Below are 130,100 nucleotides of genomic sequence, written 5' to 3' on the forward strand. Positions count from 1 at the left end.
CCATGGCGTTCGGGAACATTCTTTATTTCTTCTTTTTCCTTTGCGTTGATTTCTTCAAATAAATTAACAATAATATTTTGTAAGTTGTCAGCTTGAGTAGTAAATTTTTGAGCTACTAATGGATATCCTTTCATCCATAATTTATCAATGACCGATTTAATTGGGTTGAAAGCAAGTTTGATTTGTTCACTTGTTGTTCTTGATGTGGTTGGTTGTTGATTTTCTTGTGTTTCATTTTGTTGTACACTTTGTTCCATAGAATCCGACGGCACTGGATGAAGCTTCTGTATTCTCAATGGTTCCAATAGCTTCAATGCCAAAGATTTACTCGGTCCATATGAATTTGCATAAAATTCAATTAACTCATCAGTAGTGTCACGTTCCATTTTCAAAATTGACAGAGTTTTGAAATTTCTTCAAATTGTTTAAAATGTGGCTTAACAATGGTTACGATTTGAACAACCTACAGTTGCTTAATAATTCATAATTTATAAACCGCTTGCCTTTAATACAAATTCATTTTCATAAAAGTGTATTTTCTACCTGGAAATGGATAGTAATTAGTTAGTAGGTAGACCCTTTACAGCAAACTTTTTTAAATAAGGACTGTCAAACCCTTGCATTTTTCCGAGAATATTGTCAAAATGATTTTCCGTACATAATTTACCCGACCGACCTGAAGGCTTGGTACTTCTTCTTAGAATTAAATTAGATAATTATGTGGCACGTTAATATTTCTTATTTTTTACAATCTCAATTTTCATGAAATATAGAGCCCTCGTTGTCCAGTTTATCCATTCTTATCTTCTCGATACACTGTAAGGCCATACAAATCCTAAAGTAGGTGCAAGCTTCTGTATTGAATGCAAAGTTTTGAAGTCATCTTTAATCTTATCGAAAACGTTCAAAAATGTTTGGAAATATTTGACATTTAAATTGGAAAAAATGGAAGAATCGCTTTCTTCAATGTTCGATTTTGGAAATAATCCAAAGCTAAGACGGTCGAAATTGAGGTGTCGCTTTCAATGAGATTTTTTTGAGCAATGTTAAAGTAATAGAAACTATCATTTAAAATTTAGGAAACATGGATTTTTATCAAAGTAAATGTTTTTTTTTTTTTTTCATTTTGTATAGAAATCACTTTTTTTGTATCCTTCTCGAGCTCTAGTTACTTCTTGGAGCCTATTTGAAAGTCCATTCATTATATCCTGAACATCTGATTGTGGGATATTGTGCCATTCCTCCGCTGCAGCCATCTTCATATCTCTATTGGTTGGCACGGGTATCCTTCCACGAGCCTGTCACATTATCCCATATGTGTTCTATCGAATTCAGATCCGGGCTAAATGCCATGATTAGGTTTGGAACTTCGTCAAGATATTCTGTCATTGATCTTGCATTAAAATAAAATTGTCTCTAATAAATGGCGCAAGAACTATCACATGTTCTTAAAGAACTTCTTTCACCTATCGATGATCATTAACACTTCTTCTATCGAAGATCACGAGCTCGGTTTTTCAAACACAAAATAACAACCAATAAATAGGTAGGTTAAATAAATCTTTGTCAGATTTTGAGTCTATATTGTTCTCAGGGCAACAGAGTCAACAAAATGAGGAATCTAAACCAATTTCATAACCATTTTAATTACCAAAAATCCTTAATATAGTAAAATTTCCACCTCTGTGAAAATTGAAGAATAATGAAGTAAAAACCCTACCCAAACCAAAAATGTTGCAGCGTAATGAGTATTGCCATAAGAAAATATGAACGTAAAAAGTAGCTAACTAAATGACTGCTGGTTGAGGGCTTAAGATAGTAAGGGGGCCATCATTCCTTTAAAAAAAACTATTTATAGAAATCCTTGTTTTCACGTTGGGCACCACTTTAAGGTTACATTTTTTTTTTTTATCAAATATCTAGCAAATTTTCATCTTGAAGTTAAAAATTCTTAAAACTGAAATCGTTTAAAATAAAATTTTCTACAAATTTGATCTTCAGAAATTTCTGTCTAAGACTGATATCTTACAACTTACAAATTCGATTTAAAGAAAAGTATTGTGTTCTCAATTAGAACGCCAGTTGTTCTAATATACGCAACTGCGTAGCTTTTCAAAATTGAGTTAATTTAATAGACGTAAAGGGTGTCCCAAAATTAACGCAAGATTTGAATTAAATAGAAAACGCCGTTTTTAGTCTTTTGATAGTTATATTTTTATTAACTCGTAAAGAACATAGGATAGGGTTATGTATGGAATAACACATCGGACAAATGGCCTCCACGGCTTTGCATGCACATGCGCACTCTTTTGTTGAAATTTTCCATGACCATTCTGCATAAATGTGGCTGAATTTCGTTGATGCAGCGTTGAATCTCCTCCTTTAATGCACGGGTGGTTGTGGGCTTGTTGACATAGACTTGTGATTTCAAATAACCCCAGAAAAAGAAGTCTAATGGTGTTAAATCACACGATCTAGGAGGCCAATTTTGATCACCGAAACGAGAGAGTACACGACCTGGAAATGTCTCATGCAGTAATTGAATTGTTTCACGGGCTGTATGACATGTGGCACCGTCTTGTTGAAACCACATATTGGACACATCAATATCATCCAATTTTGGCAGAAAGAACTGTGTAATCATGTCGCGATATCGAGCACCAGTAACAGTCACTGCTTGACCAGCATCATTTTCAAAAAAATACGGCCCAATTATGCCTCCAGCCCAAAATCCACACCATACAGTCACGCGTTGTGGATGCATTTGTTTTTCGACAATCACATGTGGGTTCTCCGAACCCCAAATGCGGCAATTTTGGCGATTGACAAAGTCATCAAGATGAAAATGTGCTCCATCGCTTAGGATGATTTTGCTCGTACTGCAGCCGCCAAGCTTTCACTATTTTTGAAATATTCTTTTATAATGAAGACACGTTGTTCTATCGTGTAAGGCTCCATTTTTAATAGCCCTATACTGTTAGCTTTCAAATTGCTTTTTTTCAGAGTTGCCAACACTTCACTGCACAAATGACGGAAAATTCAAATCTTGCGTTAATTTTGGGCCACCCTTTATTAAAAGATATTGATAATAAACTTAAACCAATCAAAAGCCAGTATTCTTTTCCAAATATACTTAAATTGGCAGCGGTGTTAAAATTCTTTGCTGAAGGAAGTTACCAGTTGAGCGTTGGAAATGTCTTGGATATCCACAACTAACAACGGTGTCAGCCGTTCTAAAATGAATTAAATTCCAATATTCCCAGGAAGATAAATGTGAAATTCCAAATGTAGTTCGAGCCGAAGATGAACCCCAAGTTAAAATGATTGGACTGAAAAGGGATCTTTGTCATGTTTATTTTAATAAAAAGTGTTATTATAGAAAACATTCTATGCTTGTAAGTTTTGAATTAACATAACTTGCAATTGGTGCTATTACATTTCCTTTCCTTCAAGATTTGTGATCACTTAATGAACATCAGTTATGAAAATGCAAAACATCCGGGAGCGTCATATAATGGAAACATTTGAAATATGTCCCAAATAAAAATCAAGTTGGAAAGTGACTATCGGAATGGAAAAACTGACTTTCTTGGCAATAAAGGATATCCACTTTCACCACACCTACACACAGAGACGCAACAAAAGGCATGCACAAGGTCGGAATATTATTGAAAGGGTTATTGGAGTTTTGAAAAGTAGATTTCGTTGTCTATTGCAATCAAGACAACTACACAACATGGCAAAAAAAATGAACGCAAATAATAAGCGTATGGACTGCTTTGCAAAATATTTGTATTAAGTCCAGATTAGAAAATACAGAAGACCCCAATGACAAAATTCTTAAAAACTATTACTTTTCACCTGAACTTGCAAGCCCAAGGTTTAGTGAAGACAGTCGACATTCAATTGAGACTCAATTGCAAGATTTATACTGAATGGTATAACAGATAATTAATATGAATTAAAAAGCGGAATTCTTGTTCTTCATGATTTGTTTTTAATAACTTAAGGTTTAATATCTTAAAAAAGAATAAAAGAAACTATTTAAAATAAAAACATCTACACATAAAAATCATCATCTAATAAGTTCCTAAATTTAATTAATTTCTATTAGGTAATAACATTTTGTATAGTAGGAAAAATAGGGCTCATAACATTTTGCTTCTCTTTGTTTTCCATGTTTTCTTTGTAAAGCAATACTTCTATTTTTTAAATTGTGGGATTTAATATTTAACATTCTGTGTTTTAAATACTTGTTTGAATATTTTTCAATGCTGTGTCCACTCTATCAATCACATCAGTCGTTTTGTGATACAAATTTTCTTGTCCCAATGTTTGATTTTCCAGAAGTGCAATTCTTTTTTTTTATTTTCTGTTTATTTGTCAATTTTCTTGAATAGGTTTCGGTGACTGCACCAGGTTTTAACCTGTTCTGTTTCGCTACTAAGTTCGGATGCAATAGCTTCCCAATTTTTTTGCAAGATCAGCCTTTGGCAGCAACACAAAGACCCTCTACTATTAACTAAACCATTCTTTTTAACTGTTTTCTGTTGCTTACTATTCTGCTCCTACATTAAGAAATTTCTTATTTGGGAACAAAGTATTTGTATCTAAAAACAACACACATTTTTGCAAACGTCTATAAAAATAAACAAATCTCATTCACAATGAACTTTTGATAAGTATTCACAATCGGTCTAAAATTATCAATTGATAGCCATAATACCAACTTATCAAACAATTGATAGTAAATATGGACTATTAAATTGATACTCAAAATAAGGCTGTATAAGAAAGTTTAAGTGTGAGACTATTCAAATGTAACATACAGTCGTTTGTTTTAAAATAACAACAATATATACAATTTAAAATAAAAATATAATTTTTTTATATTTGAAATCTTTGCAAACTAAATCCATGGACGATAAACTGAACTTGACTTATAGGATTTAATCTAAAGTTGATTTCTAAAAGGTATCTAAGATCCCGAATATTCCATTTTTGTTGTATATTTAAAATTCATGAAAAAGAAGTTAAGTTTTATTTTTTTTGTTTATTGAACACGTTGACAACAGATGATTGTTTTTGTACATCTTTTTTTTTATTTAATGTTACTTTTTGTAAAATATTAAAGTTTATAACAAATAGACTTCTGTAACAAGATAGTGGAAGGAATAATTGCCAACTTTTTTTAATAGATTTTTGTTTACATTAATTTAAAGCAGTTTTTTTTTTTGTTTTTCTTTTTTATTTTTAGTATTTTATAGTTTTTTTTGTCTATATTTATGTTTTGTATATGTATTTGTATATATAATATATTTTATATTTCTAATAAACACTTTTAAACTCTACTAGTAACAATTTTAAAGTCATCTACAGTTTTTAATATTTTTTATTTGTTTTCATCTTTATTTTTATTATGAATATATTATTGTTGCATATATGTTATATAGTTTACGATTATTATTTAATATATACTTAAAACAATATAAAGCTAATTTTTATATATATATTTTTTATAGTAATTTACACTAACATTTTTATTTAATTATTTGGGAAATAGGAAGAAATAATATTTTTTTAAACGTAAAATAATTTCTTGAAAAACAAAATTACATAAACAGATGTAATAATATAAATAAATTGGCAGAATGTTGTTATTTGACAGTTTTTTGTTTCTCAGAATCCTACACAAATTTTAGAAAAAAGCCATGAGCATCAGTTTCAAAATAAGTACATTGCAAAAAAAAAAACAATACTATTTAAGGAAATAAATGAAATGATAAAGGAGCATGAAAGGTAAACCTTTTGGAATAAATTCTAGTTTAAGAGACGATTTCAATTTTGAAACTAACCAAATCTTTTTATTAAGATCTCTTTTTTACTGTACCAATAAGACTTTATTTGAATTGAGTCGCAGTAGAATGTTGTTTCTAAGTTATATGTTTCTAATCCTACTTTCAATTTGTTGTAGATTTTTATCTTATTTTTTATTTCTTTCAAAACTATTCCATACTACACAACTATGAATCTTGTTCAACAAGACTATTCGATGTTTAGAACTTGTCTTCTATAAACAAAACAATAATACAAACATTTTCAAGCTTAAGCTTTGAAAGGGCGTAAATTAGTAAATCAATTTAATTTTCTAAAACTGTCTTTTTTAGAATCAGTGACACGCCATAAATCAAAAGTTTCAAAGAATGTTTAAAGACTTGTAGAAAGTTTTTATTTAATTATTTAGCAATAAATATTAAAAATGTTGTTTAATCATCAAATCATCAAATCTATCGAAATCCCAACAGCACGTTGAAAAAATAAAGTAAAGTGTTAATTTTTGCGTTCGGCCATTCACATATGATTTGAAAAAATAAAAATAAATACTTTTAATAAAAAAAATAAAATCAGTGATAAGTGCTATTATCCTTCAAAGAAAGATGAAAGTGTAAAAATCCAAAACAAACAGTTTATTGGACAAAAGTTCCAAGACACAAAGTTTCTAAAAGGAATTTTAATAAATAACTAAAGTGCTAAGTGCAACTAACCAGAAGAAGGAGAAAAAGCGGACAACAGATCCAGAAAACATCAAGCAGAATAACTATCAACAGATATTAATTTAAACAATGGATATCAAACTCGCCCTAATCATATTTGTAGTCCAGGCAAACGCCGATGTTATTGATTACACGAGATAAAACTATCTGTTAGTAAAAGACAGTGAAGTCTTTATTTATGTGACTAACCTCACAAAAATTAGAAATTTTCTGAACAATACAAGTGAAAGGACAAGATTAGATCACGAAAACCATGAAAATAACTTACTTATAATAGAAACAATGCTGGACCAACTTACAATCACACGTTCCAAACGAGCTAAAGAAACCTTAGGCACCATTTGGAGGTGAATAGCTGGTTCTCCTGCAGTGCCGGATTAGCCTCAAGGCAAACTAGGCAGCTGCCTAGGGGCCCCGCTTGAGCTAGGGGCCCCTCGCTCTGACTACGAACAAAAAATTTTTTTGGAGATGCACCTTCAATAAAAAACAGCATTACATTTTTTATACTTGCCATAAATATAAGAAAAAAGAACAACAAAAAAAGAAACAGTGTATACGTGTTTATAATGAATTATGACTCCCATACCCCATTCCATCCTAATGGGCCCAACCCAGCGATGCCAGAATGAGAGATTTTTACCTTTTTTTTTCGATTTTCGACAGTCAGCTCAAATTTTTTTCACGTTTTAATATCTAATAAAAGTTAGTAGGAAGTACAACTAAAATTAACTTTCGAACAGATTCGAAAGTAGCACAAAGTAACATAGCAGGGCCCCAGAAAAAAACAATATTTTCAAATGTTACAAATGATGAAATTCTTGGTTCTCAGCATAATGGTAACTATTTGGGAATTTTAGAATTATTCGCCGAGTATGATCCTTTTCTTAGTGCTCATTTAGCTAAATATGGCAATAAAGGAAAAGGAAGACCATCATATTTGTCTTCAACAATTTGTGAGGAATTGATTGAAATATTGGGAAACCGGGTTTTAGAATTTATTGTGAACGAAATTATCGAAGCTAAATATTTCTCCATAAGTGTCGATTCCACACCACACATTTCTCATACTGACTGTAGTGCTGAGATATGTCAACTGTCAAGTCAAACGGAGAAGTAGCAGAACGTTTTCTGGCCTCTATTCCAATGGCCAGTCATAAAGGGGAAGAACTAGCAGAAGCAATTTTGAAATTTTTAAATAAATATCATATTAACATCAAAAATGCGAGAGGGCAGTCATACGATAACGCTTCAAATATGTCAGGTTGCTATAATGGCCTACAGGCGCATATTAAAAAAATTAATCCTCTCGCACATTACGTTCCATGTGCAGCGCATTACCTAAATTTGGTGGGAGTGCGTGCTGCAGAGTGTTGCATTGGTGCAATAAATTTTTTTGGATTTGTGCAGACCTTGTATAACGTTTTCTCCGCATCAACTCATCGCTGGGGAATAATGTAAAATAACATTGAAAACAGATTAGTTCTAAAAAAAGTATCTTTTACAAGGTGGTGTGCTAGAGCCGACGCAACGAAAGCTTTATCAAAAGGTTTCCTCGATTTTCAGAAAACTTTGCAGTCTATTATTGAAGACAAAACACAAACAACACAAACAATTCACGAGGCTCGTTGTTTGATCAAAGAATTTGAAAAAAAAAGAAAATGTAATAATGACACTTTTCTGGAATGCCATACTGGATCGGATAAATGCAGTAAGCAAATCCCTACAACATCCAGCCATCGAACTTACAACAGCAGTCGATCTTTTAAAATCGCTCTTACATTTTTTGGCATCGCAGCGGGAATTGTTTGATGAGTATGAAATGCAGGCAAACCAAAAAACCAACATCGAATACAGTGATGAAAATCAGAGGGTTAGAAGAAGAAAAAAGTATCATGATGAAGGAAGTGGAGAAGAAGTCTTACTGAATGGAAAACAAAAGTTTAAAATTGAAACGTATTTGCCAATATTAGATATGCTGTACGGAGAATTATCGCGAAGATTAAAAGCCTATGAGGAAATTAATTCTCTCTTCGGATTTTTAACAGATTTCATGACAAAGACGAACCAAGAGATCAAAGACGCATGTATAAAATTCATTAAATATTATTCTGACGACATCGAGCCACAGTTTACTAATGAGATGGTGCAATTCAAGTTTTTTATGTTGCAATCAGAGGATGCACCAGAAAAATCTAAAATTGTGGATGCCGAGAAGTTACTCAAAATAATTTCAGATAAAATGGTCCAATCAACGTTCCCAAATGTTATGATAGCCTTAAAAATATATAGAAGTTTGATGATTTCTAACGCGACTGGTGAACGTCATTTTTCAAAAAATTAGAAAAGTCAATATTAAAACTTAACTTGGAAAAAACATTTTTCTTTCTTTTATTACATAATAATAAAACCAAAATTGAAACTTTTGCGTATGATTTAACTCTCCAGTTTTATAATGAAACCGTAAGTATACTTATACCTTATGAATGCAAGATAATTTCTAATAACTTGTAGTTAATCGAAATTGTCTGAGAACCATGAAGTTGTTATACATATATGCTTTGTTGAGATATCACTGCATATATTTACTACAGTTATTAATTTATATATCAACTGCAGACTGTTGTCTAAGATGTTTCAAATGTTTTAGTTAAGATTTATAAAATGACAGATTATAGCTGATTATTCCTCAGGAGGTTACCTACACCTTCTAACCTAGCTCAAAAAGAGCTTATAATATCGAAAAACCATCGGAAAAGGGCCCAAGAATTACTCTGCCTAGGGGCCCATGACATGGTTAATCCGGCTCTGTTCTCCTGATCATGACGACGAACTAGTCATTGAAAACAAAATAAACGATCTTATAACAAATAATAATAAACAGTTTGTTACAAATACAAAATTGTTTTAAGCAGTCAGAACGGTGAAGCACACTATTAAAGACGAGATAATGAAAAATGTAAAATAATTATTGTTGAATTACAGAAAATGATAAATATTTTAAAGTTAGCTAAAATAAAAATTCTAAACCCAGCCGTATTTAATATAAGAGATATTAAGGAAATTATAAATCATGAAATTGTAAAAACATTCACTATAAGTGATCTGATAGATATATCAGAGTTAAAAATAGCTCAAAAAGGAGAAATAATGGTTATATATATTAAGTATCCTATAATCTATAAAAAATGTAAATTATATTAAGCTAGAGCTATCAGTCAACAAGACGGTAAGATAATTTTCGATAAAGAGATTATAAAATGTAATTCCAAATTTGTAAATGTTAAAAATTGTAAGAAAGAATTAGAGCACACATATTGTGAAATTAATAAAAACACCAGTTGTTTATCTGTAATAAATAACAGAGAAAAACCGAGACTTAGAAGAAATCAAAGATGGCGTTATTTTAATACCAGGACAGCACGCAGTCGACAATGTAACACTCGACTGAGTATATTTAATTAATTTCGAGAACTTCACTAATATAGGTGGAAAGATCTATGACAACCCCACTAGAATCATACAAAACTACATTAAGACTCATACCATTAACAAATACGAAATAGAAAACTATTATGAGTCACTAAATGAAAATCTAAAGTTTGAAAACATAAATCCACTACAAAGTATAAAAACGGAAGTCGGTAATAATCCCATTATATCAACTACAGGTTTATTTTTCTTTATAATACTCATACTTACATTTTTAGTACAGTATTCAAAACGAACAAGAATACCAAAACTCTCAGAAGATTAAATGATAAACCTAAGAGTAAACAAATTCATGGCAATAGTCAGAAGAGAAGTTCCGGAGGAAACTTCCTAAAGAAAGAAGGGAGTTAACACATGATATCTCAATCATGCAAAGTGTCACCAATCGCGCCTGAAACAAATTTTATAAACATATCTATCGAAATTCCAACAGCACGTCTGATATCCAAACAATGCTAAGATCTTCATATAAACATCACATCCGGTGGTAGGGATATTTAATATTTTATAACAAGCTTCAAGAATGAAATTGTACTTTACACTTAGTCCATAATCTGAGACCGTCTTGATCGGTAGAATAAACGGTCAGGCATTGACCTGACAAGAAAAATTGCAGACGATGCATACGAGCGAGGGAAATCGGCGATCGTTCCCACGGGGTAATATGAGGCGAGGATATGCATGGGAACTGCATATCAGCAAATTCACTTTAAAACCAAAGCCAACAATATTGAACTTAGAATTTAGACAGGCAGTCGCACTTAATAAACATTATAAAGATTAAATTCGTGTTTTATTTCGGGACCAGTGTTGGGTCCCTAGAAATTATTTTTTGATTTACAAGGAACGAAATTCCTTTAGTGGCGCCCGAGCAGGGACACACTGTCCTAATAACAAGTGCAATAAAAAATAAAAAATATAAATCAAAGAACTTAGTTAAGGCCTTGCCCCTAATTGAAAATGAAGTGCTTAAACATTTGAAATCGATAAAAAAAAATCAATCAAGATTTATAGATAAACAGCGATAAAATATTATCGTGGTGACATAAGTGGTACCGACTTTCTTCTGTTTAATTAAATTTAACCTTGAAACAAAAAAAAAGTAGGAAAACAAAATCAGTATCATACGAAAAACTGATATCCTGGGGAAAAATTAATATTCTGGTGAAAAACAGATATCCTGGTGAAAAATTAATATGCTGGTGAAAAACTGATATTCTGGTGAAAAACTGATATTCTGGTGATAAGAAGTGTACACTATATTCATCTGTAATTATAATTTGACCTTTGCGGCGTTACTAAGGGTTGAACCTGTATTGTCCATCAACTTTAAGAAGAGGAAATCCTAAGAATAAGATCCCGATGATGCTGTTCTTTTTAATGTAAGATAAGATTATTATTTAAATATTAAAATCAAAGAAGAAAAATTATATTTTATCATTTACACATACTTTGATAACTTTAACTAAAACCTTTTTAATTTTTATAAAAAAATACAAAACATCAAAAATATTACTATAAAATTTGAAGAAGAAGAGGTAAAAAAATCAACTTTTTGAATTTTTATAAAGTAAAATACAAGAAATCTAAAATAAAAGATAGTAATTTTAAAACCAACTCTGTGAAGGGAAAGGGAAGATAGAATTTTTTGAAATCAAATTCCTTCTTCTGGGGAATCACTTCTCTGAATACATAAGATTGACTAGCTTTACTGCAAAGAATTATTCCATTAACTGAATAAAAAAAAAAAAACAAAACATAAAATCACTATGGAAGAACTAAAGGTGTCGGTCACCCATCTTACGGGAGCGATGAACTCCATCCTCTACCAACCAAGAGGATTCGAAACCTGTGTTGTTCAGCTAGAACAAGGGGGTACAACGGAAGTTATAAACACAATATTAGGGCAGTTAGGGTCCATCAACAATAAAATTAAATCGGTTGAGGAAAGTAGGAATAGCGGGAACAATACTCAGTCTCCCCTGTCCGTTGAGCCACTTCGAGGGCCAAGTAATGAAAATGAGCTGAGAGAAATCTCTAAGCGCCCGGATCCCGTCAAATAAATTCAAGTATTTGACGGTAACCCGGTCCAGTACGTCTCGTGGATACATTGTGTAGAGAATGTGTTAAAGGACTATGAGATAATCCGCACGAAACCTTTATACAGGGTGATCCTCCAACATATACGCCAGAAGATTCGTGGGAAGGCTGACTCCGCCCTTGTTTCGTACAACATCTTCGATAACAACTGGGCAGAGATTAAAAGAGTATTATCCCTGCATTATGCAGACAAAAGGGACATACGAACTCTTGGGCATCAACTCAGCCAGTTAAAAGAGGGCAGTTTAAGAGTTGACGACTTTTACGCCAATGTTAATCACCAGTTCTCCCTTATTATTAATAAGGTCCGCACGGAGACTTATTCTACGGAGACCGCCGATGCTCTTGTGGGAGCATACCGTGACAGGGCCCTGGACGTATTCGTCAGGGGTCTGAGCGGAGATTTATCACGGCTTCTGATGATTCAGAAACCTAAATCTCTGCCTGAGGTGTACACTGTCTGCCTAGACATGCAAAATATAAATTTGCGAAACAGTTCGGTGCACGTACTAGCACCAAATATAGTCTCTGCACCTGTGACCTACGACTTTGGAACAGATAGGAAACCTCCTCTGCCAGAAATCCAAACAGGTATACGAACAGATTTTCTGGTTGCAGGGGCGGATCCACGCAGTCTAGGCAATGGCAAAATAGTTGGGGTCCTGGCTATAATAATACATGGGGCCCTAGCTATAATTCTAAGCAGTAATAATACCCTACGGGCCGAAACCTCCAGTCAATATGGAGCTGGGGTCTAAACAAACAAAAAAAGTTGACTACATGAACCGGCCCAACAATCCATTTAAAAGGGGATCGGGTTCCGACAACTCCTATGGGAAACAACAACGTCTCAACCATATGGTTGCGGACGCACCCGAAGCTGTAGAAGAACCAAGCTGTTCAAATACAACAACCCCCGCTGAGTAAAATTTTATGACAGAAGCATCGTTTCCAGCGTACCATATATAGAGTATGGTACGCGGGACGGAAAAATTCTACACTTCCTAGTCGATACGGGTGCGAATAAAAATTTTATTAGACCAAACTTAGTACCTGTACCCCATCCTGTCAAAAACCCTTTTCATATCAGTAGTCCTGCGGGAAAGATCTTGGTAAAAAACAAAATCTCCGGTAAATTCTTTGACTTTGTTGGCTGCGATTTAGAAGTAACCTTCTTATCCTCCCAACCTTACAATCATTCGATGGAATAATCGGCGACGATACCCTTAAAGACCTTCGAGCAAATTTAGATAGAGACAAAAATGAACTAATAATCAATTCAAAGATAAAAATCCCTCTAAAAAACAAAACTTCAGACGTGGTCAATAATTTGACCATACTTAACAAAAGCGTGCCAGTTATAGAATTACCTCCCAACACACAAAAGAACATACCAAGCATATTGATTTGAGTATGCGACAAATGTCAACGATCGAATTTCTAATATAAACAAAAATTGTCAACGATCGAATTCTTCGACCGACATAAAAGATAATCAAAAAGTCACCCCTAATAAAAATACAGATAATTTACGATTCAACTTCGTTGAATCGTTATCAAATATACTTATGCATATGTAAACCTAAATATATCTTTCTGACAAAGCAGCATCACTGCATATACAAATATTTTAAGATAAAATGGCCTGGGATGACCAACCAAAAGTACAGTTGTAAATCAGAGTTTGAATTGTTTCAACTAAAGATTTCCCCCCACCAGTGCTAAGGGATCTGAAGTTATAAAGAATTTAAAATAAAAATTAAGATACAAATGTAAATTGTTTTTTTTTATTTTTTAAAAATTGATCCCGGAGGATCAAATACAAAATTGGCGCAGTCGGTAGGATCTCAAGATCTCAAGATAGATCAATGAGATCTATAACGAATTTATAGTGCAGTGGCGAGGCGTCATATTGTTCAAGTCGTGCATGAACGACTAGCTTACAGCGACATTATTTTAATTTCTATCTAATTAACCCACACCTCATAATCATACTGTTCCTTCATTCCTTATAGTTATATCTAATGTATTTGTACATATTTTCCATTTTCCAACTCGCGTGTTCCTTCTGTGAACTACCCAAATAAAAAAAACGAACTAGCTACCTGCTACTGTTTTGTTTTACTCAACCGATCTGTACAGTGTATCTACCAAAGTCGTTCATACGATTTGGCAACGAAATGAGCCCATAGAAAGCATAAAAGAAAAAAAAAAAACAATTCGCTCGTTGTAGGGAGAATTTCGTGCAAATTTGTTTTGAACGAGTAGAGCTTTTTTTAATATGATGATGGAAATAAGGAAAACGGATAGCTAGGGCGTAGGTAAGTAGTTTATTTATTTATTTGGGTACATATTCCAACATTTTATTTTTTTATTTTTTCGAATATGAGAAATGAGACGCGCGTCGTTCCTAGGGACGATTTCGTTCAGATCAGTTTTGAACGAGGAAAGCTTCTTTTTGCTGTGGAATGATGGAAATGAGGAAAACGGCTAGCTGCGGCATAGATGATCTGGTTTAAGTTTTCCCTGAGATATACAAATTATGTGAACTTGTACTTACATTCCCTCGTCTGTTGAATGGTCGTTTTCAACCCTTAAAAGAATAAAAACCTATTCTGCAACAACTATGGGCCAAAATAGGTTATCAAATCTTTCAATGCTTACAATTGAACAATACACAGCTAAAAGTACTAACGTAAAATGTCTATTGTTATTTACCTTAAAAAAAAACTAAACTTTCAAATATATTTAATCTTCACATACCTATTTATTATTAACATAAAAATTAAACCACATTATTATGTACTTTTATATAAAAAAAGACTTGTTTGACTTCTTGGCATCGCAAATAAGAATTTTGAAACTGAACGACTACATTTTTTAGGCACGCGTCGCCGCTGATAGTGACATATGAGATCTAGTGATTCAAACGAATAAAAAGAAAAAAAGCCTTATTGTGAAAGTTAATAATACCGAAAAGTTTTAACGGACGGTAAAAAAAGGCAACCCTTAAGTCCACCAAGAGTTGATGAACAAGATAAAAAAAGTAGAGACATTTAAGAAAATAAAACAAAATAAAACATTAGATTTAAACCTCAAAAAGATTTAAACATCCACAATTTTAACGAATTGGACATTCAGAGTTACTAGAAAGTTTCGGTCTTCACAGCTCTCTTAACAAGATTATTCCTTTAAATGAGATAATAAGGACAAGATGGTTCATCCAAATAAGAAGAATAAGGAAGGTAACCTGAATCCAGATCTCGGATTGAGAATCCCAGGAGAGCCATACTTAAGGTTTAGTATAGATGAATTGAAAGAGATCAACCGTCGGGAAAGGCAAATGTTAATCGCAGCCCACTTCACAGTGTAAGCGATGATGTACTAACCTCTATAAGTACCTTGCCACTCAATTCAGTTTTGCACATAATTAACTTAACAGAAATAAATGTGTTACTAAGTAAAACAACCAATAGATGGTTAAAACAAAAGAATTTCATAGTGAACTCAACAGAAGACATAGCTATAACGATGTATATAGACAATGAATTAGATTTGATTCAAGAAGATATTAAAAGTATTAAAGGTCATAAACTCAATACACGAAAACCAAGAAGTCTAATTAACATTGGAGGAAGAGTTTTAAACTTCCTATTCGGAACTATGGTTGATGAAGATAAAACAGAAATGGAAAACAAATTAGAAACACTAACTTTAAATAATCACCAATTAATAATGAACACAGACAGGTAGATAGCAATAATCAACTTCAAAAAGAGATAGAAATATTGAAAAAAATGATTGATACAAAAACAAAAAATAGTTATGGTTTAATGAAAGAATTTAAAAAATTGGAAAAAAGAATTATAACCCTAGAATATGTTCGAATAGATGATAACTAAAAGCAATTATTGAAAAAATTCAAAACATTATATTGACAAGTAGATTGCAAATAATGACAGAAAGTTTGTTAACGGCAGAGGAAATTGATTTATTCAAACTCAAAAATATTAAATTATCAGTAAGTGAATACGATAACGATCTATTAATATTTATAATTCAAATACCAGATAATATTTATAATTTGGATAAATATTTTATAACTTCCATACCCAATGAGGAAAATATGGAATTAGATATAGAAGATGAAAATATCGTAAAAATAAATGAAACATTTTATAAATACTGTGAAAACAAAGAATTAAAAAATCTAAAACCATATGTTAACTGTATACAGTGGCGTAACTACAGGGTGGCAAGTCGGCAAAATGCCACGGGCCCCCAGCTGGAAGGGGCCCCCGGTCAGAGGAGAACCCCAACTCCCAGCATTTATTATTTATCATACATGTTTAGTAAAAAAAGTTTCGTCTTTGATTTTTTTTTTACCTACTGAGTTGCATAAGCAAGTTCAAAAATGTATTAAAAATTCAAAGGATTTGTAAAAAAAAAGTTGTAACCCAGTTTTAGAACTAATGATGTGCCAAACCGCTAATTTCCCTAACCGAGTCAACCCGTACGTTACTGATAAAGGTAACTTCAAAGAACTCAATGATCAAGTAAAACGGTTTGTGATCGAAAACGGACCCTGTAAACCAAAAGGCTCCTTTTTAAGGGATAGTAACAAAAGATCTTTCTTAGATAGATATTATTACAGTATTTCTAAATCTGGCGTAAAGTTAGAACGTACGTGGCTGTGCTATTCCCTATTGCTGCAAAAAGCATATTGTGAACCATGTTGGTTATTCACAAGTAGGGCATCTAAAAATATACAAAATATTTGGATGGAAGGCTATGATGATTGGAAACATATTGTGGAAGCCATAGAAAGACATGAGACATCGAAAGAACATTTGCATTCATGCTTTGTACATCGACAGTGGCAATTACATGGAACACTAGATGAAGAGCAAGAGTCCATTATCAAGAGAGAAAAAAATTTTTGGCGCAAGGTACTCACTAGACTCCTTGATGTTACTCTAACACTTTCAACTTGTAATTTAGCTTTTCGTGGCCATAGAGACCTGGTATATGCCCACGATTCAGGTCCAAAAGGAAATTTTTTGAGTATTGTTGAGTTATTAGCCAAATACGATCCTATTTTACAAGAGTTGCTAAGCAAACCTAAGGGCCAGATTAAATACTTAAGTCCAAAAATACAAAATGAGCTCATTGCTGTTCTGGTTCAAAAAGTGGAAAATGCTCTGGTAAATGAAATAGTAACCGCACCATTTTATTCCATTTTATTTGATACTACTCAAGATATTTCCAAAACAGATCAATTGTGTGAACTTTACCGTTACTGTATAATCGAGAAAGATGAAAATGGAACTCCAAAGACTCTGATATCTGACAATAAAGGAGAGACCCGGGTATCATCAAATTCAGTAACATTAAAAACAATGAATCCAACTAGATGGGCAGGACGCTTCGATGCCATGTTTGCTTTAAAAGTTCGGTTTGTTGATGTTCAAAAAGCGCTTACAAAAACTATTTTATTAAATTCCAAAACAGATGAGAGAAATGAAGCTATCTTGCTGAAGAAGAAGATAGAAAACTACAATTTTATTATGTTGTTAGTTTTCCATTGCAAAGTCTTGCAAACTATAGACGCGGCTTCTAAAGCACTTCAGTCTAAAGCCATCGATCTTTCAAATGCTTCAAAGCGTTTACAAGTATGTCTAGAACAACTTGAAAAGTATCGAAATGAATTTGAAGATTTAAAAATGGAGGCAAATAGTATTGCAACGAAATGGTCTATAAACCCTGAATTTCCTAAAACTCGTCAGAGAAAAGTGAAACGTCATTTTGATGAAATTTGTGAGGATGAACGTCTCCAAGATCCTGAAAGCTTGTTTAAAGTGAACGTATTCTATCGTGTATTAGACATAATCATTAATCAACTGAGATCGCGTTTCCTTGGAATGAATGAAATTGTTTCCAATTTCAGTGTCTTGCAACCTGCCACTTTACAAAATTTGAACGATACTGATTTGTTGGAGAAGGCTTTAGCATTTGTCCATCTATATAAAGAAGATATATCCATCTCGTTTTGCAAGGAAATTCTCAGTTTTCGATCCTCTTTTAGACACGAAATAGAAACATCATCTTCTATAAGAGAACTTGCTGACTTATTAATAATAAAAAATCATTTTATATCTTCAAGCTTTCCTGAAGTGTGCACTGCATTTCTATTATTTCTCACCATTCCTGTGACTACGGCTAGTGCCGAGCGATCGTTTTCAAAACTGAAATTGATAAAAACTTATTTAAGAAATTCTATGGGACAAGACAGGTTAAGCAACTTAGCTATTCTATCCATCGAAAATTCTATGGCCCGAAATTTGAACTTTGATGATATCATTACCACTTTTGCTGAACAGAAAGTCCGAAGGAAGGAATTTTAATAATTAACATTTTATATTTTGAACAACTTGTGTGCTTTTAACAATATGATTATTCGGACTGCGTATATCAAATTGCTTTTTTTGTTGTTCAAATCATTTTGACTACTCTATGTGCCCATATCAATAAGATGCTGACTGTACTTCTTTTTTTTTATTTTTTATTTGAAATGGGCTTGCTCTTGACCACAATCATGTCTAAGCTATGATGTGGTCTACGATGGAGCGAGCTTACCCAGAAGATGCCTATTCACGTTACTTTTGAAACACCCAGGGTTATAATTAGGTATTTTTATTTTAAAGTGAATTATTAGAAAATCAAGTACCTAAGTATAATTATAAAGTTTGTATGTACCTACTTAACGTAGTGATTTATTATTGTACTCTTACAAGTAAAAGTGTATAAATAAGTATTATAAAATAAAAAAATATTATTATTGTTGGTTAATTTTTTTTAAATTGGGGGGAGGGGCCCATCCGATGAATTTGCCACGGGCCTCGAACGGTATAGTTACGCCACTGACTGTATAAATAAAAATAATTGTCTAAAAAGAAAAAATGAAGAAATAAATATTGTAAAAGAACTGAAGAAAGGTACATTAATTGTTAAAAATAGTGATTATAAATAATAAAGTAAAAAATTATTGTGACGAAAGAAAAATTATTCAAATAAAAAGGAAAGTGTTAATTAATTTTGAAAACTGTAATATTTAATATTACAGTTTTCAAAATTAGGCGACACAGAATATGTAAACAAAAATCAAATTGTAAAACAACTAATAAATATTTATATGGAAGATACATTTAATTTGACTAAATTTGACTTAAAAATTGAAGATTATAATTTGACAAGAATTGAAAATATTAAAGAAATTATAGAAAGAATATCAGACCAATCATATATCCACTTTGGACTTAATGGATTTGTAATTATCATAATTTGTGCTATACTTTTACTTTTATATAAAAAATTGTTTCAGGAGAAACAAAAGTCAAAGGGGGGAGGAGTTATAGAATTACCTCCCAACACACAAAAGAACATACCAAGCATATTCACTTGAGTATGCGACTTATGTCAACAATCGAATTTCTTATATAAACAAAAATTGTCAACGATCGAATTCTTCGACCGACATAAAAGATAATCATAAAGTCACCCCTAATAAAAATACAGATAATTTACGATTCAACTTCTTTGAATCGTTATCAAATATACTTATGCATATGTAAACCTAAATATATCTTTCTGACAAAAACAGCATCACTGCATATACAAATATTTTAAGATAAAAAGGCCTGGGATGACCAGCCAAAAGGACAGTTGTAAATCAGAGTTCAGTTCGAATTGTTTCAACTAAAGATTTCCCCCCCCCCCCAGTGCTAAGGGATCTGAAGTTATAAATAATTTAAAATAAAAATTAAGATACAAATGTAAATTGTTTTTTTTTTTTATTTCTTAAAAATTGATCCCGGAGGATCAAATACAAAATTAACGCAATCCATACAACGGAGGAGATATTGTTAAAAATAAAGGACAACATTTTAAATGAATACCCGATGGTACAGTTTGTTTACGTAGCAAATTTAGTAGAAGATATAATCAACAAAGAAGAGTAAATCTCTATAAATAAAAAAGAACACAATAGGGCACATCGTGACTCCAGGGAGAATTATAAACAAATTTCAAATAAATATTATTGGCCAGAGTGTTATAAGCAATTACTTACAATCACGAAAGATTGTTCAGTCTGTAAAGAAAATAAGTACGACAGACACCCAATAAAATATAAGATTGGAGAGGCTCCAATTCCAAAGAAAGGGGGGGGGGCATACACGCTGATATATACTTCGTAGATAATGACCAATTTTTGACAAAGATAGATTCTTTTTCAAAATATTTAATAGTGAGACATGTTGAAAATAAAATTGATGCAAAAGAAAAATTAATAGAAACAATATCGATATTCGCTAAAGTGGAGGTGTTAGTGACTGATAATGAAAAAACGTTTTGTACACCTTCAACAGAAATGGAATTACAACGTTTAAGTTTTAAACATGGAAAGGTAGCTCCTAGACGAACGGTATGATAGAAAGAGTGCATAGTACACTGACAAAATTGACAAGAATAACAAAAACTGAAATTCTCGCAGAAACCAGACATAATGCCATTTGTTGTAAAGAAATATAATAAATCTATACATTCTGTTACGAACCATCAACCTATAGAGATATTTCACAACTTTGAAACATTTAAAAATTTAACTGACGTACTAAAAGACAAACAAGATAAAACTCTTTCCTATTTTAACAAAAATAGAACAGAGATAGAGTTTAGGCCTGGACAAAAGATCCATACCATACACGTAGACAAGGTAAAGTCAAGCCTCTTTATAAAAAGAGAATTGTAAAGGAAGATAGGGGAAGAATTATGGTTGATAATAAAGACAGAATAATACACAAAGATAATATAAAGAAGTAAACAAAAAATATTCATGAACACATATATATGTATAATATATTTAAAAATTTCAGATATAACTATGAATATTATCATGGCACTATTGGCATTACTAGCCACGTCTGCTCAAGTGCAGATCGTAAATTATAGTTCAGAGGAATACATCCTTATAGAGGACGGACCTGCTGCATTATACGACAACAGAGGTGAAATTTATCACGTTATAAATTTAACATACTACAAGGGAATATTAGAGGAAATAAGAGGAGAGAGTTCAAGACTAACCAAAGAATTATTAACAAATCTTGAGACAGCAGAAAAATTACTTAATCAATTGATTATAAGAGATAGATTTAGGAGGGGAATCAATGAACTTGGTACACTATGGAAATGGATATCAGGAAGTCCAGACCATGACCATAAGATAAGAATAGAAATAGAATTACAAGGGTTGATAGATTCAAATAATAAACAATTCCAGACTAATTCCCAAATATTTAACGCAATTGAAAAACTTGCACACGAAGATAACAGTATTGACAGAGAGGACGATCTTATTCTAAGATTTATAATTGAAGATTTAAGAGAAATAACAAATACAATAAATTTAAGCAAAAATGGAATTTTGAATACAGTCATTTTAAACATAGACAATTTAAATAGGATTATAAAAACTGAAACATTGCCAATTTCATTAACAGATGCCTTAGATGCATCAGATTTTAAAATAATACAAAATAAAGAGATTATTATGATCTATATAGAATATCCTATTGTAAAAGAAATTTATACTCGCTTTATCGTAGAAAGTATTAATGTAGGAGATGGTTAATTACAATTACCAAATGAAGTTGTGTTATATAATCAAAAATATAAAATGGCAGATTGTAAAAAAGAATTAAATGATATATATTGTAAAATTAATAATGAAACAAATTGTCTTACGGATTTGTTAAATAACAACAAAGCGAATTGTCATAAGAAAAAAGAAAATAATCGAGATGTAAAATTAATTAAAGATGGTATCATTATGGTTAGTGGAGAAACCACAATAAATAATAAAATATATAAGGGTACATTCCTCATTACTTTTAAGAATAATGTAACTATAAATTGCAAAGAATACGTAAATAAGAGAACAAAAATTATAAAACACACAAAACAAAATGTAGCAACATATTGAAATATTTAGAGTCAGATGACCAAGAATTAAAATTTACTAATATAGACATTTTGAAACCATATATTAATGATATTAAAGAACATCCAATGTTATGGGCTATAACAATAAATATTTTGATAGTTTGAGCATTGTAATAGTCATTAAACTATTAAAGATTTATAAAGTAAAACAACAAAATGTAAATCAAAAAAACTTCCGAGATGATGACGATTAAATGTTTAGAAAAAACAAAGATGAAAATTGATGAGCGATCGGGACGATCACTGTCAAAGTAAGGGGGAGTTAACATCCTCATTTGATGATTAAACATCACAGTAAGCCTTAAGCATAAACGATACAATTCAAAGTATCAAATTACTCTTTTAGTTCAGTTCCCGATAGACATAAACATCTTATCGGAAGAACTTGTATTCTTTTTATTATAAATCCATGGGAACTGCATGATAAGCAATATATCGTCATCTCGAAAGTGACATTGAATGTGATTGGCTATCGATCACATTATATTAATAATAAATCATGACTGTATCCATCAGATCGGCCATGAAAGATATATTTTAGAGTTAGTTATAATACAGCACAAGAAGTAAGAACATATAGTTCTCGAGCAATATTATACTCAGTAAATAAAAATATTTTTTTTAAAACTTCCAAAAGTGAGTAAGAATATTAATTCGACGCCGTCAACCGAACCTCCGAGGAGAACGAGATGATCAACAAGAGGGCAGTTCGATTCCTACCGCAGTGTGTACCGCACATGATTTGTTAGTCTTAAGAATATTTCTTTAGTAAAGTAAATTTTGTTAATATAATTTTGTGTAAAAGTTTTTATTTGGTGCACGTCATAAATTTAACCAAATATGAGCAAAGCAATATCTAAACTTTAGGAACAGTAAAGGCTGATTCCAAACAAACGATATAAACAAATAAGTGAAATCACAAAATTACAAACTAAATTTTAAACATTAATACCCCATAAAATAGTTAAAAGAGGAGTTATAAATCTAATTGCATCAGGTATGAAGTTTCTTTTTGGATCCATGGATGATGAAGATCGCCTGAATACAAAAAGACTGAAAGCCTATAAGGAAAACAATGAATTAATAATAAAAAATAGCAACCAACAACCAACAGATAAAGATTAACGACCATTTTAATTAACAATTTCAAAGGCTAATAGATACAGTAAACAGAGGGACAACTTTAATCAACGAGCTAAAGAGCCAAAGAAGCGATGTAAATGACCTTAGAAAGGAAATAGAATTTTTAAATCATATTAAGGAAGTATTTATATGCTTTAGAAAAAATAGAGGATATTATTTTAACAAGTAGAACAGGTTTGCTAACTCAGGACATCTGAACTTTTAAAGAGAAAATAACATAATGTTTTATAACTTACAAAACCTAAAGATAAAAATTGTATCTGATATACTCGACATCAAAATTTTCAACAAAAAATTGTCACAAAATTTAATGCACGATACACCGTTGAAAAGGTACTCCTTCCTACGTTCTTGCGATGCAATTGTATCTGAGATACTCGACATCAAAATTTTCAACAAAAAATTGTCACAAAATTTAATGTACGATACACCGTTGAAAAGGTACTCCTTCCTACGTGCTTGCGGTGCTATTGTATCTGATATACTCGACATCAAAATTTTCAACAAAAAATTGTCACAAAAATTAATGCACGATACACCGTTGAAAAGGTACTCCTTCCTACGTTCTTGCGATGAGTTAATTCCACACATCTGGAAAACATAAAAACACCAGAATAGCCATCACACAAGATACAATAGATAAATGCGCATTGTACAAAATGTGTGCATGACATCTGGAATCGATAAAAACCATAAATTACCCCCGCATAGAAGATAAAAGCCACTTGACCAAGTGGCGTACGTGACTTCCCAAATGAGTAAAGCAGCATCCAAAGATCAACCGAGGTTTCGTAAAACAGAAGAACATCCACAAGCAGGCAGAACGACTTGTGCCCTCGAGCAGTTTCGAACAAACCTTCGCGTGCCTCTCGGTCTCCGTTAAGTTAGATCTTTAATGTTAAAAACTTAATGTAATATCTATTGTGTAATTAATAAAAATATAATTATTTTTTTAAAATAAAATTAACATAATAGTTAACTGGCGCCCGAGCAGGGACAGCAATATAAAAGTGATACACAAAGTGAAATCAAAAGTTGCTGAACCTGAGAAAAAAATTTAAAATAGATTAAATAAAAATCTATCACCGTTGGAATAATTATCATAAAGATAATACAACAAAAATCGTAGGACGTAAAGCACCTTACGTTGCGGGAACTGCAAAAGCCAAAGCATCAGGAGAAGTAGACACATAGGAAGTCAAAAATCTAAGAAGAATCCAGCAGGAGTTCAAAAAGAAGAAAACTAACAACAATCCAGAACAACAACTACTGTATTATATAAAGTAAGAAAACTAACTATTATAATTTTTTTTGTTTTTAAGTGAAAGTGAATATATTATTATTATTATTTAATTAAGAAATAATTCAGTTAAAAGTGTCAGTATGAACGCGCAACAAGTAGCCGATCTAATTACTCAGACAGTAAGTGAGACTACTAGGAGTCTTAAAGCACAGATAGATGAAATAGCATTAAGTTTAGCTAATTTAACTTCAGGTGATTTAATAATACCATACACCGACATAGAAATAGACCCTTTAATAACAGGAAGAGAACCTTTAGATGTAGTGAAATGTCTTCCCACTTTTGACGGTAGTAATTATGTTAGTTGGAGAACTGCAGTCCAAAACTGTATGAAAATATATGAGCCAGTTAAAGGGGGGAGTAGGTACTACGCAGTCACAAACATAATAAGGAATAAAGTGATAGGAGCAGCAAACGACATTTTAACTTCACACGGAACGCCATTAAATGTTGATGCGATTATAGGTAGATTAGATATAACGTACGAAGACAAAAGGCCCATTCACATGCTACAAAGTGAACTTTCTAATTTAAGACAGGGAAAACAGTCCTTACAAGAATTTTACGATCACGTTAGCAAAACACTCACATTAATTACGAACAAAACAATAATGACCTACGGGCCACACAAAGCTGAAACAAGCTGTCTTATAAACGTAGCCAGGGATAACGCATTAAGAACATTCATACTTGGTTTAAATCAACCAATATCTCAAATAGTGTTCTCTTTAAATCCACTTGATCTTCCTAATGCACTAGCCAGGGCCCAAGAGATAGAGTCAAATATGTACCAATATAAATATAATCAGCATTCCGCACATAGAATAACCTCCCTACCACCAAGGTTCAACTATACTAGCCAACCCAGACAGGTAGTACCAGCTATTAATATTTCGGGTAATAACAACATTCATAGACAAAATTTTACCCAAAATAGTCATCAAAGAATGGATATTCCAAGTAGTGGACAATTTAGAAGGCCAACTCAGCATAACGCACTGAGTCATTCCCAAAATCAAAATCGAAACACGTTTAATCATCCTCCCAGGAATTTTAATACCCAGAATCAATACAACCCCTTTAAACGAGAAAGGGCACCAAGTGATCAAATTCCTACCAAAGCTCCTAGGCTACATCATTTAAATGAAAACGACGATTTTTTAGAGTAAGGCACGACCTGCCTTGTATCCAGCGAACACACACAAAGTCAGGTCGTTTATTCAATATTCTTATTGACACAATGGCAACACATAATTATGTTAAACCAAACAATGAGATATCAACAAAACAATTAGAAGTTAGGTCTAGAGTTAATAGTGTCCATGGCACAACAATTATCGATAAATATCAAGATTTAAATATTTTAGGTGTTAAGGAAAGATTTTACGTTCTACCGGAGTTAACCGAGTACGACGCGATCATAGGAATGAAATTATTAAAGAAGGTTAATGGAATAATTAATATTGGACAGAACACGTTAGAATTCGCGACAGGCATAGTACCTCTGAAATTCGACGATAAATTTCTGAACCACATCAATATAGAAAGTAGTGAGAATAAATATGTAGTTAAGTTAAGAGAAACTCTTAGACAATATCAAGGAATATTTACCCCTCAACCCAATTATCTACCATTCAACACCCAAGTTGAATGTGACATACCCACGTCACATGATGACGCTATATGGAGCAAACAATATCCATATCCGCAAAGCGCAAACACATTCATTAATTCTGAAATTAAAACACTACTGGAGAACGGTATAATTCGTCCTAGTAGGAGTCCATATAATAATCCAATATGGGTGGTGGACAAGAAAGGAATTAATCCAGACGGATCAAAAAGATTCCGCTTAGTTATAGATTTTAAAAAACTGAACTCTGCAACAAAAACAATTAAATATCCTATGGCAGAAACATCCATTATACTGAGTAACCTTGGCAGAGGAAAATACTTTACAACAATTGATCTTCAGAGTGGATTTCATCAAATAAAGATGAAAGAGGAATACATTAAAAAGACCGCATTTTCTGTAAATAATGGAAAATATGAATACCTCCGAATGCCATTTGGGCTCAAAAACGCCCCTGCTATTTTTCAAGCAGCAATGGATGACATACTAAGACCATATGTTGGCAAATTCTGCCATGTCTATATTGATGATGTGATAATATTCTCAGAATCAGCTGAAGAACATTTAACACACATCGAGACAATCATCAAAGCGCTAAGTGCGGCACATATGACCATAAGTAATGAAAAATCCATTTATTTTAAGAAAGAGGTTAAATTTTTAGGCTATATTATCAGCCATAATTGTATTAAAACTGACCCAGACAAGGTCAAAACAATCAACGAATATCCTGAACCGACTACAATTCGACAACTTAGAAGCTTCTTGGGTATGTCAGGTTACTACAGGAAATTCATACAGAACTATGCACATATCGCTAAACCGCTCACACAGTTCCTAAGAGGCATAGAAAATAATAAACGTAAGACTATAAACATAGAATTTACATCGGAAGCAAAGAAGGCATTTGAACAAATTAAAAAGAAACTATTAGAACAAGTCTTGTTAAACCAACCAGACTTTAGCAAAGGATTCGAACTCACTAAAGACGCAAGTAACTCAGCCATAGGCGCAGTACTAAGTCAAGAGGGGAAACCAATAACGTTCATAAGCAGAACATTAAGCGAAACGGAACAAGGTTACGCCACCAACGAAAAAGAGCTTTTGGCCATAGTTTGGGCATTGAGCGACCTTAGGAATTACCTGTACGGGCATGCTGGAATTAAGATCTATACAGATCACCAGCCCCTTACATTTTCGATAAGTAATAAGAATCCCAACGCGAAACTAAAACGATGGAGAGCCTTTATAGAAGAATTCTCTCCTGAAATAATCTATAAACCGGGGAAGGAAAATGTAGTTGCCGACGCCCTAAGTCGTCAGAACTTAAATCATTTACCGAACTCAGACATAGGTACCTGTCATAGTGCAGAATCCAGTCAAGCCATAGATATCCCAAGAGTAAACAAGAAATTAAATCAATTTAAGAATCAAATTCATTTTCTGGAATCCAATATAAATAATATTAAGTCAACACAATTACACGGTAAGTTTTGGAGGCACCAAGTAGAATTCAAAGACTCGAATATAGTCAAAGATATGAAGGAAATAATCCACTCAAATGTGAATGCTATTTATTGTTCAGAGGAGACATTATTTAAGATTAAAAAAGATTTACTAAGAGAATTTCCTAATAGCAAATTTATACATACTAGTCTATTAGTTAAAGATATGGAGGATAAGGAAGAACAGATTAAGATCATAAAAGAAACACATAGTAGAGCCCATAGGGAAGCATTTGAAAACTACAAACATATAACTAGAGAGTATTTTTGGCCATTAATATTACCACAAGTTCAAGAATATATTAAATTATGCGAAAATTGCAAACTAAACAAATATGACCGTCATCCCAAGAAACAAGAGATCGGCGAGACACCAATTCCACGGCGAGGGGGAGAACGCATCCACGCTGACATCTACTATACACACAATAAAATGTTTCTTACAGCGGTAGATAGTTTTTCAAAGTATTTAATTGCACTCGAGGTAGAAAACAAAATTCATGCAAAGGAAACACTAATAAACATCCTGCCTATTTTTGGTGCAGTTGAGACTGTTGTCACAGATAACGAAAAAACTTTTTGCTCTGAAGCAACCAAATTAGATCTCACGCGATTAGGCATAAAACTATACAACACTCCTGTCAACCATAGTACTACAAACGGTATGATAGAGAAAGTACACAGTACACTTACAGAACTGATAAGACTGGATACTTACGATAACCCACACCAAACAATAGAGCAGCTTATGCCACACGCAATCAAACAATATAACGAAACAATACATTCAATAACGAATGAAAAACCAAATGAAATTTTTCACAACTATGAGAAATACTCCTATATACCTGACCTTATTAAGAAAAAACAAGGTATGACACTCCACGTTAGAAACAAAGACAGACACAACAAGGTGTACAAGAAAAACGACATAGTATTCGAAAAATCCGACAGAAGACAGACAAAAGGGAAACCTATATACGTTAAGAGAAAGGTTAAACAAAATAATAAAAACACAGTAATCGACTCTAAAAATAAGGTTATACACAAGGATAACTTAAGAAGCTAATTTTTCTTTTGTTTCCAGATGATTATATTAACGATACTAACAGCAATACTTTGGACAGTTACTATAGACGCAGAAGTTCATATAACAAATTACTCGTCAGAGGACTACATTCTGATAGAAGACGGAAACGTGGCAATTTATAACAGCACGGGTGAAATATTTCATACCACCAACATAAGTTATTATAGGGAGGTTCTTAATACTATAGATACCACGCACAGTACCAAAAAGCTAAAATTTAAATATAATTATGCACTCAAGTTAGTCAACCAACTCTTCATATCCCGTAGTAAGAGAGCAATTAATGAAATAGGGAAGGTTTGGAAGTGGATATCTGGGTCACCAGACCACGATGATCAGGTCAATATAGAAACAAAGTTGATAGAATTAATTAATTCAAATAATAAACAGTATGAAGTTAACTCACAGATATTTAGGGCCATTAAAGAACTTTCCAACTTTAAACATAAAGATAAAGAAGAACGTAGCTACTTGTTGATCGAGCATATAATCATTGAACTCATGGAAGTAATAAATACCATAAATTTAAGTAAGAATAAAATTTTGAACACTATTATCTTTAACGAAAATGAAATAAGAGAAGTTATTCAGATTGAACCTAAAGAAATCATGGTAATAGATGTATTAGACGCTTCAGAGTTCCATGTGTTAGAAAATAAGGAAATAATTGTAATTTATATTAAGTATCCTATCATTAAAGGAATAGGTAAACATTTTAAAACATTTAGTGTGCAAAAATCAGAAGGGAAACTAATTATACCGAGTGAAATAACACTCTTTGAAAACATTTATAGTACCGATCATTGTACACAAGAATTAAATATTAAAATCTGCAAACAAAATCTTAAACAGAAATTTTAAACAAAGGTACATCAAAATGTAAAATAATTTTAGAAAAGAATGAAAAAATAAGTAATATAAACCATAATCACATTGTAACTGCAGGAGAAGTAATTATAAACGATAATGTATATCACGGTACACAATTGGTACAGTTTTCCGACGCTGTAATTATTAATGGTAAAGAATTTAATAATTTTGAAGTAAACTTAAATAGACATATTAAGATAAATAAGGAGTCGGAAATAAGAGTTATTGAATATCTAGAATCAAGTAATGAATTATTGAAATTTACAAATACCGATTATTTACAACCATACGTCAAAAATGTAAAAGATCACCCAATAATATGGGGACTTACAATAAATATAATAATTGTACTTGTATCCTTTTCTATATATAAATTAATCATCTTCAAAATCAACAACAGCAAGAATAATCAGGTCGACATAGAAATATCCTTGGCGGAAACAAAAGAAAACGTCCGAAAGAATTTAGAGGAGCTCAAACTTGAACGTTCGGGACAAACGTCTACTGGCGGAGGGAGAAGTTAATTCCACACATCTGGAAAACATAAAAACACCAGAATAGCCATCACACAAGATACAATAGATAAATGCGCATTGTACAAAATGTGTGCATGACATCTGGAATCGATAAAAACCATAAATTACCCCCGCATAGAAGATAAGAAGCCACTTGACCAAAAAGGCGTACGTGACTTCCCAAATGAGTAAAGCAGCATCCAAAGATCAACCGAGGTTTCGTAAAACAGAAGAACATCCACAAGCAGGCAGAACGACTTGTGCCCTCGAGCAGTTTCGAACAAACCTTCGCGTGCCTCTCGGTCTCCGTTAAGTTAGATCTTTAATGTTAAAAACTTAATGTAATATCTATTGTGTAATTAATAAAAATATAATTATTTTTTTTAAAATAAAATTAACATAATAGTTAACTCGGTGCTATTGTATCTGATATACTCGACATCAAAATTTTCAACAAAAAATTGTCACAAAATTTGCCATTGTATCTGATATACTCGACATCAAAATTTTCAACAAAAAATTGTCACAAAATTTAATGTACGATACACCGTTGAAAAGGTACTCCTTCCTACGTGCTTGCGGTGCTATTGTATCTGATATACTCGACATCAAAATATTCAACAAAAAATTGTCACAAAATTTAATTCACGATACACCGTTCATGCGATGCCATTGTATCTGAGATACTCGACATCAAAATATTCAACAAAAAATTGTCACAAAATTTAATGCACGATAAAACGTTGAAAAGGTACTCTTTCCTACGTTCTTGCGATGCCATTGTATCTGAGATACTCGACATCAAAATTTTCAACAAAAAATTGTCACAAAATTTAATGTACGATACACCGTTGAAAAGGTACTCCTTCCTACGTGCTTGCGGTGCTATTGTATCTGATATACTCGACATCAAAATATTCAACAAAAAATTGTCACAAAATTTAATGCACGATACACCGTTGAAAAGGTACTCCTTCCTACGTTCTTGCGATGCCATTGTATCTGAGATACTCGACATCAAATTTTTCAACAAAAAATTGTCACAAAATTTAATGTACGATACACCGTTGAAAAGGTAATCCTTCATACGTGCTTGCAGTGAGTTAATTCCACTCAACTTGGGAATTTTCCAGAGCATATGTCACACGGCGAGATAAGAAAGAGAAAGTTTGCAACGACATCTGAAAAACATAAAAAACACCAAAATAGCCATCACACAAAGATACAATAGATGAATGCACATTGTACAAAATGTGTGCATGACATCTGGAATCTATTAAAACCATAAATTACCCTCGCATAGAAGATAGATGGGTAGCCAATTTTTAAAGAAATTAATTTAAAAAAGGAAGAAATAGGGATTGAATATTTAAGTGAATGTAAATTTTTAGAACCCAGAAGTTTGGGATTTCAAAATAAAAGAAGGAAATGATCTGGAAGGCGATATTTTTGTCGGTAGGCATATATTAGTTTAAGGTCTAGTTATCTTCGAATGCATAACGAAACCTGGAGAAATACGAAACAGGAAATAAAGTTTCGAGATTAGTAAAAGTTTTACATCCATACAAGATCAAGTTGATTTATGAATTCAAGCCGATGGACTGATTAGGTAAGCTGTCAAATCCTAATTACAATATTCCATGCCCTTCAAAACATCAAAACAAATCTACTGCAAACGGGTAGGATTAAAACTCAACAAGCCAATTAAATCCGGTAAAGATTATTCAATCCAAAAAGATTTAAAAATAAGATTTTCCTCAACTTTTCATACCCAGGAAAACGATTGGAGATTATACAATCACCACTATGTAAGAGTTAATCAAACAAAATCAAATCCTATATAACCCATAAACAGCTCAAAATCAAAAATATAAAACTTCACCCGACTCCGACTTGGACATACCTCTTCAACCCAACTCCACCTCCTCAAAAAGGAACATCTTTCCATTCATTAAGATTAATGCTATTCTTTTTGAAATGGAAACCATTTTAGAAGTTTATGCATTGATATTAAGTATCATAGAGCGGTAGGCCTTAGCAGTTAGAAGGTCAATAATTTTATATAAGCATGTAATTTATTGCTTGTTTAATAAATACGCAATAATAATAATCTTTAAATTCCTCAAAATAAATACATATCAAGCTGAGAGAACGATTATAAAACTAGAACCAATTCTATTTGTCTACATTCCTAATTTTTGGAATTATTCTAATACATACATGAATCACTTGATTTTAAACATTTATTTTACACAAGTGAAGAAAATAGAAACAGAAATATTCTTTAAATTAAAATATTATACATAACACAATTCGAAATCATTTTTGAGAATAGTTAAATGCACTAACCTTGAAGTTTTTTTTTAATTATTTTGTTTTATCAATATAAGCTCGTATTTATTGTTATATTGGCTAAGTTTCACGAGTTTCTAAATTTCTACAACACCACATTAATAAGTCTGAGCTCAGCTAAGCAGGTATTTAACCTCAATTAAAAGCTTCTAAATTAGTTTTCATTTTTCAATATCTACTCATTTAGAAACCATTATATCTGTTAATATCATTATGTAGAAAGAAAACAACAAACTACTTAAGATTCAAGTATCAAAAAGTTTTGAATTGGATAGCTAATGAGATTTGTTTCTGTTTAAATAAACCCATTTATCAAACTTTAGAAATATAGAGGAATTTAAATAAAACTCTACCATCAACTACAGAAAAGAAACCATGAACAACAGTTTACTATTTCCTAAAAAAAACACTTGAAATAGACATTCAATATACCATCATCCATCAACAAGCGTCAACTTCTTCGGGACACGAAACATCTAACAATTCCTTAACAATTTTGTACTCATGGCAGTTTTCACAAATCAAACGTCCATTGGAAACATTTGACCGTTGCACCTTTTCGTGACACACAATATGCACGAGTTTAAGGTTCTTAAGACTAAAAATCTCTAGAAAATACTCCAAAACACTTATGTCGACAACCCGTTTCTTGTGTATGGGACACTTTTGATTGGGATTCTCGACCAAATCTCGAACATTTTGTATCAGCGATGGCAATATCGTCCGCGACAATTCAATTTGATGATCCAAATTCCACACTTGAAATAGTATTAAATTCTCTCTGGAAGCGTATGGGTTGATGCAGTGATCTTTGTTGCACGGTTGATTCTCACTGTACGGTCCTTGGCAATAGAAATCACCCAAATCCGAACACAGTGACACCGACCACTCATCAAGAAGTTCGTTTTTGGTGGTGTATTCTTTGATGATTTGTTTTAAACGTTTATTTGGCAGAGGTCTGGCATCGGTTTCATCATCATCTTCGGCATTTTCCGCATTGTCATTTTTTTTAAGGAACTCATGTTTCTTCACACAGCTTCGATCGAAGATCATTGAAAAGTAATCACAGCCAATCAGGAGGTAACGGAATTTCTCCAATATCCTATCGAACATTACACGAGCCTTGGCATTGCTGCGATACAACTTGTTGCGGGTTAGTTCGTCTTTTGTTTTGTAATAATAGCTGCGTATACGATCCTGGGCTCGACGTGACATTGCTTCTTCTTTTGAATTACAACGCTCCTCTTGGCCTTCAAACCATTCAGAGTGTTCACTGCGTAAGCTGAGGTGGGTTTTTTCAATATCAATTTGGGGTTTCTTTTTTTCATATTCGCATATCATGCGTTTGAATTTATCCGGATTACGTTCGATAAATTCATAAATGATATCGGCTACTTTGAGCAGGGGAGATCTCTGACGCAGCTTCTCATATTCAAAATCAGAATCTAAAGTATTTGAATGGAAAATTGTTAATGAATCTTGTACTTTGTGTGTTGTCACTTACCAGTTGTTATTATTTCATTGGGTCCAGCAATGATAAATAAGGTTTGTGGTTCCAGTGATTGGAAGTAGTCCTCATCAGAGACTTCAAAACCATCGGTGGAAAGATATATGTGACAGTCTTTTATCTGCAATTAAGTTTTGTTTGTATTAAATTTACTTGAAAATGGTGTTTAATTTTGGAGGATGAATGTTGGATGATGAGGTTCTTGAATGTTCTTAAATGTGTTTGTGACTTGATTGTTGATTGGTGATTTTTTTTATTATTTAATCTAACAAAGAAACCGCACCACACTTAAACAAAAACTTTAAATCACTCAAATTATTAAGAAATATAAAAAATAAAACCGAAATTAGTAGAACCCTAAAAAACACGCAGCCACATGTGAGTTCTGTAAATATAGATGGGGTCAATCAGGGACTTTGCACGACAAGTTAAGGAATTTCTAGAGTATGTTGTGAACAGCATTCATTTAAAATATAAGGGCTTACAGATATTCCCAAAATCGAACGTACATTCATATAAAAGTAAGCAATTCGATACTTTTAATATTTTCGACGCGACGTTTTTGGCACATTCTTTTTTTTATTATACATATTTAAAGTAACTTATTTTGGTCCGACGGAAGTCAAATTCTTTGGAGAAAAAAAATATGGGTGACACTGGTAAACATGGAGAAGGTTATGTCCATGTTATTTTAATCAATGGTTGGAAGTAGACAGGAAAGCCTTCAATTCTTTTAAGAAACATTTGTCAGTTTGAAGAAATCTGGATTTACTAGCAACATTTATTCATCTTTTGTTGTGAAGGGATGGTTGCTTAATAATGCCAGAAACGATTTCAAGACCCCACCACAGTCACCGAACCTCGATCTTATTGAGCAATTGAGAGAATAAATCAAGCGAAGGCTCAAGAACCGCAATCCAAGGAACACAAATCAGCGGAGTAATACCACCGGTGTTCACAAAAAAATATAAAATATTAAATAAAACTAAGCTGAAAAAATCAACCAAGAACATTGCATTGTAATTATTCAAAGAAGTAACAGTTTCTTCTGCTCAATTTTGAGAGTAAATAATCTTCTTTTTCATCGTTCTATCTTCTTTTCTTTTATCAAATCTTGGTTGGAACAACTTAGAACTTACTGTGGTTGGCCTTAAGGACTCAAAAAGCTCAAAAATAGACTCTCGTAGGCTCTGTACTACTTTGTACTTTAAGAAGCTCTAGATTATTGTTATTAATATTTATTAACAAGCAATTAAAATTACAAGCTAATATAAAAATTTAACAAGCCTGGCTGCATAGAATATTGGCTTTTTTTCTTAAAAATTCACGTTACAATTTTTCTTTTTTGAGAAACTCATATAATATTATTTATATTTGTTAAGCTGGGATTGTACGGATTATGGGCTGCGACAACAGACAATGTCCAAATTATGTTTCAGATCAAGTCGGATGTTGCATGTAGAGCAGGTTGGAGGGTCGTTTTTGTTGAGAGGTGTTCGTGGGAGCAGTAGTGTGTTCAAATCGAAGTCTAGCGAAGTTAATTAGTTTTTGTTTCGAATAAATAGTAGGGTACATCGGCGTAGATATTAAGGCGTTTTTATCCTTGTAGTGATGCTGGTATAGGCTCCAATAGTGGCTAGTCTTTGCAGAAGATATCTTTCTGGTATTCTTGAGGAGACCGGATTTGGTGAAAATGTTTAAGGTGAGTACAGGTGCGTTTTTGACTGAGTTCGCTGCACTATCGGCATATTCGTTTCCGAGTTTTTCAACATGAGCTGGAGTCCACATTAGTTTAGTGCTTTTCAATTTTATGAGTTGATATCAATGCGTTGTGAATTGCATTGATCACTGAGATGCTGTCGAAGCATATAATGGATTTTTCAGAAAGATTGGCTGCAGCTTTAGTAGCTTGAAATATGGCAAATGCTTCTGCTGTAAAGACAGAGGCAAAATCTGGGAGAATACCAATGCTTATGGTTGATCCGTTTTCATCAGTCACCACATAAGATGTGCCGTCTAGAGTTTTAGAGCCATCGGTGAAGATAAATAACCATCCATCAGATCTTAAGTCAGAGGCGATACATAAATAAAGTTGGCGATATGTGCTGTTTGCTGTTTTTAATCTGATGAACCATGACGGGTAGCGTAAGGCTATGAGCCGTTCTCTTTTGGTTGGCAGATTGTTGATTCTTTAAGAATTGTACCAATGGCGGATGTTGTTGTCGATGATGGAGTTCTTTGAGAATACTAGTTTTGCAAGCATTCTTAAATTTAGCGTGTCTCTTCGTTCTTCGATACTGGGGAGGCCTGCTTCAGTCAGGATATTTTTTGTTGGAGTTGTTGGAAAGGTGTTTATGCTTCTTTTACCTGCTGCGTGTAGATGGGTTTTATGATGTTTAAAACATACTTTGGGCAGGACCATATATAAACAGCCCATAATCAATTTAACTAAGAACTAAAGTTTTGGTTATGTATGAAAGGGTGTTACTATGAACATTGCTTTAATTTGTTGCTAAATATCTTATTATGTTAGTTCGCGCAGCTAGGGATTTCTTAAGATCTAAACAATGTTCTTTCGAAGAATATTCACAGTTAAATATCAATCGTAAAATACTTAAGTTACTAACATTATTTATCATAGTGCTGTTTATGTTAAGGTTGGGTTGTTGACAATTTTGTTTGCGACATACATGAAGAAGTTTACATTTTTCAATCGAAAGTTTTGCACCTGATATTTTTCATCATTCAATTATATCTTCTAATGCGATTTGAAATAAAGATTTATATTTATTTAGGCCATTCATTTTGCATAAAATATAAATATCATCGGCTTAGCTAAAAGCTGATACTTTAACAGTATTGCGTTAATATCATTGCTCTAGATATCTGTAACCCACCTGCTCGATTTGGATGAAGGCTCTTTTACGATTTTACATATGATTTCGTTTTCATCTGCCTCCCGGGATCTGGCTATGATAACTAATTCTCGCTTGTTGCCGCACCAAATTCTTACACATACAATAAGTTGAGATACTGATTGGTCCTGATAGCAATTTGACTATTTTAAAATTACTTTTATGTCGACAGTCGGTCAATTTATGTGGAATGCTGAACTCTGTTGTATACAATGTTGTCTTCTTTTTCTGGAATTGAAGACTTTCCTACCCGTAGAGTCTTTTCGTTTTGCATATTTCAGCCACCTCTATCGTTACATTTTATTTACTTCCAAAAATAAATTAAAATGTGAGTATAAATTTGTATGCAAGGTTGTGGCATTTTTAATACGCTAGAAGGTATGAACATCGAATAAGGCCAGTACTATAGATATTAGTTTATGCTGTTTTGATCCGAAAAAGATGAGCTGAGAGGTATTTGGCAGTTCTTGTTAATACGGATAACTTCTTTTGCTTTAGTGAAGATCAATTTCTTCTATGACCAGTTTTGAGAAATTGAGTGTACTCTTAATAATGCTGTTACTGCAGCTAGATAACTAGCAGCAGCGTTTAGTAGGATTCCTTGGAAGGCGATGATTGTTTCGTTCTTCGCTTTTTTAGCATTCATCTGTGTACAATGTTCTAATGGGTTTTAGGATTTCGATTAGTTCCCGGTGAAGCTTAGAGAAATGTTGATTAGAGGTGTTTTCTTTTTTGAAACTTCAGAAGCTGGTATCGATGAATATCAGGTGCCATTGCCATGAAAGAGGGGACGAATACTTGGGGTTTTCTGGCGATTTTTAAGGAATACATCCATAAGTCCAAAAGAGGGTAAGCATTTTACTTACAGAGGATATTGTATTTTAAATGTTTTGTTTTTGCCTGCAAAGAATTTTTAGTGAAGAGGATGGGTTATATCAGTAAGAACTTTGCTCATTAACTAAACTCTCTTCCCAGCCTATTTATTTGATTTATAGCCAATTTTCATTCTATGAACTTCTATGGTGTCGTTCTTGGCACTCCTAGAGATGTTCTGTAGCATTAAATTATGACTATATCAATGTTCTCTAAGTTTTTCTTTGTAGTCTACATAAAGTGTGTAATTCCATGCTGGAGGGTCTCTTTGACTAGAGGTTTGGTTATTGAAAGAGCAGTTCCAAGATTAGGCCCTTTTCGGTGAGAGCCTTAGAACGTTGTTTCGATTCTACAGTTGGTTGATAATATTTTTGACGTAAAGACCCTCCTTTTCAGATTGCCACTGAAGGTTAAACCAAGCACTAAAAGATCTTTTTTGAGCGTGATTGTTGGATTGCGAATTGTAAGTGGAGTTGTGGGGTATTTCTTTCTTCGGCAAATGTGAAAGCCAAAATTTTCTATAGTTAAATAATCGCTACTGTTTTTTGAGTCGTTACTCAATAAGCCATACTAGATTTGATTGATTTATTTAAACATACATTTTTAACAATAATTTAATTAATACAATCAATATGACGCATGGCATTGCCGTCTGCCTGATTGACAACTAAAAGTATAGCTTTATATAGATAACAAAAAGTGCAGTTTAAGATTAAAACGCTTCATTTAAAATTTGATGTCTATATTTAAGTGCTGTTTAGCATATATGCATATAACTTTGTGACTATCATTTCCTGTAAAAGGCTTATGATTTCAGTATTTAAAAGAAAATAACTGCCTAGGATAAGTCTTCTTATTTCTCTGAGTATCGAACATCGCCCAACCAAATGAAAAATATCCCCGCGCTCATTCAAGTTGCACAGGTTGCATAAAATCGATAAGTCATCGCGGTGAGGAATCTAGTTCAGATTAAGGAGTTCTCCTCTTAGCCGGAAATGCACGAAATTTATTCGATGGTATATTTATCGTGGAAGTAATTTCTTTGCCGGAGATCTTAGTCTAGTCTACTGTATAGCATGCGGTGCATTGAGCTTTTGGCTTGTTGCATGTATTGAGTTCTTGAGGCTTCATCCAGGTTACTGTAGTTTAGGTCAGCATCCATCTGCTCGGCAAGTTCTAACCAGACTTTAAACCATCCACTTCGGGATTGGATTGTTTGAAGAACTACTGTTTTTGGAGACGATTACTTGGCATATCCAGAGCTTTGAGGATGTAATCGAGCCGCAGCTTGAATGTTTTCATAAATAAAGGCGATAGACCTGATTCCAACATGATAATGTAGTTTGGCGTACTCGAAGAAAGGTGGAAAGTCCGTTTATTGTAAAATCTAAGCAGTTTTTTAACCTGTTCATATTGCCGACCTCCCCAAGCTTGCTCCGCATAAAACATAACTGATTCCGATATAGTTTCGAAGACACTGAATTTATTGGAATGCATAATTTCCTTATTATTAAAACATTGCTTCCTTGCTATGTTTATAGTTTTCGCCTTAACAAGTTTGTCAGTGAGACGTTTTTCCATGCTCAAGTTCTTAGTAAAGCAGACTTCTAGATATTAGTATTCTTTCACCAACTGTACTCTTTCGCCATTATAGTGCCATTGCACCCTCATCTTCCTCAGCCATTTTTAAAAACCATCACTTTGGATTAACTTAAATTTACCACAAGGCTCCACCTTTTACAATCTTAAGCAAGCTTATTTATCATTAGCTCAAGGGACTGCGGTGAATAAGCAACTAGGACAATTGTTTCAGCGAAAAGAAGAGCTTTAAAGTTAACGCCTGAGTACTCGATTCCTGCTGGTAATGCTTCGACGATATCATCAATGAAGAGTGCAGACAAGCTTGGACTGAGTGCACAATCCTGTCTAACTCCTGATTTCGTTGGAACCACTCTGATAAGCATTGGCCGTTCCACACTGATGCTTTGGTAGTCCGAACTTAAGCGACATTCCTAACTGGTAAAGCTTGTAAAATAGGGCGTTGCGATCCACGGTGTCGAAAGCAACGATGAATGCAGATAGTTTCTTATTTCTCGATAGAAATGAGTCAGCGATCCAGCGGAGTGTAAAAATGTGATCGACGGTGGAGTATCCCGGTCTGAAGCCAGCTTGGAACTCACTGAGCACATTATTAGAGTGTATCCATTTATTTAAACTGCTGAGCAGCAGAAAATAACTGCCTAGGATAAGTCTTCTTATTTCTCTGAGTATCGAACATCGCCCAACCAAATGAAAAATATCCCCGCGCTCATTCAAGTTGCACAGGTTGCATAAAATCGATAAGTCATCGCGGTGAGGAATCTAGTTCAGATTAAGGAGTTCTCCTCTTAGCCGGAAATGCACGAAATTTATTCGATGGTATATTTATCGTGGAAGTAATTTCTTTGCCGGAGATCTTAGTCTAGTCTACTGTATAGCATGCGGTGCATTGAGCTTTTGGCTTGTTGCATGTATTGAGTTCTTGAGGCTTCATCCAGGTTACTGTAGTTTAGGTCAGCATCCATCTGCTCGGCAAGTTCTAACCAGACTTTAAACCATCCACTTCGGGATTGGATTGTTTGAAGAACTACTGTTTTTGGAGACGATTACTTGGCATATCCAGAGCTTTGAGGATGTAATCGAGCCGCAGCTTGAATGTTTTCATAAATAAAGGCGATAGACCTGATTCCAACATGATAATGTAGTTTGGCGTACTCGAAGAAAGGTGGAAAGTCCGTTTATTGTAAAATCTAAGCAGTTTTTTAACCTGTTCATATTGCCGACCTCCCCAAGCTTGCTCCGCATAAAACATAACTGATTCCGATATAGTTTCGAAGACACTGAATTTATTGGAATGCATAATTTCCTTATTATTAAAACATTGCTTCCTTGCTATGTTTATAGTTTTCGCCTTAACAAGTTTGTCAGTGAGACGTTTTTCCATGCTCAAGTTCTTAGTAAAGCAGACTTCTAGATATTAGTATTCTTTCACCAACTGTACTCTTTCGCCATTATAGTGCCATTGCTCCCTCATCTTCCTCAGCCATTTTTAAAAACCATCACTTTGGATTAACTTAAATTTACCACAAGGCTCCACCTTTTACAATCTTAAGCAAGCTTATTTATCATTAGCTCAAGGGACTGCGGTGAATAAGCAACTAGGACAATTGTTTCAGCGAAAAGAAGAGCTTTAAAGTTAACGCCTGAGTACTCGATTCCTGCTGGTAATGCTTCGACGATATCATCAATGAAGAGTGCAGACAAGCTTGGACTGAGTGCACAATCCTGTCTAACTCCTGATTTCGTTGGAACCACTCTGATAAGCATTGGCCGTTCCACACTGATGCTTTGGTAGTCCGAACTTAAGCGACATTCCTAACTGGTAAAGCTTGTAAAATAGGGCGTTGCGATCCACGGTGTCGAAAGCAACGATGAATGCAGATAGTTTCTTATTTCTCGATAGAAATGAGTCAGCGATCCAGCGGAGTGTAAAAATGTGATCGACGGTGGAGTATCCCGGTCTGAAGCCAGCTTGGAACTCACTGAGCACATTATTAGAGTGTATCCATTTATTTAAACTGCTGAGCAGAATCGAAGCAAATATCTTATATGACGAGTTCAAAAACGAAATTTCTGTAGTTTTCCGGAACTTCAGTGCTTCCTTTCTTGTGGATTGGTAAAATCAAGGCATCGCTGAACTGGTTTGGGATAGATCCACCCTCTAAGATCTGGTTGAATACTGTTGTTTGAGATACAACAAGAGTATCTGTACCATATCTGTAGAATTCGGCGGGTATACCATCTGAACCCGCAGCCTTTCCATCCGTTTGGTTGTTATCGATATAAAAACTTCTTCCCTTGAAATTGGTGCATCTAAAATATTATTTTTGAATCCAGGTTTAGTATACTGAATCTGAAACCTATTTGGCGCATTTGGGTTAAACATTTGCTCGAAATATTTTGCAGTCTATTTGAATTAAGACCCGGGTTAATAGTATATTTTGTTCCATTAAGTTTTCAGACCAAGTTCCAAAACTCAGACGACTTGTTACACTTTGCAAAGATAGTCTTTTTTCTTTTGTCGGCAGATAAGTTTATAATTCTGAATATACTTCATGTAACGGTCCTTTGAAAAATTTGTATTATACTTCCGATATGCGCCAGCCAAGCATAAGACGGCTTTTCGCCTGCATGCATTCCTTGTCAAACCAAGGTTCTCTATATTCAGTTTGTCTTTGACTGTTATTCAATGTATGGTATGCTCCTTTAATCCTTTTTTCAATTTTGTTTAGACTTCCATCATCAGAAGTGCATCTAAACGTGTTCTATAGTTGGATGCAGGTTAGTTTCCCATACTATAAATCAAGGTATTAAATTAGAATATTGATTTTCCGAAGACCAATCTGGATGAGGTCCTAATTAAAAACCTAGCCCAGTAGCTAACGTAGTGCTCGGATACCTGATTAACTAGTCTTACATGAATATAATATAATGAACCAATTGATTGGATTGATACTAGGGAGGGTTATGAAACCTTTAACAAATAAAACAACTTGCCTTCAAAGAAAAAACCTACACCTCCAAGGAATCAATGTTTTTTTTAAAACCAAAATTTCCATATCTCCACTTTTGCTATTAGTTTAACTTTTGTTTAACAAATTTAATAGTTATAAACAAGAGCTCATAGTATTATTAAATCGATAATAAATTTGATTTATGTTTAATTATTTTCATCCTAAATCGATCCAATTTCAAAGAGACACTTTATTTAAACCTTCAAATAGCTCCAAACAATGCATCAAAACCCATCTGATATAAAAGAACAACATCAAAAAAGTAACATTTTAATAATAAGTCTGTGGTACAAAAAAAAACGTTTCACCATACAAAATTCAAGGTTCGAGTGTCATAACATTTTAAAAACTTTTTAACTACATACCACCATCCACAACCATTGTATCAATACGTTTCCATGGGCGGGTGAAATTTAAGCCACCCATGAAACTATTTTTAAAAGCTTCGCCTATTATCCACAGCCACATCTGTGTGCATTTCCTGTCGCCAATTCGACCCTCAATTACTCTCGTCCTTTTTTTTAGATTCTTCTTCGTCTTTTATTTGCAAATAAAAAGACCGACCTTCTAAGCTTAATTGCACAATCCCCTTGCACACAGCAACAACACCAAGAACAACAACAAAACAAGTACCTCTCCAGCCACCGCCCTTGGGTTTTAATAACTGCCGTCTCACCACCTCAAGCTCGATCAGAACTTTTTTTCTACTATCAATGTCCATGACCGGAGTCATCATCACAATTCACACACTTCCAACTCATCACCTTATCTCAAAAGTTTTCTCGAGGAATCTCCAAAACATCGAGGGGCAAAAAGAATATGAACCTACTTGAAATTCCCAAATAAGTACTCAACTGTTTTTGTTGTCATTCTGGTTGACAATCACACAAAATAACAATGACCCATAAACCTAGAATCCTCTAAAATGGCAAAACAAGGTCCCCAATAGTTGGTTGGCTAGGTTAGTCACATAGAGCAACAATTAGGCCCCAAAACAATAACAACAACAACGAAAACGATATCCATAAAAAAAAACATAGATAAAACGTAAAATGAAGTAAAGTGGGGACAAAAAAAAATCCACCCCAAATGACCATGACCAACATTCACACACAATTTATATATCTATCGTTTAGAAAAGGACATAGCCAAAGTTAAAGGTTGAATGTCCTTGCTCCACATTGTTTCGGAGTATGTATACATAAAATCAACCTTGACAAGGAAGGGAAAGGATACACTTGCTGTTCAGGCCGAGCAACAGCAACAGGTGGCTGTTCCTTGTACCTTGTTGTTTTTTTTTTCTTTTATGTTGTTGTTGAAATTCCTTTTCCTTGATAGTGCGCAACAACAAAAGGACGAACAGGAAACAAAAAAGGGACACACACAATATTCTTGGGAAAGACGACACAAAAATAAAAAGGAGAGAATATTTCTATATACTAGTGAATGAGGCTGAGGCTGAGGCAGTGACATTGAAAGGCTACCAAGAATGGGCCGAGTTCCGGAGAACGGGAGAAGCAAGCGAGGAATAAGTTGTAGGTTGTAGGTATGAATATGGAGGTGTCCTTGCGAAAATTTCTAAATTAAGACGCAATTTACTGGGAATTTCATTAAAACACAACTAGGTAGTGGTTTTTCTTATTTTTATATTAAGAAGGTACTCACAGGAAACTTTAGCTTTGCTTTGTCGAGGAGCATTTTCAAGGAATTAGCTCCTATTCCGTATTTTTTTGTTCTGGCGTTATCAGTGACCTTGTAGCCTTTCATTTTCTTTGTTGTTCCAAACAGATTGAGCATAGCACAGAAAGTTTTGAAAAAGTTTTTTGTTATCACTTCTTTGTTATATGTTTTTGGCACGACTTATTATTGCGAGAAGCAAACACAAAGCGACACTAGGGAATTAGTGAAGAAAATTTGGAACTTGATTTTTAATAAATTTATGATCACACACGATAATATCCAGGTCCTCGAACACGACCACGACACGTCCAGATTGCTCTGGAATTCGATTCGATTGAGGCAGGCAGAGGATATGGAGGAATGTATCCTTTTTTCGTTTGGTTTAATCTTTCTGTTTATTGCATTTTCCCCGTTAACCCACCCATTGAACGGAACGACAACGGACAGTTAGACGTCAAATGAGTAGTTTTCGGCTTTATATGTAATGCACATGCGTGGAAAAATTTTGTTTACATTTTTTCGCGCAGTTTAACGAAAGAAGTACTGCCAGATGAAAGAAGAATTGTGAAAATTAAACAACTAAATACATTTATGGTGGAGTTACATTCATCTTTATTTTTCATTTCTTTTTTAATTTAAAGTAAAAGGGTTTCGTGAGTTTGAATTTTAATTCTTGTTCAAGACTTTCGATTTAATGGCAAATAAAATTACTGAAATGCAAAGTAAGGGAACACAGGGACTTTATCAAATTTTTATACTTTATACATGTCACTTCTGTACAATGCAGAAACGTAGAGGGAGGCAGATATATTATTTTGAAACTCGAAAATTTGAGAGAACTTACCAGTGAGTCCATAGGAAAGAAAGAGAGTTTCATTCAATCATTAAGGTTTGAGTGCTTAAACGTTTTTCAATTTAAACTCATTAAAAGTTAATTAAGGGTGGGTTAAATTTAAGGGCTGATGTTGAATCGACGTTTTTTTTCGGTATTTCATTTCAATTTTCTTAATTTCGGAATAATTCAATTCGAACCATGGAAAGATACTCAATCGATCAACACGTTAAAGTTATTTAAGCTTATTATGAAAATAGCAAATACATAACGTGCGTTTTGTTCGCATTTCAAATATGTATAGTAAAGTGAGAAATTCCCAACAAAACGATCTGCAATGGCCAGATTTTTGTATTTAAAAATAGGTACAACTGAAGGAAGATCTGTCAAAATAATAATGAAAAACTTCAAAAAGGGGGTTTGTTCGTAGACTACTACATTAACACATTAACATGTGGTGTTGAAGCGAGCTTGAAGCTCGCCTCAATTCTTTATATACCTGAATTGAGTTGTGATTTATCTATTCTAAACTGAGATAAACCTTTTTTGAAAACATAGCAAAACATAAATATCTTTTCTATTGTTTTTTCTTGCAAAATAAACCCAGTTAGTCCATTTTCACTAACAAAACTAAATAATATCAACAGTAATAGATTCGTTTTTTCCGCAATAGAAAGCACACATGATTCCAAATGCAGAACTACTCAACAAACACAGCCATCGAGATACAAATGCAATATCAATCGTACCAACATTAGAGAACGAAATCACATAAGATCCATTCGAGGCTCGTATAAATGTCAAAAACCTATCCATAGTGAGATTCTACTCTCACTTTTATTGGTATTATTCTCACTATGGATATTGTTTTTGTTATTCGTGTAAAATCCTACTTTACTATGGATAGATTTGCCAACAAAACATGGGTATTGTTCACTTTGTGATTTTTTTGGCCAATTAAATCCCAGCAATGTGAGTGCAATCGAAAAAATAGTAAAATAAACCTAAAATTTGGGCAAACCGGATCTATAAGAAATGCGAAAACATAGCTTCTACTGCAAAAAATATTGCTGCTATTCGTGATTGTACGGCTAAAGAGCCTGACACCTCAACTCATAGCAGTGCACTACAATTGCATTTCTCACGCTCGTCGTTGATTAATAAATATTTCTATTTATACAATTACAAGGTACAACTGAGAATGGTTGCAAGAAATGAGAACAGTAGATGATCGATTTTTCAAAAAAATCGTCTTCAGTGTTGAGGCACATTTTTACCTTACTGGATTCGTCACTAAGCAGAATTTCCGAATTTGAGCGAATGATAATCTAAGATTGATTGTGGAAAACCAATATATTGAAAGATTGGGATGTTGATGGATATGCGGTTTCAACAGAACGGTGTCACTTACCATACAGCTAACGATACAATGACTTATTTGATAAATCCAATGGCAGTGTTATATCACGTGGTGGCGATGTCAATTGGGCCCCAGGATTATGTCATTTGACACCGCTGGACTTCATTCTTTGGGGTTAATTTAAAAAAAGGTGTACCTCGATAAGCCAACAATAATTCAAAAGCCAAAGGATGAGATAAATCATCAGTGTCATCGAAAATTTGGACCATCGAATGAAGGTATACCTCCGAAGTTGCGGCTACTATCTGACAAATTTGTTGTTCCATATATATTTAAGTCATACCAATATTATCATAATGAAAATGGGTGACAATAATTTCCTAAACAATTTGTATTTTATACAAAATCTACAACGGTCCTTTAAATTTAACTTCCCTTTACATTTCTATTCATCTGCATAATGCTGTAGCGAGAGACAGATATATTTCGAAATTTGGAAGTGGGAGAAAATAAATCATTGAAGTGATAAGTCCATACGTTTTTAAAAAGAGAGAGATATAGTTATTCAATCAAAATCATTATAGTTTGAGTTTTTAAAAGTTTTTCAAATGAAACTAATTTAAAGTTAATATTAAATATCACATTAAATGGATATTAATAATCATATCCACAATAGAAAGGTAGGAGAGTGCAAGTTTTATCATTCCAATACCAATACCAAAAAAACACGATCCCAAAAATAATTTAAAAGGATCCAAAATTCCAAAGATGATAAATTCGCATTTTATTACGACACACTTCGTGGGTTGCAATTTAACAAAACAACATATGGAGAAGACGAAATGCGCTTATTTGACAGCAGCAAGCAAATCTGCATAACAGTAATAGATCCACCTGGTGGTCAAAATCAATATAGTTTATAGAATAGCATGCCGTCTGTCTAAATAACAAATGTTTACGACTGTATTTCTATAGTATAGTTGAACAAATGAATAGGACACATCTCGCAAGAGCAAGGGAATCACCTTCAAGACCTACCTTCAGCTTTTTAAATCATCCATAAACTTGATTTCAGGTATTTTATAAAGGTTTAGTGGACAAAAAACAATACATTTTTAAGCGCCATCTCTTCTTTTCTTCACTTACTATTGTTACTTTTGTCAAAGAAACCGAGGACATCTAAAATTATAAAATTGTTGGCAATTTTATTTTAAACAAAATACAAAAATTAAGTTCGAAAGATTTTCTTGGTGAACCTACAGCAGGGCTGGAGTATCAACACCCAGTTGTCTACTGGCGATACATATCTAGTAGGTTTGTCGTACAGAGTGTTGTGTATTGGTTCATTGTCTTCTTTTAAGCATATTGTAATGCATATAGAATTGATGTTGTGTTTATTAAGAAATATTTTTTTTTAATAGAAAAACGAAGTAAATTTTCTTGACAATCTTTTTATTTTCATTGACTTGCGTCAATTCATGCTTTTCTTTCATATATTACTCAATCTACGCTTCCTACGTAGTTCTAACAAAAAAATAGTACTCCTACATTTCTTCACATCATTTCAAAACCCAGTCTCAAGAAGTAATACGTGTTCAATTGGTCTAATTTTGATTTTGATACCCAATTGGCATTTCAAATTTTACTTTTATATTTACTTGACATTTGCAGCAATACAAAAATGTCAAAATTAATAAGACAGATAAGAGGGCTGTAAAGAATGTTTTCACTACATAAGGTACGTGTCATTTAATCAACCAACGAGGACATCTATTGTTCTTGATATATTCCATGTCTATCTAGCCTTTTAATATGCATTATGGCATCGCAGTTTTTTAAATTTGTTTGCTAACAAGGATATAATTCTAAGGTAGTACCATCAGAACCATGTCTATTGATGTTGTATTTCACACGCTACTTAAACATGTAACGCCGGAAAAAAACCAACGAAGGCATGATACAAAATTGTTGTGGGATATGAAAAATTCGTCGAATAACCCCACCAAATTGCGACATTTCTTCTTCATTCACGATATTTTAAAAATCTTAAAACAAAATTTTGGCCACCAAAAACTAAATCTGCACTTCGCACGCCTAAAACAAGTTTCTTATAATACAATCCCAAAGCAAGTATGGCATCATTGAAACAAAACAAAAAGCAGGCAAAAAACGTGAAAATAAAATAGCTGAATGTTATCTCGACCTAAAATTGCGATAATTATTATTTATTTAATCACATCCATCAAATAAAAAAGCGAGTAAAAGTAACTGAAAGAGAAATAAAACAAACAAGAAAACGCTTTCGGTGGCAAAAAACAGGTGACGTGTAACAGGATTTTTGTCTCACGAAGGTTGTAAATTTATTTCTCGACTCTTCATAAATAACTCCTTACATTTCGTTTATCTGGCAGTTCTATTGCTCTTTCGTTAAAAAAACCGTCAATTTCTCCTTCCATCGGCAAACCATCATTCAACTCGAACTGTCACTTTGTCCAATAAGAAAATAAAAATATATTTGCATTCGCATAGGTATCCAAAAGAAGAAAAGAAAATACAAAATCTTTCACTACACTACACTCGCTCCCAAGAAAAAAACGATCTTAAAAATGCTCATAAACAACTAATAATTAATCAAACAATTTACTCTCATCGCCAAATAGACAACCAATCATTTAATTTAAGTGTAAATCATAAGACTTCAATTAAGAAAATTAAAATAATTTGCTCAAATGGAAAATCATAAATTCTGCAAAAGTTCTACTTCTAATAACCCTTTCGCATCGAAATCAAAATCGAATTCAAAGAATCGAAATTCTTATCAAAATCCAATTTGATAAAAAGGTAAAAATTGATAAGCTCCCACGAAAAATTTTACTTCAATAAAACCAAATTAAAGGTAAACACAATTTGGAAACTAAAACAAAATAAAAAAAAATTGAGGAAATAACAAAAAACTAGAAGCAGCAAAATGTATTTGCGAGATTTGGACGAAATGAGTGACTCAGAGACTGAACTATTATTACACCCATCGGCTTCTGGCGGCGGTGGCGGCGGGGGTGACAGTGGCAGTGGAGCAAGAGATGGCAACGGTTATCGAATGGCAAGTGAAATCAACAAACGTATGGACGGTGGCGGCTATGGCTATGGCAGCGGCAATACCATCAGTAGACTTTTTGGTTTCGGTGGTCGCAGTGGCAGTGGCAGTGGCAACAACACAAGCAGACAAACCGGACAGGTTCGTCTCAGAAATGATAGAAGTAGAGAACGTGTCACACTTGTACCATTGCCAGCGAAGACAACAGCAGCAGCAACGACGACGTCAGTTTCGGAATATCACGTAAACTACTCCTCCACCAGTGTTAGTGGCAATAATAATGCTACATCTGGTGGCGGTGGAGGAGTAGGAGCGAGTAGTGTAACTCCATCACATCATCATCATCAACAAACACCAAATACGGTTTTTTATCATCGCAATCGTCGGCGAAAATCATCGTCAACATCCAGAAACCTGGCCAGTTATTGTCGAACTATTTTTTGCGGGTAAGTGGACCTTAAATAAGTTCCCTTATTTCGACCTAATGTGTGATGTGTTAAAAAGCTTATTTCTGTGAAATCCGTAAATGATTATGTGGCAAAGAAAAAAAACTGGCCCTTGTATTTGTTCTGCACCAAAGTGCGCTTTTGTGATTTCTTTCTTTCATTTCCCTTATATTGATTACCTAAGTGAGACTTTGTCTGTTCTCTAGTGGATAATTCAATTAATAACCTAATTTTCCATCACCATATTCAATTCGTGTTTTGTTTCCTTTTTGGAAAAATAATTCCACAAACAAGAATGAGCCTACGAATATTACGAATGGTGTGGAACACACAAATTCTAAAAATACTCCTTCACATTTATGCGTTGTTTGGTTTGGTTTGTTTGTTTGTTTTTTGAATTTCAATAATTTCATTTCGACACAAATTCCAACAATTTCATCTTTCAATTAATTCTTTGGCAATATTTTATTGATGAATTGATCTTAAATGAACCACCACCGCCTCGCCGGTGAGGTAATGTTATTTGGATTCCATATTGGAAAGCACACAAAATATAAAAATTTGAGGAAAGAAAAATGTTTTTTTTTTTATCTTTTTGAAGAAACAAGTTACACGAAACACAACCACGACGACAACAACTGACTGACCTGTTTTGGAGGTCGTCAAGGTATTTTTCTGTTTGTGAATTTCTTTTCTTAAAGTTTTAGTTTTGATGTATGCATGTTTTTTGTTTGTTTAGGTATTTTCCTTAAAGTTAAGTTATCGTTTAGCTCACCTCTTCTATAACGTCACCGTCAACGTTGTAACTTTTATTATTTCTACCCCGACTGATTAGTTTGAACAAGAAAAAACAGGGCTGGTATTTGGTCTATGTCATCCCAGACACAATATCTAAAGTGAAAAAGTGAGCTAGATACTGCATTGAATGAAAAACATTTAAGAACCATTAAGGAATTGTATGAGTTAGTTAACGTTTGAAACACTAATGTTTATTATTCTAAAGTAAAATGTATATGAAAGTCGAGCTTTTCAATGCGGGGTTAAAATTAAGCCCGAATTGTCTTTCTTATTTACACTCAACAATAGCATCTAAACGTTGGACTAGTTTTTGTGGGGTTATTTCAAGTCACTTGCCTATGGAGATAAACGAGAGGTAATTGACGCTTTGGAAGAGAATATTCCAATCGTTATTGCTGACATGCGGCCTTTATTGTTTTAAAAAGTGGTCGAAAATAAGTTTTCTCGGCTAGAATTTATTCGAACCAGCCGCGGTGGTCACTTGTTCCAAATCATTTTTAAAACATAATGGAAAATCCTTATCTTTATAAGAAAGCTAAAGTCTTTGCCATAGCATTAAATTATATGCGTTTTATTTTTTCTTGAAAACCACATGTCTAAAAAAAACACCATTTACATTCAAAGAGCTGCAAAATGTTAGCTTAAACTTATCGTCTGTTTTACGGAATCAGCTTCTAATTAATTTATATAATTTAATTTTTAGTCTCTACAAGAAAACTTGCTCCAATTGGAAAACATTACAAAATATAACTCAATACTGCATTATAACATTTATAAAGTTAAATTATTATTAAAGTTTTAAAATTAATTTAAAACTTCGATTTAGTAAATCTCAGCTCTTCGTTCCATCTTCTCCTCCACTCTCCTTCTATGCATACGTAGATCACATTAAGAACTTTACTCTCGAAACGACCCAAGGGCTTTCATCAGCTTTTGTCATAGTCCGTGCTTCTGCACCCTATAGCAGGACGGGACTGATGATGGTCTTATATAGCGACACGAGAAAGGGCTTTACTACTCAATTGCTTACTTAGCCCCAACAGCGTATAGCAAGAGTTATTCTTCGGTTGATCTCAGCGCTGGTGTTCTTTTCTGCGTTCATAGCGGATCTATGTAGACGAATTTCTTAACTAATTCAAATTTATGTCTGTCGATGATGACGTTTTGACCGAGACGTCGGTGTTGTAAGTTCTTCTTGACGGAAGCACGGACTTTGTTTTGCCCTCATTAACCGTTAAACCCATTTTTACCGCCTCTGCCTCAATACTCACAAAAGTCCCATTTACATCACGCTGAGTTCTTCCAATTATGTCAATATCATCAGCATATGCCAGTAATTGAACATACTTTTGCCTGTAGTGTTAACGTGGGAGCTATGCACAATTCTTTCAAGTACGAAGTTTAAAAAAATCGCATGACTGCGCATCACCTTATCTAAAGCCTTTTTTTGGCATAGAAAGGTTCTGTTAAGTTGTTTCTAACCTTTATGGAGTAGCGAGAATTCTTCATGGTCATCCTGCACAAACGAAGGAGTTTGGCAGGGATGCCAAAAATAGACATGGCTCTATACAGCTCGTCCCTGTAGATGCTATCATATGCGGTCTTGAAATCGATGAAAAGATGGTGCTTGTCGATTTAATATTCTTGGTTTTTTTTTAGGATTTGCCGTCCACATATTACGGCAGAAAAGATGTTGTAAGCATTCATTCTTCACTCTCTATAATTTCATTAATTCTCGGTGTAAATTTAAAATTGTGTTTTGGAGGAATTAGATCTCGGTTTTATAATACAAAGTTATAGCACCGGATAAAAATTATTGACATCTTATTTGACATTTCTTATCTTCTTTATTTAATTTTTAATATTATAGATGTCAAGTTTTGTATACAGTCCCTGGCCATATTATTAGACACACTTTAGATTTTATGCAAAATCTTAATTTCCAGCTACTTCAATCAGGTTTTTGAATGTTGTAATGCATTTAAATTATTTTTATGCAGAATAAAGCAACAGATTTAAAAATTTTTGTTGTTGTTAGTTTTGTAATTTTGTTCAATATTATGTTGAACCTCCTTTGAGCCTCAATTCTGCGCAGCCTACTGTCAATGCATGATCTGACTGTTTCCTGCATTTGTGGGTGGTGATTGCACACGTGAATTACTCTTTCAATAAGTGACAGCATCTTAAGCTACTTTCCTCTTCATCAGCTCCCGCATATTTTTAATTGGGTTCATATCAGGGCTGTTTCCCGGCCAGTCCAACAGAGGGATGTTTTCTTCCCTCAAATAAGTTTTTATTTACTGGGGTGTGTGGTATGGAGCTCCACCTGGTATAAAAATGTAACCATACATCCATTCTTGAACGTTAAAAATATTGTGTATAATTTAATAATTATAAAAATTCTGCAGTGCTTCTATTGCCAGGGACTGTAGAAGTAAAATTTGTGTTAAACGGTAGTTCTTCTTCTCAAACTGAAGCCTAAATCAGAATTTTGATTTAGACTTCAGTTTGAGAGTAAGAACTACCGTTTATCACTCGAGAAATTGATAAAGAAATGAGTTCTAATTTTTGATAAACCTAGTTTAAGAAATTAAAATTTCGTCAAATTGGCCGTTAATTATTTTATATATTAACTGACCAAGTTTTACCCTAATTGATTTCAGTCTTTCTTCTTCCGAATCTTTCACCATTAACTTTATTGGAATGGTAATTAAATCTTTCTTTTCAAGGTAATGAAAACGCTAATAAAAATTCGTGATGCTTTCCTTTTTGAAAGAAGTGAGATTATTACTTGGAGTTTAAAGTTTAATTGCGTCTTTTAGTGCTCGGTATGTGTGGAAAAGTCAGTGTTTTTTTAGACTGTACAAGTCTTCCGCTTTCTTGGATTATCTAAATTTAAATAATACTGGTCGATAAAATTACCTTATTTGTCTGTACCACAAACAAAACAATATTTTTTTAAGGAATTGAGAAGTCCTGAACTCGAATGTCGCCTTTCAATTTCTCTATTAAGTCAGTTTTTTAAAATATACTCTTTTAAAAATGTTAAGGATAACCTAAAACGGAATTCATAAAGCAGAATAAAAACTTATAATGTTCCTTACAAATATATAATTTAAATCATTTAAGTATCTTACTTAGTTTCTGGAAATTCTCATTAGTTATGAGGAGTCTTCATTTGATGTCCCAGCGTTTCCTTAAGATTAATTTGAGACACGTGAAATCTAACAACTTATACAGATTTTTGAACATTTTACATTTACAAATACTGTAAATATTATACTGAATTTCGAAGAAAAGTATTATAGATTTGGAAAACCACCACAGGAGTAATCGCAAAACTTCATTAATTTAGTTTTATTTTAAAAATTAATATCACAACATCCCTTGAATCAAGGCTATAAAAATCGGTTGAAAATAATAAAAGGAATAAAAGCATTTTTAAAAAATGTAGCCTGACTAATTTTGCTGTTTCGAATAAACTTACGAGTTTTAACAATGATTTAAAATGGAATCATCCACATTGTTGCATGTTTTAGAGTTAAGCAATGCAACCGTTCTTCTTTTAAACCAAGAAATGGAAATCAATTAAGTTGTTGAAAGAATTACTCGTTCATTTGCACTACTACTAAAAGCTTGGAATATTTTAGAACTGTTGGTAATCAGTAATAACAACATAAGAACATAATATGTGCCTCAGCGTATAAAAAGGTGGATACTCAAAATTTGAATAAATCGACTCAGTCAGTGTCTCTGTAGTTTTTCTCCTTTATTCCCATTGCCCAGTGTCTTTCGTTGTCGAAGGGCACCAAGTAGAATGCAGTGTTGCTTTTGCTCCAAATATTATGTTGGTAAATTGTTTCCCGTTGTTACTTTCTGGTTTTGATATCGGTAATACTAAAGTGAGCATGTTATCAGCTATCATCACTAGAAATTCAGTTTTTCTTTCATTTGTGCTCTTCTTTCGTAACATTTTTAGTATTTTTCTAAGCAAGTTAGTACTTTCTTATTTTCACCATGTAAAAGGACGTCTTAAAAAATACTATCCTAACCAGTGGAAAATTAGCAACATTTTATCCTATCCCGGTGTTTTCTGTACACCGCTTGTAAATCCACCCCTGAGGCCGAAACAGAGTAAATAGAAAAATACCTATTTCAATATAGTTTGTTCGTATGGGAGATATTTCCCTTCATATATATACCAAAATACTAATACAAATAATGCAAGCAAAAAACAACAAAAACAAAACCGCAATATATTATGCGAAGAGTTCGACTTGTGGTTACTGGATCCGATGGAACCCAGGCTGGGCTTTGGCTTTTGTATGACGTTGGCGGTTAAGTATTCTTGGGTTTATTCCATGCCCTAAGGCTAAATAATAGTTTTTCTTTCGTAACTTAAAACCTATGATTTGATTTAAGGAAAAAATAAAACAGAAAAAAGTGCAAACAAACATTTTCTTCATAAGCCAAACGGATTTAGTTAAATCTTTCTGGTTGATGGATATTATTGCATGTTCAGCTTGAGTTGAGGAACGTAGACTATTTACGAGTACATAATTTTATTTGACTTGGATCACATTCTCCAGTCATATGACAACGTGCATTCATTTTTAATTTTTATTGATTTCATTGAAAAATATTTGCTTAAGAAAGTTGCGTAGGTAGTCAGTTAACCTTACATATAATGTATAGTTATATATATTCAGTTGCTATTTCCTGGTATTAATAGCGATGTCTCACTTTTGTTTACATATAGATATAGTACTACCAACCTATCTATCTACTATATATCTTTATTGTTATTTCTAAACGAAACGAAATTATTTCAAAATATCACATTCATATGTATGTATGTAGTTAAAGAGAGAAAGATAAGAAAATAGGTGAAACTCAATATGTTTGAATTTCTTTACTCATGTACCGACATATGTACAAATATATTTGCTTTATTTTTAACCCTAACTTAATAAATATGGCACACCTTTAGAAACAAAAAAAGTTTAACCTTTATCATGGTGCTTTACTAAGCTGGCTACAATCTACAAAGTTACACCCTTGAATAAGTCTTAAAAATAAAACAAAGAAGTAGTGGATTCATTTATCTTAACATTGAATCATTTCCTATGGTTGACTTATATTTATGTACATACATATGTTAGTATTATGTTCATTGACTTTGTTGATAAAAAAATTATTAAATTTAAAACCCAAGGCTTATGACCGATTTTGAATTTTTGTATTTCTGAATAAAATCCACATCGGAATAACTTTGGAAAAGTGACCAAATCATTCATATTCTTGTGTAACGAATACAAGAGGTAAATGTGTGTAATTATATACATACGTACAATTTTGGACAAGTTTTACGTTTCCTATGGTAAACCATGTAATTTTTGTTCTCATTCATATCTAGCAAATCAATGGTCTTCAAATTAAAAGTCAAAAATTTAAAAGAAAAACAATAATCTACAACCCAAGATACCATAGTCACTAATACGGATAAAATATAAAATTGCGTATTTACGTTACGTTTTTACGTTATTTATGTATTTAAAATTATTTTGTTAATTTTTCGCTGAGTCATGTACACCGTAACCTTTACTAACATAGTCGAAATTTATAAATTGACTCACATTTTATAGGTTCAAAGTACAATAAACTGTTTTTGTGTTGATATTTTTGAAGTTATTTTAAAAGTCAAAGAAAATGGATATCTCTTTAAACTCGATATTTCTACTTTTGTTATACTTTCAGTGGTTAGATAATTCAATATTTTGTTGAAATTATCTATTTTGACCTTTTTTGAAACTATGCATTGTACGAAATAAATGATTTACTTTTGAATTTAAAAATTTTAATTTAAAATACAAATTTACAGACCAGATATTTTTGCAAATCCGTTGATCGGTCAAAATAACATTTGTTTACTATTACTGACCTGTCAAGCTGCCAATGAGGTTCAGATGTCAGATTGTCATTCTGATATAAGTTGACTTGACTTGATAGTCAGTGAGATTTTTCTTGATTAACTTTCCAGTCAACTTTCCAATAAAGTTGAATTATTTAAACTATCCATTGAAAATTTTTGTTTTACAATAACTTTAAACCTCGAAAGCTACAACTGTAAGTTGTTTTTATTTTGTAGGTATCCAACTTCTTCAGTAAGGTATATATCTAAAAATCCACATAATTCAGGATCGCCTATCTAACTCGAAATTGAACTCAGCCTTTGTATAAGGAAAATTTTTCATCCGATTTATGTAGATAACGAATTGCTTTTGGCGACTTTCCATTACCGCAGCACGAATTTCCTTCTGATTTTTTTTACAGTTAGGTAGGGGTCTCAATAGAACATGTTTTAAATATTAAGGCGAGGAAACAACTTTAAGTAGTAGAAAAAAATATTTTCTTTTTCGGACTTAACCCTTGCATTTTTTGAGCCTAAAACAAGTTTTTTTTAATTGATAGCACGGCGCGGCGTACTAACAGCTAGGTATGTAAGGGGGGGCATGCTGCCCCCTGCGACCCCCTGTTTGGGCTCACTATAGGATTTGGGATGGGTGCGAGTTTGAGTATATGAAAAGTACTTTACATTTGAGCACTAAGACCAAAGAAATCCCCAACAAACAAAAATCAACACTAAACAAAAAAACATCGAAGAAATGTCAAAATTAACCATTTTTGCGTGTTTTGTATGTACAAAAGTGAACTTTGAGAATTAATTTAAAATAGAAATAAATGTTTCCTCGCTCTAAAATTGCTATAAATATTATTTATTTGCACATAAATATCTATCAAATACAAAAAACCGCGAGTCGAAATTCGTGCTGCGGTAATGGAAAGTTGAACCTTTCTATCTGATATTACCCATCAAATTACAGAAATTCAAATTATAAGAAGACAACCCCGAGAATTGTTTTAAATTCATACATACACCTAATAAAAAAAAACTTCAATTCCAACAGAATAAGCTTCTGATACACCCTGTAACGTAGGCAAATCAAAAACTCAACGAATTGTTTTGTTTAATTCTTACCTTGTGCAGGTACAATAAACTATTCTTGTTGAACCTCAAAAACCATGCTACCAACTTTGTAATACAAAAACTAAAAGTCCTATCGATTTTGACAATTCCTCTTTCACCTTGCTATTCGTTATTTTCATACACTCACCACCAACATAGTCATCTCTTTTTCTCCATCAGTCTTCAATCAGTCGTCTCAGTTGTTTTTCTGCGCTGTTATTTGAAGTTTCTTGTTATTTTTCTGTCTGCTGCGTTCGTCGTTGTTTTTTTTAATTGTAATTGAGAACAAAGTGAAAAAATTTATCAATCTTGATCTCTCCAGTGAACTTTTATAAATTAATTATAAAAATATACCCATTCAATAGAAAAAATAAAACAATAAAAATATGTGAATTTGTTTCGATTCGTGTTTTTAAAATAATTTACAAAAGAACATTTTCAATTGGCCACCATTGAAACATTTAGCATGGATGATACATCACAAAGCTCGGCTACAACGCCGATTGTTAAAGAGAACATTCCGTTGATAAATCGACCCAGAAGTCGATGGTGGAACATATTCAGGTGAATCATCTTTTTTCCAACTCTAAAGTTGTTTAATTATTATGAAATACAATTAACTTTTGATGAATTTCTATGAATAAAGTTTGAGACTTTAAATTGTTTGTCCTATGGAGCACCCTCTTTTCGTTTTATTCTTTTGGGATACATTTTCACACAGCTGAGTGCATCAGAATTTTCTTATCGATTTTCCCTAATGCAGAAAAAACGAAGTAAAAATACACAGAAGATGATTGTGAGGAGGAGAGTAGCTACATACATATGTCATGTTTTGCTTTTTCTGTTTTTGTGTAACTAAAAATAATTTTGAAATTAAATTATAGGGAAAAAATTGCACTAAGCAGAAAAAAGAAAACAATAATGTGATATGTGACATCAATGTTCAGCGATCATGGAGTCGTTCTTCTCCTCCTCCTGCAAACACCTCCAGCTGGTGGTTGTTTTTTTTTTGTTTTGTTAACATCTTCGCTTATAATTTAATGAGTGAATTAAATCGCCCACACACTCACTCTTGTGTAGCTGGAAAATTGTTATGAAAAATAGGTGCTAGTATTTTTTCCTTCTCTCGAATAACTCTCTATAACACAACCTATTTCTGGCGTATATAATTTCTATTATGGAAACTTAAGCCTTGACATATATTTTTATTTTCTTTAATGATCATTACTTCATAGCCTTCATATCCTTTATCAATATTATGTATAAACGTAAACTATTAATCTCTAGTCCTGTGTGAGTGGTTCACCTTCTATCTGTTTTTTTTTTTTTTTTGTAAGACGAAAACAATAGAGACTTTTGTTTAGAAACTCGTTGGAATCTTTCAAAGCATTAATTAGAACAATCTATTTATCAAACCTCTCAAAAGACATGGTGTTATTAATTCTTTCCAATGCGCTGAACTTGTTTTTTTTTGTATCAATGTCATAGTTGAAAGGGTAAACGCACTAATAACCAGGCAGTATTAGTATTCGAATATTTGTCGGTGCTCAGGCAATTCTATTTTATATAAATTATGTGGCTTTTTAACTGCAACTTTTTTGTATTGTTGTTAAAAAGTAAATAAAAAAAAACTTAGAACTTAGAGAGCATAAGCAACAAATAAGCTTAACTTTGCATGACCGATTTAAAGGCAAAAGGTTAATTGATGAAAATGTAAAAGTCCAAGGTCAAACGTTACTTGTGTAGGTCCAAAAAGAACTATGAAAATAAAGTAAATTTGGTTTACAAATGACCAATCACTGAAAACGTGAAAGCAAAATATTTTGCATATTTAGAAGCAAACGCACAATACTCGTGTTTTATTGTAAAATATATCAATAGTATAGTAGTATTTTACACGAATAATAAAAACAATATACGCAGTATGAATACTACCAATAAAAGTTAAAGTAGAATCTTACTACGGATGGGTTTTTCACATTTGTACGACTCTCGAATGGATCTTATGTGATTTCCTTCTCAAAAGTGGCTGCAATGGATATTGCATTTGTATATCGATAGCTGTGTTCGTTGAGTAGTTGTGTACTTGGAATCATGTGTTTTCCATTGGGGAAAAAATGTATCTGTTGATATTATTTAGTTTTGTTAATGAAAACGAACTAATTGGGCTTATTTTGCATGATTTAAGATAAGATAAGCTTTGCTATGTTTCCACCAAAGATTTATCTCAGTTTAGATTAAATAAATCCTTTTTGGTGTTTAAAAATGACTAAGTTTGACAACACTTTCTAAAATTCAAATGGTGTTTCGATGTTTCTTATGAAGTCCAAGTGAGATAGTTTAATTCGTGTTTAACAATAAAGAACTGAATTGTTCAGCACCATATAAAAATATGCTACCTACTCCATGTGCATTTTTTTTCAATTTGATTAAAACAAAACCCTATTTTTTTACTCAAACAGGGAAATAAACAGACCAAAATGCATTATCTTGAAAACAACTCCTCCGCGCAGGTTTTTCTTCACAAAATTTGACTTGACTCCGATCCCCAACCGGAGTGGAGTCGAATCAAGGTCATTTTAACTCGATTCAGGTATATAAAGAATCAACACCACATGTTAATGTAGTAGTCTACGAACAAACCCCCTTCTTGAAGTTTTTATTTTATGTTAATTTGTTTGGTTAAAACTTTGAAAATTCCAGATGTTTTCTTATCATTTCTTCTTGAAAATTGTCCATTTTATTATGAGTTGCAACAATTTTAAAATGCAAAAATCTGGCTACTGCCTATGGGTTTTCTTGGGAATTTTCTACTATACTATTTATAGAATGCCAAAAGAAAGGTAATAATTGTAGTTGTTAAATGCATTATGGTTAGGTTAAAGTGGCTGTCCGTGATGGAGTAGGACATACTTAGGCCAGTTCATTGGACCATTGTGATACAACATGAATCTCGAGGCTTTCTTCTTGGTTCAATGAGTCCTTTACGAAACGTAAAAAACATTGCTTTCCTTTTAGATACCGGTTATCGAACTTATGTATATGCGATCTGCTTACAAATAGCGAGCACTTTGGGAGCTTTAAATTTATTGTAGGCCAGATGTATTTCGTAACCTGACATGTGGTGAGGTTACTCTACCTAATGTTTCCCTTCCTTGTAGCGTCTTGCATTAACAATAGTTTAAATGCAGCGATTATTATGCCAGCATTAGAACGGGTTGTACTGTATCATTTATGGCGAGTTCATTTGCCTTACAATTGACTGGAATGTCACTATGGCCCGGCACTCAGCAAAGGCAAATTTTTGTGCTACCTCCATTAGAGATCATCGGCAGTTATGGACTGTTATAGAGTTTGAAGAGACAGTGTCCACAGATTTGATAGCGGTCTATTTAAGGCAATACAGATAACAAATTTTGATGTCACCTTTTTATTAAGCTTGAACTAGACTTCTTTTATCGCCAAAAGTTCCGCATGGAAGAAGCTACAATTTATAAAAGTGGATTGACTCTTCTTTCAGAAATGCCCTATTCCCCTCAGAAAAATCTGGAAGTATAGAATTCTGGAAGTTTCTGTCGAATTGTAGTTACTCACACGTACTCAAATTATTTTCACTTATTTGTCACATGTCCGTAACGCAATTTGACAAATAATTAAGCCAATTAATTGATGTCATTTTATTACATTGGTTTTTGTTTAATACAGCTACAAAAAACAAATCTTGTTGAGGTTAAAAAATCACTAGGTTTAGCAAAGCGGAAATATAAGTCAAAATCAAAGCCAACATAAAGATAGACTGCCATGTTGAAATCAAAATTAGGTGATTCAAGAATGATAACCAGAATTTAAGTTTTTCTAGAAGTAAAATAGATGTGTCGATACATCTTTGCACAAGCCTGGGTTTATAAAATTTAATGGTTAAAGTTGCGAAAATAAATTGAAAATGCTTGGAATAATCTATATTGACGTAATTTCATCGATGACTTTAATATTGAATATTTTAACATGATAACGAAGTGAAATAATGCTCTCTGGTCTTCAATTATATTAAAATTTTTGGAGTGGCTTGATCAAAGTTCTGATTCAAACCCTATAGAATAGCACAGACAATTTATGACGTATTAAAAAGAGGAATAAGGCCTCTCCTCTCTGGAGAATAATCTAACAGGAGTATGTTTAAATTACATGTTTCCAATTATTTGCAGCTGTGAAAACTGTTATTCAAAGGATTCGCTTAAGGAAATGACAATTTTATATTATGGATAGATGAGGTCATGGACGGAGTATATTATTTGTCTTTTAAACATTTACTCAAAGTAATTATCGCAAACAGGATATACACTGTCTAGGTTCTAGCTAAAAAGCCAACCAAATTAGACTAGTACAAGGTCCAATAATGGTCGATAATGGATGAATTGATCAAGAGATCCTACATACTTGTTTAAACATTTGAATAATTTAATCTTAGATTTTGCAAGATCAGTAGAATCATTAGAGTATATACATCTAGCTTTAGCAATACAAAACAGTATTGGGGTTTCGAATAATTAAATTCCACAGTTTCTTATTCCCTATTGTACATTTTAAAATGCTACTTGAATTTGAATTTATTGAGTTTATCATATTTTCTCGGTGCAGTTTCTCAAACGAAAGGGGTGGCTGTGACAGATTAGTTTTAGTTCTTAACCTTATTTCATATTTGGCGAAGTTGTCTTGTAATAATTTTTGCTACCTTTCCTGTTTTTCTTTGTCCTCTTTTGCCATTTCGATACATTATTTTTGTGAAATGTGAAATAAGAAAAATTCGAAATTAGTACTTACTCAGCTTAGGATTTTACAAGAGTCGTCTGCAAACTTTCGCGAGTCTTGAATTACAAATCGATGATGTCCTAATAAGGGGCTAGACGCCCACCCAGCAGGCATTTTCTTATATGCGGTACTGAAATATAGAAAAAAATAAAAAAACATATCAACACAAAAAGTTGTTAACAAATCTTATGTACAGCAAACTTAAAGAACAAGCAAGAAATAAAACATTGAATGCATAAACAACAACTTCAATGGTTAGACACTGAACTAGTTGCTGTTAAAATTTAAATATATTTTTCTTTAAAAAAGATAAAAGAAATCCAAAAACAATCTGCACATTTAAATGTTTGTCAACAAACAGAAATGTGTATTCCGATTATTATTTGCTTTAAACCTATGATTTTATTTGTGTTAAATTATTTAGCCAAATTAAACCATAACCATGTCATACAAAGTGACTACACACAGTACGCATGCGTCAAGTATTTAAAAATGGTTACTAATATGAATCATAATAATAGCAGTTGCTATTAAAAATATTTAGCTACCTACACTCATTAAGAAGTAAATCGTGCTACGGAGAAAACGATCAAGTGGTTATGAATAAATAAGAAAGTTCAAGGCACATTTAAATAACATTTATTTTAGCTTTAAGTGAAATTAAACAATGAGTGGATAAATTTGTTGACAAAATGGAAATTATTCGACAATTTGCAACATTAAATATGTCACCATTGTTAGTTAAAATTTCCCTCTTGCCCAAAAAAAAAACCTTTTACTTAATTTATTGTTTTTTTAATTTTATTTTTAGCTGTTGGGGTCGTGCGTGGCGAAAATGGTTTTCAGCCCGTGAACTTCGTGCCCGAACAGTGCATTTGGGACGTCCGACAAGCGATAAATTCCCACCAAATGAAATTCGCAATCAAAAATACAATTTCCTAACGTTTCTGCCGTTGGTACTCTTCGAGCAGTTTCGTTTCTTTTTGAATTTGTATTTTCTTTTAATGGCATTGAGTCAGTTCATTCCGGACATACGTATAGGTTATCCCTACACCTATTGGGGTCCTCTATGTTTTGTTTTGATGGTGACAATTTGTCGTGAAGCTGTCGACGATGTGCGTCGACATCAACGAGACCACGAAGTCAATTCACAGAAATATAAACGTTTGGTTTTACTGGGTGAACATGGCTATGAGATGGTGTCATCATCGAAGCTAAAAGTTGGTGATGTTATTATTGTGGAGAAGAACGAACGGGTGCCGGCCGATTTGATTTTATTGCGAACAAGTGACAAGAGCGGGTCGGTTTTTGTACGAACTGATCAACTTGATGGTGAGTTGGTATTTTCTATCGAATTCGATTGAATTTCGAATTAATGATGTTTTTTGATGATGAATAGGCGAAACTGATTGGAAACTACGCCTTGCTGTGCCTCTGACACAGAAGCTCAACAAAGACTCAGACCTGTTCAGTATTGATGCAAATGTCTTCATAGAAAAGCCTCAGAAGGATATACATTCATTTATTGGCACTTTTGCTATGGTAAGTAATAAGATTTTTCTTAGTTGTAGTAAACCTGAACCATTGCTTTTTTTTTTAGAACCATGGGTGTGAGGAAAGTAGTTTAAATGTGGAAAACACTCTGTGGGCGAATACAGTCGTAGCTGCTGGGACAGCAACAGGAATCGTAATATACACGGGCTGTGAGACTCGTAGTGTAATGAACAATTCCAAACCACGTTCAAAAGTTGGACTCCTCGATACAGAAATCAATGGACTCACAAAGGTACATCCTCCTTAGATTTTTTACATGGAGCACAACTTATAATTTATATTTATTTTAAGGTTCTCTTTTGTGCTGTTATTGGTCTCTCATTGGTGATGATGATTTTAAAGGGGTTCAATGGTCCATGGTATCGCTATATGTTCCGTTTTGTTTTGCTCTTCTCCTACATCATTCCCATAAGTTTGAGAGTGAATTTGGATATGGGTAAAGCTTTCTATTCATGGCAAATGCAAAACGATCCAGAAATCCCCGGAACCGTAGCCAGATCGACGACAATTCCAGAGGAGCTTGGTCGTATTTCGTATGTCCTCACTGACAAAACCGGAACACTGACACAAAACGAAATGGTCTTCAAGAAAATCCATTTGGGTATTGTGTCGCATGATAGTGACACTTTTCATCATATTGGAACAATTATACAAAGCCTTTCGTCGTTGATACACAACGGACCAGATGTTACGGTACCAGCGAAGCCGTTAAAGTTTGCCGGCAGTCGAATGAGACGTCCGGAGGGTTGGCGAGAGTGGGAAGCGGTCAAGGCGTTGGCTTTGTGTCACAATGTTACCCCAGTTACTGATGACGATACAGGAAGCATTAGCAGTGTCAACAGCAAGGGCAGTTCCCCGACGAAATCTGTTATCAATATGGAAGACAAAGCATCACCTGAAGAGATTACTTATCAGGCTTCAAGTCCCGATGAGATTGCTTTGGTCAAATGGACGGAACAGGTTGGACTGACACTTATCGCACGAGATGTAAATTCCATGACCCTGCAACTGAAGGCACCCAAATCGATGGAGAAGAACCCCTTGTATCTGCGCCGAGACGAACAATCCTCGTCGCCTTCGACCAGCAGTGCAAGTACTGCGTCACTTAGCTCGATGACAACAGGGGCTAATAGCAAAGAGGGCTTGTTGCATTTCCAGATTCTGCAGATCTTTCCATTCACCAGCGAGTCCAAGCGCATGGGAATCATTGTGAAGGACAGTAATTCGGGGGAAATCACATTCTATTTGAAGGGAGCCGATGTGGTTATGGCATCGATTGTTCAGTACAACGATTGGTTGAATGAAGAATCCGGCAATATGGCCAGGGAGGGTTTGAGGACTTTGGTTGTAGCTAAGAAGGTTCTCACCGAGGAGCAGTACAATGATTTTGAAACACGATATAACGCTGCTCGTCTAAGTGTATCGGATCGTGTGGCCAAGGTGGCAGCTGTGATTGAGTCGCTCGAGCGAGAGCTTGAACTTATCTGTTTGACAGGTGTTGAAGATCGTCTGCAAGAAGGTGTACGGCCAACTTTAGAGCTTCTACGGAATGCCGGTGTTCGTGTTTGGATGTTGACAGGAGATAAATTGGAAACCGCTTGCTGCATTGCAAAGAGTTCCCAGCTAATCGGTCGGAATCAAGGATTACATGTGCTTAAAAGTGTCAAGACTCGCACAGACGCCCACACGGAACTGAATCAGTTCCGTCGCAAACAGGGATGTGCCCTGGTGGTGTCGGGCGAGAGTTTGGAAGTGTGTCTTCAGTACTATCGGCCTGAATTCATGGAACTTGCTACCGCTTGCCCAGCTGTTGTTTGTTGCCGATGCAGCCCCACACAAAAGGCCCAGGTAGTGTCTCTGATTCAGGATCATACAGGAAAACGCACTTGCGCTGTCGGTGACGGGGGTAACGACGTCAGTATGATTCAGCAAGCCGACGCGGGAGTGGGTATCGAAGGTCGTGAAGGACGACAGGCTTCTCTTGCCGGAGACTTTAGTATACCACAGTTCTCCTTTATCGCTAAATTATTGCTGGTGCATGGCAGAAGATCCTACAAACGATCCGCCGCACTCTCACAGTTTGTCATCCATCGTGGACTGATCATAACAACCCTACAAGCTGTATTCTCGGCGGTATTCTATCTAAGTTCTGTGGCTCTTTATCAAGGTTTCCTTATGGTTGGCTATTCAACATTGTACACAATGTTTCCAGTGTTCTCATTGGTGTTGGATCAAGATATAACCTCAATAACAGCGACAACTTATCCGGAGCTATATAAAGATCTATCGAAGGGCAGAAGTTTAAGTTATAAAACGTTTTTCATATGGATTCTAATAAGTATCTATCAGGGCGGAGTGATTATGTATGGAGCGTTGATATTGTTCGAAGATGAATTTATCCATATTGTAGCGATTAGTTTTTCGGCATTGATTCTAACAGAGCTGATTATGGTTGCGTTGACAATACGCACATGGCATCGGTAAGTGGTTTTTATTTGACATATAAAATATACTTGACAATGTTAACAATACTTTTTCTATTTGTTTATAGATTAATGGTTCTTGCAGAGTTGTTCAGCTTGACACTCTATCTGCTATCTCTGGCTGTGCTCCATGAATATTTTGGTAAGAGAAATTTGGAAAACTCTTAAAAAACACACAAGTTTAAAACGTTCAGTCCATGTGATAATTCATAGATAAAACTATTTTGAGATAAAATCACATTACCTTCTTTCACATTTGAACTTAAAATTTAGCCCTCAAGGACATGGTACAAAAATATAAGATTTTAAAGGACATGACACAAAAATATAAGATTTTAAAAATTGTCCCCGTAAAAAGACCTTTCTTGTAACTTTACGCAAAAATACAATTGAGTCAAATAGCTTGTTTAAGGTAGCTTTGATTGTAATCAGACGGTTCTGCAAACTATGTTAGTATCGGAAAGTTCGAAGTTGTAAAAGATAGATTTGGTAATTGACTTATCTCACGGTGAGCGTTCATGAATTGTTTTTGGATATCATACAATTTGACACAATTAAAAATATACAAGCACAATGCCCCTTCTTACGTACTTAAGGTGGCACTACAGTCACTTGTGAACTAGCACCTCACCCAACATACTTCTCCATCTAGCTTGGTCCCTAACTCTCTATTGTGCTGTCCGGTGAGCGTGGATTGGAAGACTCTGGGCCAGAGCATTGGTTTCCATGCGCTTTACGTAACCCAGCCCTCTCAGCCGTTGGACTTTTATCCATTTGGCTAAGTCTACGTCGTTATACGTAGAACTTGTCGTTCAATCTTTTTCTCCACTCACCTTCATGCATACGGGACCGTAGATCACGCAAAATACTTTTCTCTCGAAACGACTCAAAGTGCTTTCATCCGGTTTTGTCATAGTCCATGCTTCTGCACCGTATAGTAGGACGGGGATGACAAGGGTCTTATATAGCGACACTTTGCTACTCAATTGCTTTCTAAGCGGTTAACAGTTATTCTTCGCTTGATCTCAGCGCTGGTTCGAAGTTCTTAACTACTTCAAAGTTACGTCTGTCGATGTTGACGTTTTGACCGAGACGTCGGTGTTGTAAGTTCTTCTTGACGGAAGCATGTACTTCATTTTGCCCTCATTAACCGTTAAACCCATTTTTGCCGCATCTGGCTCAATACTCACAAAAGCCTGAGTTCTTCCGATTATGTTAATGTCATCAGCATATGCTAGGAATTGGACAGACTTTTAAAAGATAGTGCTTCTAGTGCAGACATGCCTTTATAACGCTCCTCCCTGTAGATGCTGTCAAATGCATCCTTGGAATCGATGAAAAGATAGTGGCTGTCGATTTGATGTTCTTGGGTTTTTTCCACGATCTGCGGTAATGTGAATATTTCTTCGATTGTGGACTTTTCTGGTCTTAGACCACACTGATAATGAACTATAAGGCTGTTGACGATGGGATTTAGACGTTAAAATATTACGACAGTAAGCGATGTTAAGTAGACTGAAGGGTCTATGCCTGGTGCAGATTAGAGGGTCTTCTTTTTTCTTTATTGAGCAAACAATACTGATGTTAAATTTATCGAGCATGCTTTCTTCCGACTATATCTTAGAGATGCGTGTATGCTCCTAACCAACTTATCTCCAGCTGCTTTCGGAAGAGCTCGGCATTCAAGCCATCTGCTCCAAAAGTTTTTTCTGGACTTCAGCTTAGATATGGCAATCTTTATTTAGTCTAAGTCGAAAAGATGGGATTATTGGCTTTCATAGTCTATATTGAATGGATCATCCTGCCTGACAGCGGAATTCAGTTCGTCGTCGCCGTTATACAGTCTGCAGAAGTGGTCTTTCCATATCCTCAGCATTACCTGTAGTGCCATTATGATGTTTTCACTTTCGTCTTTGCAGCCTTCGGGTCGAGGTTAATATATTTGTGAATTTCGTTTCAACATGCTTTTGAACCTCTCAACATATTTGGCCGCACTATTCTCATGCTCCCTCTTTTTGGGTGTTCCTCTCTCCTCTTCTCATAGTGTTTGTGAGCAGTTCGTGTAAAAGGAAAACATCACCGGTCCCTAAAAAAGCGAATCCTTCATCCCTTTTAATCATCGACCGATTGCAATTAAGTCTATTCTTTTTAAAGTCACAAAAATGCTGATTAATTATAAGCTCAAGAAATATCTCAACGACCGTAGGCTTCTTAATGGGCGACAGTTCGGTTTTGTAGGATTAGGTCCACAGGTGATCTGTTTGTCTCACCGACCAGTGGAACAAATCTTTACATGCTTTTGGAAAAAGAAAGATTATCGCGCTTGATATTTCCAAAGCATTTGATAGGGTTTAGCATCAGGCCTTCGTATCGAAAATGCTCTTCTTGGTTTAAATGAATTACTCCTTCCTTGGATTAGCAATACAACTAGTATTGGATCTCTTGCTCCATTACAAAACTTAAAGTTTCTCTAAAGCCCAATAGATCTTCCATTCATGTTTTTTGAATGTCACTATGTCAGAATACTAAAAATACATAAAACACAAAATTCCAAAACCATATATGATTAAAGTCCCGCTACCTTAGCTAACATTAGAAAGTTCTTCATTTCCTTATGGAAATTTCATTATTTTTTATCTTTACGCTAAAAATTACCATAGTTCTAAAAATTACAAAATATTCATAATTTATTTTATATTATTTCAGATTGGGAGTTCATTTGGTCGTACGATTTCCTTTGGAAGGTTTCCATCATCACTCTTATTTCATGCCTACCACTTTATATCATTAAATTCCTGCGAAAGAAATGCTCGCCACCATCTTATCTGAAGCTCTCATAAATATAACAACAAAAAATTAATTAAAACAAAAATTAAATAGAAAACAAAACTGAATATTCTAAATTAAGCTGACATCTCTACCTTCAATTATTTCCCAACAAAACAAAAAGAAAGAAGAAAATTACGGGAATTTAAGTTGTTGTGTTTTTATTTCAATTTTAATTTTATTTTACTTTTTCGATTCTAATTTATTTCCAATTTTTTACAACAGAAAAAAAAAACCGAAAACAAATTCCAATTTCTTTTTTATTTCAAAATTTTTGTTTGAGTATCAGCTGTTAATTTATTATATATAAACCACATTTACACTTTATAAACAAAACCCAAACAAAGTTGTTGCGTGATATTTTCGTTTTATGTTGAAACAGTTTATGTATTTTTTTGATTGTTTTGTTTTAGTAAAAATAATTAAATTGAATATTATTATGTATTAAAATGTTTTAAATTATATGTTTTACAAAAGCACATTTAACTAAAACAAACAAAAAAACTCATAGAAACTGGGCTTCTTTTTTCTCTGTTATTAAATTCGATATAAGAAATAAAATAAAATTAGAAGACAAAAGAAACGCGTTTCCAATACACGACCTATGTTGTTAGTTATTTATAAAATTCAAAACAAAACAAAAAAAAATGTGAAAATGAAACAATTATTATTATAAACAAAATAAGAAGAAAGAAAAAAAAACAATTATGGAGATAATTTAGTTTTTAATATATTAAAATAAAAATAATACCATTTTCGTATTTGTAAGTTAAAAAATAAAAAACAAACAAAAATTCTATATATTATATAAACAATAATTTAATTTAACTCCGAGGTGTGTTTAATAAATGCTCCCAACATTTTAAAATTTAAATAAATTACAAAAATAATAAAAGATCTTTATAAGCTTAAGAAAATAAGCAAAAAACATTCTAATTCAAATTCTTATTGGAGAACAAAAACAAAACAGAAACTAATATTAAAATATGGGGTGATCATAACACATACACACTTACATGTGAAATAAACTATTTTCAATTAAAAAAAATCTCAAATATCGTGTTTTTATATTTAATATAATGACGCTAGCAACCAAACAACGGTATGGAATGGGACAGAAAGATCAGAATGGCTCCAATCATATTGTAACCTATGGAATCTGACTGTTAATACAAATAAATCGAAATTAATAAGTTTTCGCAACCGAAAATGTAACGCATTTCCTAGGAAGATGCCCTATCCTTCAGACAATCCGACGCGCTTTTTAGGGAAAAACGTCCTTAACAATGATGATATAATTTTAATTCTCAATGATGAAAACTGGACAGCATTGCCCAATTTCGTAGAAAACAAATAATCAACCAAGCTTTTTAATAAATAATGATCGAATACCTCATTCGATTTTCTTTTTGACATTAAAATTATAATAAGAATACATTTATGTATGTCTTTGTATATAAATTTAAACTCTTATTTTTTTCTGTCTGACTGCAAAAGCCACTATGCTTTTTGAATTTTTAAAACAAATATGTACCTAAATCAATTTTCTACTATAATGACCAAGAAGGAAATGCCCCACTACTATCGTAAATTTTTTACAGGAATATACATTTTGCGGTTTCAAAAGTAAACGTAAATAAAATATACAAATTTTTTTTTTATATTTCTTTTTATTATAAAGTTTATACGTTGATATTATGTGTGAAACATTCATCATTTCAATGACCACCACACTGTTGCAAGCATAGATTTTTTGTAGGTAATTTTCGGCCACTTTTTGAAACATATTTAGCGGTGTCCCAGCCATAACCTGACGAATGTTGGTTTTTAAGTGCTCAAGAATTAAAGGTTTATCTGCATAAACACGATCTTTCCCGTTGTCCCACAAAAAATGTCCAGCAGTGTAAAATCGCATGATCTTGGTGGCCAGGACATGATCAATTCGCGAAAACAGTTCTTCCTATATTCCAGTGATTTGAAACTTTTTTTTTGACATTGGGCAGGTTCAGGCAACATAAGGGACTTTATTTGCAGTCAACTTCATTCTTTGAACGTACATTTTGACTAAGGCAACTAGTTAGTTTTCCATGTGTCATAAATTTCAAATTGAACTTTACTTCGCAAATCTCTACTTTAAGTTCATAGTACAAAAAAAGTACCAACAAAATTATTGTCTACAAAGTACCCCTCAGGCAAGCTACAAGTCCATTACGATTTGTATTTTGTATTATTAAGAAATATTAGTTATTTCTGTTCCAAATTTCTGAAGTTGTCCAGAAAATAAATAAATCATACAGTAATAAAGTTCAGCTTTCAGTTCAATGAAAAAACATTATCAACTGTCATTTTGATAGAAGTTGACTTGAATTAATAATTAGGGAGATTTTTCTTGACTAACTTCCAGTCGACTTTCCATTTAAGTTGCCTTAATTGGAATGTAATTTTTTGGCAGCTGGCCAATCAGATACCAGAAACTTGCCTAACTTTCAAGTAATTTATATCGTCTGAACCTGCCCATTTTCTTTCTATATTCCAGTGATTTGACAGTTTTAAACAAATTTTATTTTGTTGTGATTAAATTTGTGAAATTTGCTGTGATTTATTTAAAACTTTATATTTTATTGTGAATTGGGGATAAATTATAAGAAAATTAAAATAAAGCTAACTCACTTTTTTGTATAATTACAAACTAGGAAAAATCCACGAAATCGACAGTGAATAATAATAAACACTCTTTTGCCTGTGAATCCGCCAAAAAAAGCTGTTGGATTTAACTCGCCAACAAACATTATGACATTTCAAATTCGCCTTCGAATTCTTTGATTGGTGGAATTCAAAACGAAGAAGCCGAAAGCGAGAGCAATAACTGAATACTGAAAAACGGCAAACTTAAATACTCTCCAAGTCGTATTATTTATTTTTGTTCGTTACCGTTTGTTGTTCAAGCACTTATTCGATGTATCTACAACGTTGTAAATGGTCAGCTGGTTTCAGTTCCTGTGTGAGCTGGATGTGCGCCAAAATGTGCCAAAATGTCCTCATTCCTGAGAAAGACGGCATCACTTTCACTTACAGCAGCGATATTTTAAGTGGTACGAGGCATAAGCCTAACAACATCTGTAACCAATCCAGTCTCTTCAAATTTCTTCACAATTTTGACAATTGCTTGCGTAGTTGGTCGATTATGTAAACAATAATCTTCTCTTAAAGCACGATATGTGGGTGTGGCAGAATCACCATTTTTGTGTAAGGTATTAATATTTTAAATGCGTTGTGCGATAGTTAATATCAGACTTTTGACTTTAAAAAAACCTAGTTTGACCAATGTCGAATTCCAGCACTATACTTTTGAAACCGCAAAATGGATAGCCTGTTATAAAGGCAACCTGTCTGATATTTGAATTTAATTCGGCAAACATCTTATTCACAATTAGTTAAATTTTGTATAAAGCTGAAACAACAGATTGCGGTGATTTTTGTTTATATAACATTTGAGTACGCAATCCAAAGAATTCAACTTAATATCTTAAAGATTTTTGAAGCAGTAGGTATTATGAGAAATTGAAAATAACTGCTAAAAAATGAACCATTTCCTCATTCTTATTATAGAATTGTGTTGACACTATCATTTGATAAAAGTGCAATTATTATTGCGATGCATGGATTTGTACCCAGTGCCCAATAGATGGCGATTTATGGGCCAGTTAAAGCTATCATTGAAATCGATCCGGGGAAATTTTTGAATCCATATTTGACTGTGCTCCCCTTCAATTACAAATGCAAATTATATATTGATCGATAAGAAATCACCCAAAGATTTTTTTGAGGAAAAAAAGTGGAATTGTGCATTTGTTTTTCTCTAAAAATGTATTTTTCTATTTTCCGGACGGAAATTCATTTTCCTGAACAGCTGATACTTTTATGTTCACAAGTGAAACGAATCGTTCTACTGATTTGTGTTCCAATTTCACACAATTCCAATGACAGATTTCTGTCAGTAAAAATGTTTCGGTAGCTTTCAATCAGGAATTTTTTTTCAATGACAGAAACGATTAATTAAAACTATAAACGGCCAAAAAGTTCCAATGTTCATTTTAAATTGAGTCGCAAGAAAAATTAATTGAATGCGACTATTTGGTATTATCGTTTGCGGATCGCATAGGTGGCATTCGCATTAAATGGCCGCAGCTATCATTGAAATCAATCCCGATTTTTTTTTAAATGGAAATTTGACTGTTTCAAATCGATGGATCGAAAATCACACAAAGAATTTATTTTTGTTGAAAACCTATTTTTTTGTTTTTCGGACCGAGGTCTAGAAAAATCAAGTGAGGTCTGGAAATATCATGGGAGGTCTGACAATATAAAAGGAGGTCTAGAAAAATCAAGGGAGGTCTGGAAATATCAAAACGGCGCACTACAGCGCTAATTGGATCTCAGGCTAGGTTGCCTTGAGATCGCCATTTCTAGGGTGTGGAAATATCAAGGGAGGTCTAGAAAAATCACGGGAGATCTGGAAATATCAAGTAGGGTCTGGAAAGACGTCCGGAAATATCAAGGGAAGTCTGGAGATTTCAAGGTAGATCTGGAGATTTCAAGGTAGATCTGGAGATTTCAAGGGAGGTCTGGAAATATCAAGGAAGGTCTGGAAAAATCTGAGGAGGTCTCGAAAATTCAAGGGAGGTCTGGAGATTTCAAGGGAGGTCTGGAGATTTCAAGGGAGGTCTGGAAATATCAAGGGAGTTCTAGAAATATCAAGGGAGGTCTGAAATTATCAAGGGAGGTCTGGAAATATCAAGGGAGGTCTGACAATATAAAGGGAGGTTTATAAAAATCAAGGGAGGTCTGGAAATATCAAGGGAAGTCTGGAGATTTCAAGGTAGATCTGGAGATTTCAAGGTAGATCTGGAGATTTCAAGGTAGATCTGGAGATTTCAAGGGAGGTCTGGAAATATCAAGGAAGGTCTGGAAAAATCTAAGGAGGTCTCGAAATTTCAAGGGAGGTCTGGAGATTTCAAGGGAGGTCTGAAATTATCAAGGGAGGTCTGTAGATTTCAAGAGAGGTCTGGAAATATTAAGGGAGGTCTGAAATTATCAAGGGAGGTCCAGAAATTTCTAGGGAGGTCTGGAGATTTCAAGGGAGGTCTGAAGATTTCAAGGGAGGTCTGGAGATTTCAAGGTAGGTCTGGAGATTTCAAGGGAGGGCTATAAAAATCAAGGGAGGTCTATAAAAATCAAGGGAGGTCTGGAGATTTCAAGGGAGGTCTGGAAATATCAAGGGAGGTCTGGAGATTTCAAGGGAGGTCTGAAGATTTCAAGGGAGGTCTGGAAATATCAAGGGAGGTCTGAAATTATCAAGGTAGGCCTGTAGATTTCAAGGGAGGTCTGAAATTAACAAGGGAGGTCTGGAAATATCAAGGAAGGTCTGGAGATTTCAAGGGAGGTCTGAAATTATCAAGGGATGTCTGTAGATTTCAAGGGAGGTCTGGAAATATCAAGGGAGGTCTGGAAATTTCAAGGGAGGTCTGGAAATATCAAGGGAGGTCTGGAAATAACATGGTAGGTCTGGAGATTTCAAAGGAGGTCTGGAAATATCAAGGGAGGTCTGACAATATAAAGTGAGGTCTATAAAAATCAAGGGGAGGCTAGAGATTTCAAGGGAGGTCTGGAGATTTCAAGGGAGGTCTGGAAATATCAAGGGAGGTCTGACAATATAAAGGGAGGTCTATGAAAATCAAGGGAGGTCTGGAGATTTCAAGGGAGTTCTGGAAATATCAAGGGAGGTCTGAAATTATCAAATGAGGTCTGGAAATATCAAGGGAGGTCTGACAATATAAAGGGAGGTTTATAAAAATCAAGGGAGTTCTGAAATTATCAAGGGAGGTCTGGAGATTTCAAGGGAGGTCAGGGAATATCAAGAGAGTTCAGGAAATATCAAGGGAGGTCTGGAAATATCAAGGGAGGTCTGAAATTATCAAGGGAGGTCTGGTGATTTCAAGGGAGGTGTGGAGATTTCAAGGGAGGTCTGTATATTTCAAGGAAGGTCTAAAAATATCAAGGGAGGTCTGGAAATATTATGGGAGGTATGGAGATTTCAAGAGAGGTCTGGAAATATCAAGGGAGGTCTGACAATATAAAGGGAGGTTTATTAAAATCAAGGGAGGTCTGGAAATGTCAAGGGAGGTCTGGAAATTTCAAAGGAGGTCTGAAATTAACAAGAGAGATCTGGAAATATCAAGCTAGGTCGGGAGATTTCAAGGGAGGTCTGAAATTAACAAGAGAGGTCTGGAAATATCAAGGGAGGTCTGTAGATTTCAAGGGAGGTCTGGAAATATCAAGGGAGGTCTGTAGATTTCAAGGGAGGTCTGGAAATATCAAGGGAGGTCTGGAGATTTTAAGGGAGGTCTGAAATTATCAAGGGAGGTCTGGAAATTTCAAGGGAGGTCTGAAATTTCAAGGGAGGTCTGAAAATATCAAGGGAGGTCTGGAAATATCAAGGGAGGTCTGGAGATTTCAAGACAGGTCTGGATATTTCAAGGGAGGACATATCAAGGGAAATCTTTGAAAAATAAATGAACTATAGAAATATGATGGAACTTATCCCTCTACCTTCCCAGAATCACCTAATCCCACATAAACAAGGCATACCTACGTTTCAGGGGATTTCAAGGGAGGTCTGGAAAAATCAAAGTAGGTCCGGAGATTTCAAGGGAGGTCTTGAAATATCAAAAGAGGTCTGGAGATTCCAATGGAGGTCTGGAGATTTCAAGGGAGGTCTGGAAATATCATGGGAGATCTAGACATATCAAGGGAGGTCTTGACATATCAAGAAAGGTCTGGAGATTTCAAGCAGGCCTGGAAAAATCAAGGGAGGCCTGGAAATATCAAGGTAGGTTTAGAAAAATCAAGGGAGGTCTGAAAATACCAAGGGAGATTTGAAGATTTTAAGGGAGGTCTAGAAAAATTAAGGGATGTCTGGAAATATCAAGGAAATATTGACCAATTCGGAGCCTGTAAGGAGCAGTTATGCGGCATAGTGGCATCCTGGCCAAATATAGAAAATATAGTTTCGAAGCACCAACAGTTCTCGGATACTAATGGATTTGCTGTTAAAAAACCACACAACCGATTTAAGAGCAATGAACTTCGGATATGCTCCTCGAATTTTAGGTCCTTTAATAGACCACGTGCATCCGAAAATTAAGCGGAGGCCATAAACTGCTGAAAAACCGATACAACAGCAATCCAGGAAATCTAATTGGATGAGCCGGACAAAAGAAGGATGAATAAGCGCTATTTACTATTTTACAACAACGCTTATTTGAAAGTGGCTAAGTCATTGCAGCCATACTTAGGCAACAGGTCTTGAGCGCTCATTACTAGTCGTATCAAAGCTAAATTCGCCAACATTAGCTTAATATGTTCAGTTCACACGCCCCGAAGAGCAGAAGGATAACAACACCAAAGTTGTCGATCTCTTAGAAAAGCAAATGAGCAGTGCAGTGCCTTGGGAGATTTTAATGCCAATTTAAAAAAGGAAGACATCTTTGATTGATCAATATCAATGGAGGTCTAGAAATATCAAGGGAGATCTGAAAAAAAACAAAGGAGGTCTAGAGATTTCAAGAGAGGTCTGGAAATATCAAGGGAGGTCTGGAGATTTCAAAATAGGTCTGGAGATTTCAAGAGAGGAAATATCAAGGGAAATCTTTGAAATTATCAAGGGAGGTCTGAAGATTTCAAGGGAGGTCTGGAGATTTCAAAGGAGGTCTGTAGATTTCAAAGGAGTTCTGAAATTAACAAGAGAGGTCTGGAAATATCAAGGGATGTCTGGAGATTTTAAAATAGGTCTGGAGATTTCAAGAGAGGAAATATCAAGGGAAATCTTTGAAATTATCAAGGGAGGTCTGGGGATTTCAAGGGAGGTCTGGAAATATCAAGGGAGGTCGGGAAATTTCAAGGTAGATCCGGAAATATCAAGGGAGGTCTGGATAATTCAAAGGAGATCTGGAGATTTCAAGGGAGGTCTGGGAATTTCAAGGGAGGTCTGGAGATTTCAAAGTAGGCCTGGAGATTTCAAGGGAGGTCTGGAGATTTTAAAGGAGGTCTGGAAATATCAAGAAAGGTCTAGCAAAATCAAGGGAGGTCTGGAAATATCAAGGGAAGTCTAGAATATCAAGGGAGGTCTAGAAATATCAAAGGGAGATCTGAAAATATCAAGGGAGGTCTGGAGATTTCAAAAGAGGTCTGGAAATATCAAGGGAGGTCTGGAGATTTCAAGACAGGTCTGGATATTTCAAGGGAGGACATATCAAGGGAAATCTTTGAAAAATAAAAGAACTATAGAAATATTATGGAACTTATCCCTCTACCTTCCCAGAATCACCTAATCCCACATCAACAAGGCATACCTACGTTTCAAGGGATTTCAAGGGAGGTCTGGAAAAATCAAAGGAGGTCCGGAGATTTCAAGGGAGGTCTTGAAATATCAAAAGAGGTCTGGAGATTCCAATGGAGGTCTGGAGATTTCAAGGGAGGTCTGGAAATATCATGGACAGAGAAGTTTGTTGGGAGAGGCCCTATTTCACAGCGAACTGTAGAGCCACCTTAAGTTAGAAGTAACAGATCATTGTTTTCAATGTACACATTTGTTCGTGGCTGCTCTTACTAGTCGGTCAACACCCGAAGGAAGGTATTTCGAGATTTTTGCTCTGATGCAAATATATATGCGATCAGTGTATAACCGCTAATAGGCACATCAGACCTTGTATCATATTTGGATGTTTCTCACGCAAAAAAACTGTCTAGCTTTGTCTAAAGCAGTTAACCATACTGCCACACCGTACAGTAAAATTGGTCTGATTACCAATGCGTAATCTGGTTGGGTTGTAAGCCTCTTTTATTACCAATTGCTTTTTTGCAGGAGAAGAGAGCTAAAGTACCGTTTTTGACTCTTATTGCGTTTCCATTTTAGTTGTTTGCCTCGCTTGTGAACAATAATTGGATAACTTTAATAAAGGAAGGGTTCAAATATAGAATTTTGTATTTCCCCGACAACCTTGCGGTGTCGCTTTGCTGACGAATCTTCGAGCAGAAAGGTCGCCCAGTTTTTAGATAATTATTATGCTAGACCAACGCTCTATTCAGAGATGTTAGTGCAGAAGTCTCTAAGTTGTTGAAAGCACCTCAGGTATTAAGGAAAGCAACCGTAGTATACTCTCTATGACGAAGGGTTCGTATTAAGGTGTGTAACGCCGTTTCAACCGATTTGGCATATTGAGACATAGAAAGAAGGTTTGTATGAATACCTGCCCTTAAATGGATATCAATCAATCTTTCTTGTGAAGGAATCATGATAGACTTATAAATCGTACATCTTTAGGGTTGACTTTTGAGTATTTTCTTGCTTTGGGTATGAAAACAACTTTCACTTCGACGAAGGAATATGGACTAGATTATGGCATCTTGTCCTTCAAATTTAAATGGTTCGAAGCTGCTGAGAGGCAATTATAGCTTGTCCCTTGTAATAAGACCTTGTGGATATATTAAATTTGTGTTTGAACGTATTTCACTGTTACAAGGTGCAGATTATAAGCTCGTTAGATAGGGCCAATTTGTTTGCAGCACAATTTGGTGTAAACTCGACGCTAAGAGCGTAACCGATTTTATAGGACAAGTCTTTTTTCGCACTTATGCAGTTGCAAGAGTATTGAAAGACCTCGATATACACAAATCCACTGCAACCGGTTAGTACTCTTTTCTTTAGGTTTAGAGATGTTTCCTTCAATGCTTTTCCATCTGTTTTAATCTACATGCATCTTTCCGAGTATTGGAATAACTGATACATTTTTAACTTAAGAAATATCTCGAAGAACAAACACTTCTTAATGACCGACAGTATGGCTTTCGTAACTATAGATATATAGGTTTTTCTCAGTGGACAGTGGACCAAATCTTACTCTAGTGAATTCAACCCTAATACCTGTACTTACAGAACTGGTCATCAGTATACTCTTGAGTTTCGGTCGTACTATAAAGTACAGAGATTGTATTTTTAGTTGCACTACACGAATGTCTAGATCAGACGCAGTATTTCTCACTCATTGCAATGTGCAGACATTCAAAACCAATGTGTATCAATATCTCCTTTCTAAACCCATCCCCCTATTTAAATTGCTACATCACAATGATCGTGGACCGATCATTTTCTAAACGTTTGTTCCATCTCTCAACAATCTAAACAAAAATCCAATCCAATGCAAAATACTCATTCTCCTCCATGTGGGTGGATTTTTCACCTCTACCGGAACCATAATTATTCTCTGGGATGTGATTGACAAACTTGAATTGCTTAGAACATGCACTGACGGAGTTCCCAGTTAGATTGTTACGATTTCATGACCTGCTAGACCATCGCCTAAGGCAGTTTGTAACATTTTCTGTTATATTAAAAAAAGAATCTTACGAAACAAATTTTATTTATTTATTTTAAGATCAAAAGTTTTTTTTTGTCTAATCCTAACTTAAATTCCTAAGTTCAAAACAATGAGTTTTTAATTTTTGTTATAATTACAATAATAAATATAATTTACAGCTTAAACCTAATTGGTTATACAAAACAAATTATTAATAATAACCTACCTAAATTTAAGCATGGTTCAGTCGCAATGATTTTCTTTTAGGCAGTAACACCACCGGCGTCGACGTTGGTGTTAACGTTGGTGTTGTTGTTGGCGTTGACGTTAACGTTGGCGTTGACGTTGGAGTTGTCGCTGGCGAAGAAGACCTTAAATTTGTTGACTGCAGGGTACATAAGCGCTTAGGTCTTGCTACAAGTTTAGGTTCTTTTCCTCGCTTAAGCCTGATACAGAATTTTTTTATTTTTACGCCACATACCATTGATGACTGTTTCTTAAGATCATCAATTTCATTAATTTTTTCTGTTTCTGTTTCTGTTTCTGTTTCTGTTTCCGTTTCTGTTTCTTTTTCTTTCCCACGCTCTTTTTCTTTCTTATTCTCGTCATCTTTTTCTTGTTTCTTTTTTGTCTCTTCTTCTCCTGAGGCATTTGCTACCTTAGCTACCGTTTTTGCTTCGGCCCCTGTATTACTTTGGCCTTCCGTTTTTATTTTTTTATTCTCATTCTGCTTGTTGTCAACTTTTGTACCTTCTGTTTGCTGTTTTCTTTTCCCATAAGAAATCGGAAATGCTGGATTTATAAATTTATCAAAATTATTTCCATCCATTGAATTGTTATCGATAATCGAATTCTGTTGTATCATTATGCTGTTGATCATCAATGAGACATCTACTCCGAAGGTTACATTTTCCAGTTCAAATGAATCGGGATAGAACATACCAGGAGTTCTTTCGCTTGGCTCAACAATAGACACATCACCTGCGTCGTTGTCTGGAACTTCTTGTTTTATTTTAACATTTGTCAAATTTGCTGAAATCTGAAGTGGATCTTCGGCTGGTGTAGGGGTTTTCCTTTCTTCGACCCATGGTGGAGCTAAAGGAGTTCTTTGCATTGGTTCTAGGGCTGGTTCAATGGGTCGTTGTTGTTGGATGGTGGGCATGGTAGACGAAAGCTGTGAGAATGATTTTGATGGTGGTGGTAGAGGTGTTTTCGTTGGTGTGTTAGCGACATGAAATTCATCAACATTGCCCCAATACTTCCGAGCTTTCTTTATTCCCTGTTGTTGTTGTTGCTCTTGCTGCAGTTGTTGATTCTGCTGTGGTGGTTTTTGCTGCTGCTGGACTTGTTGTTGCGGCTGCCGAAGCTGTTGCTGGAGCTGCCCCTGTTGCAGTTTCTGCTTCTGCAGTTGTTGGTCCAGTTGACGTTGTAGTTTCTGCTGCTGCATCTGCAACTGCAATAGTTGTTGTTGGTGACTCAGTTCTTTGTTTTGCAACGGTTGCGATTGCATAAATTGTTCTTCTTGCTCTGAATTCACGAGCACACTTGTATCAGGAGTCGATTGATTATATTGTACGTTTTCGGGTCCCTGTACACTTTTGATAGCCTTTGGCGCAGGTGGTTTTCTTGGCAGCAAAACTGATTTTCCGTCCGTCATGGTCTGTGATTTTTTCAAAACCTTATTACTTGTCGTCAATTCAGATTTCTGTAAAGTTTCCACTTTTCGGATGTATGTTGGAATGCGATTAGATTTTCCTGGCGATATTTCCGTTGGATTATTTAAATCCACCGGAATAAATGCTCCTGATATGTGCGGATGAGGCTTAACAGCCACCATTGCTCCATTCAGACGAATTATTTTCATACCCGCTGCGTTGGTAATGGGTTCCATTTCATTTATCAGTGGTGGCAGGCCTGGTATATTTTCTATTGATGTCGTCGGTGTCATTGTTGGTTGTGTTGGTGGTAGTTGTTGTAATTGTGACTGAAGTGGTGGATCTGGAAGATCTTGAATTACACCTCTTGGCTCCTTAATAATACATTCTTCAGGGTCTAATACTTCAGATTTTATAATTGGGGCACTACTTGGATTAAAGTTCATCAACTGTTTTTCAGCTTCTGCTTCTGAAGTATTATTCTCAACCGGTATGTTCTTCTTCGGTATACAAAAAACTGGTGGTGCATCTTCTATGGTCTCATAATCAGATACTGTGAAAATAGCTGGTTTCGTTGCTGAGGAAGCCTTTGGGGTAATTATAATAGATGTTGAAGGTGGAAGTGTAAGTGGAGGTGTAGGTGAAGGTTTAGATTGGAGGTCTATTGGTTTTGTTAATGTTGTGCAATTTGGTTCAGCTTGTGCAATGCCGGTAGCTGGAGCGGCAGGCCGTTTTGTTAGTGTAAATCCTCTATGCAAGGTAATTGGATTATTTGGTGGAAGTGTTACGCTATTACCATTCGCTCGATTTACAATACTTATTGTCTGTTTAGTGTTGATTGGCGACGGTGTTGGTATCGTTGTAGGTGGTGGTGTTGCTGCTGCTGTTGTAGATGGTGATGCAGCTGCTCCTGTTGCTGGTACATCTATAATTTTTCTAGTAACTGTAAGTGTTTCATTCGAAAAGACTCCATGCATTTTTGCTTGTTGTAAGGCTGGTGTTGGAATAATTTTAACATTGGATTTACTAGAAGTTTTTGGTTTTTGGGCACTACTAGGTTGTAGTGAAAAAATTTCCTTTATTGCTAGTGGTGGATTTATCGGAAGGGCTCTATTTTTAACCTCCGTAGTAGCCATAGTTCCAATTGGAGTTCCATCGGCTTTTACAATTTTTTGTATAGAAACTCTTTTTAACTGACCCGTGGCGTTCGATGGTGTCGCTGGTACAGCTGTGGTTACTTTATAACTTGGAAATTGGTTTACTTGCTGAACTTGTGATATTTTATAAGGAATATTTTTTGTGGTTGTGGTTGTAGATTCTGATGCTCCTGCTGGCACAGATGGATCTTTTTGTAAGCTTATATCAGGTATCATTGAATCTTGTTTGTCATTTGAATTTTCATTTACATTCAAGCAAACAACTTTTCCATCTTTTGAATCTTTTAATAACGTTAAATGAACCGAGTTTCCAATAAAATACGTTGAATGAATGTTTTTTAATTTAATTTGTATTCGACAAAATTTCGTATAAAAATTATTCAATTGCTGAATTTGTATTTTGCAACATTTACAAATATAACCTGGCAAACCATCGGTTTCTGAAATCTAGAAATACATAAAGTGGAAATATAATTGATTACATTTTTTTAAGTAGCATTAATATACAGTTGCGGTCAAAATAATAACAGTGTGACTTTTCCATAGATAAATTTTAGTGAAAACTAAGCTATGAACAATGAATTGTATCTTCCAACTACGTTTTTGATTCTAGAACATTATGGTTTCTTGTTGCAGTACAAGCATTTTCTACTACCTAACGGTTTCCTTCTCCAAACGTTAGTTAAATTCACTCAAGTTCACTTCTTTGTAGTCTTGTTCAATATTGTGTGTATGATTTTTTGATCCTGTTAAAGGTCTATATTTTTCCCATTGATAAGTTTATGTTTTAAGCTTGGTTGTTCTAAAATTGTCTACATAAGTACTTAACGGATCTGCATGATTTATTTGTAATATATGTAAATCGGCAAAGAAACATGCATTAGTATTTACCCGTTAACGCAAGTGATACTTAACCAATTTCAATTTTAAGGTTAGGGTTTAAAAGTCTGGCATTTTTAACGATTGTAGGACATTACTGTTATGAATTTATAGATACCAAATTCATGTAATCATTTTCAGCACTTTTATTAATTAACTAATTACTTAATGTGAGAACCCGTAGCGTGATGGTTAGTGCGTAGAACTTACATGGCAGAGGTCTTGGGTTCAAGCCTTACCTGTGCCATCTTAAGTTTATTTTACGTGTACTGACTCTTGCGAGGAATTGACAAATCCACAAAGAGTAATTCTCGTTTTGAAGCACCAACAAGCCACGGATACTTACGACGAACCAAGGCAACGAAATTAGGACAATGAAATTCGGATTTCTACGTATAAACTAGGAATGTTAGGTCCCTTCATGGACCACTTGTAGCCGAAATGTTATCCGAAGCCTTAAACTGCTGCAAATCAGGTATAACCACTATCCAAGAAGTGCAATGGGATGTATACCGGTATTACTGTCACAGAGAAGAGTTGAATAAAGCATTCGACATTCTCGAAGTGCGGTGAAAAAAAAAATATCTGTACTTAACAGTAAGTACAAAATTGGGCTCAAGGGAAAGCTGATGAGCATTTCTGAAAGTATTTGTATTACGGTTGTATTGTTTAAGGGGCAGAATGGACATTTAACTAGATTGAGATTTGTTCCAGTGTTCGGTGAGATAAACCAGTGAACCTTTCCCCTAAGATTGCCGGTCATTAAGAAGCTTTCGTTCTTCAATATATTTCGTGACCTGTTTTCCATTCACTCGAAAAGAGACCTGAGTAAGATTTGTCCCACTGTTCGGTGAAATAAGCCAGTGAACCATCGGATATGTGTATATCGACGTCTTTCGGAGCTCTTGCAAGTGTGCGGGTGCAAACGAAAATTGGTCTAATAAAATCGTCTACGCTCTCAAGTACAGGACGACTCATGACACTCTCTAGTGGCGTCAAATTACAGCAAACTGTGCTGCAACATAATCGGTCTTACCTATAGAGTTAATAAAAGGAGTCATTGTAAACGAGCGTCGGATTCGAGGATGACGTGGTGTTACGTGCGTTTTTACAAATGGGCTAAAATGTGTACTACCTTTGGGATATTTTAGTATTTTTTGCCGTAATTTCTGGTCATGCAAACATTTTGATCACCGAATATGCCTGTTGCAGGTATTTCTAGCTTGTTTGAACTTATTCCGGTTTTCCTCAGTGGGGTTTGCTTTATAACAACTGAAATCTACATCTCTGATCTTAATAACCTCAATACAGCTCGAATCAAACCATGAGTTTCCTTTGGTAGATTTTTCGCAATTCGGGATAAAATTTCACATTCCTCAAAAAATTAAGTTTGTAATCATATCTACGCTGAAATCTTTGGCACTATTGAAGGAGCATAGTGACCAGTTGAATTTCTAGAAGAAGTTCTTAATAGTTCCCACTTATTATTAAAAACTACATAATGTGCATAACGATCCAAATTGCTCAAACTGATCTTATTCTGGCAAATAAATTCTCTTTCAGAGCTGGAGTCGCCTGAACGTACACACATTTTCGAATAGGTCTTTAAGTTTGTCAAGAAAACCAAGTTCAAATCGGAATAAAGTACAACTAATAAATTCTACTTTAGTGGAACTCATTTTCGATAATGGATTAAAATGCTCGATGGGTTTTCCATGGTTGTAAGTTCAGATAAATTAAATAGTATACAAACTTCAACAACACACAATTGACAAGTAGGAAGCATGAGTCTTTTCAAGAAAATATCTTGCACTGCCAGATTAAAGGTAGAATGTTTAACATGCATAACAAAAAACCATACGATATAACACAAAACTTACTGCGATATTTGTGATATTGATCAAAGCTCTTCTTAAATTATTATTACTACTTCCGAATAATAACTCTAAATTTGGTTGTTCGGATTCACAAATGCGACAAGCCTTCCATTCTACTGTAGCTTTTTCTATAAAACAAGTGTTAAAAAATTATTAAATACGGCCTTCATAATTATATTTTTGAAATTACTTACTGTTCAATTCCAACGAACAACTAAAACATACAGTTATCGCATCAACAGATGCTGTTATTTTAGGAAGTAAACTTTTAGCTTTATCTGACCATTTGGTGGTTTTGTATCGCACTGTGTTATTCTCACAAACAACATGACAGACATCACACGATGGAAGATTATGACATGTCTCACAATAACCCTCGATGATCAATTGGTTTCTTTGTTTGAGACATCTTACACATTTTGGAATAATGAGATCCTAAATTGAGTTAGACATTTTTTTTTAAAACTCTAGTCACTTGGGTACAGAACACTAAAAAGAACTTACACTATTAAAGCCCAGTTCGATGTTACTACCTAGAGCTCTAGCAATAACTGTGGTAGTGTCGTCTATTGAGGCACCGCATATTTTAACTATTTTCATATCATCTTCGGAATATTTAGATATATCCAACTTGGTGCCTTAAAAACAAGAATTAATAAAAGAAAAAACGGAAAAAAGAAGACTTTTTGAACCCTTACCCATTGCTCTAAGTTTAGATTGAAGTATAAGTCTTTGTATACCAAAGGTTTGTTTCATGTCATACCAATACTGTAAATAACAATAATCAAAATTTATTACCAAATTTATCGGAGAAAGAAAATCAAGCAAATAATTTAAGTTAAAGTAAGTACCTTCTTCCATTCTAAGGCTCCCATATATGCTCCAGGTTGAATTGCATTACATTTTAATGTAACTTGTGACCAAACCCCTTGTCGCTCAACTAATGATGTTTGAGGTGATAGGATCTTAAACCGATTATTCAATAAAATTGTAAGTAGTTCATTTTTTTGATTTTCATTTGGCTGATTGGCTGGATTTGGCTGAAAAGTTTTGGTTTTATTTGAATTAAAAAATAGAACTAATATCCATACAACCAAAGATTTAATTTATTTTGTATGTAAATATGTTTGTAGCTTACAATTCGAAAATTATTATGCAAATGTGGTTCGAATTTTATTAAATCTTCATGATGTATCCAATTGGGCGATGTTGAAGAAAAATAAGTTTGTATCAGAGAACTCCATCGGTTCGCGCAATCTGAAACTGAATGATAAGTTTTGGCGTATAGTAATTTTTGTTTTGTAAACAAAATAAATAAAAAAGAGATATGACAACTCGTGGAAACTAGACTATTAATTAAAATTGTCTGCTCATCAGCTTATATGATATACAGTTTAAACAGTAAAGTTGTAGACCTTTCGAATTAATCGGTACGAGAAAGAAGCTGAGTAAGTAGTTGCACCAGCAGATGACGTAGATAAAGAACTGACGCTAAGACGTTAGAAATGAAAACCGAGTATGAATAATTTTTAGGGTGCTACTAGATGAGGACATTTGTAGTCTTTCAAAGAGGGAATCAGGCTAATATGTTTGCATAACGTCTGCTTTTAAAGTCGCATTTACAATACAATTCACACTCGTAAGTCAGATTTGGTAAAATTAAGGTGTAAAATGTTGTGACAAATGTAATTAGCGGGATGTTCCGTATGGTTTCTTTGTTGTTGATGTGTGTGCATCAATTAAATGTCCTATTAAAAGTCATGCCCAAATTTAGTATTATATTGACATATTTTAAGACTTATTCGATTAAAATTACATGAGGAACTTAAGGCAAATCAAGAGGCTTATGACTGATCCTGATCACTATACACTTACATTTTGACAATCTAAGAAACAATTTGTTCTTCTTTGACCAAAAAGCTCATTAATATATAAGAAGTAAAGCAAAGGACCTAGGAGCCTTGCGGTACACTCTTAACGATAAGAAGAAAATAGATTTCTTTAAATACAAAAACAACCTGTTTTCAGTTACTTGGATATGAGAAAAGCAAATTAGCTAGAATAGGGCAAAAAGAATGGTTAGTTAGGAGTTGATGGCATATGATTTCATGGCTAAAGGTGTCAAATGCTTTAGAGAAGTCTGGCAGTACGAGAGTAGTTACATTGCCTCTGTCGAAAGCATCTTTTATATCATCAACAACATTGATTAGTGCTATTATGCATCTATGTATAGAGCGAAAACAAGTAGTATTCATATTTCAGTTTCAAGTGTCGTTGATTTTTGAAGCAAATGCATGGTAAGGTCAAATGCTTATTGTGCATATTGTTTAAATATCGATAGAACGTTATCGATTATCGAAGTATGGTTGGATGTATAAGAAGTCAAATAATTTTGTGTATAAATAGGAATAATAAAAATATATTAAAACACTCAAAAATCTGGAGCCAACGAAGTCGATTCTTTTACTTGGCAACTCGCCGGAGGTTCGATTAAGTTAAGTTCAGTAGTTCAGACGCCCTACAGAACTATCCGCTTTTGGGTTACGGTATACTTGGCTACTCGCCGGACCAAGTCTGCTCTACGGAAACAACACATATGCTGAACCTCCACGACTCACAATCAGGGGTACAAACGTTACAAAATACTTTTGATAGAATTGGTAGTACTGAAAAAGGTCGATATTCATTGCCCAACTGATTAAAATTAAAAATCTACTTTTATTACATAGTATATTTACATGAACATTACATTTTCTGCTTGCTAAATAATTAATGATATTAGTTCTTTTATTTAAGCTTTATTTTCAACTCCAAACACTGAGTTTTCCAATTATATCTATTATTGAAAAATAAGCCTAAGATACTTAAACTATTGACATTATTAATATTTACATTGTTTACATAAAGAGGAATACTATTACATGACGTTTTACGGCAAATATGTATAGTATTACATTTGTTCAATGATAGTCTAGCTCCGGATCGAGGTGACCAGGCAAGAAAATCTTTGAGAACTTTTGTTAGTAGTAAGTTGGCAGTAGATGAGTCATTTTGTTGAAATAGAATATAAAAGTTGTTTGTGATTTGCAATAATAGAACTTAAGTCGTCAAAGGCAAAAATAAATATCACCCCATAAAGTGGTGATCCTTGACGAATACCATTTGACAAGGCGTAAAATGGTGAAAAACAGTTTTGTGTTTTAACACATATTTTTCTGTTGGTAAGAAAAGTTTTAATAAAGTTAAAACTAAGTGTATGTTCATTAACAGTGACTATCGAACCAGTGGATGAAATAAAATACTGGGTACTAAATTGGGCAACAAATTAAACTTTAAAAGTCATATTCAATACACGATAGGTAAATAATAAAAAAAAAATGGTTTTCTTAAAATTATTAGCAAAAATATACCAAAAAACAGTGCTGTCAATTTTATAATATAGTTAAACCTCATTTTGACTTCTGCCCTCCTAGGAACTAATGATGAAATCAAACTTTTTCAGATTCTGCAAAATAAAGCGATGAGAACTATGACAAGAAGCCGTTTTCAAACACCTACAGTCTGGATGCTGTCCTGCCTAAAATGGCATTATACTGAATGTTCTGATGTTTGTTTCTTAAATAAAATATAATATGATGCTAAAGTATCATACATAACTTGCAATATGTACAAGATGCCCAGCCTAATTCTTTGAGAAATAATTGAGGCATTGAGAGCATAAGTGGCGTAACCCCAAATTGTAATAATTGAGAAAAAAAGGTTAAATAAATTTAAGAAAAACATTTGTTTATTATTGGTTTCCTTTTTAAAATAATGGCCTATAAACTTTAGCTATAACATATCTGGAGGAATATCTCTTATTTTAGATCTTAATCTTGTCTGTAAATGTGTGATTTACTGGATTTTATGTGGCTTACACCACTTCTGCTTTCTGGATACAGAAATAAATTTTAAAAAGTAAGTTGGTTAACATCAAAATTAAAACGAATTTAAAAACATATACAATTAATTAATTAAAAAAATTTGAAGAACTGTAACTTTTTAATGTATATATGTAAACAGGCAATATATTTAATTATTTATTCTTAAAATTAAGTTATTATGTAATTGTAAATGCTAAAAAAAAAACCTACTAAATAAAATTATAATACTACTACTACTACTATAGAGCATATAATGGATACTCTTGGACAAAGCTAGTGGCTACGCAGTCAAGGGATTCTGATTGGCAAAATTTAACTACAAAAGTAGTTGGAATTTCCCCTCCGACGTAGTGTACAAATTTCGGCTACAAAGTTAGTGCACACTGGTTTTGGCGTTTCACAATCAGCTGCTCGGTAAGGACACAAGAATTCAAAATGAAATGAATTTTTCGCTACTTAAATACAAATATAAAACCATCATATTATATCTTCTATTTGGTTTTATTGAATTTAAAAAGAAAAAAACCTATTTAAAGTTCTGAAAACACAAATGTTTCTCATTTTATTTATTTGTATTTGTCATTAATGTGAAAGCTCCGGATTGACTAACTTTATAGTGCAGTTTTGCATTCACAAAGCTAGTTGAATTTTGACTACGTAGCCACTAGCTTTGTGAATGTTCCCATTCAGACCCTAAAGACGGATCTTCAAGGAGAGGCCTGAAGTATGCTAAAAACTTGACTCTACAATACCTTGAGGAATCCATTAAAACGAAGGATACGGAATTAAGAAATAAAAATGAAGTATGTGTGAGGTGTTAAATTATAGTCAACTTTTTTTTAATATTATTCTGCTGTTTGATAAATTGTAATTTTGGCTAATTTAAAATATGAATGTGTTTAAATGTTTATAAAGTTTTAATTCCAATACATTTTCTTAGATTAGTCGTGGGAGCTACTGTATAGTTAACCCCGGAAACTCAAATTTTTGAGACCTGTAGTCACTGAAACTGATCCTAAACTAGCTCAAGAAATAAATTGGTAAGCTAAATAAGATACAAGGAATTTAATTTTTATACACATTTATATGAATTGAAAACATTTATTTTAACAATAGTAAGCAAAAACACCAAGTCCCATTTACTTTTAAAAAATTTTAATACTAATTTTAAAACAGAATATTTTTTTTGATGTAATCTTTGGTGGGTTTCATCAAGAAATGGTGTTTAAACTCTACGTTAAATTCAATGAAACCCATAAGGTTTATAGATCCTCAACTTGTGGATCAAATCTATTCTTTTACCTAATTTGCGACTTATTTTTAAATGTATCAAATTCAACCAAGCAACACACAAAACATAAACAAACGAATGCCCTAGCTTTAAGAAAATAGGATTCAAAACCACTTTCCACTTTAGTGATTTTTAGATACAAAAAAGCTGCTTTTAATACAATAAGTTTATTTCAGAATATAAAAAGTTAATTTCTAATTCGAAATAGTATCCGATTTAAGTAGAAACTAAATTGTAGTTGTTGGCGCTTAACAAAAACAACATCGCATACGGCGTTCATATTCCCTATTCAAAACAAAAGTAGTGGGAATATGGTGCTGCCTTTAATGAATGGCCTTGGATTGTTAGTGTCTGACTTGCATTCGTTGTAATTAATGTAATACCTACTCCAACTTCACAACATCAAGTGCAGTTTAAATGCAAATCTATATTGATTGAATTATAAACTTCTCAAAACATTAATATGAACAATATTGTTAACAATCTTACTTGGTCTTTGTAGAGTATTAGAAACTCTTGCCCATGTTAATCTATTCTTTGCAGCATTGTTAAAATCAGGATGATTTTTGTCATACAACCATCTTAAATTATACACTGTTCGAATTAACTTGGTTTCAAATTCTTGTTCTACTTCAGTTTGTGTTTTAGTTTGGAAAGTATCAGCCATATTTTTGTTTTTTGAATTCACAAGTGCATTAGATTTTTATTATTTAATATTTTAGGGAAATTTTTGTTAGATTTGAGAGAACTAGAATATTTTCACTTTCCACATTTCATTCACAATCACTAGTATTTTGAAAATAGAGCAGCTTTGACGTTTAATTCATTTGTTTCATATTTGGAATTCCGTTGAAGAATAAGTGGGAATTAGACAGAAGGAACGGAATAGTATTTGGTTTTTCGTCTGGGGTGCTGAATTGGAGTTAAAGATAGGTACTTTTTCAAAAGTAAAAGTGTAAGTAGCAGATTACGAAATTTGTTCCTTTTGAAAAAATGATATGTTATGTTAGTTAGTTATTTTTCAAAAAACATATTTATGTCGATTCTAAAATAGGAAGAATAGTTTGCGGATATATTAGGTGTTATTTTTTTAAAATGTATACTTTTGTCGAAAGTCAAAATTTGGGATTGATTGGATTATTTTCAAATATGATGGGATGTTATCATAGGTCATACTTTTTTTGTTTTGAAGTGTTATCTGGGTACGTAGTAGGATGGGTAGTGAGATAATGCTTAATGGTGTTAATAACGATTATTTTCAGTTGTCAGCAAAACGGATATGTTGGGGTGTTTGAATTGAGAATCCGAAAACAGTGGTCTAGTATTTTTTTGTCTCTGGGTCTAGAAGAGTGAGGTTAAGAGGCTTAAAAAAGAGATCTACAACATTTTTAACCCTGGGGCCACAGACGTCCCTAAGCTCCATGAACACACTTTTGATAAAATATATTTTCATGTTTAAATAATATTTTACCTAAGGTAAAGTTTCTCTGCTCAAAGCAGAGAACTGAAATGTCAAAAAAGAGATCAGTGTTTCTCTGCGCTCGGCTTGGAGAGCTCTCTATAAGCTATAAATAAAATGGAGTAAAAAGCTGAGTGTGGATGGCGTTTGTTTTGTGTGGTATGAAAGAGACAGATGGAAAATTCTTAAGCTTTTGACAGTTCATTTCTCCAATGTGGTTCATAATTAAGTCGGAGAGCTCTGACCAAACTCTGCTCAGAGAGTGCTGTGCTCAGGCTCTGAGCTTAAAAAGAAAAACGCATGTAATATTATTGCTATTTTTTCTTCCAATATCTCAAAAATAAAAATGGCAGCACTGTTTTATAGTAAATTTAATTTACTGCTAAAAAGTTCTTAGCACTGTACTGATAATATTCAAACTGCAACTAGTAACATCTCCAAATCTGTGGGTCCTGTTATTTTTTAATTAATACCAGAAAAATCAGAAAATTTTGAAAGAAGACGTTTAAGTGACTTGTAGGTGAAAGTTCCATAGTACAATTTTGTCCACAGTGTTTTTTAAGTTATAATCTCCTTAAATGTAATTTTTTACGATAAAATTAATGTCCAGAATTTGTTATATACATACTCACTATTACTTAAATTATATTATATACAAGAAAATTGATGTTTAAATTATATGTTAATTTAGAGCGCGGAAACATTTTTTTCTTAATGGAAATATGTAATTAACAGAAAATATAAATATAATCTGGTAGTACCCGTGGCATGATGGTTAGTGCGTTGGACTGTCAATGATCGTTTATGGTTGTCCTGTGTGGTTCAACGTTGGCCCTTCCCAGATGGAGAAGTTTCGGGTGTTCGAGCGGCAGTGTTTACGACGCTGTACCGGCTTATATCGAACAGCCGAATCTTCTTATGTGCATTACTATTCAAACGAGGTCCTATACAAAGGGGCTCGAATCAACAGAATTGACAATTTCGTGATAAAACTCGTTCGAGGTCACATTGCAAGAGCTATGACTTCGACCAACAATTTAATTTTCGGGGCGTTCTATCCGAACGACGAGTATTTTGAAAGTGCACGCTTGAGCGGGTTCATTCCACCAGAGCCATTCCTCTTTTTAGACAAATGCGGTCTGATACAGGATAGATTGGCAGTTCCGTTAATCTACCACGTCAGACGAAGAACCGTGGATAGGCGACTCCTGTACAATCGGGACGTCATGGCACAAGGTGGAGCAGAGCTCCTTCGGTTCAGTAGGGCTGTGTCCGAACGGGACCGAACTGATAGGGTGAAGCAGGAGAACCAGTTTTGGTGGCTTCAATCGGCACTTGATATTGGGTAGTCGGGTGGGGTTTTAAGCCTTGGCCGGCTCTTCATACTTGTTTTATGTTTAGGGTTTAGTTTTAAGTAGAATAGGCATGGTGGCACGAAAAAAAAAATTAAAAAAAAAAAACAAAAAATTAAAAAAAAAAAAAAAAAAAAACATTAAAAAACATAAAAAAAAAATAATAAATAAAAATAAAAAAAAAAGACAACGAAATATGAAAAACAAAAATGTTAGATAGTTAGATTTGCTGCTGTGGTTGTTCTAGTTTTAAGTAGTTTATAGGTAGAATAGGTAGTTTAAGTTAGTTTTAAGTTTTATTTAAGGACCTTATTTTAAGTAGTTTGTAAGTAAAAATAAATAAAAAAGGTTATTGATATTAGTTTTTTTCAAAATTTTCTAATAAAAACAAAACAAATAAAATTTAAATTGAAGTAAAATAGATCTTAAGGCCGAAAGGCATTAGTAATTAGTGTTATAGTTTAGCTTAGAGTGTCCGTATGGGACCATTAAGTTAGTTGTAAGTTATGGATAATTAGGCTAGTTTTATGAATTTTTGTCTAGCTTTAAGATAGGTTTAAGATTGAATTAAATAAAAATGAATTTTGAAAAAAAAGTGCGTTGGACTGTCATGCAAGGGGTCTTGGATTCAATCCCTGCCTGTGCCACCTTAATTTAAAAAATTAATTTTCTCGAGTACTGCCTCTTGCGAGGAATTGACAATTCCTTCAAGAGTAATTTTTGTCATGAAAAAGTGCTTTCTTAAATTAGCCCTTCGGATTCCGCCAAAAATTGTAGATGCCTTCCATTCCTGACAACAGTACTCGCACACAGGAATAGTTGCGAGTTGTAAGTCACTAGGCCCTGGTTTACAACGGACTGTTGCGCCACCCAATTTATTTTTTTAAAATATAATCTGACAATTACTTTAAGCCGAAGCAATACAAAACTATAGGTATAATTTTACATGTGCTACCTTACAATTTTCTGTCACTTGACCATAGCTGATCATGGACATGTTTGTCAATTATTTTGCTATAATAAATGCTAAATTATAACAATACGGGGTACAAATATAAGTGTGTATTTGTTGGTGAAACTACTTTACAAGATATAATACAATTTCCAGTGCGAATACTAATAACGCGTAAATATTTAACATTAGACTAATACACCATCAACTTGTTCTTGTCTCCAATCCGAAGACTCTGTTCACAAATAGTAAACATATTTAAAAATGTACCATTAAAATATTTAGCCTCAAAGATTTAAATCCCATTTAATTATCAAAAAAGCTTTAATTTGTTAATTTGTTTTCTAAAATCTTTAGAACGTTTTTTTTTAATAAATGATTAGTATACACAAATCTTCAAATTTAGTTTTAAAATATTTTATGTATGCACTATTGATATTCGTAATAAACTGATGACCCTTCTTTGAGACATCAAATTTAAAAAAAAATATATATATTTGTTTAAAAATTAAAAAAAAAATCACATTGATCTTGATCATCAAATATTATTATGTATTTGACAATTATTAAAATCGTCAGTCTGGAGCAATAGAAAAATATTTTTTTTTAGAAAGAAATAAAGTTAAGAATCGAAAATTAAGCAAAAATGTATCTAATCTATTGGTTCCTTTTTGATAAAATTAAAAATTTTGATTGTTGATCAAAAATATTAGTATTGGAACTACTATTATTTTTAGTCTTAAAAGTTTGAACTCAATTGACTCAATGGCAAACCTTGTAGGAGCGACGTTAATACTAGTTAGGTACTAAAAATAAATGTAGATAGATAGACATTGATTTTTATTGATTTAAAGATTATTTTACAATTACATAAATGTTATATTACAAAAATCATAATATAATAGCATGGCATTTTCCGTCTTAACTAATGTACTTAACAAAAAAGAAAAACATTCGAAAGAAAAAAAAAAACATTTTAAAAAAGCCAAAAAAAATGACTAGCAAATTTAAAGCGTCTGAAGTCTTTATATATAATTCTGGATCTATATCGTAACGCAACTTTGCAATAGTTAAGAGCTTGGAGACATTCATCTCATTAAGCATACTAGGAACTTGTTCTTCTGATAAAAAGTCACTTCCAAGAATATTTCTTTTAGTTTCCCTTATAGTTGGACACGTTCTGACGAAATGTAATGAAATTCTCTATTTCTACTAAATTACAAATAGTACACACCAGTAGTAAATCGGGTCTGTGCAGCATGAAGTTCAGGTTAAGTAAAAATAAATGTATTTGCAATTGTTTTCTTCTGATGATATTTCATAAGATTTTAAATAGACTTAGTTTGGAATGGTTCAAAATAATCATTATATTCTTTTTAATTATCGGATAATAGATATTCGTCCAAATAATCCTAATTTGACGTACTAGCGTATGTCAAGAGGACGATTTTGTTTTTACATTGAAATCGTCAGATTGTTGAAATTTCCACTTTTTAGAATGTCTATCAGTCTATCTTAATCTGACACACCAACTGCGTAAACCATTATATTAATTAATCATTAATATTAAAACTACACAATATTAAAATCTGACTCGCTCGAACAGGCAACAGCTTTTTTGTCACTTCCCTCACGAATGAACGGAAAAAAATTATATACTATTTTTTCTTTTTCTCTTATAACCTTCCCAATCTGAAAGTTTTCCACGACGCACAAGTAATTCCACATTTAGCATTGTGGATTTCTCTACTTTAAAGTCTGATTAAAAATAATTTTAATCCACTTTATCACGTTTTCATCGTATTCGTAAACTTTTACGAATCTCAAAAGTAACTATCACCAAATACGTTTGTGACAGAAGATGTCATACAATTTTGTGTTACGAACGTATCAAATATGGAAATCGCAAACATTTTCAATACCGATGGAACTCGTGATGTATCTCAATATTTTATATAGTTATACTGTTATGTGTGGTCATAAGCAACATTTTTTTCAAAACATACATATGTGACCTTCTTGGTGACATTTTGCATGTTAAGAACAAAATTACCAAATTTGAGACTTACTTTTGTTCTCTTTGCAAAAAGTACCTAATGTACTGTCAAATTCATAAAATTTTTCTTTGAGAACAATTATTTTCGTTTGCAATTTTTTATTTTACACTCCCGCTTAATTTGTATTTCATATTTAATAGGAATGAAACAGAACGCTAAAAATAAAATACGTGGGAGAACACGTTGCAATGATATGACAGAGAAAAAAACGACAGCATCTGGTTATGAAACAAAAAAATTGAAACAAATTAAAAAACGAAAAATGTTTCCGGCAATGCTGCCAATGAATAATGTTATAAAGTAATCCAACTGACAATTAGTATAAAGTAGTATTCAAATTAGCAAGAACACATTTTAAAAACTTTTTTTTTCCAACATTGGTTTGAAATTAAAGATACAGCAAACTACAAAAAAATTAATAAAATGAATTTTTTTTGAAAAAATATATGAACTTCTAAATGTCAAGTATTGCATTTTTCCAAAAATAGTAGTACGGACGTGAATGAAGTAGTAAATAAGTTCCCAAAGTACTTTAGTACTATTCTAAAACTTTCGACAGTACTGTATATAATAAAGGAATAAAATGAACTGGAACAGATAGAAAGAAAAAAAAACTTTGTGTACTTCATAAGAAACTTGATGGAATAGGGTGAAACAAAACAAGATTACGCTGATGCCACATTTCATAGAATTTTGTTTTAATAAGGTCGATTAATAATTTGTCCATTAATTATAAGAAAATAGTTTTTAATGCAAAACAAAAAATTGAATGGCCTGTACACATTATTTGCATTAATAATAATATAAATTTAAAAAAAAATTGTGCATTTTGTTTAATGCAGCGAATTTTTATTTTGCATTGATTTTTTTTTTTAATTAATTAAAACTTTCAGTACAGAATTATGCAAAATTGTTTCGGCCATCATAAATATTGTTTTTTTTTTTCGTTTAAATTTAAATAAAAATGTACATTTTAAGTCTCGGATGTCATTTTCTTTCAAAAGCTCTTTATTTGTCTTCAGCCATCAAACTTTCTCATTAAATACTTCTTCAGGGCCAAATTATCTGCATATTATATTTTATAACATTTAGAAAACAAAACAAATGTCAGATACTTGCTAACAATAATGCTCAGGTCCGGGCTGTACTACCAATTTTGTTTGAAGCACAGCTGTCATTCGTCAACTGGTTAAAATAGTTTTTAAGGCATCGCCTTTCCATAAATTCTTAATCATCTGCTTTGGTGCTTAGGTCGAGAGACTTAGGAGTCCACTCTTAGGGACAGAGCTCAAAACCTGTTACACAGACATTAAAATAAGGAAAAGCAGTTTATCTCTCATGATTTGGAGTTTTTGTTCCTTCTGCAGCTTTGGTCCTATTATTATTTATTAGGCTTAGAAATATAATGGATCGGCACAGATATGTGGAAAAACGATAACTATCATATTACCATACTTGGTAGATGAGATGTCAATCCCATATTAAATTTACCAAAAACTCACGAATAGAAAAGCAAAACAATTGTTTGGAGATAAGAACATTGACTGACCTAAATCTCACAACAATCATTTAAAAGGGGAAAGTTTCAAAAGCTAAACCAAAATCACCAATGAGATATGAGCCGTGATTACGGAAGGCAATGCCTGAAAAACGATGTTAACGACACCATAATAATAATGAAACTACTGTCAAGTTTTCGTGTATTTTTTGTTTCTAACATCTTTTCTAAGATATTAATGTGAATTACTATTTTTGATGATGATTTGTTTTACCATTTACTTACAATTGGCGTTAAATATGATTTAAAAAATATATATATTTTTTAAATAATCAATTTAAATGCATTTCATTTAACACTAAATATACTTACATACGAAGGAAAATATTGCTATTTCAATTCTCGCAACTGTACATTTCTGCGGTCGCGCATTTTCACCCTTATCCACTTTTCACCGCTGTAGAAGCTTTAAGTATATTAAAACGCAGTGCTTGCTTGTGCTTCTATCTTTAAAACATTCACATTTTGTTTCCTGTGTCATTAAGGAATTTGATAGCTGTCAGCTTTGATTTATTTATTTGTCGAATCCCTTTTTATTATTTATATTGTTCAGGGCCTAACATGAAGACTTTAGAAACAAAGTTATTGTAACTGTGGGGCTAATTATAGGTTTTAGTGAAATTTATCAGTGAATGTATTGCTTCTTATTTTTGAACATAACAGAGCTTTATTTTTGAACCAAATGATTGTTGCAATATTTTTCTCAAAGAGAAACAATTTATTTGAAGTTTAATTTATTTCTTAATCTGTTTTATAAATTTTAATGATGAAATTTCATTTCGCTTGAAAAGTTGACAGCCAAATAACAACAAATAAATATGTAATTTCTGATTAGTGATGGCGTTCCAATTTTGTTCTGTTCCGATGACATCATTACGAAAATAGCTGATTAAAGCGATTTCCAGATTTCTCCTGTTTAAGTTTTTACTTACATATGGATTTTACTGATAGCTATAGTATAGGTAGTGTAATACTGCTGCAGCTTCATTGGTCGAATAAGCTGTTACCTATTTACCATATAAATATGCCACTGTCTTATCTTTTTGTTATAAGACAACATTTATTTTATTTTTTTGGGTCTTTGCTTCTAAAAGACTGCCATATGCTTTCATAAAATTATAATTCATTCAATTTACTGAATTAAGTATGTTCGATTTTCTAAGTGACGATAATTGTAACAGAAAGTCTGCCTTGTGGACCCAGTCTACTCTTCACCTGGTTTTATCCATTAGCTGTCAAATATCTTTTACTTTTTTTACAGACATTTAAATGGATTTAAATTTCGGTTCTTTGTACTGTCAGAAAGCATCTTAAAAGTGTGTAATTAAAGTCTAACTTGCATAAACAGGGTAGTTCACTAGAATGGGGACAAAACAAATAAATTACACTGTATCAAAAAATTGTACATACAGCAGTATATATTAGATATGTAACATGATTTTTTGGCTAAATGTAAGTTATACAATTTATTTCCACTCAAATCATGTTCTTATGAATGAGTATAATTTTTTTGTGTAAAGACAACAAAAATTCAATGTCACGTTATTTGAAAAAAAAAACTCAAAATGTGCTTGCACTCAAAATTTAACTCAATTAATTGCACATACAGTTATTTTCAAGTCGCATTGTTTAGAAGTAACAGTAAATATTCTCCGTTTTAATTGCTTTTATGAAGTGTTGGAGTTTTTCTGATGTTTAAAGTCTCAATTAAAGCGTAAAAGTGAGGTCGTTTGGATGATTATTTAAAATTTAAAAAAAATGGAAAAAAATCATAAAATGGATATTAAAAAATTAATTACCTATAAAATTAAAAGAAGATGGAAAAAGCTATGCAGAAATAGCAAAAATTGTTGAAAGGCCTTGACCCACAGTTCAATCTGTGGTAAGTAATTACAAAAAAAATAATTCGTATGAGATTGCTGCTGGAAGAGGCAGGAAAAAAATTCTGTCAACAAGAACCGAACGGATTATTGAGAGGATGGTCAAGGCGGATCCAAAAATGTCGGCACCACAAATCGCTACACGTCTCGAGGAATCAGGACACCCAAAAGTAAATCCCCAAACCATAAGGAACTTGTTTCATACTAAAGGATACAGAGGTTGTGTTTCTCGTAAAAAGCCGTTTATTTCAAAGAAGAATGCACTGAAGCGCTTAGAGTATGCCAAAGAATACATCAACCGACCTGATGTGTTTTGGGAGGAGGTACTCTTCGTGGATGAAAGTAAGTACAATATTTTTGGTTCTGACGGGCGACGTTTTGTTTGGCGTAAACCTAACACCTCAATGAAGAAAGCTAATTTAACACAGACTGTAAAACATGGAGGTGGAAATGTTATGGTTTGGGGCGTTATGGCGGCGAATGGGGTTGGTAATCTAGTTTTTGTTGAAAATACTATGGATAAGTTCCAATACTTATCAATTTTAAAAAATAATTTAAAAGACAGCGCAGAAAAGTTGGGTCTAGGTAACAGATTTATGCTCGTCCAAGATAACGACCCCAAACATAACTCCCAGCTAGTAAGAACTTGGCTGCTTTACAATTGTAAAGCAACTCTACCACATCCTCCCCAATCCCCTGATCTTAATCCAATTGAGCATCTGTGGGATTTATTGGAAAAGAAAGTCCGAAAACACCACATAACCAACCGAGAGGAGCTAAAACAAGTGCTTCAGAATGAGTGGCATAAAATATCTGCTGAAGAAACCAAAACGTTGGTGACATCTATGAAAAATCGTTTACGAGAGGTTATCCAAGCAAAAGGATATCATACGAGATATTAATATTTAGTTTTAATTGTACAAATTTAATTTTTGTATAATGTATGTACAATTTTTTGAGTTAAATTTATGGATTGGAATTTTGTTTTGTTCGTTTTTTTTTAAATAAAATCAATAAATAACTGTTTAAGTTTTTTTTTGTGCACATATAAAGATGAACAATATATCTAATGTTTTCGTTTTCTTAAGTTATTGCTACTTAATAATATATGGATTATTATTAACAAAATAACGTGCTGTATGTGCAATTTTTTGATGCAGTGTAACTCGTGATGTTCTAGACGTAGAATTATTTTATTAATATTTTATCATACACAAATAAATGCTATTTTAAGTTTTGAAAAGAACATGGAGCATATGACGTCCATCTGGTTTGTAGCATGAAGAAAGTTCGCCTCGTGTCCTTGGTTTTCACTCGGCAACACGTGGCTTCATATAACTCCAAACAAAAATCGCACACCGACAAGTCACGTGATCTAGGAGGTCAATGCATATCTTATCATTAAATTTAACGTTAAATGGGGCGGCCAGGAAACATCTTACCCACTACGACGTCCATTATGGCGATCGCAGTGTGAGGAGGTAATCCATCTTGTTGAAATCAGATATCTGACGGGTTGATAATTCGCCTTCTTCTACGCAACTCTGATTTTAAAAAGTTATTAAGCATTTTAATGTAAAGGGCACTATTAAGTGACACCGTGGTTCCCTGTTTCTCAAAAAAGTAAGGACCAATGATTATTTTTTTTAAACTGCACACCAAACATTAATTTTAGGGCTATGCAACGGTCGTTCGTAGAAGTTTTGAGGGTTTTATAAAACATAAGAACGGACATTTTGTCTATTTACAAAACCGTAGAGGTGAAAATGCACTTCATCACTCATAAATAACAGCATAACGTCATTGACCACAAATAACTAGAGCAGTTGGTTTCAACTGTTAAACAGTTGTCAATTTATAAAAATGGAAGTTTAACGCTTGTAGATGCGTCGAACGAAAGAAAGGAGCATTTGTAGCGTCGGTGGGCTATGGAGATCAGCGGCTTTTGCAGTTTCTGTATTTTCGGCAGTTGTTAAAGTAAGTACGGGGCCAGGCTTTTTTGTAATTAATTCCTTTGTTCGAAAAGCAGTAACCCATCTAATAATTGTTTTCCGATCGGGAACAGCACCGTGACGGCCAATGTTACAATTAACTCTTAATGCACGGTGTACTTTCACTACCGAAAGTTGTTTTTTGCTAAATGAGTCATTCACGAACACAGGGTGAAGGACACTCCACTGCTCCATTGTGTAAACTAAATGGCATTATCTAACGGATCGAATGAGACCTTTTCGACTTATTCACACTCAGCCTTCTTAGCCCTATTCCCGTGAATTACACTGTATATAATATACAGTTATAAATACAAAAAAAAAATAATAAAAACATAAGATAAATACAAGTGGAGGGTGACAAGAAAAGCCATTGACGCAAAAAATTTGGAGACAAAAAAAAAAATTATAAACAATTTTAACACATCAGGAAATCAGATTGGATTAGATAGAATCTCAATAAGAATGTTGGGAAAATGATAATACCCTTACCAGAAATCTTGAGGCGAAATTTCAGCTGTGTCGATCTCTACATTCAACCGTGAGCGAACGCGTTGGAGTGTAGCAGTGACGAAGCATCCATATAAGTCTATTATTCCCGTCCTGCGTTTTGAAATTCTCACCTTGAACATTTAAGACTCCTGGCAACATAAATCAAACTTAATCATACATATGAATACGTTGCCAACATTTTTATAAAGAACCACTACTCTCCTTACAGTCTAATCTACACACATGTTGGCTCTTGAGCTCTTACTTACTTACTTAGGGTGGCGCTACAGTCCGTCGCGGACCTGGGCCTCAACCAACAAGCGTCTCCAGCCAGCTCGGTCCCTAGCTAGCTGTATCCAGTTTCGCACGCCAAGTTGGTTGAGGTCCTCTCCCACCTGGGTGTGCCACCTGAGTCGCGGTCTTTCTCTACTGCGCCGTCCCTCGGGATTGGATTCGAAGACCTTCCGGGCTGGAGCGTTGATGTTCATCCGCTCTACATGACCTAGCCATCTAAGCCGTTGGACTTTAATTCTGCTAACTAGGTCAGTGTCGCTGTACAGCCCGTACAGTTCGTCGTTATATATTCTCCTCCATTCTCCATCTATGCATACGGGACCAAAAATCACCCGAAGCCAGTGCTGGTCTCGTTGTATGTGTTTATAGCTGTGTTGCTAGGTAGACAAAGTCCTTAACTACGTCGAAGTTATAGCTGTCCATGGTGATGTTTTGTACAAGACGTCGTTGTGCAATGTCCTTTTTTGATGACAGCATATACTTGGTCTTGCCCTCACTGACCACTTAACCCATCTTCTTCGCTTCCGTCGCAATGCTCAAAAACGCTTCACTGACATCACGCTTTGATCTTCCAATTATGTATGTCAATATCATCTGCGTATCCGAATATGGATGGAACTTTGGAAGATTGTGCCTCTAGTGTTGACGGTTGAGTTTTGCACAATTCTTTCCAGAACGATGTTGAAGAAGTCGCATGACAGTGCATCGGTGAGATCTTTTCCGACCTTGATAGAGCAGCGTGCATTCTCCATCGTCGTTCTGCACAAGCGGATAAGTTTGACAGGGATGCCAAAGCTACACATTGCTCTGTAGAGCTCTTTCCTGTGGATGCTGTCGTACGCGGCTTTAAAATCGATAAAGAGATGGTGGGTATCAATGTGAAGCTCCTGCAAGATCTGCCGCATGGTGAATATTTGGTCGATAGTGGACATTCTTGGTCTGAAGCCACACTGATAAGGACCAATCAGGTTGTTGAAGAATTGCTTCAGACGTTCACATAATACGGCAGAAAGGATTTTGTACGTAATATTAAGGAGACTGATGCCTCTGTAGCTGGTGCGATTTAGAGGGTCTCCTTTTTTGTGTATCGGGCAAACTATGCTGAGATTCAACTCATCGGGCATGCTTTCTTCCGACCATATTTTGCAGATGAGTTGTTGCATGCTCCCTACCAAGTTATCGCCTGCTGCTTTAAATAGTTCGGCAGCGATGCCGTCAACTCCAGCAGCTTTGTTTCACTTCGTTTAAGTTGGGTAGGCGGAATTGTTGATCTGGGACGCCTAGGTTGAGTGGTTGTATCTCCCTTACAGCGGTATTCGGTTCGTCATCGCCGTTGTATAATTTGGAGAAATGGTCTTTCCATATGCTTAACATAGACTGCGGTTCTACTACGATGTTCCCCTGATCGTCTTTACAGGCTTCGGTTCGTGGCTGGCACCCTTGGGAGGTTTTTCTTACCTTTTGGTAAAATTTACGAACCTCATTCCTGTTGTGACATCCCTCTATCTCCTCGATTGCTCGCTTCTCGTGCTCTTTTTTTCCATTTAAGAAACCAGTATTCCTCTCTCCTCTTCTGCTCGTAGAGGTTTTGCTGTTGTGGCCGTGTGAAACCTAGCTCTTCAGAGGCGGCATCTCTGATGGCTGCAATTCAATGTTGCCACATGCTTAATACAGGCAGCATACGACTTCTTAAGAGGTTACTATTGTAGCCGTCTAACGTCGAAACTTCTTACAGTAGTTCCTTGTTTTGGCTTGGACCGTGATATCCGTAGCCGTACCTTGGCTACAACGAGATAATGGTTCGAGTCAGTGTTGGCCCCGCGGAAAGCTCGGATATCCTGTATACTGGAGAAGTGTCGTGCGTCGAACGCAATGTGGTCAATCTGGTTGACGGTTGATTGATCAGAAGATTTCCATGTCCCCTTGTGGATATTGAGATGTGTGAACTGCGTACTAGCTATTAGAACGTCTCACTCGTAGCGAAATCGATCAGCCTGAATCCGTTGTCGGAGGTGCTGTCGTGCAGGATGTATCTCCTGATTGTGCCAAAGATGTCTTCTCTTCCCAGCTTGGCGTTAAAATTTTCTAACATAATTTTAATTTCATAGCCAGAGCACTGCTCATAAGTCTTGTCCAAGAGCTCGAAGAATATGTCTTTGGTGTCTTCATCTTTCTTCTCTGTAGGGGCATGCACGCATATTAGGCTTATGTTGGCGAATTAAGCCTTGATGCGGACTGTCGTGATGCGCTCGCTCACACTATTGAAACTCAAGACTTTTTGCCTGAGTCCAGTTTCAACAACAAATCCACACCCAAATAGACGCTGTCTTTGTTCTCGGTAGCAGTCGCCGTAGTATACATCGCAGTCTCTTAGTTTGCGTTTGCCCGGTCCATCCCATCGCACTTCTTGGAAGGCGGTAATATCTGCCTTGCAGCAGTTTAGGCTTCCCCTAATTGTTCGGCTGCACGTGGTCTGTTAAGGGAACTAACATTCCACATACTGATCCGAAGTTCGTTGTCCTTATTTCATTTGCTTGGGGTGTCAACAGTGAATCCGTCCGTATCCGGAGCTTGTCGGTGCTTTTTAACTACTGTATTTTTTACGTAGTCAGGAAGTCACCCCGACGGCACAACCCCCAACCTGGAGGCCCAGATCCTTAGTATAACTCCAAGGAGGATGTCCGAATAAACTGCTCCTCATAAGCGCATCACCTTGTCTAAATCTTTTTTGACATCAAGAGGTTCTGATAAATTGTTTGCAACCTCTATAGAGCAGCGCAGATTTTCCATAGTCAACCTGCACAAACGGACTAGTTTGGCAGGGGTGCCAAAACTAGAAATGGCTCTATACAGCTCGTCCCTGTAGATGCTGTCTTATATGGCCTTAGAGATTTGATATTCTTGGGTTTTCAACTCTTTTACTTATCGTCCAGCACTTGGCGCCTCACAGTAGAACTGGTAATATTACAATATTTGTGTAGTGCAATTTGTACTTCGAGAAAAGAGTTTTGAACCCATTTATTTAACCAAACCGCAGTAGCAGCGTTTCGCTAGTAATTCTTTGTAAGATTTCCACTAATGTGTTGTTCGTTAAATTGATATTTGCTCTGCGGTAGGTGAACTTCTGGACTACCTCGAAATAACTGCTACCAACAATAACGCTTCGCCCCAGGCGGTGGACAGATGAGGCTTTGTTTGTTGTTTAATGTTAAAGAAATTACATGATAAAGCATCTCCTTGCCTCCACCCTGCACGCACACGCCTGGAATGGCTCAAATGAGTTGTGACCCATTTTTACGTTGCACCACGTATTTTATAACGTCATGCAGCTTATCTGGATCAGTTTTTTCGGGATCCTGAGTTCAGACATCGCCAATAGAAGTTTTTGACAAGATGTTGGATCTCGACTTGAAATTCGTTGGTCTTTTCCGGGATTTGCCTTAATATAAAAATTTGGTCTATCGTTGATTTGCCTGGTCTTGGATAGGCTCTTGTAGGTAGGGATATGATCGCCTTATTTGACCATACATTGGGCATATCTTCCTCTTGATGAGGTGGTGCATGCAACTTAGGAAAGACATCGACTCCATAAGAGTTCAGCAGGTAAATCTGAGTCGGCGGATTTGATGTTTTTAATGGGAACTGCGACTGGTTCTTGATTGAATGGTTTTATGATTCTTTGCTCTTCAATTGTTTGGTCCACGTGATGCCGATTCAGGAGCTACTGAATGTTTTGCTTAAGCACGTGCACAATCATTCCTTGTGCTTCGGTGACTAGGTTTCCTTCGCTGTTTCAAAGAGCTTGTGTGAAAGTTGCATCACCAGATGCCATTTGTGTGGCAGTTTTGTAGAACCGGCGGGCGTGTGTTGGTGGCAGTGCTGGACTCCTCGAGATGCATGAGCTGAGAAGCTGTGCTGTTTTCATTCTTTGTAAGGTCTCTTTCCTTCTCATTTCACGTTACTTTTCTCTAGCTACTCTTGTTTCCCATTGCATCATTTGCGTTAGCGAATTTCCCATTTTCCGTCTCCTGCTTTAGTACTGCGCATTCATCATCATACCAACGATTCTTTTTCTTTGGTGGCTAATAGTTTATAGTAGTCCCGGCAACTCCTTAATGATTTCGCGGTACTGATTCCACTGGTTGTTGACTCTGGTGGATTGGAGTTTGCTGGTCAATTGCTAACTGTAGTCTTTTTTGGGCGGTCTTTTCTATTCGTAGAACAGTCGGGATCTGAACTTTGTCCCAACAAGAAAGTGGTCAAAGCCTATATTTCAATCAAGGAAGATTCGAACGCCCAAGATGTTAGTTTTCAGATCGCCATGTTGCTTTGTTTATACTTCGTATAGGAAAGCTAGTGCAACTTATTACCAAATTACGTTGTCTGTTGTCGTTGTTTCCTGGAGGCTATGCTTTCTAACTAATTAGCCAAATATATTTTCCTTCCAGTCTTAAGCGTTTAAGTTACTTACTCGACTTTGACATCGTACTCCGAGCAGCCTCTGTTCAAGAGGTCGTAAAACTCCTCCTTGTTAGACTACACAGCTCATCGGTAGGGGCGTGTACACGTATTATGCTGATGTTTTGGAATGTAGCTTATCAATATCTGATATCCGGATTTTCTCAGATATACATGCCAATGAACAAAATTAAAGCGTTTGATTGCATTTGATTGCTTATAAGCTCTATAATTGGTGTCATAACTGAACACTGTCTAATGGGTTAGCACGCTAGTCGGCTAGGCGTATTTTATACTGACTTCTGTAGGAGCTGAATGGACGAGGAAGAAACGGTTCTTCATATCCTCTGTACATGCCCTGATCTAGTTCAAAAACATAGAACTTTAACCTATGAGAATTCTTTTTGTACCTATATAAACGATCTTAGTCACACTGAAATCACTAGACTTTAACGTTTTGTAAGAAACTTCAATAAGTTTCATTGAGATCAGAAGATGGCCTTAAGATACCTACATGTAGTACCACAATTTTCCAACAACTGGTCCAAGTCAGGAATGAGTGGAAGGGCTTGGTGATTTATTAGTTTACCTATTTCTTACTTAGAATAGTGCTTCAGGTTGAGGTAGACTTCAACTTAACATTCAAGTTAAGAATCTTCTCCAGTTAGCTCAGTTCCTAGTTCAATTGCCTCTATTTTCGCACAAGAAGTTGATTATAGCTGAATCACAAATACGCGTTACGATGGCCTGCTTCGAGGTTGCTTTGAATGACATTTCTATTATTTCATCCCTCCAAAGAGCAAATATTTTGTTTGTTGACATTTGTTTACAGCTGTTGAGCTGTCAGACAAAGCAGATGTTGAGATAATTGACCTTGGGCTTCCGTTTGGAGTCATATTACGTTACATTACGTTCTTTTCCTTACGATTGTCAAACGAAACGTGCGGTCGAAGCTCCATTGTGATAGCATGCATTGAATTCCTATGGCTGAGCTCGTAAACGTCAGGCGAAGCCGAAGCTGAAGCGTGTTTGTGATTCAGCCATTAAGGTCCTTACCTGTATGAGAAATATGCTTTCTCTAAAAAGTGGTCCCCCGCCATTAGTATCCAAGCTACGTGGTATGTTAAACCTAAAAGCAAACGAAAAAAATGTAAAGCAATTTAAAGTTAGTGTGCAAAGTTAATTAATAAAGGATTCCGTAAATTCTTTGTTTTAAACTGTTAGTCAAAACGAATCGAATTGCGATCACAATAGAAAATATACTGGGAGACCAATTTAAGAACTTATTTACTATTTAAGTCTTTACAGTATATTATCATCTTTTGCAGAACATATAACACTAGTGGCTATTGTAAACTAAGCCATCATGTAACTACTCGAGCGTTGCGTGCGTCGTTAAGCCAATAACATTTGTTATGGACAAGGTTAATCAGACGATTATGATTGATTTGTGGCGCTAGTTTCAATAAAGAGAAACTATTAGACGGTGATCTGAATCGCTGATGGGAGGATAGTCATTCCTGTAATTAATAAAAAAAAACTCAAGCGGTTCATGCTTTTTACACAATCCGATGAATGAGTTGAGGACTTCTTCGGGTAATTTGTTGACATTTTATCTATGGTAAAACTATCTGAAGTAACATTTGATTCCCTCCTGGGCATACTTCTCCGATTATGTTATTGATTGATTTTTAAACTTGGACACGAGTTTCAATTCTTTATGTCCTCAAAGCGAAATATTTATTTTTTATCGTTTTTTACTTAGTAAAGTCCTGGTTTCCATTGAGTAATTTACTAATGGTTACAAAATAGCATTTTTAGATTTGAGCAGATCCCTCAAGGCTTTTCAAGTTGTATTTCTTCTTAGGGTCTGTTTATAGCTAGCAGTGACATCCATAAGTAAAAATTGAAACAGGAGGGATATTTTTTGTTAATGAGCGTTTAAATAACATTAGGCACTATTCGCATGAGCAAGACCAACGAATGAACGAATATTCGTCGATTTTGACATTTCTTTCACATGAGAGTTTTTAATTCGTCGCGAATATTTTTTCAAGGAGCCACAGCCGAACACCATTCACCACCGAAACCAAAACAAAAACGATTTGTTTAGGTTAGGTACGCGCGATTATTTAATTTGTTACGAGTGTGGATAATATTGAACGCGAATAAAGCTTGACAGCTTGTATCAAATACAATACATTTGTTTCTTAAACTTATTAATATATGGTATTGAAAAGTAAAAGTATGCATCATAAATCAAATAGAAACTATACTGCTATCCTTTTGTTAATAATTTGTGCAGTCGTCGACTAAGCTTCGAGCCGTTAACATTGTTATCCGATCGCTCTATTCTCAGTTGGTTACAGTTTTCTTTATTCCTACCTACCTCCCTCCTTTCCATTTTTTTTTCCTTTTTCTCGCGCTAGTGTGTACAAAAAAAAAACAAAAACAATTTAGTGCAATCCCATTCCAATATGGCCTTAAGGCCACGTGTGCTTTCGGGCAATCGTTTTGATGCTTTTAATCATCAATCCGACCCCCCCAATAAAAAAAAGAAAAAAAGCTCTTACTCTCCGATCGAATCCAACCTAAATCCTCCCTCCCAATTAAACTCATCAAATCCCAAATATATTGTGATATCCCATGCTGACCCAAACATAAAGCTATCTAGCTTCAGTGTATTCCTTTTAAAAAAAGCTATTGATGGCATTAGCTCCTCCTACGAATCCATAACCCAACTCCGTGATGGAAAGCTATTAATCTTAGTGAAATCCTTACGTGCCGCTAATTTATTCCTATCTAAAAATTACCTTTCTAATATCTGCCTAATAACCGTTTCCCTCCATAACCAACTTAATTCATCTAAAGGTACTGTATGGGCTCCATGCTTAAAAAATGTCCCAGAAGAGGAAATTATTGAAGAGATGAAAGATCAAGGTGTAACGCATGTTTATAAATTTACAAAATCAGAAAATAATATTGCAACACCTACTGGTCTCCTTCTCTTCACTTTTGACCTCTTCCGTCCCCCTACATCTGTTAATGTAGGTTGGTACAACTTCTTAGTACAAGAATACTATCCGAACCCTATGCGCTGCAAAAAATGTCAGGTTCTTGGACACACAATGAAAAGATGTTCTGGTGCTGAAACGTGTGTTAACTGCAACCTCCCCCCTCATGCTTCCAATAATTGTACTCGCACCTTATGTGCAAACTGTGCTGAAGAACACCCTGCCTCCTCACGACAGTGCAAACGTTATATTCAAGCCAAGGAAATACTTAAAATAAAAACCATAAAAAAATGTAGCATGTCTGATGCAAAAAAAAATATACGACGAGCAATGTTCAGTTCTCTTACCCTCTGAATTTTCTTATTCTTCTATCACCAAGAATTCAATTCAATCTCCATCGCTCCAACCTTCCAACGCAATAATTACAACCAGCTCCACCACTTCAAAAGAAAATACTCAAAATAGCCACTCTCTCAACAACGATCTCCCTGCGATTCCTCGCCGCCTTTCTAAACCTAATTTATCACTCTCTACCTCAAATCAAACATTGAACTTTCTCTCTGGCAATAATAATATAAATTCAACAAACGAAAAAACAGATATAGAAAAACATAAAACTACTACCTCTACCAATTCAATCACAACAACCACTTATTCCTCTCCTTCTACCTCAAACTCAACCTCTCTTAATTCTTCTCTTAATTTAAACAAACAAAATAACAAAAACAACAACAAAATCTACAACCAACTCGAAAAAACAAATACACATATTAATCCCATTGCAATAGCTACTGAAACTGATAAGCAATCAAATGCATACTATGATAAAATGTCCGATGATGACGATGATGGAGACATCTAATCATGTAATCGGAATCCCGAACACTGACTCTGTCGTTTCGGTGTTGAATCATCCAGGCTCTAAAGAGAGCCTGAATGCTTCAACATCGAGACGACGGAGTCTACTAAATCAACCACCAAAATTAACATCATCAGATTTTTCCCGGTATAGTCCAATCTATACCGCACAAAAGTCTTCCACAAACCAAAACTCAATCCTTAAGGTTCTTCAATGGAATCTTAATGGATATATAAACAATTATATTGAACTTGAAATCTTAATAAAAGACCAAAAACCGGCAATTATTTGCCTTCAAGAAACTCATGTCCAAAACAACACACATGTTAAGGCCCCCAAACAATATGAATCTTATTTTCATAATTTTGATACAATAACAACTGCAAAACAAGGTACGGGTATTTTGGTGCACAAATCAATCCCACACAAGGTTCTGCATTTTACTTCCAACATCTCCGTCATTGCAATCGAAATTCAACTTAATCTCAAACTTACAGTTCTTTCCCTCTATATTCACCCACACCAGCCCTTCTTTTCATCTGATTTGGAAAACATTTTAAGAACAATTAGTACTCCTGTTATTCTCACAGGGGATTTCAACTCGTGGAACCCCTTGTGGGGCTCTCCCACACTAAACGCTCGAGGTAAGGAAATAGAAACCTTCTTAACCAACTGTGATTTTTCCTTATTAAACGACGGCAGACCGACTCATTTATCCACACACAACACTTTTACACACGTTGACCTTACTTTTGTGTCTCCTCAACTTTTTCCCTCTTCAACATGGAATAGAGATGATTACCTTCACGGGAGTGATCACTTTCCCATATTCACTTGCATCTGTCTCGGAAACCATAACAGCACCTCCACACCAACTCCTAAATTCCAAACTGACAGAGCTGATTGGACTCTGTTTCAATCCAGTTCACTAGAATACTTTAATAAATTCTCACAGTCAGTAAATATAAATAAAGAAGCAGCAACAATTATCAAAGGTTTAAGATATGCCGCCAATAAATCCATCCCTCAAACAAAATACGCCCCGTTGAAAACAGTTGTCCCTTGGTGGAATCCAGAAATTGCCGCACTACGTAATAATAAACAACGTTTGTGGAGATCATTCAGAAAACACCCAACTGACATTAATCTCATTAACTATCGCAAAGCTAATGCACAATTTCGCAGAAAAGCTAAAGAGGCAAAATTAGTAAGCCTTCAAACTTTTACAGCCAATCTGAACCCCAACACTACATGTAAGAAAATATGGTCGGATATAAAGACCCTGACGGGTAATTACTCATCCCCATTAATTAAAGCGATTAATACAGGCTCTGAAACTATAACCGAACCAAATAAAATTGCTGAACATTTCGCCGATTGCTGGTCAGTCTACTCAAGCGACACAAATTTCTCTTCTTCCTTCTGTGAATCCAAATACTTATCTATAAACAATAATAATAATAACTTCCAACCATCAAAATCTGCAGAACTTATAGAATTACCCATCAATATTGCAGAATTTGAAAATTCCTTAAATTCGGTTAAAGGGAAAACCCCTGGCTATGATCGAGTTTCATATCCATTCCTCAAAAATTCACCTTTTCAAGCCAAAAAACGTATTTTATCTTTGTTTAATAACATTTTTGACCAAGGCATAATTCCCCAAACATGGAAAACCGCCACCATAGTCCCCATCCCCAAACCAAAGAAACAGTTGACAGATACCAATGGCTACCGACCTATCTCACTACTACCCTGCATTAGCAAGCTGTTGGAAAAAATTATTTCAAAGAGACTGCTCTGGTACATTGAAAGACAGAATTGTATCGACTTAAATCAAGTTGCATTTAAACATGGCCGAAGCACCATTGACGCTCTTCTACACATCGATGAATTTATTTCATCAGCTCTTTCTTGCAAAAATCATGTATCTATTGTATCTCTAGATTTTGAGAAAGCTTTCGATCGGATCGGTATTCATGTTATTTTAAACAAATTACTTAGATGGAACATCGGGCCAAAAATATATTATTATGTTAAATCTTTTCTTTCAAACCTCAAATTCAGATCTAAAGTCAATAATTCATTTTCAAACATCCATAATTTAAACAACGGGATTCCCCAAGGATCACCTCTTTCAGTAATCCTTTTTATTATTGCTTACGATGATTTGAGTGAAATTATCACTAAATTCAAGAGTATAAATCACACTCTTTACGCGGATGACTTGTGCCTTTTGTCTAAATGCAACGATCTTAACCGAACCCACAATCAACTAAATTTAGTTTTAAATGAAATAAATAACTGGAGTATCCATTCGGGTGCTTTATTATCCTTAAGCAAAAACAAACATCTGCATATTTGCAGAAAAATAAACTGCTCTAGTTTCAGTATTAACTTAAATAACATAAATATACAAAATGTAACACATTTAAATATCCTAGGAGTGTTTTTTGATAGTAAATTTACTTTTAAGAATCATTGCGTTGAACTAAAAAAGAATCTTGTATCTAGACTTAACATAATAAGATATTTGTCATCTAAATATAGCTATGTACACACTAATACTCTTATAAACATAACTAAGTTAATATTATTATCAAAAATTGAGTACGGACTGGCAATATTTGGAAAGTGTGCGAAATCAAACCTGAAACTCCTCCATCCAACGTACAACGCAGCTATAAGATCATCTTTAAGAGCTTTCAGAACAACACCAATTATGAACCTGATGACTGAAGGCGGTTTCCCAACTATCGAAGAACGAAAAGACATCTTAACATCTCTACTTATTCCTAAAATCTGCAGCTCATTTTTATCCCCCATTCATAATGACGCTTCCAAAATAATGAAAAGAAAGAAAACGCCTAAGCAACCTTCATCTCTGTATAATGCATTATCTTTTGCTAACGACATCGATCTTTATCCAAATGTTAAGAGTTTAACAATTGAAAAATACCCTCCTTGGCTACTTCCGATAGATGCCATAGACATCAGCTTATCCAAATATTCAAAAGATAACACCCCCAAAGAAGTCTTCATTCAAATATTCCACGAGCTGTTACATTCCTTCCCAACAACAACATGGAATATTATATTCACTGATGGTTCCAAAAACGATGATTGTGCAGGCATGGCCATTGTCAACAACGACGGAGTTCTTTTGTGCGCTGAAAAGATTTCACCAATATTCTCCATCTTCTCAATTGAATCTTTGGCAATACTCAAAGCCACTCATTTTGCCGTCAAATCAAACAAAAAAACCTTAATATGCTCTGACAGCCTCTCATCACTCAAAGCTATTAGTAACATTAAACACCGTGCCCCAGTTATTAATAACATCCGTGATAACATAATTTCTCTAAAGGATAAAATAAAGCTTGCTTGGGTTCCATCCCATATGGGAATAAATGGAAATGAAGCAGCGGACATCGAAGCAAAAGCAATAGCTACCAACTCTAATGCAGAGATTGAACAATATCGGCCTTCCAAAACTGATCTAAAAAAGCTCATAAAGTCACACTGGATTAACAAAAAAGTAGAAAAATGGAGGGAATATACCCATTACTATACTTCATTTAATCCTGAAGGGAAACAAGCGGTGTATCCTGCTACTACCAACACTAAGATGAACAGATGCTTTTTAAGACTACGCCTTGGACACACAAATGTAACACACAGCCATTTATTGAGTAAAGACCCACCCCCCATATGTCAATTTTGCCAAACAAATGAGATTTTATCAATTAATCATTTAACTTCAGATTGTAGTAAAATCAATAGTATTTCCTTATCGTTATGTAACCATAAGCTTTCAGATTTACTTCTGGTTCCTTCCGAACCAAACATAAAAAATGTTTACAAAATATTGCAACTACTGAAACTAGACAGTAAAATTTAAACTAACCCTTTTTGAGTGGTGGTGGTTGGATGTACGAGGAGAAGAGATAAACACCTTTTTTCTTGTGTATCCCCAATCGCCCCCCTCTTTCAATTTTTAAACAATATTTCCAACTAATATCAAATTTATAACTAAGTTATACCTATTATGTTAAATTATATATGAATTAATTATTTACTTTATTAAAATATAAGTATTCTCATGTTCTTTCTTGTAAAATCCCAGCTTAAAGCCTATGGAGCTACTGCTGATTTTATATTAATTTGTACATTTATTGTTAAATTAATAAATAATAATAATAATAAATAATAATAATAATTTGTGTGGAAATATGTCTTCAAACGTATATAACCTCACATCTTGTAATTCATTCGTCGTTCGTTGGTCGCGCCCATGTGAATACTGCTTTAGTATTAAATAACCATTAGTTTCGCATCTCCTTGTTGTTGATTTCATCAGTAATTTTTTGTCATCGGAACATTATAAAATTGAAACACATCACTAAAACGAAATGGATTTTGTTTGACATTTTGCATTCAGCTGTTCAGTAAAAATTAAACTTCATCATTAATTTTTTTTAAATGTATTCACGAAATAAATTTAGCTTCAAATGCAATACATTAGAATTAATCTCATTGCATTTTTATTTTTCTCAAAGATAGGCTCTAACATGTTGACAAGCTTTGATCGACCGTACGATATTGGTATTTATTTTTTTACGAATTAAGTTTTTTATGTTTTTAATAAAGTATATGAATTGTTGTGTTTGAATAAAAATTAGATGTTGTCCTTTAAAGTTTTTTTTTTTATTTATTCCTGGCTGGGGTGTTATGCCACCCCTGTTGTGGTGTATGTATATTTTAAATGTGTTGTGGTCGGAAGGTTAAAACTGTAGGTCCCTTCCATACCTGACAACAGTACTCGCACATAGGAATGGTTGAGAGTTGTCAGTCACTAGGCCCTAGTGCTCAAACGGACTGTTGCGCCGTCCAATTTATTTATTTAAAACTACTTATGCATGTTGTTGTTTTAAATTGGTTTTACTCTTAGCAACTGTGTCTGTGTCTATTTTTATGTCCACGTCTGTATGTTCAAAACTGAAACGAATCGTTCCACTGCTTTGTGTTCTAATGTCACACAATTCCAATGACACATTTGTCAGTACAAATTTTTTGCTGGATTTCAATCAGGAAATTTATTTCAATGACACAAATGTTTAAGGAAAGCGCGCCAGTTATATCTATCATTGGTTTTCATCAGTTCGTTTATAGCTATCATTAAAAGTTTCTGTCATTGAAAAAATTTCCTGATTAAAATCCATCGAAAAATGTTTACTGACAGAAATCTGTTAATGGAATTGAGTGGAATTGAAACATTAATAATTGGAACGATTCGTTCCATTTTTGGACACATAAGAATCAGCTGTTCAGGAAAATAAATTTCCGTCCGGAAAACAGAAAAACACATTTTTAAAGAAAAATAAATGTGTTATTAAACGTTTTTTTTTTTCTCAAAACAAAAATTCTCTGTGTGATATCCGATCGATCAGTACATAATTTTCTTTTCTAATTAAAGGGAAACATAGTCAAATATCGAGTCAAACATTTTCCGGATCGTTTTCAATGATTGCTATAACTGGCGTATAAATGAGCAATAGTTTATAGGAAGAAATAAAAAGTGTTTTTAAAAAAACTAAACAGAGTGATTAAAATATTAACATAACACTCACAAAAAGATGGGGGCGTAGTTGCTCAACGTATTGTCTTTTATATGCTGAATAGTATGTAATGTAATAAAACATTTACCGTATCACAGTAAAACCCGTTTTTTAAATATATGGCTGTTCATAAAAATAGCAGTGCATGACAAAGTACTAGATCTATTACGTAAAAAGTAAGAAAAATTGTAATAAGTTATATGAAACTGTACAAATAATAATAGCTTACAATTAGTTCTTTGTTGCATAACCATTCTTTTTTATGATGCTTCGCATCTACGTGCCATTAAGTCCACTAAAACCTGATACCTTTCGACACGCACTGCTTCCCACAATTATTTCGAATTCTAGGGGTTTGCTTTATGAACTGCATTCCTAACATTCCCCCACAAATTTGCGATGGGGTTAAGGTCGGGGGGTTGAGCGAGTCACTCCATCACGGATAACTTCTTTTACGCAAACCAGGGTTTTACCTTTCTTGACGTATGTTTTGGGTCATAGTCTTGTTGGTATACCCAAACCAACAGCATTTCCTCCTCAGCATAGGGTAACATAACCTCCTCAAGAATGTGCACATACGCGGTTGTATCCCCTATACCCCCCATGAGATAAATAGGCCCGACCCCGTAATATGAAAAGCAATCTCGTATCATAATTTTTCCTCCACCATGCTTCTCTGTTTTTATAGTGTACCGTGGATAGTATGCTGCATTTTAGAGTCTTCTCACATATTCTCGACGACCCTTGGAGCCAAAAAGGACGACTTTGCTTTCATCGCTTCACAGAACATTTTTCTTTTGCCCAATCTCTATGTGCTTTAACAAGCTCCATTGTCTTTGCCACATGCCTTTTCGTCAAGAATGGTACCTTGCGTGGACTTCGGGCCGGTAGCTTCGCTTATAAATGACGTCTTCGTATTGTGACAGCGCTAACAGACAGTTGAAATCCATTTCTTATTTTCCTAGAGCCTATGAAAGGGTTCTGTTTTGCGAACTGCACAATTTTTCTGTCAGTTCTGTCAGTAGTCATCCTTTTTGTGACTTGCGTTTTCGGTTTATTTTGCCATTTAAAGGTGTTACTGACCATTTTTGCTGAGCAGTCTAGGATGTCTTAAATATTTTGGTAGTTTTTTAATATAACGCAGTTTTCGAATAAGTTTTGGAAGTTCTTCGGTGCAGTGTCTTGGACGTCCGATTGTTAACTTTTGAGCTAATATTTATTAATTTTGTATATGCTAGCATGGTACAAATACTTTAATACTTTATATAGTATAATATTTACTTACTGTAAAATAAAAAAGTTAAATTTTTAACACTTTTTAATTATAAAAACAAAAGCACAAAAGCACTGCTATTTTTATGAACACTCTATATCCAGGGAGTTTTAAATAATGAGAGTTCACCGGGAAAAGTAGAGTATAACTTCAAGTTAAAAGTCTCTTATATGAAAACGAAAGACCGTTAGATGCCAGTAACATGTCAATTTTATTTGTAAAAATGTCCGTTCTTAAAATAATTGACAATCTAATAAAATGTGATCAGCACTGCTATTTTTATGAACACAACTGTATGTTTTCATGAAGTGCCACTCATCGATAGTGCGAAAGGATATATATGTTTGGCTTTTACTATATAAGACGGCATGGGGTTTTTAATAGCCTTCAATTCCAGAAACGGATCTAAGTATTATCGTCAACGAAACGGTAAACTTGCAGATGATCATTGATAAAAATTAGAAAGGGTGACAAAACAGAGCCCTGAGGTACACCATCATTTATATGGTGGGTTTGTTAAAAATAAAATGTATAGGAAGTTATTGTAATCGATCAGATTTGTCGAATTGAAAATGTTGGCATTTCTCGACGTTTCAAGGTCCCTAGAGTCTAAATAAAAGAACTTTAGAGAGATGTCTGTGCGTGTGTACGTTCGGGAAGATCTTTTCATCGTCCATATCTCAAGAAGCAGTGGAGATATCGACTTCAAATATATTTTGTTATGCAGATAATAATGTAGAAAGGACTCTCAAGAATATTGAGTGGTTTTTTTTTACCATAGCAATTTAAACCAAAAGTGAAAAATTTAGTTAACGACTCAAGTATTAGGAGAACAGAGAAAGATATTGACTTCAAATTATTTATCTCACAAAATATATTGCTATGAATGTTTTGTAAAAGTTTTAAGCAGGACAAATCGGAAGACGACAGGTTTTTTTTTTTTAATTTTTAAAAGGAAAAAAGTGGACTCAAGTGAAACTAAAAATGAAGCAGGGATTAAAAAGAGACCACTGTTACACAATTATATTTGTTTGAACACACATTATGTGGAATTAGAATTGATGAACTGTCAAGTTTCCATTAACATTTAGTATGCTTAGGTTAATTCAGATTGCGGTACCAACATTTAATTTTAAAATCCTTGAATATTTTAATTATAAATGTTTCTTAAATATTTTGAACACAATTTTTTAAATCGAATCCACCATTTATCACAAAGGATAAACTGACAGATGTTGGTTAAATCTCTCGACAAACTTGCACCAGCAAATTTAATTTTAAGTCAAAAATAAATCAACTTACTATGTCCAAGGAACACAAGGAAAGAAGGACAACGACGCTTTGACAGATTTAAATTCTTTCTTTTTCATTTAAAGAATATCCCATTAAAACATTTGCATAAACACACAAAAATATAGGAATTTTTCATGGGAAACATAACAACCCTGCTTTTGTTAATTTTTGTTTAAATACAAAATGCAAATTATAAATCACACTTTTATATTTTTATTTTTAGCGTAATGATTGAAAAAGTTTATAATTTCTACTCAATAAAAAAACTTTCCTAGACATTTGTGAAACATATGTATGTATGTACTTACAGCAATATTTTTCCTCTTCAATAAACTTACGTTGTTTTTTGGAAGTATTTCTTGAAGTTTTTGAGATGTAGTGCATTTGAGTTTACAACTGAACAACTTTCTGCTATTGACTGCTTGAGATAGAGGTTCTTCAATTTTCGATCAATTATTCGGATTCTTTTATCTCGTTTTATGTTGATGCGAAGTTTTTTCACCTTGAAATAACATTTAGGAATAGCATTTTGGTCTTCTTTTATTCGAACTTTTTGAGAATTTTGAATCAAAAGACTCTCTGATGATGAACTTCCACAACCATGATCAACATTTCCTTCAACTAATTGAATCAGTTTTATTTTCTTTGAGTTTTCATCAAGTTCAGTAAGAGTTTGATCTCCCAATATTGTCTTTGTTGTTAATGGAGCAATTTGAAATTCTTCAACAGTTCCCCAATATTTTCGACGCTTCTTTATACCCTGACTTTCTAATGTTTCTGGTTTTGATTGAAATTTCTGTGAAATATTAACTGGTTTTCCTATGTGTATTGTATTTTTAACAACAGTATTCACCTTTCGAAAACCTTTAGGGTGAGATCGAATTTGACTACTGTTTCCTCCCGATATCGACTTTTGCTGTTTTTCACCAAAATTAAATGGTACAAGCAGTTTTGGAATATAAGGATGCGGTTTACAATTTATCAAATCGCCTCTAACACGTAATATTCTCGTGTCACTTTTGGCTTTAATGGTTGATATTTTGAGAGCATAGTTGTTTGTTCGGGCAACATTCATTGGATTTTGTTGCACCACGGCCGCACCCGCAGACGTCGTGGACGTTTCTGCATTAATGGCTATACCTGAATTGTAATCATCATCAATGTTTTCAGTTTTGACAACAACTTGCAATGGATCTGCACTTAAGTCCATCAGTTGTTTATATCCTTTTGAAGGGCTTTTATCGATTTTAATAATATTTTTGGGTATACAAAATGCTGGAGGTGCATCTTCAATTGTTTCATAATCAGTGTTAGTCGATGTTACTGATGTTGCACTTGGCCCTGAGCCTGAAGGTGGTTCTTTATCTATAGTGAAGATGGCTGGTTTAGACACTGTGATAGGCTTTGGTTTCATTGTAAAATTTGATCCTGATTTTTGCAACAACGGAATCAGTTGTTGTGGTTTTACAGTTTTAAATACAGGTGCTAACATTGTTATTTTTGGAGGTATGGATTGTTTTGTAGATAATATTCCGTCTTTTTTTGGCAAAATAGCCACATGGCCATCGTTATCATGGTCTTGTTTTTCTGGTTGTTCGAGGGAATCACCAATGAAATTTATAAATTGTATATGCATAAGTCGACTTTGTGTTTGCTTAACCTTCTTAATAAATTTATTTACATTTTCAATACGCACTTCACATTGTTTGCAAATATATCCAGGTAAACCATCATTTTTTTTGAACTAATAGAAAAATTAAATTTAAGAAAAATATTTAATTTCAATAATTTTATCAGTAACTTATTGACCACAAGGCCAGGCCTTGACCCTTGAGGGTTTTCATTGGTAAACAAAAATATTGAAAACATACTTTTTAGGTGTAGAGGTGTTAAATTTGAATTCAATTGTTTAAAGATACTATGAGGCAAAAGAACATAAACTTGATACATCCAATAATTTATATAAAACTGCTTCTATATTATTTTCATACTGGAACAAATAAATGAGAAAAATCATAAGCGAGTTAATAGATTTAAGTGAATGAAAAATGTTTTTATTTAACCAATGAAAACCCATACAATTTCTAACAAATTATCTGAGAGTTAGCTCTTACTTACTTCCAATTTAGTAGCTTCTTTAAAATCTCTTCTTAAATTTGTATGGTTTTCAGAATACAAATTTTCTAAACACGTCGTTTTACTTGCTTCACAAATACGACATATTTTCCATTTAATTGTAGCTTCATCTATAAAATAAAATAAGAATTTTTATTTTATTGTAAAAATTCAAAAAACAAAAAACAAACACTTACTTTTTAATTTATCTGCACATTTAGTACAGATAGAAATTTGATCAGACGATGCAATGTTGACTGGAAGCAAATTCAATGCTTGTTTAGACCAATTGGCCAAAATGTATTTGACTAATATTCCTCCATTAAAACAAATTGTACATGATTTTGGTTTTACACAACATTTTGAACAACAACCTTCATATAAAATTTCATCTGGTTGTTGAAGACATTTTTTACATTTGCGAACAACAATTTCCTTAAAACAAGAACAAGCGTGGGTGTAAAGTATATTATGATAAAAAGAATAAATTTAAAATTTAAAAATAATAAAAGACGGAAACTTACGAAACTGCATCTAATATGGCTTCGACGTCAAAAATATAAAACAGAAACTCATAAAGTAGTTTTTTCTTACCATCTAAATACTTGAAGTGTTATCTGATTCAAGTCTAAAAACAACAAGACATAGACTTACCTTATTTGTACCTAGCTCAAAATTGGTGCCTAAAGCTTCTATAATAGAATGTATAGGATGCCCAGGTGTAACACCACAAATCTCAATCATTTTCAATTCGACTTCGGAATAATTTTGCGATAAACGTTCATCTAAAAAATAAATAATTATTTACATATTGTTAAGATAAGCATATCAACTGTCTTGATTTTGAAATGCGAACAGACAAAGCTAAATATCACAAGTTCCTACTACAAAATGGTCAGAGCAATAATTTTAAAACTAAAAAAAAACATATAATTTACAATTGGTAGAATTAATAACAAAAGAATAACCAGCCAAGTGGTATATAACTCAAAGGGATCCATAGAATCAATCAAAAAATATATAATTTTACCAAACTGGTGACATAAGTTCTTTTGTGTGTTAGAAAGGTGCTAATTAAAATACTTACTTTTTTTACAATTGCCTAATATAACATTATACAATCGGGTTCCAAAACTTTGTTTTACCATCAACCAGAACTGCAAAAATTCAAAATATATAAAATTTTAATTAGATAAAATGTTAAGTTAAGTACTCGAACTTGAGGCTTTGATAAAATTGGTATAAATATGATTTTGAAATTTACCAAAAGGAGATCTTGCAATTTTTCTTGCTTGTCTATTTTAGTGATATTACAGTGACTCACACTTTAACGTCAATTTATTTCAAACTTGGTACTTAGAGGTATATATTTTTTGACTGTTAGTTTTTGTTCCTGCTATTATAAAAAAATGGGCAGTTTTAGACGACATAAGGGAATTGAAGGTAACGCAATTTTCTAGTATTAGATTGCGCAGCTGAAAAAAAGTTGCATTCAATAAAAACAACTCAATTCTCACTTAGTATCAAGTCTACTTATGTCAAAATGTCGGCTGATCATGTTTGTTTGTTCCAATGAAAGCTGAACTTCATAACACTTCGATTAATTTATTTATTGCACAGTTGTATTTAAAGTTTTGTGTAGAATGTCATGTTGGAAAACAAGGACTTTTTCGTTACAATACAAGATGCAAGATCAACAAGCTTGATCAAATTAATGACATCTGCAAACATTTAGTTTTATTTAGCGTCCCATGAAATACTTTTATGCATCAATTCAATTCAATTTAATTAATTTTGTGGTATAAAGTTATTAGCGCTGATATTCGACAGCTGTCATTTGAAGTGTCGTAAACTTAGTAGAATAAGAGCAGGTTCAGGCGACATAAGGGAATTGAAAGTAAGGCAAGTTTCTAGCATTTGATTGGCCAGCTGACAAAAAATTGCCTTCTAATAAAGGCAATTTTATTGGAAAACTTGACTGAAAAGTTAGTCAAGAAAAATCTCCTTTACTATCAAGTCAAGTCAACTTATATCAGAATGACAATCAATCATGTTTTTTAATTAACTGAAAGTTGAACTTTATTTCTCTACTATTTATTTGTTTTTAAAACAATTTCATTCAATATTTTGTGTAAAAGGGTTTGCCGTCAAATTGGAATATTTCTTGACAATACGAAATGCCAATTGAGATGGCCATATAGGTAGAACTTAGGGAAGTAAAGTTCTGAGTTCGAAGCTTATGACACATGAAAATCTAACTAGTTGACTTCGTCAAAATGTACGTTCAAGGAATGCAGTTGACTGCAAATAAAGTCCCTTATGTTGTCTGAACCTGCCCTATCTCTTCACTTTAGATCGAACCCCTCGTTACCAGAAAAGTTTCCTTTCTAGGTAACTTTTCGAATCTAATGAAAAAAACCTTGTACGTGAGAACGTGATGTAATAAGACCTGTGTGTAATCTTATAATGTAAGCTCTGTCAAAAATATTGTTGCTGAAGGTGAAAGTATTGCTGATCTGAAATCAACGATTTATCAGTGTTTTCATAAGCCGAACGTGTCATACTATTTTTTTGAAATTGAAATTCATAACTTGGGCAACATGTGATTAAAACATGGTTAATAATGGCTTGAATATGTGAGAACTTTCCAGGTCGGGTAGGCCACAATTAATATCATATGATTTGATACCGTTAATTTTTTTTGTGTATAAGACGGACATTTAAATAGTATTTGATTATGAAAAAAAAACTATAATAAAATAAAATTGTTCGATTAAAAATGTATCCCTTTTGTAAATAATTAAACTAGGTGGAGCAAAAGTCTATTAATACTCAACCATTCCTGTGTGCGAGTAATGTTGTCAGGGATAGAAGTGACCTACAGTTTAAAGCCGAATCCGAACTACTAATATGAGAAAGCATTTTTTTATGACAAGAATTACTCTTGGAGGATTTGCAATTCCTTCCTAGAGGCAGTACCCGTGAACAAAACTAGATGGCACAGGCAGGGATCTAACCTTAGACCTCTCGCATGACAGTCCAACGCTCTAACCATCATGCTACTACCTGTGCTATGCGTGTTTCATCTTTTTCAATTTTCAATATCTCGAAACGCATTGTCGTATAGAAAGAGAATTATATCACTGAGATACAAATTTTGATTTTTTTTTAATTACTCTTTAGAAAATATATTTTTATTTCCGAAGAGCTCGAAATTCATCAATGTTTTTTGAAATATTGATATCTTAAAGTAAAAAGGGTTTGAATATGTCTATAAACAATTTAATCTCTAAAATTTCTGTACATTACTTTACATATTTTCTACGATTTATGGTTTTACATGCAATTATTTTTATCTTCAGTTACACTACTAAAGCTTTCTGAACCTACGAACAACATAGCATAATCAACATAGCGTTTTCTTCAAGATAACTGTAATGCAAATTAAAAAAACAAAACTTTTTAACCCCTCACTACAACCAGAGACGCGAAGAAAGTATTTTCTGACTTTTATCTTCGTTGATAAGTTGCACTTGTCAAAAAAGTTATTTAGGTGGCAATCAAATTTCTCTTAGGTTTTGCTTTAGTGCGAATCTGATTTCAAAATCAATCTATCACAAATGTTTTTGAGATACAACCTTTTTTATAATTCCTTTCTTCAATATTCTGGTTAAAAAATATCAGTATATTATTTATTTTTCAAAAAATCCTCATTACTTGAAAGTTATCAGCTGCCATGCATTAACCTTAAAAGAAAGCTGAAGCAATTAAGCTAAACACGTTCGTAACAGAAAAATGCGAAATGGTTAACTCTGAAACGAATAAAGAGATACTTTCAAGGTTTTCCAAAACTTAAGATAGTATCATATTTAGACCTATACGTTACCTCATAACTAATGAAAAAATACAATCTAAGTCAGATAAAGCTTTGAACTTTGCAAAATCATCATACAATGTGTTAGAGATATTGTTTTTAAACTTAGCTTTAAAAAAAAAAACATTTTTAGTGGTTCATGGAATTTTTATAATAGCAAAATTGAAAAACCTGATGTGGTGGCAAAAATATAAAAATATAAAGGCAAGATTCGAATTCAGGACATCTTAATATTTTTAATCCCATAAGGTAGTATTACTTTGTGTACCAAAAAAAAATACTTATTTTTGCCGACCAGTGTTACTATTAGCTTAATTTTCTCACGTTTGAGTATGGTATGGTATCAATTCTTATTCTAGACAATAGTTGTACCTACATATACGTATCTTCTCTCATCTTAATTTGAAATTGGATTAAAATTTCAACAACGAAGTTGTTCTTAAGAATAATATAAACCTTCCTTATGATATTTTTCATTCAATTTCAAATTGTGTGTTACTGGATACATTTTCTATCTACATACTACATACGCACCTTTTGCCAATTTATAGTTGACATTATTACTCCTGGAGTAACTGCATTACAATCAGATACAATTTGTAACCATATATGTTGTCGTTCTTCTGGTGTCGATTCTGGTTTTCTTAATTTGGAACTGTTTTTACATAGCTGAGCGAGAAGTTGAATTGTTTGAGATCTACTTGGCTATAATTTGAAGAATAATATAAATGTGTATTTTATGTGTCTAAAGTCAAAAAATAATATTAAGTAAACTTACATTTTGAATTCTATGGTTAGACAAATATGGTTCGAATTTTTGAAAATCTTGCATATGTATCCAAGGGAATTCTGGTGATGAGGCGAAATAAATCCGCAACAAAGAATGCCATTTTTTCACACATTCTGAAACTGAAATTTTGATTAAATTAGTTGTTTTTATTATGACAATTATAATTTACATAATCATATAAATTTAAGAAACAATTTATTTATGCAAACACTTTGGAATTGTTGTGATTTTAGAGTACTGTACGTAGAGTTACAGAACAAGCATTAACAATTGATCGTGCCAGAGCATATAACATATCTACAGAACGGTAGCGAGTAGGTATTTTGGATTTAAATGTGGTATTGAAAACATTAAAATTGAAATCGGTTAAGAAATAAAGATCCAGGTTTATAAATTTTATGAGGGCCATTTGTGAGGAAGTTCAATTACCTAATTTAAAACATTTGACAAATGTATTGGAATCCAAACCTGTTAGATTGCAACTAAAAACTATTCAACATTAGAGGGGATTTGAGTTAAAGTTTTAATCAAGTGACATTGTATTATTGTCCGGTTATTATTTTCACAAAAAAAATAGTCTGTTTATTTGAATTGGGTACCTAAATAAAAAGTTAATCATTCAGAGAAAACTAAATTAGTTTGAAATCAATGAAACCTTAACCACCGGCTAGTTAAAGTAACAGTACCACTTGTAGGTACACTATTTAGTTAATTACACTGGGGAATAAAACAGCCACGATACAGATTTAAAAATGTAAATACTTATAAACAAAAACCAAGGGAAGAAGATACCTACAGATAGTGTATTTACTTTATTTATGACTTTTAAATGAAAACTAAACTTACCAGTTTTCTTGCAGGCCTCAGCTATCATCAACCATTTTAATCTATGTTTTGCTAAGTTATTGTAATTGGGATCATGGCTGCAATATAACATTGCAGCTTCTTGCACTTCTTTTAAAAGTTGTTTCTCAAATGAAAGAGCAAATATTGGATCTGGTTTTTCAATTGTCAAACTATTAAAAGTTTCATGTCCAGACATATTTGCTTATTTGGTTTCGCAGGAAATTGATTTTATTTAAAAGTTTTAGAGAACGTAAGCAGATTCTTTGCAAAAAAAAATTCAATGTTTTGCTTACAGCTCACCCTCACCAAGTTTAGACAGGGAAAAGTTTTGGTAATGGAACAATTTGACATTTGGTTTTTGAAAGAAAAGGGAATTAAGGAATTGAACGAAAAAAACAGAAGGAACTGAATGGAATAGTGTAGAAATGTCATTAATGTCAGTTTATCTCAGATTTTGGTGGTGCCAAATGCTGTTTATGATATATTCAATTCACTTTATTTTATTTAAAATTAAAAAAAGTAAATACAAACATTTTTTAAATTAATTAATTGAAGTTAAGATTTATTTAGTTTTTTGTGCTCATTTACATATTTGGGCAAATTTTTCCGTTTGCACACGTGGATACTTTTACTTGATAGATATATGATCAAAGTAATTAATTCGACTGGTTTAAAGTGAGGTAACTTTTACTTTTTCATATACAAATTAACTATTTTGATTTGAATTTGTTATTCATTAAATATTAATAAACCTTTCCAACCTCACACCAACATTAAATACTTTTGTGTGCCAAGCAGTGGGGTTGCAGGGAGATAGCACACCCTCTTACCTCTGCCCTTCTATCTACATATGTATTAAAAAAACTTGTAAAGCAAGGCTAGTTATAGCTAGCTGTTATAGGTTTTCATCATTCAAACCAATCTTTAAAATTTTGTTGACAGGCCGTTTATAAGACCATTGGAAAAAAAAATCCTGAATGAAATTCACCAGACAATTTTTTTCTGTAAGAAATCTGTCATTGGAATTGTGTAAAATTGAAACACAAATGAGTGGAACCATTCGTTTTAGTTTTTGGCATTACAGAATCAGTTGTTCCGAAAAATGAATTTCTGTCCTTAAGCCCAATCATCGGAACTTTTTTGGCAGGTCGTTTTTTAGCTATCATTAAAAAATGTTGTCATTGGAATTTTATGAAATGGGAGCTCAAATAAGTGAAATAATTGCTTTCACTTTTGAACATAAAAGTATCAGCTGTTCAGGCAAATAAATTTCCACCTGGAAAATAGAGAAAAATACATCTTTAGTGAAATAAAAACTGAGCACTAAAGGCCCAACTATAATAGGCATAAGCAAACATAAGCTTATGTCAAAAACCCAACGAAAATTCACTTAAGTTTGCGAAATTACTGCATAGCCATAATGCAATTTTGCTCACGTATCTACATGTCAGATTTTACTTATGCGGCGAGCGACTGGGATCGCTCTTGCTTAAGTGTGCTTAAGTTAACGAAACTGAGGAAAATTGACCGAAACGGAGCTAGACTCCATTATGTTCACTCGTATTGAGATTCTTTGTATTCGCACGTTTACTTATGCGCGCATATGCTAGCTTATGCCTATTATAGTTGGCCCTTAAGACTGTATCATAAAGATATTCTTCGTGAGATTTCCGATCAATCAGTTTATAATTTTCATTTCGAATCAAAAAGAAACACAGTCAAATGTGCATTCAAAATTTGTTTTGGATTGATTTCAATAATAGTTATAACTGGCCCCTTAAATTCATATTTAGCAAAAAATTATTGTGCAATTTAATTTTCTTTCCAAATAAAAAATTGGAGTCATTTTTAATCAATCAGTATAAATTTGGTATTTCTAAACAAAGAAAACATACAAAAATATCAATTAAAAAGTATTTCGGAATGATTTCAATGATAGTTATAACAACGTTTTCTTCAATGATCAACTCTTACCAAGCTACCAACATAAAATCCGTTTATTGGTTTATACGATGAAATTTAGTCCAAAAATTGTGTTATTGATTTGTAATCGATTAAATTTCTTATTTAAAAGGAAAATAGTAGAATAACCAAATAAACATGTTTCCAAATTGATTTCAATGATAGCTATAACGGGTTCCCTCAAACGAAACGGTACACAAATTGCAACCAATATTTGTCAAAAATTGTACCTAAAGTATCTTGCACATGAGCTACGAACTGCAAACTGTGGATGTTCGCATATTTTGACTTTTCTTTCACATGAGTTATATTTCTATTCGCAGACAGCAACGAATTGTCAATTTATAATTACCCTTTTCAACAAATAAAACAAGAGTGTTATAATTTTGAGGTTAAGTTGAGCGCGGACAACTTATTCGTTGGAGTGTGGATGGTAGTTGGATGGAGGTTGACAGTTCGTACCAACCAAACTTCAATTCGTTGCTACCGAATTGTGTTTACAAAATTATCTTGTTTTAGAGAGCAAAATGCAAGTTTTATTGTCCTAAAATGAGTGTCAATTGGTTTCTATAATTTGAATGTGTTTTTATTTGGAATTGACTTTTTGATATGTGTAAAATCACGTCTATTCGTCCATTCGTTCATTCGTTGTTCGCTGTCATGTGCAAGGCACTTTTCTCTTTTTAAATCTTCTGAAGCTGGCTAGTGTCAGAAATATATTATATTAAATAACATGGTCAAAAAAAGATGAACAGTTACTCCGTGCACAAGGATCTATAGGGTAGACCCCTCAACTCTTTTTATTTGTAAAGAAAGGATTTAATATAAATTCACAATTATACAAAGGCAAATAAAACGACATAGTACCGTGGCGTGATGATAAGTGCGTTGAATTGTCATGCCAGAGGTCTTGTGTTCAAACCCTGCCTGTGCCATCTAAAGTTTTTTTCACGGCTTCTGCATTTTGCGAGGAATTGACAAATTCTCCAAGAGTAATTCTTGTCATGAAAAAGTGCATTCTCAAATTGGTTGTTTGGATTCGGCTTTAAGCTGTAGGTCCCTTCCATTCCTGATAATATTCCTCGCACACATATATATATAAATAAAAAGACATTGAAAGATTAAAGAATTTGTAAGCAAATTTGGGTTCGCCCGATTAAGTAACTTTATAATATCAGCAGGACATTTTTTGCAACCATAACTTGGAGATCTTCGTGAATGTAGCCTTTTTTGTTTTGTTTGATCTTAAGCTATATACGAGTGAGAATGACTCGATGTATATTAGTCCATACTTCAAAATAAAAATGAAATTTTTGTGATTATAATTTTCATT

The 130,100-nt window shown here is 33.9% G+C and overlaps 5 protein-coding genes across 6 annotated transcripts; 2 read left to right on the forward strand and 3 right to left on the reverse strand.

Moving 5' to 3' along the window:
* Window positions 1-16,924: 16,924 nt before the first annotated feature.
* On the forward strand, window positions 16,925-18,547 carry LOC129948022 (zinc finger MYM-type protein 1-like). Its single transcript, XM_056058833.1, has one exon. The coding sequence runs from the start codon at window positions 16,925-16,927 to the stop codon at window positions 18,545-18,547; it is 1,623 nt and encodes a 540-aa protein (XP_055914808.1).
* Window positions 18,548-32,338: 13,791 nt separating this feature from the next.
* Window positions 32,339-44,636, reverse strand: LOC129940140 (DNA fragmentation factor subunit beta). Its single transcript, XM_056048393.1, has 3 exons — window positions 44,190-44,636; window positions 34,121-34,244; window positions 32,339-34,061 (listed from the first exon to the last, which is right to left on the reverse strand). The coding sequence occupies exons 1-3, from the start codon at window positions 44,319-44,321 to the stop codon at window positions 33,058-33,060; spliced, it is 1,260 nt and encodes a 419-aa protein (XP_055904368.1). The 5' UTR covers window positions 44,322-44,636; the 3' UTR covers window positions 32,339-33,057.
* Window positions 44,637-48,901: 4,265 nt separating this feature from the next.
* On the forward strand, window positions 48,902-69,655 carry LOC129939095 (probable phospholipid-transporting ATPase IIA). 2 transcript variants are annotated; one of them, XM_056046967.1, is made up of 7 exons: window positions 48,902-49,936; window positions 63,382-63,902; window positions 63,970-64,112; window positions 64,171-64,356; window positions 64,416-66,604; window positions 66,676-66,749; window positions 69,314-69,655. In XM_056046967.1, the coding sequence occupies exons 1-7, from the start codon at window positions 49,365-49,367 to the stop codon at window positions 69,445-69,447; spliced, it is 3,819 nt and encodes a 1,272-aa protein (XP_055902942.1). In that variant the 5' UTR covers window positions 48,902-49,364; the 3' UTR covers window positions 69,448-69,655. The 2 variants fall into 2 exon arrangements, with proteins under 2 accessions (XP_055902942.1, XP_055902943.1); XM_056046968.1 differs by lacking the exon at window positions 48,902-49,936 and adding an exon at window positions 57,994-58,325.
* Window positions 69,656-79,902: 10,247 nt separating this feature from the next.
* LOC129939094 (formin-J-like) lies at window positions 79,903-91,429 on the reverse strand. Its single transcript, XM_056046966.1, has 8 exons — window positions 91,120-91,429; window positions 86,555-86,679; window positions 86,268-86,456; window positions 86,115-86,184; window positions 85,921-86,054; window positions 85,611-85,851; window positions 85,420-85,544; window positions 79,903-83,107 (listed from the first exon to the last, which is right to left on the reverse strand). The coding sequence occupies exons 1-8, from the start codon at window positions 91,295-91,297 to the stop codon at window positions 80,081-80,083; spliced, it is 4,089 nt and encodes a 1,362-aa protein (XP_055902941.1). The 5' UTR covers window positions 91,298-91,429; the 3' UTR covers window positions 79,903-80,080.
* Window positions 91,430-119,370: 27,941 nt separating this feature from the next.
* LOC129939097 (uncharacterized) lies at window positions 119,371-127,125 on the reverse strand. The gene is made up of 8 exons (XM_056046970.1): window positions 126,806-127,125; window positions 125,948-126,078; window positions 125,704-125,874; window positions 122,383-122,452; window positions 121,950-122,080; window positions 121,493-121,730; window positions 121,299-121,426; window positions 119,371-120,924 (listed from the first exon to the last, which is right to left on the reverse strand). The coding sequence occupies exons 1-8, from the start codon at window positions 126,999-127,001 to the stop codon at window positions 119,515-119,517; spliced, it is 2,475 nt and encodes an 824-aa protein (XP_055902945.1). The 5' UTR covers window positions 127,002-127,125; the 3' UTR covers window positions 119,371-119,514.
* Window positions 127,126-130,100: the final 2,975 nt, after the last annotated feature.

The sequence above is a fragment of the Eupeodes corollae genome, chromosome 1 (genome assembly GCF_945859685.1).
Source record: "Eupeodes corollae chromosome 1, idEupCoro1.1, whole genome shotgun sequence".
NCBI lineage: Eukaryota > Metazoa > Arthropoda > Insecta > Diptera > Syrphidae > Eupeodes > Eupeodes corollae.

What these genes read in the sequence shown, in the direction of transcription:
- LOC129948022 (XM_056058833.1), top strand. Translation starts at nt 16,925, where the DNA reads ATGGAAGGCTATGATGATTGGAAACATATTGTGGAAGCCATAGAAAGA.
- LOC129940140 (XM_056048393.1), bottom strand. Translation starts at nt 44,321, where the DNA reads ATGCTCAATCTGTTTGGAACAACAAAGAAAATGAAAGGCTACAAGGTC. An exon ending in AAGCAAAGCTAAAGTTTCCT is followed by an intron (nt 34,245 to 44,189) that starts GTGAGTACCTTC and finishes ACTTAATTGCAG; the next exon opens with ATAAAAGACTGTCACATATA. An exon ending in CAATGAAATAATAACAACTG is followed by an intron (nt 34,062 to 34,120) that starts GTAAGTGACAAC and finishes CAAATACTTTAG; the next exon opens with ATTCTGATTTTGAATATGAG.
- LOC129939095 (XM_056046967.1), top strand. Translation starts at nt 49,365, where the DNA reads ATGTATTTGCGAGATTTGGACGAAATGAGTGACTCAGAGACTGAACTA. An exon ending in ACGAACTGATCAACTTGATG is followed by an intron (nt 63,903 to 63,969) that starts GTGAGTTGGTAT and finishes GATGATGAATAG; the next exon opens with GCGAAACTGATTGGAAACTA. An exon ending in TGTGCTCCATGAATATTTTG is followed by an intron (nt 66,750 to 69,313) that starts GTAAGAGAAATT and finishes ATATTATTTCAG; the next exon opens with ATTGGGAGTTCATTTGGTCG.
- LOC129939094 (XM_056046966.1), bottom strand. Translation starts at nt 91,297, where the DNA reads ATGGCTGATACTTTCCAAACTAAAACACAAACTGAAGTAGAACAAGAA. An exon ending in GAGCCTTAGAATGGAAGAAG is followed by an intron (nt 86,185 to 86,267) that starts GTACTTACTTTA and finishes TGTTATTTACAG; the next exon opens with TATTGGTATGACATGAAACA. An exon ending in TTGTTCGTTGGAATTGAACA is followed by an intron (nt 85,545 to 85,610) that starts GTAAGTAATTTC and finishes CTTGTTTTATAG; the next exon opens with AAAAAGCTACAGTAGAATGG.
- LOC129939097 (XM_056046970.1), bottom strand. Translation starts at nt 127,001, where the DNA reads ATGTCTGGACATGAAACTTTTAATAGTTTGACAATTGAAAAACCAGAT. An exon ending in TGAGGCCTGCAAGAAAACTG is followed by an intron (nt 126,079 to 126,805) that starts GTAAGTTTAGTT and finishes TCAAAATTTCAG; the next exon opens with TTTCAGAATGTGTGAAAAAA. An exon ending in CAACTATAAATTGGCAAAAG is followed by an intron (nt 122,453 to 125,703) that starts GTGCGTATGTAG and finishes GAATTTTTGCAG; the next exon opens with TTCTGGTTGATGGTAAAACA.